The 144,179-nt window shown below is 39.0% G+C and overlaps 1 protein-coding gene across 1 annotated transcript; it reads left to right on the top strand.

The window, feature by feature from the left end:
- Positions 1-65,652: 65,652 nt before the first annotated feature.
- Positions 65,653-68,101, top strand: LOC145791722 (uncharacterized). The gene is made up of 6 exons (XM_082872144.1): positions 65,653-65,944; positions 66,665-66,769; positions 66,928-67,056; positions 67,171-67,324; positions 67,459-67,714; positions 67,775-68,101. Exons 1-6 carry the CDS (start codon positions 65,653-65,655, stop codon positions 68,099-68,101), a joined length of 1,263 nt encoding a protein of 420 aa, XP_082728270.1.
- The last annotated feature ends 76,078 nt before the right edge of the window (positions 68,102-144,179 follow it).

Here is a 144,179-nt window from a genome sequence, read left to right as displayed (position 1 = left end):
TGTCATAAACATAAACCTGAGGGGGTGTCAGTGTAATTTACCTAAATAAAAAAATTACATTTTAAGAATCAAAGTAAAAAAATAATCACTTTATATAGTTGATTATTATTTGCTATTATCAATTATTATATATATTTAATATTGGTCTGAATTTTACAAAATAAAATTTATATATATTACAAATTATATGTGTTTGATGTGAGTGTGAGTGTTGTGGATGTGTGTGTGTCAGAGAGAGAGATAGAGAGAGTGAGTATGAGTGCCTGTGAGAAACAAGAATGAGTGCTGGTTTGCAACCACGTTTTCTGAAGATAAAAAGAATTACTTAACAAAAGCATAGTTATGTATAAATCAAATTTCCTTAATCAGATTTACTTTTAAAAAATAATTACTTAAAAATTTATGTATAAATAAAATTTCTTTAAAAGCGTGATTTGTAACCACATTTTGTTAATTAAAAGCGTGGATTGTACCACGCTTTTAAGATTTTACAAATTGTCCGCGGGAGGGCCATGAGAACGGTGAAAGCGTGGTTGTATCCGCATTTTAGCTTAGTTTAGGAATTCTGTCCAAACTAAGCCTACTTTAGGAAATAAATTACTATTTTGCCTTAATTTGGGAAAAGCCCCTAATTTGGGTAATGATTTAATCGGACGCATGTAAATAGTAACAATTTAAAAAACACTTATTTTGAGGATATTTTGATAAATCTTGATCTATTTTTTTAGTATTTCGATAAACTAGATAGATATATCAATAAGTTTGAATGTAAAGACATTATGAAGATTCTTCTTTTATTTTTTTGTTCATATAATTTTATAGTATAATTTGTATCAAGTATTGTATTTATTCAGTGCGATTGGACAAAACTGGACAAGTCTTACAAAAATCTTAAATCATAGTGTAACTTTTTCTATGAAATTATTATTTTTTTCATTGAGTTGAAATAACTTGACTAATTTTGTATGACTTGTTCTTAATTTTTATTTCAAACATTGTTCACGTAATTTGTTAAAACTGGTGGTCCAATTAGTGAGATTTAAGGACAATTAAAGAGAAGTTACTTTTATTTGCTAAAGCTTCTGCCATTAGGGACCTTAATGACAAAGTTATTTGGTAGGTTATTTCCTATGAGATTTTTCCCTTAGGGAAATAACCTCATACGAAATAACGAAGGAAATAACTTAGGAAAATAATGTAAGAAATAACCTAAATAAAAAATTAATGAGCTCTCATAATTTTAAGCAATAAAAATAACATAACAAAAAAATTATCGACTTGAACCGAGTCAAACTTGAGTTTCATTAATATTAATGAGCTCTCATTATGTGTTAAAAATTAGGTATGCTCCTTTCAGGTCTCAAGTTGAACTCTCAGTATGTGTCATGTTTATAGGTATTAATTGAGATTTGTCGGATCTACGTGGAAGGGACGTTTGGTGTGGATTGTAAGATTAGTCCATAAATACGTAAACTGATTCAGACATCCGACTATCATAAAAAATTAAAACTTAATTGAATAAACATAATGCAGGTGCATAGAGAATAAGTCAATTGGATAATTCAAGTGGGTAAAAATTATCGAGAATGAGTCATTTTATAAATCAAATATTTTAATTTTTTCAAACATAATTTTTAAACAATTTTTTTTTATTTATATCAAATGTTTTGATAATAGCATTTTCCAAGACGCCTTCAAAGGCCTCTTTTGGCAAAGAGGTAAAAAGTCATTTTTTGACTTCTAATTTTTTGTGGATCACTTCTAATGTTTATATCAAATTTTTTGACCTCTAATGTTTATATCAATTTTTTTGTAAAAAGTCATTTATTTATATCAAATTTTTTGACTTCTAATGTTTTGGTAATTTTTTGGCGAGGTAAAAAGGCATTTTCAGTATTTTTTTTATACGTTTTTCCAAAAAAAAATTTTTAAAAAATACAAAAAATTAGCTTTTAACTTATTTCCTAAAACAACCCAAAAAATTGTTTGTACTAGTTATAGTGGCCTAATGATGAAGCTGAAGAGATAAGCGAAAGAATAACAAGATTTAACCATATCGACAGGACTAAGAAGCAATCAGAAATTAAATTTTCAATTCAAAAAATATAGACAGGATTCACAATTCAAAATTCAAAAACCTAATTTGTAAAATAATAGATAGGATTCCAAGTTCACAATGCAATAAATATATACAGGATTCACAATTCAAAACCCAAATTCCTGAAACCATAACCCTAATTTCTGATTTCACAATTGATAACCCTATAAAAAATATTTGTAATTCACAATCAGAAGAATGTCGTCGATGACTATCTTGGGTTTCACTTAGACTATTCGCGGCGAAGGACATGGCCACCCTCTCACAATTGAAAATTTTCTCTCCATTTCCCTTAAATTTTCTCCTCATTTTCTTTTGGCTGAACTTGCTTTTCTTTTATGCCAAACATCCCCTTATACTTTCCATAATAGAGAAAGAAAAAATGATATAATGATCAGTTGGATCTATGGACTCGGGATAATTAGTACTAGACTAACCATGACAACTTTAAACATAGTTCCTTGTAATTCAATTTTGTATGACACTGATATATATTATATGATTCTATTTTTATTTTTTTTTTAATATATCGTAAATTTTGTTGGGCTGTGCTTAATTTATTGGAATGAAAATAAAAGGGAATGGCATGGTTATTCCTTAAATATCTTTTGATTAAAAAGAAAAATTTGTGGAAAGTGAAAGTGAAAGAAAAAAATAATAATAATTTAGAAATTTTGAAAGAAAGGGATAGAAAATTTTGAAATTTTAATTATAGATAATTTTTATATAGACAAAAAATTTTCTTGTGTTTTGCCATGTTTTTTTCCAAGAAATTATAAAGTTAGTTACGATAATAATATACAAAAAAATTATTATTATTATAGATAATTATTTGTTCCTAAAAATTATTTGTTCCTAAAAAAAAGCATATAACATTATTAAAAAAATTTAACTTATCATAAATTTCTTAAACCCTAATTTCTGAAACCATAACCCTCATTTCTAATTTCACAATTTAAAACCCTAACCCTAATTGAAAAATGACTTCACATTCATCAATTCAAAATCCTAATTCAAAACCAAAACGCTCATTTCTGATTTTACATTCAGTAGAAAACCATAACCCTCATTTTCTCATTTCAAACATAATATTTAAATTTTTCTAAACAAATTCAACATTCAACAGATTTCACATTCAACAGATGTCACATTGAACAAAAATCTGATTTCACATTCAACAGATTTCACAATTATAAACAGATTTCACATTTCTAAATAGATTTCACAAATTTTTAAACAGATTTCACAATTCAAAACCCTAATTTCTCAAACCGTAATCGTAATTTCTGATTTCACAATTATAAACCCTAACCCTAATTTATTATTTCTGATTTCACAACATTTTCACATTCATGAACCCTATTCTACCAATATTATACCCACATTCACATTTTCACAAACACAAAAAACGCATTAAAGTAGATCAACAGAGAGAAACAGAAGCCATACCAATGAGAGAGAGCACAAAGAGCGACAATACTGAAGCAGAGGGAGCTCAAGCACAACGACAGAAAGAGAGCAGTAAGAGCGAGAGAGAGAGCAAGCAGCGAGAGTGAATGTAACAAGTGTGATTGCAAAACACGGGGCTGAGGAGATTTTATATAAGTTTTAAAAGCGTGGTTACAAATCACGCTTTCACTTAAAGAAAAAAATCCTATAAAAAAGCGTGGTTAACAAACACGCTTTCAGAAGAAATTTTTTTTTGCCAAAAAGCGTGGTTCATAACCACGTTTTCAGAAGAAAAAAAATTTAAGCTAAAAGCGTGGTTCGTAACCACGATTTCAGAAGAAATTTTTTTTGGTTAAAAGCGTGGTTCACAATCGCGCTTTTAGAACAAAAAAAATGTAAGTTAAAAGCGTGGTTCATAACAGCGATTTCAGAAGAAAAAAAAATTAATTAAAAGCGCCTTTTGTAACCGCGCTTTCTTAATTAAAAGCGCGTTTTGTAACCATACTTTTAAGACTTCCCAATTCTCACGTGGGACAGGCGCACAGACGTGAAAGCGTGGTTCTGAACCACGTTTCAGCCTATTTTGGGAAATATTTCAAAACTAGGCCTAGTTTGGGAATTGAATTGATAATTTGGCTTATTTAGGGAAATGGCCCGATGTTCTCAGCTTATCGTACACACACTCTGCTTTGGCTTCTCCATTCTGTAGCATCACGAGCCAAAGAAGATGAAGCTGAAGAAGATGCTTCACGGGTAGGAATAAATGCAAAGAAGACAAGGCCTCAATTTGGGAAGTGGATTGACTTTTTGATTTTTTGGTTTTTTTGATTATTTTAATCTGGGTTAAAAAGCTTGGTTTGGGAAGGGCTTTTGGCTTTTTTTTTTGTAAGAGAAAAATGTAATGATTATGGGTTGGATTTAATGTTTTGTTTGTTGCGACTAAAAAAGCCTATTTTGACTTTTGTAGCTAAAATATCCAAAAAACCTCTTGCCAAACGGAGCCCTTGTTTATAAATATGGAATTGACTTTTCCACGCAAGACAACCACTAATTTTTAGGACAAATATGTATATGTCTTTTGTTGTTTATGGACATAATGATAGTATTTTGGGAAGTTGGTAAAAAGTTATGTGACATAAGGATAGTATATGTTGTTTATGGACATAAGGATAGTATATGTTGGTAAAAAGTTGTTTATGGACATAAGGATAGTATATGTCTTTTGGTTTTTTTAACTTATTTTGTGGTAAGTTATGTGAGAAGTAATGTGACTCAAAATTGGTAAAAAATTGGAAGCTAAATTTTTACCAGCTTCCCAAAAGAACACATTGTGAATTTCTGTGGAGGCTTCTCTTGAGTTCTTTTATTAATCTAAATTGTTTATATTGTAGGTTTCGTACAACATAATATATTATTCATATAAAAAATTAAAATTATATTTGGTGTAGAGTTTTAATCATGATTTTACATTCATATTTAAGTGTTGTGTTTGGATATAATTCTCAAAAATTAATTTTACACCCACTTTTGAAAACTTTTTCCAATACTTGAATTTTGAATTTCGAAATTTGATCTACTTGATCGTCTGCCCAGATATCCTCCCGGGCAGTTTTTGAATATTTGGGTGTACCCAGTCATCCGGAGCAATTTTTGTGTGTGTGCGCGCGCGTGCATGCAGCTGTTATGTGAAAAAAAAAATTAACAATTTTTTTCAGAAGTTATTTTTTAGAATTGAATTTAGAAAGAATTTTGTTATGAGTTTTGAATAGAATTTGTAATCAAGTTTTAAATTGTGTATTTGGTTATGAGTTACAAGTTTTTGAATTAAGTTTTGAAAACTCTTAATAAAACTCATAATCAAACAACTTTTCTTATTTTAAAACTCATTTAAAAAATTCAACACTTAATTCAAAATTCAATTTAAAACTCTTTTCAAAACTGATAACCAAACCAATTTTCTCTTTTCAAATCATAATTTTAAAACTCACAAATTCAAAATACAACTCTATTTTCAAATTATAATTCTAAAACTCTGTCAAACACTATCTAAATCTATTAGCCATACGTAGGCTCATGATCAAATCTCAACTTTTAAAAAATTGTCAAAATTATGTTAAATGTTTATTACTTTTTATTTAAAAAAAAAAAAACCTTGTTATGGCTCTACTAATGTCCAATTAATTTAATTATTTACATTAATAATCTATCCAACAAACTTTATAATATAACCGTATAAGTTATCAAAATAGACTTTAAGTTCTGTTTGGCAAGGAGGTTTGGGGCTATTTTAGTCACAAAAGATAAAATAGGCTATTTTAGTTATAATAAACAAAATATCACATTCAACCCATAATCATTACACTCTTCTCTCACAAAAAAAAAATCAAAAAAGCTAAAAAATTCTTCTCAAACCAAACCTTTTAGCCCAAACTAAATAGTTAAAAAAATCAAAAAATTAAAAAATCAACCTACGTCACAAACGGAGACTAAATTTGAGTTATCAAAAAAGGCTACAGACGAGTCTCGACACAACAGAATCCTTTGTCCATTAATTTCTCATAATTCAACACAAGTAGTAGATTCTATCTTTTGTACGAATTAGAATCACTTTATTTAGTTTCATTTTTTTTTTAAATATTTTTTGGAAAATTATACTTTTTTTACTTTTCGTATTTTTTTATTTTTATTAAATTTTTTAAAAATATTTTAAGCAATTTTTTTTTTTACTTTTTTAAAAATTCACTAAATACCAAAAATATATATATAAAAAAAAAGAGAATTCAATACATTTTTTTTAATATTTTTATGTATTTATTAATTTTTTAAAATATTTTTTTACAAATTTTTTACTTTTTAGATATGTACGGGGAGCAAATATTCAGGCAAGCTCGTACTCCTTTCTTCCAAGCTCTTGTCTGCGAGCATAACAACGGTAAGCTACCCGGCGGTGTGTGGCCGGAAAACCCCTTCGATGATCAAGTTAGCACACACGCACAGGGATAGATAGAGAGGAGAGAGTTGAGTGCAAGTGTATATCTCACCAAATGTTCATCTGTCTAGGCATGGGGGGCGCAGACTCGCTTACATACCTTCTGCGCCCCAAATCTACTCCCATTAGTCTCTCGACACGTGGTGCTACTATCCCATCTGTCAGCACAAATCTAGCTGATCATCACTTAACCAAACTGCCAGCCCACACTACCGGGATCTCGGCAGCCGGGCTGCATCATCTCGGCTGCCAACGGCCGTGTTGCACAACAAGCTAAAGTGCTCCGCTCGCCAAGCTCAACGACGACTGAACTCGGTTGCATTCCGGCATAGCCGAGCTGAAACTGGTCGAGCTGATAAACCGAAGACCTTTCCAGCCGGGTTGGAAGCGCGAGCATAATACCCGGATCGACAGACAATCATCTCAGCCTCTTTCGACGGAGCTACTTATTGAGCTCAACAGTGCCACTCACCGAGCTCCATCACAACCGAGCTTAGCAACACTCCGTGTAACGCCCTCAAAATAATAACATTAAACCCAACAAATAAGACAAGCGTTGATAGATAAACTAACCACCTTCTATCATTCATTAGAATTCCATTACATAAGTATTACATGTTAATCTCATAACAAAATGCCCTACGGGCTTACAGCTTTCCAAGTTAACACTTGGTTACAACAAAGAGTTCTAACTCGTTTACACATTAAGCCCTTGGCTTGAAATTATATGTAATACATCAAAAGTAAAACGACAAAACTATGCCCGCCACTAGCCTCCCAGCTATGTCCTTGGAGGTGGCATGCTTCCTGCACCTGAAAATGATGTTCCCATATAGGGTGAGCCACAGCCCAGTAGAAATACACTAAACCAACCATGGACAATGACTAAAACATTAGCAATTGATAGTTGGTCAACACTGATACAATCACATAAATTACATATTTATGTCAACGACTTACAAGTCCCATTTACTTTTCATTTTCCCTTTTTCAACAGATAAGCATGCTAGCTCTATCATCATTTCCACAGATATGTATAAAAACTATATCTCACATTCAGATAAGCATAAAAGCTATATCCACAATCTCAACAGATATGTATATCAACAATATCCACAGATAAGCATACAAGCTGTATCCACATTCTACAACAGATATGTATATCAACAATATCCACAGATAAGCATACAAGCTGTATCCACACTTCACAACAGATATGTATATCAACAATATCCACAGATAAGCATACAAGCTGTATCCACACTTCACAAAGATAAGCATATGAGCTCTATCTTCACTTCTCTAGACAAGCATATGAGCTCTGTCTACGGAGTACATCCCCTATCTCCTCCAAATACCTATCCGGTTTAGAGGTACATCCCCTATCTTCCCCTAAACCGCGGAGTACATCCCCTATCTCCTCCTCTACACATAACGTATATAAACACACTGGTTCTATATACAATCACACAATACATACAATTAATGTATTCAATTAACCGTCAAGTTCCATGACACATTTCATTGATTAGTTTCAGTTTACCTAATCATCATGCATTGTCTACAACAATCACGACTATCCTCCACCGATAGCCCAAAGCAGTTATTTCTAAACAGAAAATAAATGCACAAATGGATATTCAATCAACATTTCATTTCCTCATTTCTCACCAATTAATTATCCCAATTAATTAAACAATGTAATTAGGCCATTTTCCATAATTACCATTTCAACCCTTAGGTCCCATTTTCTTCAATGATTCAGCAATCATTCCATTTTTTTCATGCTAAACATGCATCTAGGTTTATTATGAATAAAACCCCAACTTTTGTATAATTGCACAAAAGCCCCAAACTTTCACAAAATTACCAAACCAAGCCCAACATCTCAAAATACCAAAATTTAAAGACAAAACCCATAGAGAGGAGTAGGTTATCCCTACCTTGAAGTTTTAGCCCAAAAGGAGATGAAGACTCCAAGATCAACTTGCTCCAAATCCAAACTTTTTCAGATTAAATCGAAGCTCTCAACACCCTCTATCTTTTTAACAAAGGCCCTAGGCTAGATTCACACTCTAGGGAGATCAAATCTTAGAGAGAGTGTAAGTTTAGGAAGAGAGAGTGTCGGATTTAGGGTTTAATCAAAGAAAAGGACTGAAAAAGTGATGTTTTAGACGCTGCTGTCCGCTGATATAAAACATTCTCGCTCGAGCGAAGGATTGGTCGCTCGAGCGACCAGACACAGAAAACTCTCGCTCGAGCCAAGAAGTTCTCGATCGAGCGAAGAAAAACCCAGACCGCTCGAGCCACGAAAAGCTCGCTCGAGCCAGAAACTACAACTCTCAGGTCCAGAACCGGGGCAACACTACTCTCGCTCGAGCGACAAACTCCTCGCTCGAGCGAAGGACCAAAAATCTGGGCAGCAACACTAGGCTCCCAAGCACAACCAACCTGTAACAAACCTGCCCAACACATCCCATAACTCAAAATACAAAGTAAAGAGGATGCAAACTAGGAAATAAACAACTACCAACATTCACGGACACATGTCCGGATCACTGTACAACAAGGGTAAACCCGGGATCGCTATAACCTCCCCCCCTTAAAGAATTTCGCCCCCGAAATTAAGCACAAGTTTTCAAAAACAGGTTTTCCTCCATTTTAAACAATGTTACAATTTAACATTCAACAATTCGACCCATTACCGGTCATCCCATCCCTTTAACAAGAGACATATCACAATATGTAAACAACATATGTATTATTAACATGCATCAACATTATGCACTAACTTTCCAATGTCAACAATATACTTAACACCTATAATGTTACATTCAACTTCCATATGAGGCAAGTTCCAAACATACTTCCAATAACCAAAACATTTTCAATGTTTCACAACTTAAGACATATATAAAAGCTCTTAAGTTCAACAAAATGTAAAATTTAAATACAAAATTACATATCAATAAACAAGTCCGGATATTTCTCTCGGACTTCCAACTCACGTTCCCAAGTGGCTTCCTCCACTCCGTGATGTTTCCACAAGACTTTCACCAAAGGAATGGTCTTGCCACGCAGGACCTGATCCCGCCTATCCAAGACCCGAACCGGTCTCTCCTCATACGAGGCATCCTCATCTACCTCTAAATCGCTCCAATCCAGCACATGTGATGGATCTGGTTCATACTTCCGAAGCATACTCACATGAAACACGTCATGCACTCCGGACAACTGCGGCGGTAAGGCTAACCGATAAGCAACCTCGCCAATCCTCTCAAGGATCTCAAAAGGACCAATAAACCGAGGGGATAACTTCCCACTCTTTCCAAACCTCATCAAGCCTCGCCTAGGTGATATCTTCAGAAAGACATGATCACCTACCTCAAACGCCAAAGGCCTCCTCCTACGGTCGGCATAACTCTTTTGTCGACTCTGGGCTGTAACAAGCCTCCTACGGATAAGCTCAACTTTCTCCGTCGTCTCCCTAACCAACTCCGGACCCAACAAAGGTGCATCACCTACCTCGGCCCAACAAACTGGAGACCTACACGGTCGGCCATACAAGGCCTCAAACGGAGCCATACCGATGCTAGACTGAAAACTGTTGTTATAGGCAAACTCTACCAATGGCAAGTGCCTCTCCCACGTCCCACTGAAATCAAGGACACAACCCCGAAGCATATCCTCGAGGATCTGAATAGTACGCTCGGACTGCCCGTCAGTCTGAGGATGATAAGCCGTACTAAAGGTCAACTTAGTGCCCAAGGCACTCTGCAAACTCTGCCACAACCTAGCAGTAAAACGAGGATCTCTATTTGAGACGATCGTCACTGGGACCCCGTGCAATCTCACTACGTCCCGAATATACAAATCGGCAAGATGATCTACCGAATCTCTCACGCGCATAGGAATAAAGTGCGCCGACTTAGTCAACCGGTCTACAACCACCCAAATAGCATCACTACCCCGCTGAGTCCTCGGAAGACCCACAACGAAGTCCATAGTGACATGCTCCCACTTCCACTCGGCAATAGGCAAGGGTTGCAACAAACCCGCTGGCCTCTGATGCTCGGCCTTCACTTGCTGGCAAGTAAGGCACTTCGATACGAAAACAGCCACATCTCTTTTCATACCCCGCCACCAAAACTGGCGACCCAAATCCTGATACATCTTAGTACCTCCCGGATGCACCGCAAGGCGCGAATGGTGAAACTCTCGGAGTACTTCCTCACGGCAAGACTCCGGTACAAACAAACGGTCTCGGTATCTCACACTCAGGTCGGGATACACCGTCAAACCCTTCTCAACTTTCCCACTGGAGATCTTCTCTCGGAGGGATTCTACCTCAAGGTCACCTCTCTGTGCCTCTAACACTCTAATCACAAGTGTAGGCTGCGCAACAACAGAAAACAAGGCTGCAGCCTCAACAGATTCGCCCAGTAGCAAATCAAACTCGCCAAGTGCTTCCAACATCTCCCATTCCCGGATGGCTATACAAGCTACATCACTAATGGTCTTCCTACTAAGGGCATCGGCCACAACATTGGCCTTTCCCGGATGATAATGCAACTCAAAATCATAATCCTCGATGAACTCCATCCATCTCCTCTGCCTCAAATTCAAGTCTCTCTGTGTAAACAGATACTTCAAACTCTTATGATCCGAGAATACCTCGAACTTCTCACCATAAAGGTAGTGCCTCCAGATTTTCAAGGCAAAAATCACAGCTGCTAACTCTAGGTCATGTGTGGGGTAATTCTTCTCGTGTATTTTCAACTGACGTGAGCCATAAGCTACCACTTTCCCCTCTTGCATCAACACACAACCCAAACCCTCTCGTGAGGCATCACAATATACAGCATAACCCAACCCTCTCTCCGGAATAATCAACACCGGAGCGGTGGTCAATCTAACTTTCAACTCTTGGAATGACCTTTCACAAGTCTCACTCCACACAAACTTGACTCCCTTCCGAGTCAGTCTAGTCAACGGTGACGCTAACCTGGAGAAATCTTTCACAAACCGACGGTAATACCCAGCTAATCCCAGAAAACTGCGGATCTCAAACACACTCTTAGGCTGTGCCCAATCCTGCACTGCCTCAACCTTGGATGTATCAACAGACACCCCTTCCCCGGATACTACGTGGCCTAAGAATTTGACTTCCCCCAGCCAGAACTCACACTTCCCAAACTTGGCATACAGCCTATGGGCTCTAAGTAACTCAAGCACCACTCTCAAGTGTGCCTCATGCTCCTCCTCGGTAGGCGAATAGATAAGAATGTCGTCCACGAAGACAACCACAAATCGGTCTAAGAACTCCCGGAAAATCCGGTTCATCAAGTCCATAAAGACTGCCGGTGCATTGGTAAGCCCAAATGGCATCACCAGAAACTCATAATGGCCATACCGCGTACGGAATGCCGTTTTCGGAATATCTTCCTCCCTGACCCTCAACTGATGGTAACCCGATCTCAAGTCTATCTTAGAGAAACAACGGGAACCCTTCAACTGGTCAAACAAATCATCTATACGGGGCATAGGATACTTATTCTTAACCGTAGCCCGATTCAACTTCCGATAGTCAATACACAATCTCAAGGCACCATCTTTCTTTTTAACAAAGAGGGCCGGCGCTCCCCACGGTGAAACACTAGGGCGAACAAAGCCCTTATCGAGCAATTCCTGGAGCTGAACTTTCAACTCAACCAACTCTGCTGGAGCAAAACGGTAAGGTGCCATAGAAATCGGCGCCGTACCAGGCACTAAATCAATAGAGAACTCTATCTCTCGGTGAGGTGGCAAACTAACAAGATCTTCGGGAAAGACATCCGAATACTCACAAACCACCCTTGGCAACACACTCAGAGTCTCAACACACTCGCTACTCTCAAGGCTAGCAAGTAAACTACTAAGTTCACTTCGCCCTCGCGAATCATACCCCGGTGGCAAAACACTACCAACCCGGTCTCCCAAGAAATGGAACCACTCCCCGCTCAAGGTACACAATGTAACCCTCTGGCGGTAGCAATCAATAACAGCCCGGTATGACGATAACCAGTCCATACCCAAAATAACATCAAAACCCTTCATGGGCATGACAACAAACGGAAAAGGAAGCCTATAGTCGGCGACCTCAATATCACATCCTCTAACACCCTGTTTCAGGATCAACTCACCGCCCAAAGGCGATACCACACAAATAGGAGATGCTAACTGTGCTAACTCCAATTCCAAAACAGATGCAAATGCAGCAGATACAAAAGAATGAGATGCACCCGTGTCTATCAACACATTAGCAACCGAGTTGCAAAACAGAAAAGTACCTCTCACTACTGATGGAGTCGGTACTAAATCCTGCGCGGTAACAGCATACACGCGCCCCGTAGGCCCCTGGTCTACCTGCTCACCTCTCGGAGCAAAAGACTGCTGCACAGACTGGGATGACGAAACTCCCGGATTGGCCCTCGAGGCCTGCACAGACTGAGCTGGCTGAAAACCCTGCGTCTGCCTAGAGCCAGACGCTCCCGAAGTGGCACACAACTGTGGGCAAAACCTCTTCATGTGCCCAGGTTGTCCACACTGATAACAAGTCAAGAGCTGCACCCTGCCCAAACTCTGACTCTGCGGTCTAGCTGATGAAGAAGCAGCTTTCTGACCTCCACCCTTCTGCGGGCAAACAGAAACCTTGTGACCCAACTGGCCACACTTGTAACAAGTGAATTCCCCCTGACCACCTCTCCCAGAGCCTGCACTCGGGACTGGGAAGGTCGATCTAGCAACACCACCCTGCGACTGCTGAGGGTTAGAACCCCTCTGCCTCCTGCCATCACTCTGACTATCCTGGCTCCTCTTGGAGCCTCTCTGCCCCTCATCCTCCTCCTGCATCATAAGCTCCATATGAGCTGCAGCATCCACTAGGTGTCTATACTCCCGGATATAGGACCCACCAACTCTCAACTTGAGGCCCCGCCTTAACTTCCGCTCAAACTCATAGCAACGGCGTTCCTCAGACGCCACCAGTTCAGGTGCGAACCTGGACAGACTAGTAAAGGTAGCCTCAAACTCGGCCACTGACAAGCCCTGCTGATTAAGCCGGCTAAACTGATCCCTCAGCTTCTCCCTAGCTACTGCAGACAAAAACCTCTCCTGAAAAGCATTTATAAACGCCTCCCAAGTACCACCAACACGAGCTTTCTCGTACTTCCACCATTGACCCGCATCTCCCTTCAGCTGGAAGGATGCCAAGGTCACTTTCAGTGCTCCATCCTCGATGCCAAGCATCTCAAACGTCTTCGTTGTCTGTTCGAGCCATTCATCTGCCTTAAGCGGCTCTTTAGGATCCCCGATAAACTCGTCCGGATTACACCGAAAGAACTCCCTCTTCAAGAAGGAAGGCCCTGCCTCAACTGCCTGATTCTCAGCCCTAAGAATACCCAAAACTCCTGCTATCTCTCTGGCCAAGGCACCCATAGCCTGCTGACCCACTGGTTCGGCCACATTGGCCTGCCCCACTCCCTCCTGCACTGCCGGAATCTCACCCTGTAACGGTGCTTCCTGCCTCGCAGGTCTACCTCGCCTAGCACCTCTTCCTCGTCCTGACATCCTAATAAAGGTAACACAGAACGTTAGCACATTCATAAATGTGCCGAAACTAAACACTCACGTCCTAATGCATGGACAACTGTAATTCACTCCACATAAGCACATAAACACATAAGCATTTACGAATTTCATTTCCGGATAATGATAGTCCCGAGACGTTACTAGAGTTCCGGTTAGAAACAGCATTGATCAAGTGCCTTTCCAACAAGACTCCCAGAAACTCAAGGATCCAATCAGCATCCTAGAAATTAAATCCCATACCCACATAGTCACATAAGCATGTCAGCATTTAAGCACATAGCATATGATACTACATCTAAGTCTCTATCAAGCGAGACAAACCCATTGTGATACTAATCACTTCCCACGTACCCAAAGTATTCGAACCCGGTACGCTCTGATACCAAGTTGTAACGCCCTCAAAATAATAACATTAAACCCAACAAATAAGACAAGCGTTGATAGATAAACTAACCACCTTCTATCATTCATTAGAATTCCATTACATAAGTATTACATGTTAATCTCATAACAAAATGCCCTACGGGCTTACAGCTTTCCAAGTTAACACTTGGTTACAACAAAGAGTTCTAACTCGTTTACACATTAAGCCCTTGGCTTGAAATTATATGTAATACATCAAAAGTAAAACGACAAAACTATGCCCGCCACTAGCCTCCCAGCTATGTCCTTGGAGGTGGCATGCTTCCTGCACCTGAAAATGATGTTCCCATATAGGGTGAGCCACAGCCCAGTAGAAATACACTAAACCAACCATGGACAATGACTAAAACATTAGCAATTGATAGTTGGTCAACACTGATACAATCACATAAATTACATATTTATGTCAACGACTTACAAGTCCCATTTACTTTTCATTTTCCCTTTTTCAACAGATAAGCATGCTAGCTCTATCATCATTTCCACAGATATGTATAAAAACTATATCTCACATTCAGATAAGCATAAAAGCTATATCCACAATCTCAACAGATATGTATATCAACAATATCCACAGATAAGCATACAAGCTGTATCCACATTCTACAACAGATATGTATATCAACAATATCCACAGATAAGCATACAAGCTGTATCCACACTTCACAACAGATATGTATATCAACAATATCCATAGATAAGCATACAAGCTGTATCCACACTTCACAAAGATAAGCATATGAGCTCTATCTTCACTTCTCTAGACAAGCATATGAGCTCTGTCTACGGAGTACATCCCCTATCTCCTCCAAATACCTATCCGGTTTAGAGGTACATCCCCTATCTTCCCCTAAACCGCGGAGTACATCCCCTATCTCCTCCTCTACACATAACGTATATAAACACACTGGTTCTATATACAATCACACAATACATACAATTAATGTATTCAATTAACCGTCAAGTTCCATGACACATTTCATTGATTAGTTTCAGTTTACCTAATCATCATGCATTGTCTACAACAATCACGACTATCCTCCACCGATAGCCCAAAGCAGTTATTTCTAAACAGAAAATAAATGCACAAATGGATATTCAATCAACATTTCATTTCCTCATTTCTCACCAATTAATTATCCCAATTAATTAAACAATGTAATTAGGCCATTTTCCATAATTACCATTTCAACCCTTAGGTCCCATTTTCTTCAATGATTCAGCAATCATTCCATTTTTTTCATGCTAAACATGCATCTAGGTTTATTATGAATAAAACCCCAACTTTTGTATAATTGCACAAAAGCCCCAAACTTTCACAAAATTACCAAACCAAGCCCAACATCTCAAAATACCAAAATTTAAAGACAAAACCCATAGAGAGGAGTAGGTTATCCCTACCTTGAAGTTTTAGCCCAAAAGGAGATGAAGACTCCAAGATCAACTTGCTCCAAATCCAAACTTTTTCAGATTAAATCGAAGCTCTCAACGCCCTCTATCTTTTTAACAAAGGCCCTAGGCTAGATTCACACTCTAGGGAGATCAAATCTTAGAGAGAGTGTAAGTTTAGGAAGAGAGAGTGTCGGATTTAGGGTTTAATCAAAGAAAAGGACTGAAAAAGTGATGTTTTAGACGCTGCTGTCCGCTGATATAAAACATTCTCGCTCGAGCGAAGGATTGGTCGCTCGAGCGACCAGACACAGAAAACTCTCGCTCGAGCCAAGAAGTTCTCGATCGAGCGAAGAAAAACCCAGACCGCTCGAGCCACGAAAAGCTCGCTCGAGCCAGAAACTACAACTCTCAGGTCCAGAACCGGGGCAACACTACTCTCGCTCGAGCGACAAACTCCTCGCTCGAGCGAAGGACCAAAAATCTGGGCAGCAACACTAGGCTCCCAAGCACAACCAACCTGTAACAAACCTGCCCAACACATCCCATAACTCAAAATACAAAGTAAAGAGGATGCAAACTAGGAAATAAACAACTACCAACATTCACGGACACATGTCCGGATCACTGTACAACAAGGGTAAACCCGGGATCGCTATACTCCGGTGCGACTGTGCTCCAGACAAGTTAGGCCGGTCCACGGCAGATCACGATCATCGAGCTAAAAAGAGCGAACAAGAGAAGACAAGCTGGCAGAGGATCTTATTGGCCAACTCTGGTCTGGACTTCGGCCGAGCAAGCTTCACCTCGGCTCAACCTAACCCAGCTCGGCCCAAATACGCTTGGACCACATTCAACTCGGCCAGAATTGCGGCCCAAGCCGAGATTACGAAAATCCCCCTCTCAAGATACATCTAAGTAAGGTACATCTAAAAAAGTAAAAAAAATGTCTAAAAATTTAAAAATATTCACTAAAAACAAAAAAATATGAAAATCAAAAATCTTAATTTTCAAAAAAATTAATCTAAAAAACTCAAACCAAACATACTGAATATTTTTCAAATTTTTTTTGGCCATATACCCAAGAATCACCAAATGACTTCTGCAATGGGCAAGAAAAACACTAAACACCCATTGTGCTGGGTTATGATTTTCTGAGTTAATTTTTAGAATTTTGTTTTGAAAATATGACAATTGTTTGGTTTATTTTTTTAATTTTGTAAGTTAAATTTAAAACCTCTCCACATTAAATATTGAGTCAACTTAAAATTTAAAAATCCGTCACATTAGACTTTTGGTCAATTTATTGGAAAAAAAAAATCAACGAAATAAAAGAAAATAAGTCACATCAAGAAATAAAAAAAACAAAAGAGAACAAGTCACATGTCTTTTTCCAAGTGTGTATCCATTTTTGGATTTTGCAAACTTTTTTTGATTTTTAGACTTAACCAAACAAAAATTCTAAAATTTTTAAAAAAATGAGTTTTAAAAAATAGAAACCAAACATGTTTTGAAAAAATTATTAGTTAGTTTTGGGACATCAAGTGACCATGTTCTAAATCAATCACAAATTTTATGTCATTTTATATTTGTCAATCATTCAAAATAAAATTGTTAATCTCATCATCTTTATCAATCACAATACAAATACACCGCATGACCAACTAATAACTTCTCAAAACTTTGAATTGTTTTGGAAATATGTTAAAATCTAATTTTTTAATTTTTTTTCAAAACATATGTAAAAAAATAAAAAATAATATAATGAAAAAAATTAAAAATCAAAAAAAAAATTATTCTTGACCTCTTTAACAAAAAAAGGCCTCTGTTTTGAATCTCAATCCTATGTTTTAAAGCCTCTGTCATCCGAGTAGATGGATTGAGACGTTTAACAACTCCACAAAAGTACTTTGTAATGGATAAAAAAACAAAAAAAAACAAAAGTACTTTGTAAGTATACTAGCTACATTTCCAATCCTATGTTTTAAAGCTTCTGTCATCCGATGGATTGAGACGTTTAACCACTCAACAAAAGTATTTTGTAATGGTTAAAAAAAAAAAAAAAAGGCAAAAAAAAAAAGAAGTATTTTGTAAGTATACTAGCTACATTTCCATTCTTATGTTTTAAAGCCTCTGTCATCCGAATAGATGGATTGAGACGTTTAACAACTCAACAAAAGTACTTTGTAAGAGCAATCAATGTGCAACAGGTGGTTTTCGCCAATCAAAACCAAACATGTTTTCATTGCAATGCTTCTAAATAAAAGTCGATCCCTCTACTTATGCAGCCTAACATGTTGACAAGTTGATTTTGTCGCTAAAATAATCATAAAAGAGTAAATCGATTCAAATTTTGTGGTTAAAAGTAGTTCAAATAGTCAAAATGATGTCGTTTTGGCCATTTTTATGTTGTTCTGTACTCAAAACGACGTCGTTTTGACCATTTAAACCACTTTTGAGCCACAAAATTTGAGCTACGTAGTATTGTCGTTTTAATTATAACAAATAAAATATTATATTTAATTTATAATTATTATATTTTTTTTATAAAATAAATTAAAAAAAGTTAAAAAGTTCAAAAACTCTTTCTAAATTAAGTTTTTTAACCCATGTTAAAAAAGTCAAAAAATTAAAAAGTTAACCCACTTCCCAAACGGAGGCTTAGGAATTTATGACCTTATTTGATTTGATTTTGAGAGATAAATTTTTAAAAAATATTTTAAGAAGAGAGTTTAAAATTTTTTATAATTTATTTAGTTGTATATTTTAAAAATAGTTTTGGAGTTTGAGAGTTTGGCATGATTTGATATTTTATTGTAATTGAATAGATGTATGTGAGAGAAAAAATGATTGAAAATGAGAAATGAGAGAAAGAATGATTGATTGTTTTTGAAAAAAAAAATTGGGGAGAGAGTTTAGAAATTTTTTTGATTTGTTTGGTTGTATATTTTGAAAGTAGTTTTGGAGTTTGGGAGTTTGGGATGATTTGATATTTTGTTGTAATTGAGTAGATGTGTGTGAGAGAAAAAGTGATTGAGAAGAAGAGAGGAGTGAGAAAAAGTGATTGATTGATGTGTAAGGGAGAGAAATTGATTTTGAAATTTTTTTGAGAAAAATCTCAAACCAAACAATTTTTTGAAATTTTTTTTTAAAACTCATCTCTAAAACTCAAACCAAACATATCCTTTGATTTTAAAAAAATTTTAAGAAAAATTACAAACCAAACAAAATTTATAAAAATTTTCTCCATTTTTTTTTCCAAAGCCAAACCAAACAAGGCCTACTACGCGTCTTGTTTTGATTTTTAAAAATTGTTTTTTAAATGAATTTTATGTTTATGTTTAGTGAATTTTTTTAAAAATATTTTAGTTAATTTTTTATATATTTTTTAATTGTACTTAATCTAAATACATCTAAAAAATAAAATAAATTGATTAAAATATTTTTAAAAAGTAACTAACAACAAATGAAAATTTGAATAAATTTTTTTTTGTATACTTTTGTTCGAATTTTCTTTTGTTTTTAGTAATTTTTTTTTAAACTTTTTAGATGAATTTAATCTTGATGAATTTACAAACTAAAAAAATGTAACTAAAATATGAAAAAAAGTTCAATAAAAACAAACGAAAACCTGTTTAAAAATTCAAACTAAAGTAAAATTTATATTTTTAAGTGTTGTACAAATTGTGTAATTAAACAAAATAAAAAAAAAGATTCAAAATTTAATAAATTACAATACAGAACAAGAAAACAATGCAGAAAATTACAATTAGATTGAACAAAAATACATAACAAGATAAAACGAAGAAAAAATAGCAAACCTGTGTGGTATCACAGTCTTCTTAAAATAGATTTCTCGCCTCATCGTGGGTGGTGGAGGTATATCAGCGTTTGTCTCCCAAGATACGATGGTATAGACCTGTTAACGCAGAAGCACCTTCTGTTTAGCTCTGACAAATTGACATCGGTAGCATTCTTTTACACAAGAAGAATATATCATGGAGCAGCCTGACTATAATTTGAGAGCAAAAATTTATGTGTGTTGAAACCAAGGAAGATTACCTCCTTTTATACACAATGGAGGAGAGAAGAGAAGCCTCCAGCCATAAAGGCTGGCAACAAATGCAACCCATTACTCTTGCAAAACTGATGTAGTAATGCACAAAACTGATAGGGAATAAGTGTGTGAGTTACACACTCTATATACACATATGGAGTAATACACACTTTGTAGCCACCAAACAAATCTAACAAAAAAAGATTAGGTTGGTAAACTACCAATCCAGCCAAACCCATTCCAGCAACCCTCAAGCCTCAAGCCCAAGATCCACGATCCACGACCCACGAATCACGAACTTGGACCCGGTCAGGTCCGGTTCGGTTTGACAAGCGACACTTGCTCACATGTATGGCAATTTTTGCATAACCAACTTGGACCATAGTTTTGGCCCAAACTCATCCTTGAAACATCCATAACTCCCTTCTTTCGGAAAATTTGGATGGCCTAAAGGGCTTATGCCTGTCACGACCCGAACCCGCCCCTATGGGTTAAGGACGTAACCGGCCAGTAATCCTGAGATTACCTACGACCTCAAACCAAAAATAGACATAACTCGACAGAGTAAAAGGGGCCAAACAGAAGCAATAATCAAAAACTTTGTCCATAGAGCCGTGCTTATATGCACTACAAAACAAACCATACTCATATACGTTAATAACCCACAACAAGTACAGTATCACAAAATCCTTTACAGACAGGATCATCCAAACTGAGTCAACCCATATCAAAACTATATACAAATGTACACAAAGTCCTTGCCAACAAGACAAACTACAAATACATAACAAAATGGCAAGGATGGGTCTCGTACGTGAGACACAAGGCTGACTCTCCAAAACTCATGTTGTTCCTGGCAGACTTCATTGGGGCTGGGTTTGGACTTCCCTCGGCTCACCTACAAACACATGAATGAGCGTGAGCGATAGCCCAGTGAATAATATCGAATACATAAATTACATAAGCAATATGAAGAACAATATGCTCCGAACGGCCTCGGGCCCAATGCATATTTCTGCTTAACATATATACACTTATGCAAAATTCAGATCAAATGACTGTAGTTCCAAACATACTAGCCTTTGGCCCAATCAGATTTCCATTCATGTCAAAACGGCCTTCGGCCCATTCAGTTATGTCAAAACAGCCTTCGGCCCATTCATCTTTGTCAAAACAGCCTTCGGCCCATTCATTTACGTTGAAACGGCCTTCGGCCCATACATCTTTGTCAAAACAGCCTTCGGCCCATTCATTTACGTCGAAACGGCCTTCGGCCCATACATTCGTGTCCAAACGACCTTAGGTCCATTCGTTTATGTCAAAACGGCCTTTGGTCCACTCATTCATGTCAAAACGACCTTCGGTCCATTCAAGTCTATCAAAACGACCTTCGGTCCATTCATTTCTATAATGTCAAACTTTTGTCCACAAATCCCAATTAGCAACTCATAAAGCTTATAAGGGAAATAACAATTGGGCATTGACAACCTTTCAAATATCGATATTACTCACAGTGATCGGCTTGTGGATTCGCCCCGGAGCTTGACCCTACACATTCCATGAACACAAAAGGGTCATTATCAATTCAACCCGTTCTTTAATTTACATATTCCTCTTTAGGCTTTATTCTTATCTCATTAACTCATTTACAATGCTTAACACATGCCTAAGAGTGCTTACAAGTGAAAGAGAACGGAAAACAAAACACAGAACGAGCATATAAAATTTCAGAGAACAGGGTCCCCGCTCGAGCATGGACTCCCCCGCTCGAGCGAACCCAAGAGGCCTGCAAAAGTACTGGTTACTTCAAAATTAAGCTCGAGCGTGAGTTAGGGCGCTCGAGCAGAAGGCCTGTTTACAAAAACTCCCCGCTCGAGCGTGAGATATCCCGCTCGAGCGTACATCCATTTCTGCAAAAAGTGCTGGGAGCACGATTTATCCACTCGAGCAGCCCTTCCCCCCCGCTCGAGCGGAAGTCAAAATTCTGGAAAATCCAAGTTGTGTTTTTGAGCTTCAAATCGATTTTCCAGCTACATTACTTGCATGCAATGGCTCAAATCTCAAATATAATCATACTAACATGATGCAAACCCCAATTCACAACCCAATGAAGCTCAATTCACAATTAATTCACATGCATGCCCCAATCTCCCATGAAACTCATTATAACACAACAAATTCATACATTCAAGCCCATGTCTTCATAATTTGTACATGCATGTGACGAATTAGCCACGTTCTCAACTTAGATGCACAATTGGTGATCAAAACATGCGTTTCAACTACAATTTACATGGGTCATACCCTTTGAGCTCAAAACATGCAATATTCAAGACAATCACACATATGTATGCATATATGGGTCTCCATTATAACAAATTCAACTCAATTTCCTTGTGGTCAAACAATCCCATGCTCTAGACCCTCTCTCAACCTTGAATTCACAAAATGATAGTTAAAAATTTACATGAACTACTCACCAAGGAGTTTAATCTTCACAATCTCTGGCAATTCTGGTGTTATCTTCAAGGCATTCAAGGACCAAGAGCAAAACTTAGACTTTTCTCCCCCCCCTCTCTCTGATAGCCGACCCTTCTCTTTTCCTCTTAGAGTTGATTAGCCAAATCAATGTAAAGGGGAAGGAATTGGTTCTAATAAGGCCTATAATAGCCCCACTCACATTTTATTTCAACATGAAATAATTGGGTACTCAATTCATCAATTAAATCAATTTAACCTGACCTGGATCAATTTCCAATTAAATTTCACCGTAGGCTCTAAAAATTATGCCAATCACAATGGCGTAATCAATTTCGGGTTCCGTGGCCGATAAGGCCTTCAATTTAATTTCCAAAACAGACTATTCAGACAGATATTCCTACGGTAAATAGATAAAATTTCAAATCACATATATTCACATAATGGGACATAAAATCATGCTAAACACATAATCATACTCAAATTAAGGACCAGTTAGCATACTACGGAACAGGGGTATTACAGTCTTCCCCCCTTTAGGAAGTTTGGTCCTCCAAACTTAATTTACCTTCGTTGGGAAACAAATGTGAATAGCTCAGTCGCATTTCCTCCTCTTTTTCCCATGTAGCATCCGTTCCATAGTGCTCTTTCCATTCCACTTTCACCATTGGGATGGACTTGCTTTTCAACTATTTCACTTGCTTGTCGACAATCCGTTCCGGCCATTCAGCATATTCCATATTTTCATCAATAGCAACCCGGTGATAATCAATCACATGAAACGAGTCTCGGAGGTAACCCCTCAACATCGACACGTGAAACACATTATGGATTTGCTCGAATCCCGGTGGCAAGGCAACTCTATAAGCAACTGGACCAAGCCTTTCCAAAATCTGAAATGGCCCAATGTAGCGGGGCGACAACTTGTCATTTTTCCCAAATCTGACTTGGCCTTTCATCGGAGAAACACGGACGAACACATGGTCACCAACCTCATACTCAAGAGGTCTTCTCCGAACATCTGCATAATTCTTTTGCCGATCCTGTGCTGTTTTGAGCTTTTGATGAATAGTCTTGATTTTCTCAGATGTGTCTTGCACAATTTCTGGCCCAAGCAACGCTCTATCCCCGACCTCTGTCCAACAGATAGGTGATCTACACCTCCTACCATACAAAGCCTCGTATGGTGCCATACCGATGCTGGAGTGGAAGCTGTTATTATAAGCAAATTCTGCAAGTAGCAAATAATCTTCCCAACTCCCCTGAAAATCCAAAGAACACATGCGAAGCATATCTTCCAAAGTTTGAATCGTTCGTTTTGATTGCCCGTCCGTCTGTGGATGAAATGCAGTACTAAACCTTAGTTCTATTCCCATAGCTTCCTGCAAACTCTTCCACAATCTAGACACAAATTTCGGATCTCTATCCGATACAATAGATACTGGAACTTCGTGTAAACGGACAATCTCATCAACATAAATGGTAGCCAATCTATAAGCAGTAAATGTAGTTTTGATAGGCAGAAAATGTGCAGACGTAGTCAGTCTATCAACTACAACTCAAACAGAATCCATACCTCGAGAAGTCCGAGGTAGGCCAACAACGAAATCAATAGTCACATGTTCCCACTTCCATTCAGGAATAGGGAGAGGTTGAAGTAGGCCGCTTGGTTTCTGATGTTCAGCCTTAATTTGCTGACACTGTAGGCACTTGGATACATATTCTGCAATCTCTTTCTTTATTTTGGGCCACCAATAGGTTTGTTTCAAATCCCAATACATTTTATTGTTACCCGGATGCATAGCAAATATGGACCTGTGGGCCTCATCTAAAACCCTCTTCTTTAGTTCTGGGATATCTGGGACACATATCCGGTTTCGGAATTTCAACATTTCATTCTCAATACTGAATTCTGCTTTCGGGCTTGCCTCGAATTCGTCAATCACTTTCTTGAGGTACTCATCCTCTTTCTGTTTCCGTTTAATTTCATCAATGATCGCCAGCTCGGCTATAATAGCGGCTATCAATCTGCCTTGTTCACACATTACCACTTCAATTTCAGACTTCTCAAAATCTTGCAAGATCTCTCTCTATTCAGTAAGCAAATAGGCCATACTCCCCATTGATTTTCTGCTCATGGCATCAGTAACTGTATTAGCTTTCCCGGGGTGGTACTGAATTTCTAGGTCGTAATCTTTTAGTAGTTCCAGCCACCTTCTCTGACGCATATTCAACTCTTTCTGCGTGAAGAAGTATTTTAGGCTCCTATGATCCGTGTAGACTTCACACTTTGCCCCATACAAATAATGCCGCCAAATTTTCAAAGCAAAAACGACTGCGGCCAATTCAAGGTCATGTGTTGGGTAATTCTTCTCGTGTGGCCTCAACTGTCGGGAGGTGTAAGCAATAACCTTTCCGTTCTGCATTACCACACAACCCAAACCCTTATAAGATGCATCACTAAAGATTACGAAATTTTCCGTACCTGAAGGTAGTGTTAAAATTGGTGCAGTAGTCAATCTTGTCTTCAATTCATGAAAGGCTGATTCCCTTTCTTCGTTCCACTCGAAAGGTTGCCCCTTGCGTGTCAGTTGGGTAAGAGGCACTGCTAATTTCGAAAAGTCCTTCACAAACCTCCTGTAGTACCCCGCCAAGCCCATGAAGCTACGAACTTCTGTCACATTGGTCGGTGTAGGCCAATTCACAATTGCCTCTATCTTTTGCGGGTCCACTGAAATTCCTTCCTTGTTGATCACGTGCCCTAAGAAAACAACCTCATCCAACCAAAGCTCACATTTCTTTAATTTAGCAAATAGTTTCCTTTCCCGAAGTATTTGTAAAACAGTCCTCAAATGATGTTCATGTTCAAGTCTATCTTTAGAGTATATCAAAATATCATCGATGAAGACTACAACAAACTCATCAAGGTAGGTTTTAAAAATTCTATTCATTAAGTCCATAAATGCTGCCGGAGCATTAGTCACTCCAAACGGCATAACAAGAAACTCAAAATGACCATACCTCGTTTTGAATGCGGTTTTCTCAACATCCACTGCCTTAACTTTCAGCTGATGATACCCGGATCTCAAATCAATCTTAGAAAACACCTGTGATCCCTGTAGCTGGTCAAATAAGTCGTCAATACAGGGTAAGGGATATTTGTTCTTTATCGTTACCTTGTTCAATTCCCGGTAATCAATGCACAGGCGCAAAGTACCATCCTTCTTCTTTACAAATAACACTGGTGCACCCCAAGGTGAAGTGCTAGGCCGGATAAACCCTTTATCAAGAAGGTCTTGCAACTGTTCCTTTAATTCTTTCATTTCGGCAGTAGCCATTCTGTAGGGAGTTTTAGAAATAGGCTGGGTGCCTGGCACAATTTCAATGGTAAACTCGATCTCCCTGTCTACCAATCCCCCTGGTAATTCATTCGGAAACACATCTGAAAATTCTCTAACAATAGGAATATTATTCAATTTAACATTCTCAGATTGTTCAGACAACACGTAGCACAAATAACCCTGGCACCCTTTCCTAATCAGTTTACATGCTTTCATTGCGGATATCAAATAAGGTGGAGGCACTACCCCGTTACCCACAAACACAATCTCTTTCTGTTTTGGTAGGTTAAATACAACCCTTTTCGTCACACAGTCTATGGTGGCACAGTACTTGGTCAGCCAATCCATGCCCAAAATTACATCGAAGTGTCTAAAGTTCAAGGGCAACAAATCTACATATAGGGTAGCATCCTCGATATGCATGTCACAAAACCGATATATATAATCACATAACATAGATTCCCCCGATGGAGCAGACACACATAACAAATATGGCAATAACTCTAGGGGTCTATTCAGTCTGGATGCAAATGTATATGTTGCAAATGAGTGCATTGATCCAGAATCAATTAATACAAAGGCATCCTAATTACATATTGAAATAGTACTTGAGACAACGGCATTGGCATTCCGTGTATCACCCGGAACAAGTGCAAAGACTCTCCCCTGTCTCACTGTATTCCCAGCAGTAGCAGATTTCAAAGTGTTCCCCGGTTTCGGGATCGATGCAGTGGAACTAGCTGCTAGTTTCCCACTGTTCTGATTACATTCTCGGGCTATGTGCCCTTGCTTCCCACATTTGAAACAGGCTCCTGATGCATGGTAACAGACTCCACGGTGCCCAAAGGGCTCATGCCTGTCACGACCCGAACCCGCCCCTATGGGTTAAGGACGTAACCGGCCAGTAATCCTGAGATTACCTACGACCTCAAACCAAAAATAGACATAACTCGACAGAGTAAAGGGGGCCAAACAGAAGCAATAATCAAAAACTTTGTCCATAGAGCTGTGCTTATACGCACTACAAAACAAACCATACTCATATACGTTAATAACCCACAACAAGTACAGTATCATAAAATCCTTTACAGACAGGATCATCCAAACTGAGTCAACCCATATCAAAACTATATACAAATGTACACAAAGTCCTTGCCAACAAGACAAACTATAAATACATAACAAAATGGCAATGATGGGTATCATACGTGAGACACAAGGCTGACTCTCCAAAACTCATGTTGTTCCTGGCAGACTTCATTGGGGCTGGGTTTGGACTTCCCTCGGCTCACCTACAAACACATGAATGAGCGTGAGCGATAACCCAGTGAATAATATCGAATACATAAATTACATAAGCAATATGAAGAACAACATGCTCCGAACGGCCTCGGGCCCAATGCATATTTCTGCTTAACATATATACACTTATGCAAAATTCAGATCAAATGACTGTAGTTCCAAACATACTGGCCTTTGGCCCAATCAGATTTCCATTCATGTCAAAACGGCCTTCGGCCCATTCAGCTATGTCAAAACGGCCTTCGGCCCATACATCTTTGTCAAAACGGCCTTCGGCCCATTCATTTACGTCGAAACGGCCTTCGGCCCATACATCTTTGTCAAAACGGCCTTCGGCCCATACATTCGTGTCCAAACGACCTTAGGTCCATTCGTTTATGTCAAAATGACCTTCGGCCCACTCATTCATGTCAAAACGACCTTCGGTCCATTCATTTCTATAATGTCAAACTTTTGTCCACAAATCCCAATTAGCAACTCATAAAGCTTATAAGGGAAATAATAATTGGGCATTGACAACCTTTCAAATATCGATATTACTCACAGTGATCGGCTTGTGGATTCGCCCTGGAGCTTGATCCTATACATTCCATGAACACAAAAGGGTCATTATCAATTTAACCCGTTCTTTAATTTACATATTCCTCTTTAGGCTTTATTCTTATCTCATTAACTCATTTACAATGCTTAACGCATGTCTAAGAGTGCTTACAAGTGAAAGAGAACGGAAAACAAAACACAGAACGAGCATATAAAATTTTAGAGAACAGGGTCCCCGCTTGAGCGTAGACTCCCCCGCTCGAGCGAACCCAAGAGGCCTGCAAAAGTACTGGTTACTTCAAAATTAAGCTCGAGCGTGAATTAGGGCGCTCGAGCGGAAGGCCTATTTACAAAAACTCCCCGCTTGAGCGTGAGATATTCCGCTCGAGCGTACATTCATTTCTGCAAAAAGTGCTGGGAGCACGATTTATCCGCTCGAGCAGCCCTTCCCCCCCGCTCGAGCGGAAGTCAAAATTCTGGAAATTCCAGGTTGTGTTCTTAAGCTTCAAATCGATTTTCCAGCTACATTACTTGCATGCAATGGCTCAAATCTCAAATATAATCTTACTAACATGATGCAAACCCCAATTCACAACCCAATGAAGCTCAATTCACAATTAATTCACATGCATGCCCCAATCTCCCATCAAACTCATTCTAACACAACAAATTCATACATTCAAGCCCATGTCTTCATAATTTGTACATGCATGTGACGAATTAGCCACGTTCTCAACTTAGATGCACAATTGGTGATCAAAACATGCGTTTCAACTACAATTTACATGGGTTATACCCTTTGAGCTCAAAACATGCAATATTCAAGAAAATCACACATATGTATGCATATATGGGTCTCCATTATAACAAATTCAACTCAATTTCCTTGTGGTCAAATAATCCCATGCTCTAGACCCTCTCTCAACCTTGAATTCACAAAATGATAGTTAAAAATTTACATGAACTACTCACCAAGGAGTTTAATCTTCACAATCTCTGGCAATTCTGGTGTTATCTTCAAGGCATTCAAGGACCAAAAGCAAAACTTAGACTTTTCTCCCCTCCCTCTCTCTGATAGCCGACCCTTCTCTTTTCCTCTTAGAGTTGATCATCCAAATCAATGTAAAGGGGAAGGAATTGGTTCTAATAAGGCCTATAATAGCCCCACTCACATTTTATTTCAACATGAAATAATTGGGTACTCAATTCATCAATTAAATCAATTTAACCTGACCTGGATCAATTTCCAATTAAATTTCACCGTAGGCTCTAAAAATTATGCCAATCACAATGGCGTAATCAATTTCGGGTTCCGTGGCCGATAAGGCCTTCAATTTAATTTCCAAAACAGACTATTCAGACAGATATTCCTACGGTGAATAGATAAAATTTCAAAATCACATATATTCACATAATGGCACATAAAATCATGCTAAACACATAATCATACTCAAATTAAGGACCAGTTAGCATACTACGAAACAGGGGTATCACAATGCCCTTATCAAAATCTTGAGGTTTAAATACCAATAAATGCTTTCCTCTATAATCAATGTGGGATTGATAGTTATACACAATTCCCAATGCCTCATTCATAAGGTCAACTTTATTAGACGATTTCTCATTTAATTCTTAATGGTTTTTTGTCATTTTTTTTTTCTGGTGTAAAGATCTTGTTACAAAGAATCTAATAAACCCATTTGATTCCATCTCAACCAATGGTTGAGACTTACTTTAATTTCATATTAAAGTCACCATAAAGCTATTTTTTCTAACAATCCTCCACAGGAATAAAAATTGACTGAATAAAGAAAACGGACAACATTTACAACAAAGACTTGGAGAGAGCGCACACAGACTAACTATGTATCAGAAAAGGTAGCTGTTGGCCTTGAACCTTTCGTAGTGAAAGTGTATCGGATGTACTGGCTGACCAGTGAATGTGATGTCTTGAAATGTTTTGCCGTTTATGTAAATCGAGACAATAAACCTTACACAGGAGTTAGTTTAACTATTGTTCTTGCACTCACTGGCGTGTCCGGTATGGCCCTAGAACACTAACCTGGTTCAATGAGTATTTTTAAAGAATTTGGCATTACCAATTCTTAAAGAAATGGCCCCACCTCACACTCACATAGGTGACCTATATAAGGTATCTCATTATATCATGGTTGACTATTCATATCACTTAAGTCATTAAAAGTATTAGCTTAACCTTCCACTCTCACAGGGTGTTACTGTATAAAGGAATAGACAAGAGGATTTACGTCTTCTGTGATTTTTCCATTACACGTAGTTAGGTTATCCTTTTGAACCTAGATCTTGGGATCTCCTGTTAACTAGGTTGGGTTTTTTGTTCCGGTAACATTACTAAAGGCCTTAACCCCATTCCTCTTAACGACGTTTCTACTAACTCTCGAGTTAACCCTTTGGTTAGCAGATCCGCAATGTTGTCCTTAGACTTTACATAGTCTAAAGAGACAACTCTATTAGAAAGTAATTGTTGTATGGAATTATGTCTACAACAAATATATCTAGACTTTCCATTATACATATTATTTTGTGCCCGTCCAATCGTTGATTGGCTATCATAATGAATACAGATAGCTGGCATAGGTTTTGGCCAACGTGGAATATCTTCAACGAATTGATGAAACCATTCAGCTTCCTTAGTTGCTTTATCCAAAGTAATAAACTCAGATTCCATCGTTGATCTCGATACGGATATTTGTTTGAAAGATTTCTAAAACATGGCTGCCTCTATGAAGGTAAACACATAACCACTAGTGGATTTGGAGTCTTTTATATTAAATATCCAATTAGCGTCACTACGCCCTTCTAGTACCACTGGATATTTGGTATAATGCAGCCCATAATCCCAGGTGTAGTGTAGATAACCTAACATCCGCATAATGCCCCTCTAATGAGTAGTATTCTGATTACTCATGCATCTACTAAGCCTGCTAATAGAGTAGGCTATATCCAGCCTTGCACAACTCATCAGATACATCAAACTCCTAATGATCCGAGAATATTCTAGCTGAGAGACACGCTCACCATTATTCTTGGTCAAATGTAGACTCACGTCTACTGGTGTCCTAGATACACTCGTATCTGATTTAGCAAATTTCTCAAGTATTCTCTCAACATAATGAGATTGTGAAAGTATAATACCACTAGATATTCTAGTAATCTTGATACCCGGAATTACATCTACAATGCCCATATCTTTTATGCCAAACTTAGAATTTAACAATCGTTGGTAGTTCTAATCATTTCATCACTAATACTAACAATGAGTATGTCATCGACGTATAGACACAAAACAACATAACCTCTATCAAATGTTTTTGACATACACGCATTTATCACACTCATTGATTCTAAACCCATTTGACAACATTGCGTTGTCAAACTTCTCATACCATTGCTTAGGAACTTACTTCAAACCATATAATGACTTGACAAGCTTACAGACTTTCTTATTTTTCCCTGGAGATGAAAACTCCTCAGGTTGCTCCATGTAGATTTCTTCATCTAAATCTCCATTTAAGAAGCTGTCTTCACATCCATTTGATGTATCTTCGGACCACGTAAAGTGGCTATCGTAATCACCATGCGAATGGATGTAATCCTTGTTATAGGTAAATACGTATCAAAGTAATCCAAACCTTCTCACTGCTTGTATCCTTTGATAACTAGCCTAGCTTTTATACTTATCAATTAACTCATCCGCTTTCATCTTTTTTCTAAATATCCACTTACTCCCCAAGGCCTTACTCCCTGGAGGTAAATTAACCAAATCATAGGTATGGTTTTGTAAGATGAAGTCAATCTCACTCTTAATTGCTGCTTTCCATAAGGGACTTTTAGGTGAAATCACAGCTTTATGGAAAGTTCGAGGTTCTCCCTTTAACATATAAGTCAAGAAGTTCGGGCCAAAGGACTTGGAGGTCTTAGCTCTCTTACTCCTTCTTGGCTCATCTATTTCCTCATCTTGATCACTACCACTAGGATCATCTTCAAGTTCCTTTTCAGAACTTTGATCATCTCCTCGGGTTCGGCTAGGAAATACGTCCTCAAAAAAAGACACATTCCTTGACTCCATCATGGTATTCTTGCGTATATCTGAAATATTAGACTTGCGCACATGAAACCTATATGCACTATATAATCAAAGATTTTCGGACCTATCCTAACCCGTTTGAGTGTAGGCACCACCACTTTTGCAAGACACCCCCACATTCGTAGAAAATTATAAAAAGGCTTACGCCCTTTCCATAATTCATATGAAGTCTTGTCCACTTTCTTCAGAGGTATTCCATTTAGAATGTAATTCGTGGATAAAATTGCTTTCCCCTCTAAAAAAAAAAAAAAAACAAGTTCTATGGCAACCCAGAATTTATCAACATTGCATTCATTATTTCCTTCAATGTCCTATTTTTCCGCTCAGTAACACTATTTGACTGGGGGGAATAAGGCATTGTAATTTAGTGGATAATTTCAGATTGAGCACAAATCTCAATAAAAGGTGATTTATATTCTCCACCACAATCACTTCTTAAAGCCTTGATCTTTCGGCTTAGTTGATTCTTAACTTCATTCTTAAAAGAATAAACATATCAATCGCTTCATCTTTACTTTTAAGCAAATACACATAACAGTATTTAGTGGAATCATTAATAAAAGTGATGAAGTACTTGTTGCCACCATGTGATTGTACGACTTTCAAGTCACACACATCACTATGCACTAAATCTAAAGGCTCAATACTTCTTTCAACAAGATGAAATGAAGTCCTTGTCAATTTAGCTTCTATACAAGTTTCACACTTATGATTTCGATTAATCTTGAAAGATAGTATGTGATCTAACTTGATTAATCAATGCAAATAGTCAAAATTCACATGACCAAGTTTACTATAAGCAGAAGAAGAAACTTTCTCATTAACTTTAGGGATAATGGTCATTACATTGTGCTTAAACATATCACCCGATACATATCACTTCTCCACACAAACCCCTCTCTTGGTCAACACGACCTTATCAGACTCAAACACCATGTGGAAGCCATGCTTGCTTAGTAGAGACCCCGAGACAAGGTTCTTACGAATGTTCGGCACAAACATGACATCGTTCAGAGTTAGCTCTTTCCTTGAAGTCATCTTCAGGACCACCTTGCCTTTTCCCTCAACAGTTGAGATTGCAGAATTCCCTATGAATAACTTCTCACCGTTTTAAACCGGTTTGAAAGTTGTGAACATTTTCTTTTTAGCACAGATATGGCGAGTGGCCCCAATGTCCACCCACTATTCCTTCGGGTTGGACCCCACCATGTTCACCTCTAAGAGGACAACAGATAGATGCATGTCGTCTACATCTTAAGACAGATCCTCCATCTTAGCCATGTGAGCCCGATTTTTGTTCTGTGGAAGGTACTTTTTGTAAGGTTTCTTCTTCTTACGATAGTCAACCGCTCTATACCCATCGTTTCCACAATTAATGCACTTTTCATTGAACCTAAAAGTAGGTTTCTGCAGTTTGTAGACCGGCCTTTTGGAAACACCGCCTCTTGCCCCTGCTTTGAGATTTTTCCTGTCGATGGCTTCTTCTTCACCCCCAAGGATTGACCATGCTCAACCATGTTTTCTTTCACAGTGGTGGTATTCCCTCCATTTCCTCTTGTTATCTTCCTCAATTCGGAGCCTGACAACAAGCACTTCGACTGTTATCTCCTTTTGTTTGTGCTTCAAGTAGTTCTTGACGTCTTTCCAACCGTCAAGTAACTTCTTAATCAACGCAGCTACCTGGAATGATTCACTCAGAAACATTTCCTCTACATGAATCTCGTGCACAATTACTTGGAAATCTTAGACTTAACTAATGACATTTTTTGAGTCTACCATTTTGAAGTCCAGAAATCGGCCAACGAAAAATTTCTGTGCCCTAGCATTCTCGGTCTTGTACTTATTGTCCAAAGTATCCCACAGCTCATTTGCCGACTTCTTAGCATAAAACACATTGAACAGTGAATCTGCCAAGCCATTCAGAACATAGTTTCGGCAAAAGAAGTTTGATTGCTTCAAAGTATCTAGAGCTATGAGCTTCTGTTTGTCTTGCTCATTCTCTTCCATGGCTGGTGGATCCTCACTCAAAAACCTCGCAAAGCTAAGAGTACTCAAGTAGAACAGCATCTTCTAATGCCACCTTTTGAAATTCACTCCAGTGAACTTCTCTGGGTGCTCATGATGATTGAGCGGTCCTCCCGGAATAGCAAGAGTAACAACAGGGTTGACCACAGACACTACAACAAACTGCACATTTGGCGACTAAAATTGGCGACCAAAACAATTTAGTTGCCAAAAACAGCATATTGGGCGACTAAAAACATGATTTAGTCGGCATTCATTTAATATTTTTAGCTGCTAAATTATTTCAGTCGCCATATAATCTTATTGGCGACCAAACTTAGTTTTAGTCGCTGTTTGCAACCATTTTACGCTACTAAAATTTCATTTAGTCACCGTATAATAACATTTTGCGACAAAAAATTTTTGTTGCCAAAAAATGGGCGTATTTTGATGAATTTTGGCGACCAAAACTAAGTTAGTCGTTATATATTAAACATTGCCGACAAAAATTTGAAATTAGTAGCCAAATAGAATGCTTTTCGCGACCAATTTTTAGTCGCTGTTAAGTATATTTGGCGACAAATAATCATTTAGTCGCTAAAGCTTCAAAATTTTTTAGAGGGAAACTCATTAATATTGGCGCCCAGTATATATATTACATAGACACACATTTTTGTTCTGTTTTGTCTCACATACTAACATATAGAGCAATCGATACCAAACCTCACCGTCGCTCACCACCGCCGATTATCACCATAACTGGCCACCGGCGCTCGCTACCACGACCACTGCAAATAGACCCCACCACTGATTACAAGTATTTGTCTCTCGTTTCTGTCTCTCTCTGTCGATCTGGGTCTGTCTGTTTATATCTCTTTCTCGTTGTCTTTCCTATCCCCATGTCTCGCGATTTCTGTAGGGTTTTTATATGTTTTTTTCTTTCATTTTTTGTTGATTTCGTAAATAATTTTTTAGGGCTTTTTTTGATTTCGTGAATGGGTTTGGTTGAAATTTTGGATTGCGAATTTCTAATTCTCGATTTTGGATTGTTGAACTATATGACCAAATGTGCCTCTATTTCAGGAATATTCCAAACTAACCTTATATATATATATATGCATGCATAGGTGAGAAATCTCATTAATGTTTTAGCTTGTTTTGTGTGTTAGTGAGAGGAGAAAGCCTTCTACTGTGCTTAAAGTGACAATCTAAGTAAGCTAAGGAGCTTAAAGTGACAATCTAGTTCCCTTTTTGCTGTGCTTTTTGGAGATTTAAGGTACCTTTTCTTTGAAAAAAATTTCATTCTAATTTGCTTATATATATATATATATATATATTTTTTGCTTTGATGATTAAAATCCTATTTATGTTGTTCCCACTATTTAGAACAACATATGTTTTGAATGTAATCAAACACTCAAATTTAGAGTAATAGAAAAAATAATTTATTAGTTGGTTAAATTTGATGTCTTCGTTGAGAATGAAAATCAAACAAGGAAGTATAAGATCCATTACAGGTGTTTGTAAGGCACTTATTGGGGAAATTAAGTTCCTTAATTTGTTTGGTTTTATATATCTCTATAAATATATAAAAATGGTTACATCTTAAATTATCAAACAAGACACTTTATCATTAATCTTAAACTCTTGACAAATTTGAAAGAGGGCACACATGCTTTCAGTGGATACAAAAATAGTCATATCCTACACTACATCTCTTTACTTCTCTCAATCAAGACAAAAAAAAATGCCTTTTCATCATAATTATTTTGACTGTGAACGTTAGATATCTTAAAAATTTTAAATAAAAATTATATCATCAAAAAATTACAACTACATTATAAAAAATGTTTGAGAGCCCCAATCATTTTTAAACATCTGCAATTTTTACATACACCAGCAGCACTTGGACAAGGTAGTGGCGGCTATCCTACTATAACTTGCTGCTCATTCAATGCCCCATCTCATCCACTATGGATTTAGTAGTAGTATATGGAAAAATAAAAATAAAATAACAAAAAAACTAAACAGAGGATATAACTAAGGTTTACATTCAAAGTAGTGGCAACCATTAAAAAAACTAAAAGTCTAGTCGCTCAGATTTCACAGGTGCACCCGATGATGATAAATTCCATTTTGAAGGCAGAGGCTGTTGGCCACTAAAGAGTCACTAACCAACCTAACATCAACTTTATCAAAATTCAGATTAAGTGAATGGCCCAGATTAGGAGGGCATGGCCCCTGAATCTTCAAATATCGCTATGGGAGTGTGTCCATTTAATTAGCTTCAGTTGCATACTCTAATGCCTTTAATAATGTAGGCAGAAATAGTTTGAGAGAGAATCACAAACAATTTGCCTTAGGATCCTATGAACTACTACACATCCCAAACCACATCTTGTTGATTACCCAACAATGCCCTCGCATAAATGTATTCAAGATATACTTCCTGTGCCATGAATCATTTGCTTACGAGGGTCTTCTTAATGAAATTCAAAATACAAATTGTTGTTGTGTCGCCAAGATTATCAGTTAACAAAACATTTTCTTCTCCCCTCAGCATGGGTTAACAATATAATGTCATGAACTAAAATTATGGAAACACGTTGCTGATGACCCAACAATGAACACATACCCCATGACGGCGTGCTGATGACCAATCAAAAAACTTGAGGTTTACACTATGGTTGCTTTCTATAGTTGAAAATAATTTCTTTAAAAGTCAGCCTCAGTTGAGAAATCTGTGGCCAAAACATAAGAAATTAGGATTAGAAAGTGTGATTAATCAATAGCCTAAATACTCTGACATCTTTCTAGTACAAACCTTTGCAACTCCATAGAAACAACAGAGGATAATCTGGTGTAGCCAACAAATCATATTCTAACTAGATTTTTTTTGTCTAGGCCCTCAATAGGCTTGAGCCATCTCTGCTGTAGACCAAAATGCCCTTACTGCAAGAACACGAAAGCCATCAGAAAGTAGAGAACTCATAAAGGGGTGGTAATCTATGTAAATATATCACATTCGAACACTCTACACCAAATGTAGAATGTAATTAGTAGTAGTTGTTGGGTTTGAATTCTGGATTTTAGTAATTGATTATTAGATTTTGTTGACTTCTTAACTATTTTAAGTTAATAGTCTGTTTCATGCAATATTTTTTATGAATCTTAAAATTATTTTTCTATTGATTGGAACAAATATATAGAAATAGTATAATGTTTGTTAAATATAAATTAATCTTGCACCAAGACTAGCAAATGGCCCTATTAATTAATATAGACTTGAAGAATCATATTAAGGGTATATATTTGGAATACTACTTAGAAAGAACAATCAATCCATGTAATTAAATTAAATATTTTGTAATATGAAAATAAATTTGTTCACACACCTTTTTAGTATATAAACAATACAAAATATAATTATAGTTGAAATATAATTGTTGTCAACTTGATTAACACTATTCTCTAATGAAAAGAAGTAAAAATATCCCAAATCATAGTCTATTGACATATTATGCACAAAATTAGACCCTTTCAACAATCTAACATCTTCAAGCTACCTTCAAAACACATAAACGTGAACTAATTAAAAAATATTATATATTTTTCACTGCTTTAGACCCAAATATGCAAGCAGCAAATAGCCAATGGTCATCTACTACACTATACTCACATAAACTTGTACTTTGTCTAGTATTGAATACACTACAACTAGTGCATAATGCTTAAAAGAGTCTTGAATACACTCTTATTTGTGAATAATGCATAAAAATAGTATTGAATACACTAATATTTAGAGGTGTTAGTTTCACATATGGAAAAGAGCATCTGTTGGTTGCATCTTCAATGGAAGTCGCACCAACTGGACTTTTTTTGGGTCTTTGTTCTTTGTGATTTGTGCATAACAACCAAATTAATGTATAAAGAAATTACTTTATTTTTTTCAATGTTTCAAAACTTTAAAATTTCACTACTTTTGTTTTATCCATCTGATTTTCATAAAATTTATGTTTACAACATGTATTTGCTGAGATCTATTAAAGTCCAATCTATATTGAATATCAAATTTAATTTCTCTTTAAATTTGGTTACAATTATATGTCTCCCTCTAAGATGACTTCACATAGAATTGTTCATGTATATCACATTAGCGTATGAATACATGCCAAGTTACTAGTGAAATTAGCCAACTGTATGCAATTGACAAATAGACAAAACATCCCGATCTGTTTTTACTGTTTCGTTCACTTCAAAAAGCAATGCTAATCGAACCCTTAAACTTACTTAAGCTCTCTTCCATTATAGAGTATTTTTCCAAGTTGCCGTCCATTTCCAAGTTCATCTTTGCTTGATGTGTACTATTCCAATAATGGACAAGAGTTGGATGATGATAAAAGACAGGCTAAAAAGTAAAGAGTATCCAGAAGGTGTTCAGTCATTTATTGAGTTTGTTACGAAGAATTTAGGGCCGCAGGATGAAATCTGTTATCCTTGTGTTGATTGCTTGAGCGGCACAACATTTAGTCGACACGTTATACTGTTGCACTTGATTTGAAGAGGAATCACATGTTCTTATCGAACTTGGGTGCACCATGGGGAACATGTTCCCATGTTTCATAATCATTCTACTATGCGAAACAATGATACTGAAAGAAACGGATCTGGAATGACAGCTAATCATGAAAAAATTGGTGAACTTCTTACCATGTTAGAAGAGATTTACATGAGTGGTCTCATAGGATCATATCGACAAAGAATGTACTAGTTCGGAGAGGCACAATTTGTTGAAGTTCATAAAGTTATTCGATGATGCTCAATGCAAAGTATATCCAGAGTGTGAAAAGTTCTCCATCTTGTCCTTCGTAATTAAGATGCTTTATGTGAAGGTGTACAATAAATGGAGCAACAAATCTTTCGATATGGTCATGCAAGTTTTCAAAGACATTCTACCAAAGTGTGATGACATTGTTCCATGGACCCTTTATGAAGTGAAAAAGTTCTTACTTGAATTGGATTTGGGATATGAGGCCATTCATGCATGCAAGAATGATTGTACTCTATTTTGAAAGGACAACGCCACATTGGAGAATTGCCCTACATATACGGAGTCGAGATACAAGTTGAACGACAAGACGGGTAAAAAAGTTCCACACAAAATATTGAGGTACTTTCCTTTGACACCGAGGTTGAAGAGATTGTATATGTCGAAAAAAACAGCAGCATGTATGAGATGGCACAAAGATAAGCGTGTGGATGATGGAGTATTACGACATCTAGCTGATGGTGAAGTATGGAAGGATTTTGATAGGCTGCATCCTACGTTCTCTGCAGATCCTCGGAATGTAACGCTAGGGCTTGCCACAGATGGTTTCAATCCATTCGGAAATATGAGTACATCATACAGCATGTGGCCCGTAATCTTTGGAAAATATTTACCTTTAAACAGCCTTTTACTCGGCTTCCTCCAATTGAGTCAGTGAATCTTTCTCTCCTCCGATTTAGTCCTCACCAGAAACTTGGAATTGTAGCACTCAGCTTATTTGTTAATGTATTTTGGAGCTTGAAACAGGACACTGCGTAGTTTAGCAAAGCTAAAAGCATTGATTTTAGTAGGACTTCACAGTTGGCAAGACTCAATAAAGATTCCTTCCACTCCTGTATATGTTTCATCATTCTATCCTTGTTTTCAACTGCTTTTAATTTGAGATGGTAGCAACTACTTTTACATTTAATAGTGACATTAATGATAGAAGTCTACTATTCATTGCAAAACTAACATGGATAACAACAACAAAAAATGAGGGTAAAACATATTTGTGGTGTTGGAGCAGAAATACAACTGTGTTCGCATCTAAATACCAATATACCGTCGATTTTTTTGGCCGCTGAAACCAAGAAAGGAAAGAGAATCAAATTTTTATCTCAAGTTTAACAAAGGCAACACATGTAATCTTTGGTTGGCCTATAGTTGGTTGAGGTGATATTATGGCTTTATTGTGCTTGAAGTATTTAAAATTCAAATATGTAAATTATGTTGTGGATAAAGTTCATTGATTTAGTTGAGTTCTAAACTTAAAAGAAACCAAGGGCTGTACACTTATAATTAATAGTATTAGTTTGATAGTCACTTATTGTCTTTGCTGTTACAATGTTTTTTTGTTTACAAAGGCTTCAAAAAACAGGCTTCTATATGAAGTATACTGTTTGTTCATTGCTTCATTTCTATGGAGGGGAAATTCCAGAAAATTTTGGGTATTGGTTGTTTACTAATTTAATGGTTAGAGAACTGTGACTTGTTATTCTTCATTGGTAACACCTCTAATGTGATTTTTTTCTTTTTTCTTTTTTGAAAATTTGAAGCTTTTTAATGAATTTGACTTAAGTTTTTAATGTGTTTCTTTTATACTGTGCCGGGCCTACATAACAAGTTTATATGTGTTTCTTTTTCTTTTTTTTTAATGAAGCAGCAACCAATACTCTCACATGTTTCATTAAATTTGTTTGTAATTTGTGACTTGCTTCCCCTTTTGTACCAGGGCGAAAAAGGTTAACTCGTGTACGAGGACCTACACTAGGCAAAGGAGTGCAGAAAAAAATAGCTAGGAAAAAAGGAGAGAAATTACATGTGTATGTCAATCGGGTGTTGAACGCAATCACAGGAGGGAATGGCACCCCAGCGACAAATGAGTTGGGATTGCAAATTAGACGGTTGTGCCCTCTTCAGAGCGTGAAGTCATGGAGAAAAATCGATCAAAGTACCAAAGATGCGGTCATCCAAGCGGTGTTAGTATGAGATTCATCTTGCCATAATTTCTTTATTATGTTATTTGTAATTGCTCAAATTAATTGATGTACTAATTCTCTTATTATGTTTGTAGGACAAGTTTGTTATCGACGATGATTTTGATAATGATGAACAAGCTTAAGAAATCCTCGATAGAAAGGCATATTTGCTATACAAGGATTGGAGGTACAATCTAAAGCAAGAGTTCCTTGAACTTGAGGAAAAGGGTGTTGATGACCCCTATAGTCATCCGCCTAGTGGAGTGAGCTTGGAAGGCTGGAAATATCTGATTGATGTTGCTTGGAAAGACGAATCTCACTTGGTAACAAATTAATTAGAAACCCCATTCTTGAAATTAATTTATGTGTTGATATGTAAAAATTCTTTACTAATTCTTTTTTTTTTTTTTGTAATTTTGTTTTTTTTTTCTTGTTAGAAACGCTTTAAAGCTAGTAAAGCAAATAAGGATATGCTCCCCTATAATCATACAAGTGGATCGCGATCATTTCCTATAGCAATGTCGCTTATGGTGAGAAGTAGTTATTTATTTAGTAATGTAATGTATGATTGATTCTTCTTCATTTTGAATATTACGATGTACTACTTCATCAATGGAATTTTTTCAAACCTAATACGAAAATGAGGATGGAGATATAGATTTCCCTGAATTTTATAAGAAATCACACAAGTCCAAGAAGACGGGAGACTGGATTGACCCCAAATGCGGTGAGCTACATGTAAGTATTGAATGTTGAAACCAATTTTGTTGCATATCAATTAGTAAAGTTGTTTTCAATTCCTTCTGCCATCTTGACTTTATTATTTTTTTGCCATGACAGGATGATATGGTGAATCTATAAGTCGTAGCCACCGATACGGGGTTGCCATTGACCCACGAAGAACTATCAAGACAAGTGCTCGGGGTAAAAAAAAAATACTTGCGTGGATGTGGGATAGGCCCACAACCCTCTTCCACAGTTTCTAGTGCGGCACAAGCACGTGATAAACATATGGAGTCAATGAGAGCGGAACTAGAGGTTCTTCATGAAGAGCGTCAAAGAGATCACGAGGAGTTGCTGAAGGAGAAAGAGGAGCGCCAAAGAGATCACGAGGAGCTATTGAAGGAGAAAGAGGAGTGCCAAAGAGATCACGAGGAGTTGCTTAAGGAGAAAGAGGAGCGCCAAAGAAATCGGAAGGAAATTATGAGGGAAAGAGAGGAGCTGATGAAACAAGTCAAAGAAGAAAAAAAAGCACGGGAGACACAACAAGTACAACTCAATCATCTGAACGACGTGGTGTCACAACTCACAACCCTCTTGTAAGGTTTAGATGGTCATCCTACTATTCGGTAAACATAATTTTATTGATAAGCTAATGCAAGTTCTACAAAAATATGGATCATATTGGCATAAAATTGTTTTCTAAAGTTGCTATGCAAGTTTTTTTTTTGTTATGTGCTTCGAATAGGTTTTGAGGCATAATGTGAGTAGACTTTGTAGCAGACGGACCGTAATCTGATTTTCATAAGGTAACCACATGATTTCAATGAAATATTAAGTTTCCCAAAATTGGGTATGATGAGCCTATGAATATGAGGGCAGTTACTATATTAGGAGCCCCATCCAATTGAATGCCATTTTAGATTTAAGACTAATAGAATAAACCAAGTGAACTTGGAATGAATTTACAATTGCTACAATATACCTAGTACAACTGGACTAGTCTAATGTGCATGCAAGCCATTATTGGTTCATAGTGATGAGTTTGAGAGAGAGAAGAGCTGTGAAGATAGAATGCAAATTGAGAGCACTTAATGAAGAGAGAAATTAGTACTTGCATTATTTTGCTGACACCTTTAGAGTATTTTTTTACCCAAACAGGCTACTGCTTGGGTTGTCCTAGTTATGCATATTGAAGGGTATGTGGTGTAAATTGCAGTCATGCCCTTGGGCCATTTTGGCTTTCTGATTTCGAATACAAAAAGTTAAGGCAATCTGCCCAACACGTACTTCCTATTTACCTCTCTTATAGTGTGATGTGATATTCCTTTCCCCGCCAATACTTCTTAAAGGTACAAAAAGGAGTTGGTCAATTTTAGTGTTGACAATAAAACTGAACTGAAAATCGATTTTTTCGAAAACTAAAATGTAATCCAAATTTTTAAGTTAGAAAAATTCAGTAGGTTTTAGTCGAGTCAATCGGTATATATTTTTTTAACGCTTCTATCTACAAGGAACATAGTCATTATTTCTAGAGCTTTGGGGTCTGTTACTGGACAACAATTATAGTTGTTATATACCCAATTGTTTAACAATATTTACATTGCACAAGTATTTAGTTTGCCACGTCTAAATAATTCCACTATAAAATTGTAATTTTTGTTGCCTAAAAAGGATGCTAATACGTGAAATAAATTAATGAAAGCCTCATTGTGCATTAGGAGTTCTCAACATTGAATCATGATTTTATTTGGGTTGTAATCAACATAATTCCGGGTCTTTTTCTCCCTATCGACCATGTTGAATCCGTTGGACAATTATGAACTTCATTATTGTCATATTGGAAAAATATATTAGTTCAGTTAATATTAGATCTCCTAGGTTATTTGTTGTCTTACCAAAACACCGCAAACTTAGCCGAAAAAGGTCTTCGAGGGCCAAAAATTGAAAACAGCCCCCAAACCACTGTAAAGATGGCACGGGTAGTTTTCTTGACCTGCGGGGACATACGGGACGTAATTAGCACTTATACGTTGGGAGTTGACGTGAAAAATGCCATAAACTAAGCCGAAAAAGGCTTTCGAGGGCCGAAAATTGAAAGCAGTCCCCGAACCGCTATAGGGTGGCACAGGTAGCTTCCTTGTGTCAAATGGGACCTATGGGGACATACGGGACGTAATTAGCACGTGTACATTGGGAGTTGGCGTGAAAAACACCATAAACTTAGCCCAAAAAGGCCTTTGAGGGCCAAAAAATTCAAATCAGCCCCCAAAGCACTCTACGGATGGCATGGGTAGCTTCCTTGTGTCAAATATGACCTGTTGGGATAGACGGGACGTAAATAGCACGTGTACGTTGGGAGTTGGCATGAAAAACACCATAAATATAGCCAAAAAAGGCCTTTGAGAGCCAAAAATTCAAATCAGCCCCTGAAGCACTCTACGGATAGCACAGGTAGCTTCCTTGTGTCAAATACGACCTGTTAGGATAGACGGGAGGTAAAGAGCACGTGTACGTTGGGAGTTAGCGTGAAAAACACCATAAACTCAACCGAAAAAGGCCTTTCAGGGCCGAAAATTGAAAGCAGCCCCCGAACCACTATAGGGACGGCACGGGTAGCATCCTCATGTCAAATAGGACTTGTGGGGACATGCGGGACATAATTAGCACGCGTATGTTGGGAGTTGGCGTGAAAAATGCCATAAACTTAGCTGAAGAAGGCCTTCGAGGGCCGAAAATTGAAAGCAGCCCCCGAACCACTGTAGGGATGGCACGACTAGCTTCCTTGTGTCAAATAGGACCTGTGGGGATAGACGGGATGAAAGCAACACGCGTACGTTGGGAGTTGGCGTGAAAAAGGCCATAAACTTAGTCGAAAAAAGCCTTTTGGGGCCTGAAATTAAAATAAGCCCCTAAAGCACTCTATGGATGGCACGGGTAGCTTCCTCGTATCAAATAGGACCTGTGGGGACAGACGGGACGTAATTAGCACGCGTATGTTGGGAGTTGGCGTGATAAACGCCATAAACTTAGCCGAAAAATGCCTTTCGGGGTCGGAATTTCAAAGCAGCCCTCAAAGCATTCTATGGATGCCACGGGTATCTTTCTCATGTCAAATAGGACCTGTGGGGTCAGATGGGATGTAATTAGCATGCGTACGTTGGAGGTTGCCATGACAAACGCCAGAAAGCTTATAAATATATATTAAAGCTTATATATTACAGCTTATAAATATATATGTTATATAAGCATCTCTATATATTTCGTTTTATGAATAAAATATATATATGTTTACAATTTAGACTAAACTTGACTTGGGGCTCATGCTTGACTTGGGAAATTTCTTTACACTTTACACTGAACTTGAATAAACTTTCAACTCAACCGAACACATCTGAATTGTAACCTATTTGTGACTTTCGATCATGATTGCCAAGATTTTGACAATACCTACACATTTAAGTAGGCTTTGTTCTATAAGCCAACGTAAATGTTACACAGCACATACCTTTGCATTGAGTTTCCAAGTGCATTAAGTTTTATTCTAATACAATATTGTACACAGTACATACGTTTCCACATTTTCACATATTGTCATTGTGGAGATTTAGATCTTAGATTTTAAGTGTGAGATTTATATCTTGGTAATGTGAAATTTACAAGTTACTGGGCAATAAATACACTCTTCAAATTGTATGATGCTGCGAAACACATGGACTATATATCATCATCTGTTACAGCATCACTGTTGTGGCTGAACAACTTCTTGTTGAATTGGAATTTTAAGTGTTTTGCTCAACAAAAGAATGACTGTGAAGCTGATTAAAAAAAAGAAACTCTTGGAGCTAATAAATGAGACCAGTGTCATAATCTTTTCATGGCAACTGTGAATCTGTGGTGATCATTCAACTTTAACCTTCCTCTCAGTTTTGTGATGGAAACAAAATGATAGGTAATTATTCACTCTTCATGGATTTTAATTTTTTTTTATTTTTCTTGTTTATGCTTAGACCTTTGCCCTCCCTAGAATCTGTTTTAGTGAGAGCCTCATGTGCTGGTTCATCTTTTTTTTGTTTATGCTTAAATACATAATGCCAGGTGCGGAGAGAAGGGCGCATCAAATGGGGTCCTGCCCCATCAAACGTTTGTACATACTTTTTTGTTGAAAATGAAACTAATGGGTGTAATTTTTGTTGTGTAGATGGCTTTTGGCATTGACATGCGGATCTTCTATTTTTTTTGTCCAGAAGATAATTCACAGTTTTACAAATTTGGAAAGTTTTTTGTCGTCCTCTATAACGGTCCCGGATTTACCCTTGTTGTATAGTGATCCGGACATGTGTCCGTGGATGTTGGTAGTTGATCATTATCTTGTTTACATCCTTTCTTACTTTGTATTTGAGTTATAGGATGTGTTGGGCAGGTTTGTTACAGGTTGGTTGAGTTTAGAAACCAAAACTAGTTGCCCAGATTTTGGCCTGTCCGCTCGAGCGGGAGTTTTGACGCTCGAGCGGGGAATACACCCATCCAGTATTTCCTGTGCAGTGTTGGACGCTCGAGCGGGGGATTGGACGCTCGAGCGGGAGGTTGTGAGTGACGCTCGAGCGGGGCGACTGGGTTTAAGTTCCGAGTTTTGACTTTTCAAATCACTTTTTCACTTTCTCTTCTCTCTCATACTTTTCCAAAAACACCATTGTTGAGCCTCTCACTCTAGAACTCTACCTTCTCTCTAGGTTTTGATCTAGTATGAGTGATTTGCTCATCATTGGTCTTTACAAAATAGTTGTTGATCGTCGAGGGCTACATTTTAATCTAAAAATTTCGGGATTTGGAGCACGTTGGGTTTTGTCATCTTCTCCCTTGGGGCTCCAGGTTTGAGGTAAGAATATCCTACTCCTCTCTATGGATTTTGTCTTTAAATTTTAGTATTTTGAGATGTTGGGGTTGGTTTGGTAATTTGTGAAAGTTTGGGGCTTTTGTGCTATTTTACAAAGGTTGGGGTTTTATTTATAATAAACCTAGATGCATATTTGGCATAGAAAAATGGAATAAATGTTGAATCATTGATAAAAATGGGACCTAAGGGTTGTAATGTTAATTACGAAAAATGACCTAATTACATTGTTTGATTAATTGGGATAATTAATTGTGAGAAATGAGGAAATGAAATAGAATTGTTGAGATTGGGAATGCATGGGGTTAAAGGGTGTAGTTGAATTATTTATCACTCACTGAATTGAAATGTTGATTGAATATCCATTTGTGCATTTATTTTCTGTTTAGAAATAACTGCTTTGGGCTATTAGTGGAGGATAGTCGTGATTGTTGTAGACAATGCATGATGATTAGGCAAATGAAAACTAATCAATGGAATGTGTCATGGAATTTGACCGTTGGTAGAATACATTAACTGTATGTATTGAATGATTGTATATAGAACCAATGTGTTTGTATACGTTATGTGTAGAGGAGGAGATGTGGGATGTACTCCGCGGTTTAGGGGAAGATGGGGGATGTACCTCTAAACCGGATAGTATTGGGAGAAGATAGGGGATGAACTCCGTAGATACAGCTCATATGCTTGTCTAGAGAAGTGAAGATAGAGCTCATATGCTTATCTTTGTGAAGTGTAGATACAGCTTATATGCTTATCTGTGAACGTGGATATAGTTGTTATATATATCTGTTGAGAATGTGGATATAGCTTATATGCTTATCTGTGAATGTGGGATATAGTTTTATACATATCTGTTGAGATGATGATAGAGCTAATATGTCTATTTGTTGAAAAAGGGAAAATGAAAAGTAACTTTGACTCATAAGTCGTATGACATAAAGTGTGATTTATGTGGATGTATCAATGTTGGCCATCTATCAATTGCTAATCTTTTAGTCATTGTTCATGGTTGGTTTAGTGTATTTCTACTGGGCTGTGGCTCACCCTATATGGGAATATCATTTTCAGGTACAGGTAGCATGCCACCTCCAAGGTCATAGCTTGGGAGGCTAGAGGCGGGCAGATTTTTTGTTGTTTAAGTTCCTTTTTGATGTATTACATGTATATTCAAGCCGAGGGCTTAATGTGTAGATGAGTTAGCACTCTTTTGTTGTAACCAAGTGTTAACTTGGAAAGCTGTAAGCCCGTAGGGCATTTTGCCCTTGTTGTTAACATGTAATACTTTTGTAATGAAACTCTGATGAATAGAAGAATGTGGATATTTTGTATGTCAATGAATGTTTTATTTGATGGGTTTAATGTTGTTATTTTGAGGGCGTTACAACTTGGTATCAGAGCGTACCGGGTTCGAATACTTTGGGTACGTGGGAAGTGATTAGTATCACAATGGGTTTGTCTCGCTTGATAGAGGCTTAGATGTAGTATCATATGCTATGTGTTTAGTTGATAACATGCTTATATGTTTATTTGGGTATGGGATTTAATTTCTAGGATGTTGATTGGATCCTTGGGTTTCTGGGAGTCTTGTTGGAAAGGCACTTGATCAATGTCGTTTCTAACCGGAACTCTAGTAACGCCTCGGGACTATCATTATCTGGAAGCGAAATTCGTAAGTGCTTATGTGTTTATGTGCTTACGTGGAGTGAATTACAGTTGTCCATGCATTAGGACGTAAGTGTTTAGTTTCGGCACATTTATGAATGTGCTAACGTTCAGTGCTACCTTTATTAGGATGTCAGGACGAGGAAGAGGTGCTAGGCGTGGTAGACCTGCGAGGCAGGAAGTACCTTTACCGGATGAGATTCCGACAGTGCAGGAAGGAGTTGGCCAGGCCAATGTGGCCGTGCCAGCAGGTCAGCAGGCCATGGGTGCCTTGGCCAGAGAGATAGCAGGAGCTTTGGGTATTCTTAGAGCTGGGAATCAGGCAGCTGAGGCAGGGCCTTCTTTCTTGAAGAGGGAGTTTTTCCGATCTAATCCGGATGAGTTTATCGGGGATCCGAAGAAGCCACTGAAGGCTGATGAGTGGCTAGAGCAAATGAGTAAGACGTTCGAGATGCTTGGAATCGAGGACGGAGCACTGAAAGTGACCTTGGCATCCTTCTAGCTGAAGGGAGATGCGGGTCAATGGTGGAAGTACGAGAAGGCTCGTGTTGGTGGTACTTGGGAGGCGTTTGTGAATGCTTTTCAGGAGAGGTTTTTGTCTGCAGCAGCTAGGGAGAAGCTGAGGGATCAATTTAGCCGGCTTAAACAGCAGGGCTTTTCGGTGGCCAAGTTTGAGGCTACTTTTACCAGTCTGTCCAGGTTTGCACCTGAACTGGTGGCGTCTGAGGAACGCCGTTGCTATGAGTTTGAGCGGAAGTTGAGGCGGGGCCTCAAGTTGAGAGTTGGTGGGTCTTACATTCGAGAGTATAGGTACCTGGTAGATGCTGCTGCTCATATGGAAATTATGATGCAAGAAGAGGAGGACGAGCAGAGGGGCTCCAAGAGGAGCCAGGATGGTCAGGGTGATGGCAGGAGACAGAGGGGTTATAACCCTCAGCAGCCTCAGGGTGCAGTTTCTAGATCGACCTTTCCGGTGCCGAGTGCAGGCTTGGGGAGAGGCAATCAGGGGGAGTTTGCTTGTTACAAGTGTGGCCAGTTGGGTCACAAGGTTTCAGTTTGCCCTCAGAAGGGTGGGGGTCAGAGAGCTGCTTCTTCTTCAGCTAGACCACAGAGTCAGAGTTTGGGCAGGGAGCAGCCCTTGTCTTGTTTTCAGTGTGGACAGCCTGGGCACCTGAAGAGGTTTTGCCCGTAGTTGAGTGCCACTTCGGGAGCGTCTGGTTCCAGGCAGACACAGAGTTTTCAGCCAGCTCAGTCTGTGCAGGCCTCGAGCGCCAATCCGGGGGCTTCGTTGTCCCAGTCAGTGCAGCAGTCGTATGCTCCTAGAGGTGAGCAGGGGGATCAGGGGCCCACAGGGCGCGTGTATGCTATTACCGCGCAGGATTTAGTACCAGCTCCATCGGTAGTGAGAGGTACTTTTCTGTTTTGCAACTCAGTTGCTAGTGTGTTGATTGACACGAGTGCATCTCATTCTTTTGTATCTGCTGCATTTGCATCTGTTTTGGAATTGGAGTTAGCACAGTTAGCGTCTCCTATTTGTGTAGTGTCGCCTCTTAGGGGTGAACTGATCTTGAAACAAGGTGTTAGATGTTGTGATATAGAGGTCGCCGACCATAGGCTTCCTTTTCCGTTTGTTGTCATGCCCATGAAGGGCTTTGATGTTATTTTGGGTATGGACTGGCTATCGTCATACCGGGCTGTTATCGATTGCTACCGCCAGAGGGTCACGTTATATACCTTGAGCGGGGAGTGGTTCCATTTCTTGGGAGATCGGGTTGGTAGTGTTTTGCCACCGGGGTATGATTCGCGAGGGCGAAGTGAGCTTAGTGGTCTACTTGCTAGCTTTGAGAGTGGTGAGGGTGATGAAACCCAGGTTGTATTGCCGAGGGTGGTTTGTGAGTATTCGGATGTCTTTCCCGAAGACCTTGTTAGTTTGCCACCTCACCGAGAGATAGAGTTCTCTATTGATCTAGTGCCCGGCACGACGCCGATTTCTATGGCACCTTACCGTTTTGCTCCAGCAGAGTTGATTGAGTTGAAAGTTCAGCTCCAGGAATTGCTAGATAAGGGTTTTGTTCGCCCTAGTGTTTCACCGTGGGGAGCACCGGCCCTCTTTGCTAAAAAGAAAGATGGTGCCTTGAGATTGTGTATAGACTACCGGAAGTTGAATCGGGCTACGGTCAAGAATAAATACCCTATGCCCCGTATAGATGATTTGTTTGACCAGTTGAAGGGTTCCCGTTGTTTCTCTAAGATAGACTTGAGATCGGGTTACCACCAGTTGAGGGTTAGGGAGGAGGATATTCCTAAGACGGCATTCCGTACGCGATATGGCCATTATGAGTTTCTGGTGATGCCATTTGGGCTTACCAATGCACCGGCAGTCTTTATGGACTTGATGAACCGGATCTTCTGGGAATTCTTAGATCGATTTGTGGTCATTTTCGTGGACGACATTCTTATCTATTCGCCTTCAGAGGAGGAGCATGAGGAACACTTGAGAGTGGTGCTTGAGTTGCTTAGAGCCCATAGGCTGTATGCCAAGTTTGGGAAGTGTGAGTTCTGGCTAGGAGAGGTGAAATTCTTAGGCCACGTGGTATCCGGGGAAGGAGTGTCTGTTGATACATCCAAGGTAGAGGCAGTGCAAGATTGGGCACAGCCTAAGAGTGTGTTTGAGATCCGCAGTTTTCTGGGATTAGCTGGGTATTACCGTCGGTTTGTGAAAGATTTCTCCAGGTTAGCGTCACCATTGACTAGGCTGACTCGGAAGGGAGTCAAGTTTGTGTGGAGTGAGACTTGTGAAAAGTCGTTCCAAGAGCTGAAAGTTAGATTGACCACCGCTCCGGTGTTGATTATTCCGGAGAGAGGGTTGGGTTATGCGGTTTATTGTGATGCCTCACGAGAGGGTTTGGGTTGTGTGTTGATGCAAGAAGGGAAAGTGGTAGCTTATGGCTCACGTCAGTTAAAAATTCACGAGAAGAATTACCCCACACACGACCTAGAGTTAGCAGCAGTGATCTTTGCCTTGAAGATTTGGAGGCACTACCTTTATGGTGAGAAGTTCGAGGTGTTCTCGGACCACAAGAGTTTGAAGTATCTGTTTACACAGAGAGACTTGAATTTGAGGCAGAGGAGATGGATGGAGTTTATTGAGGACTACGACTTTGAGTTGCATTATCACCCGGGAAAGGCCAATGTTGTGGCTGATGCCCTTAGTAGGAAATTCATTAGTGATGTAGCTTGTATTGCCATCCGAGAATGGGAGATGTTGGGAGCTCTTGGCGAGTTTGATTTGCTACTGGGCGAATCTGTTGAGGCTGCGGCCTTGTTTTCCGTTGTCGCGCAGCCTACACTTGTGACTAGAGTGTTAGAGGCACAGAGAGGTGACCTTGAGGTAGAATCCCTCCGAGAGAAAATCTCAGGTGGGAAGGTTGAGAAGGGGTTGACGGTGTATCCCGACCAAAGTGTGAGATACCGAGACCGTTTGTTTGTGCCGGAGTCTTGCCGAGAGGAAGTACTCCGAGAGTTTCACCATTCACGTCTTGCAGTGCATCCGGGAGGCACCAAGATGTATCGGGATTTGGGTCACCAGTTTTGGTGGCGGGGTATGAAGAGGAATGTGGCCGTTTTCGTATCGAAGTGCCTTACTTGCCAGCAAGTGAAGGCCGAGCATCAGAGGCCAGCGGGTTTGTTGCAACCCTTGCCTATTGCCGAGTGGAAGTGGGAGCATGTTACTATGGACTTCGTTGTAGGTCTTCCGAGGACTCAGCGGGGTAGTGACGCCATTTGGGTGGTTGTAGACCGGTTGACTAAGTCGGCGCACTTCATTCCTATGCGCGTGAGAGATTCGGTAGACCATCTTGCCGACTTGTATATTCGGGACATAGTGAGATTACACGAGGTCCCAGTGACGATCGTCTTGGATAGAGATCCTCATTTTACTGCTAGGTTGTGGCAAAGTTTGCAGAGTGCCTTGGGCACTAGGTTGACCTTTAGTATGACTTATCATCCGCAAACTGACGGGCAGTCCGAGCGTACTATTCAGATCCTTGAGGATATGCTTCGGGGTTGTGTCCTGGACTTCAGTGGGACGTGGGAGAGGCACTTACCCTTGGTAGAGTTTGCCTACAACAACAGTTTTCAATCTAGTATCGGTATGGCACCGTTTGAGGCCTTGTATGGCCGACCGTGTAGGTCTCCAGTTTGTTGGGCCGAGGTGGGTGATGCACCTTTGTTGGGTCCGGAGTTGGTTAGGGAGACGACGGAGAAGGTTGAGCTTATCCGTAGGAGGCTTGTTACAGCCCAGAGTCGCCAAAAGAGTTATGCCGACCGTAGGAGGAGGCCTTTGGCGTTTGAGGTAGGTGATCATGTCTTTCTGAAGATATCACCTAGGCGAGGCTTGATGAGGTTTGGGAAGAGTGGGAAGTTATCCCCTCGGTTTATTGGTCCTTTTGAGATCCTTGAGAGGATTGGCGAGGTTGCTTATCGGTTAGCTTTACCGCCACAGTTGTCCGGAGTTCATGACGTGTTTTATGTGAATATGCTTTGGAAGTATGAGCCAGATCCATCACATGTATTGGATTGGACCGATTTGGAGGTAGATGAGGATGCCTCGTATGAGGAGAGACCGGTTTGGGTCTTGGATAGGCGGGACCAGGTCCTGCGTGGCAAGACCATTCCTTTGGTGAAAGTCTTGTGGATATATCACGAAGTGGAGGAAGCCACTTGGGAACGTGAGTTGGAAATCCGTAAGAAATATCCGGACTTGTTTGTTGATATGTAATCTTGTATTTAGATTTTGAACTATTGTTGAACTTAAGAGCTTTTATATGTCTTAAGTTGTGAAACATTGAAAATGTTTTGGTTTATTGGAAGTATGTTTTGGAACTTGCCTCATATGGAAGTTGAATGTAACATTATATATGTTGAATATATTGTTGAAATTGGAAAGGAAATGCGTAATGTTGATGCATGTTGAAAGTACATATGTTGTTTACATATTGTGAAATGCCTCTTGTTAAAGGGATAGGATGACCGGTAATGGGTCGAATTGTTGAATGTTAAAATGTAACATTGTTAAAAATGGAGAAAAACCTGTTTTTAAAAACTTGTGCTTAATTTCGGGGACGAAATTCTTTAAGGGGGAGAGGTTATAGTGGTCCCGGATTTACCCTTGTTGTATAGTGATCCGGACATGTGTCCGTGGATGTTGGTAGTTGATCATTATCTTGTTTACATCCTTTTTTACTTTGTACTTGAGTTATAGGATGTGTTGGGCAGGTTTGTTACAGGTTGGTTGAGTTTAGAAACCAAAACTAGTTGCCCAGATTTTGGCCTGTCCGCTCGAGCGGGAGTTTTGACGCTCGAGCGGGGAATACACCCATCCAGTATTTCCTGTGCAGTGTTGGACGCTCGAGCGGGGGATTGGACGCTCGAGCGGGAGGTTGTGAGTGACGCTCGAGCGGGGCGACTGGGTTTAAGTTCCGAGTTTTGACTTTTCAAATCACTTTTTCACTTTCTCTTCTCTCTCCTACTTTTCCAAAAACACCATTGTTGAGCCTCTCACTCTAGAACTCTACCTTCTCTCTAGGTTTTGATCTAGTAGGAGTGATTTGCTCATCTTTGGCCTTTACAAAATAGTTGTTGATCGTCGAGGACTACATTTTAATTTGAAAATTTCGGGATTTGGAGCACGTTGGGTTTTGTCATCTTCTCCCTTGGGGCTCCGGGTTTGAGGTAAGAATATCCTACTCCTCTCTATGGATTTTGTCTTTAAATTTTAGTATTTTGAGATGTTGGGGTTGGTTTGGTAATTTGTGAAAGTTTGGGGCTTTTGTGCTATTTTACAAAGGTTGGGGTTTTATTTATAATAAACCTAGATGCATGTTTGGCATAGAGAAATGGAATAAATGTTGAATCATTGATAAAAATGGGACCTAAGGGTTGTAATGTTAATTACGGAAAATGACCTAATTACATTGTTTGATTAATTGGGATAATTAATTGTGAGAAATGAGAAAATGAAATGGAATTGTTGAGATTGGGAATGCATGGGGTTAAAGGGTGTAGTTGAATTATTTATCACTCACTGAATTGAAATGTTGATTGAATATCCATTTGTGCATTTATTTTCTGTTTAGAAATAACTGCTTTGGGCTATCGGTGGAGGATAGTTGTGATTGTTGTAGACAATGCATGATGATTAGGCAAATGAAAACTAATCAATGGAATGTGTCATGGAATTTGACCGTTGGTAGAATACATTAACTGTATGTATTGAATGATTGTATATAGAACCAATGTGTTTGTATACGTTATGTGTAGAGGAGGAGATGGAGGATGTACTCCGCGGTTTAGGGGAAGATGGGGGATGTACCTCTAAACCGGATAGTATTGGGAGAAGATAGGGGATGAACTCCATAGATACAGCTCATATGCTTGTCTAGAGAAGTGAAGATAGAGCTCATATGCTTATCTTTGTGAAGTGTAGATACAGCTTATATGCTTATCTGTGAACGTGAGATATAGTTGTTATATATATCTGTTGAGAATGTGGATATAGCTTATATGCTTATCTGTGAATGTGGGATATAGTTTTATACATATCTGTTGAGATGATGATAGAGCTAATATGCTTATCTGTTGAAAAAGGAAAAATGAAAAGTAACTTTGACTCATAAGTCGTATGACATAAAGTGTGATTTATGTGGATGTATCAATGTTGGCCATCTATCAATTGCTAACCTTTTAGTCATTGTTCATGGTTGGTTTAGTGTATTTCTACTGGGCTGTGGCTCACCCTATATAGGAATATCATTTTCAGGTACAGGTAGCATGCCACCTCCAAGGTCATAGCTTGGGAGGCTAGAGGCGGGCAGATTTTTTGTTGTTTAAGTTTCTTTTTGATGTATTACATGTATATTCAAGCCGAGGGCTTAATGTGTAGATGAGTTAGCACTCTTTTGTTGTAACCAAGTGTTAACTTGGAAAGCTGTAAGCCCGTAGGGCATTTTGCCCTTGTTGTTAACATGTAATACTTTTGTAATGAAACTCTGATGAATAGAAGAATGTGGATATTTCGTATGTCAATGAATGTTTTATTTGATGGGTTTAATGTTGTTATTTCGAGGGCGTTACATCCTCTACTTTTTGTGTGGAATTTGGATGAACCATAAAGGCGGGGTACATAGTATTTTTGGAACTTGTATTAATTGCTCTGGTGGTATATATAGATTACCTTTTGTCGTGGTACATATTATCATGGTAATTTGTATCATGCCAAATGGTCATTACAATGCATAGTATAGTAAAAATGTTTTGTGTATAGAGGACATTGTTTTGGTAACATATTTGGAATGTATGACGTTATTCTTTGTAATTGGAATATATTAGTTAGTTTGTATATAAGTTTACATTGTAAGGTGTTCTTTTTTGTTTGATGGTTTTAAGTGAAACATGCATTACAGAATAGGTGATAATATATATATATATATATATTGATTTTTTTGTATACTTATTACAGGTTGCAGTGGATATATATAGGTTGTGAAAAAATTTATTGAAATGAAAAAAAAAATAAAACAAAAATAAAAAATGACGTTTTTGGTGACAAAACAATTGGTAGCCAAAAAAAGAAATAAATCTTTTGGCGACTAAATATTTAGTAGCCAAAATGAATTAAAAACAATTTTGGCGACTAATTGTTTAATAGCTAAAACTCAAAACACTTTTGGCGACTAAATATTTAGTGGCCAAAACGAATTGAAAATATTTTTGACGACTAATTGTTTAGTAGCTAAAACTGAAAACACTTTTGGCGACTGAATATTTAGTCGCCAAAACATAAATTATATCTCATAGGCGACTAAATTGTGTAGTAGCTAAACAAGAATCAACCTTTCCGCGACTAAACATTTAGTAGCTAAAATAACACTATGATCCTGTTTGGTGTAACTGTTAAAATGAATTATAGATTATAACTTAACAGATTATATATTATGACTTTAATCAGAAGTTGTTAATCTGTTTGGTATAACTGCTGGATTATAAATTTAAGTTGCTGAGTAGTGTTTGTTAAATAAGCTGTGCAGTAGCTTTTTTAATTAATTTTTATTTTTTATTATTCACTATTTGTCTACATTTCTCAAAAAAAAATAATAACAATATTTTATAGTCCATTTGTGTCTTTTTCTATTTTTTTTTAAAAAAAATCAAAGAGTATAACCGTGAATTAACATGTCCACAGCAGAAACTGATAATCAGAAGCAAGGGGTGAGCAGTTTCTCAGAATCAGCTTTTTTTTGACTTAAAATAAGCTGTTAGAATCAGAAACTGTTTGAAATAAATTTAACTAAACTGTAAAAAATAACTTTTTAAAAGCCAAAAGTCATAAGTTGGCTCAAAAAAGTCCCACCAAACACCCCCTATATAATTGAATTTTTTCGCGACAAAAGATTTAGTAGCTGAAGATGTGAGTTAAATGAATTGATGTACCATTTGGGCGACTAATATGTTAGTCGCCAATCTCACTCATCAGCGACTAAGCCACTTTTAGTCGCTAATACCTGCTACTTTTACCTACTAAAATATTAGTCGCCAAAATTTTAGACTTTTGGCGACTATATTTTTTTTAATTGCCAATACCTTCGTCGACAATGTACCCACGGCAAAGCCAGTGACCAACATTTTTGATTAAAAAAACATTTCGACGGTTAAAATTAATACTTTTGGCGACTAAAACATTAATCACCAAAAGTGTATTTTCTAACCAAAAGTGTATTTTCTAACCGTAAGTAACAAAAATTAAACAGGCAAAAAAAAGTGTATGTGCTTCATCAATGATCAATGAAGTTGCAGGGATAAAGCAATCATAGTTGAGGCATTAGTTGGTTAAGCTGGCTATTTAACATTTATTTTTGCTTTGTCATGGTGATGTGATGGAATGTTAATTTGGAGGCTTTTTCCTAAATAAGTTAAAATATCAAGTTATTTTTTAAATTAGATTTAGTTTGGACGAATTTTTTAAAATAAGTTAAAATGTAGTTGGAAATTACGCTTTCACTGTTTTTTGTAGTCCAATCACAAAAAATTTGTAGAATCGTAAAAGTGTGATTACAAACTACGTTTTTAAAGAAATTTGTTTTATACAGAAAGCGTGGTTAGGAATCACGCTTTTAAATAATTTTTTTTTTCTTCATAAAACGTGTTTCATAATCACGCTTTTACTGTTCACCAAGATAAGCGTGGTTAGCATCCACGCTTTGCTGCTGCTAGACATATTTTGTATGAGGTAACCACTCACTCTCTCTTATTTTGGGAAACTAATTTTTTTTTATTTTAAATATATAATTTTTTTATTTTAAATATTTTTTTTATTTTATAAATATTTTAATTTTTTAAATTTTAATATTTTAAACTCAAAACACATTTCCACACTCATATCATAACCAAACACATAACTCAAAACTCAATTAAAAAATTATTTTCAAACCTCATAACCAAACACATAACTCGAAATTCCACACTATTTTCAAAACTCTACACTCAAATCGTAACCAAACACATAACAAAAAAATTAAAATATTTAAAAATATATTTATAAAATAAAATAAAATATTTATAATAAAAATTATATATTTAAAATAAAAAATAATTTTTTTTAATATTTAAAAAATATATTTAGAATATTAAAAAAATACAACACATAAATATTTATTTATTTATTTATTTTAATGTGCATTATATTTCATACATTTATGTGTTATATTTTTTTAATATTTTAAATATTAAAAAAATTTTAAAAAAAATTATTTTTTATTTTAAATATAATTTTTATTGTAAATATTAGTTAACCAAACAAATGTTTTACTTTTTTTTTGATAAAAAAAATTACATAATAAATATATAAAGTATATAGTAAGTGGAAGGAAATTTTTTTTTTGAATTTTATGTATTGTAATGTAATGCACATAAAATAAATAAATAAATATTTATGTGTTGTATTTTTTTAATATTTTAAATATATTTTTTAAATATTAAAAATTTTATTTTTTTATTTTAAATATATAATTTTTATTATAAATATTTTATTTTATTTTATAAATATATTTTTAAATGTTTTAATTTTTTTGTTATGTATTTGGTTACGATTTGAGTATAGAGTTTTGAAAGTAGTGTAGAATTTCGAGTTATGTGTTTGGTTATGAGGTTTGAAAATAATTTTTTAATTGAGTTTTGAATTATGTGTTTGGTTATGATATGAGTGTGGAAATGTGTTTTGAGTTTAAAATATTAAAATTAAAAAAATTAAAAATATTTACAAAATAAAATTATATATTTAAAATAAAAAAATTAGTTTCCCAAAATAAGAGAGAGTGAGTGGTTACCTTATACAAATTATGTCTAGCAGCAGCAAGGAGAATACAAAAGCGTGGATGCTAACCACGCTTATTTCGGTGAACAGTAAAAACGTGGTTATGAATCATGTTTTATGGGAAAAAAAAATTATTTAAAAACGTAATTCATAACCACGCTTTCTGTATAAAACAAATTTCCTTAAAAGCGTGGTTTGTAACTACGCTTTCTTAATTAAAAGCTTGTTTTGTAACCATGCTTTTACGATTTTACAAATTTTTCACGGTTGGGCTGCAAAAACGGTGAAAGCGTGATTTCTAACTACGTTTTAGCTTATTTTGAAAAATTCGTCCAAACTAAGCCTAATTTGAGAAATAACTTGGTATTTTTACTTATTTAGGGAAAAGTCCCTGTTAATTTGAACGCAGGGGATGATTACAAAGGAACGCAAAATGAGGCTAGTAGTAAGAGAGTTGCTATATATGATTGCAATATTTTACTCTAACTCTTCACCTCCCATGTGATTTTTTGTCATGGTGAGTCCTATAATTTTTTTTTTATAAATATGCTTTGTTTTACATGTCCATATGTAATTTGTTGCGTGGATATACATAGGAGGTGAAATAAAACAGTAAAATCTATTCAGTAACAAATATCATTTTCTAGTAGTAAACTTCATTAGAAGCTATATAGAAGGTGACAAGGTTTTTGAGTGCTTGTAAAGTATTTGTTTGGCTTGACTCATTTGGATCCCTAATATTGGATATCTGAAGCATTGCTCATAGTTTCCACTATTCAAATAGTCTTAACAATCCTACAATAATTTGTTCCATCTCCACCCTCAAATACATATTCTAAAATTTGAATATTTGCTAGATTCTAATCAATTTGTGCGAGCAAAAGAAATTGGTGTGGGGAAAAAGCACTAAATCCCTATGAGTCAGTCAAGCTCAACCCCCGAGGTCTAACTCCAAGATCTCCTTACCCTATCCCCCTCCTTCCTGACCAAAAAAACATAATAATAATGATAATTTGTTCATTCTATATTGAAGTAAATACATTAGAAAATATGGCAGTCGTAACTAAGATACAGTAGGTGTTTGGTGTAAATACTATAAAGTCAATTAAAGTATTATGATGGTGTGAAATTAACACAAAGGATGAAATTTTTACATGGGAACTCTAGCTTGCTTTTAAAGTTGCATGTTTAATTGCAAAATTCTTTGTTTTTAATTGCAATACATTATTTATCATCCTTAGAGGGAGGGAATAGAAGCAAGCATTTCCCATTCAGTTGGTAATGAATCAATACGAAGGGAAGGTGTCTTCCATGGGAATCACAAGTTTCGAACAGGCTCATATTAGTTGGGTATGCTCCTTCCATAGGTTACTTTCTTGTACTGTGGGTGTTAGCACACGTTTTCCAAAAATAGTTGTCTTACTTTAAAAATTACAAATTTGATTTTAGAATCATCCTCATACACTCTCAAGGCTGCTCCAATTTGAGAAATCTGCACATGAAACAAAATAATAAATAGATTTCATTTTCTAAAAGTATAAATTAAGATTAGTTAAATAGAATAGACATGCCAATAAATTGTATCCTTTCTAATTAGCATTTCGCATTGACATAGTCATGTAAACTGATCCACAAAAATGACATCTTTTAAACCAAAAGAGAGCCGCACACATGGATAATTACAAATTAACAAAATTATCAAACTTCATATATTAATTTAAATTATCGCTTTCGTAACAAAAAAATGTCTCTATTTTTTAGAAAGAAGGAGCTCGTTCTTGTCTTCTTCCTGAATATAATAAAAAGGAAGATATTCGTATAATGTCTTCAAAAATGACACAAAGTTCAAGCTATATATGTCTCCTTTAAAAATACGATACAAATTTTGATAATTTATACAGCTTTCTTTTTCTTTTTCTTTTTCTTTTTCTTTTTCTTTTTCTTTTGCCTTCGTCTACATTTTTTGTCAATTGATAAAAAATTCTCCATATACATTCAACCGTAAGGTGTACACACCTTCTAGTATATATATAGTGTTTAAATATTCAAGACAAGCAACAATGGTAACAACTAAACATTGTTTTCATGATTTTTACACAGGTTACAACTACTTAAGGTTATATTTGGTTCATGAATTTTGGAAGGAATTTGGAAAAAAAAGAAGAAAAATATAGGTGAAATGCGAATGAAATATAATTATATTTTACCTAAGTTTCACACACTTTTTTCTTTTCCCTTTCCAAATCCTTGAACCAATCAGACTTAGATGTCATGCCTCTCAGTTTGGATGGAGGAGTTTGGTGAGAAAATAAAAGAAATTGTAAGAATAGAAAACTCTTTCACTTGTTTGGATAGTTAAATAGATGAAAAATGGTGAGAAAAGGATTCCCACCAAACCCATGTTTTATTTCTTACCAAAAGTAGTGAGATTTGGTGAGATAGGAAATTGAGTTTAATGAAAATTTTCTAAAATATGAAAATTATCTTCATGAAAAAATTATTTTGATAAAATGAAATACAATTAGTGTGTTTGGTTTGAATTTTTTGGATTAAATTTTTTGAAAATTGAATTTTTTGATTTTCGTGTTTTTTTTTTTTCTTTTAGTGAATATTTTTAAAATTTTAAACATTTTTTTTTACTTTTTTAGATGCACCTTACTTAGAAATATCTAAAAAGTAAAATATTTGTGAAAAAATATTTTAAAAAATTAATAAATACATAAAAATACAAAAAATATACTGAATTCTCGATTTTTTTTTATATATTTTTGGTATTTAGTGAATTTTTAAAAGGTTTTTTTCACATTTTTTTTATTTTTTAGGTATATTTATATTAGGTATGTCTAAAAAATGAAAAAAAAAATTACTTAAAATATTTAAAAAATTCAGTAAAAACAAAAAAAAAAACGTAGAAAATAGGAAAGTAAAATTTTCTGAAAAATATTTTTAGAAAACTGTAACCAAGCAAAGTGAATACTTTTCTTTTCTTTTTTTTTTTATTTTCTCTATCCAAACAAGATAGGTGAATTTATCCAAACATAATGGTGAGAAAAAATAAATAATTTCCTTTTTTTCTCACCTAAGTAGAAACACAATCATTTTTTTCTCACCTCATCTCACCATCTCACGATCCATACGAGGTGTAAGAGAAAATTATTGAATGCTTGACAAAAAAACACTTTTTCAAACCAAATTATGATAAATAATACCACATGGATCGATTGATATATTAATTAATGTATTAATAGATGATGTAATATAATTTTAGAAGTTTTAAGTATTTATAATTTGTATAATGAGTGAGGTTAATGATAATGTCATAATATATGTTGGTATACTAATTAGTATATCAATTGACACATGTCGCACCACTGAATTGTGACGGTGACCTTAAATATTTCTATATATGTGGGTTAAATTCCAAACCATGAGAAAATTGAAAATAGTAATAGACGTAGGTTGAGGGATTTGGAGAGTGATTTGGAAAGGGAAAGGAAAAAGGTGTGAGTGTATGAAATTTGGTGAAATATAGGTATATTTTATTTACATTTTATCTTTTTTTTTTCTCTTTCCAAATTCCTTCCCAAATCTCTCACCCAAACATAACGGTAGTGTTTGGTTGACTGTAATGAAAGTGGATTGGAATGATGAATAATATTCTATTTGTAATAGATTTTACATAAATAAAATAAAGGATGAATTACACTAAAGGTCTTTATAGTTTGGGACTTGTATCACTTTAATCTATGACTTTTCAATTGTGACATATTTGATCATGAATTTTAAATCTTGTTCCAAATAAGGACAATTGAATATATCATTGCTCAATTTTAAGGGCAAAATCGTCAATTTGATAAAATATAAACTAGTTTGACAAAAATAAATGTCAAAAAATATTTTTAAATTTTTAAAAATTATTTTTACATACAAGATAAAATTATGTAAAGTTGATAAATCTTTTACACATTTATTTATTTTATCAAAATAATTTTTATTATGTGTTTGGATGATAATCATGTAATTGGTGGTTATTTTTATTTTCATTAAATTAGTTTTTATTTTTTCAAAAATCAAATATGGCGACAACTTTGATATCATTATTAAACCAATCAACTAAATTAAAAAAATCCAAAACTAAAAATATTTCATATATTAAATATATCGATTACACATTTAAATCCTAACAACCACTCATTGCATGATTATCATCCAAACACATAATAAAAATTAAGATAGTAACAAAAAAAAGTGTAAAAAATTAATATAATTTTATCTTTGGTAGGTGGAAATAATTTTTAAAAATTTAAAAATATTTTTTTTGATATTTATTTTTGTCAAATTAATCTATATTTTATTAAATTGACGACTATGCCCTTAAAATTGAGTAATAGTATATTCAATTGTCTTTATTTGGAACAAGATTCAAAATTCAGGATCAAATGTGTTATAATTAAAAAGTTAGTGATCAAAATGACACAAGTCCTAAACTATAGAGACCTTTAGTGTAATTTGCCCTAAAATAAAAAATTAAAAAATTAGTAAACATTGCATTCCTCCATTCCAGCTAATTCAAATGAACCAAACATAGAATTAATGAGAGAAAGAATGTGAAACCTTGGCTTCCAATTAAAGAATTCATATGTTTGCAAAATACAATCCCTAGTAGTAGCAGACCTGTGCAAGCTCACAGCCACAGCCACACTCAAAACTCCAAAGCCCACCACCGTCATGGTTGGAGGAGCTGTGTGTATGGTGGCATCTATGGACGTTTTAGCCACGGATGAGAGTGAGAGAGATTGAGAGAGAGAGAGAGAGAGAGAGGGGGAATGAAATCAATGGGTGCAACGGCAATTCGGCCCGATCCGATCCACATCTTGCCGCAGATTTTTTGTCAAATGGTAGAAAGTGAAAGAAATATAAATAAATAAATTAAATAAAATAAAAATTAAGTTTGTTGTTTGTAATGGGTTAAATTTTTTAATTTTTTACAAAAAAAAATATATATATAAAAGATGAGTTGAGTTTAAAATGATGTGGTAAAGAAGTGATATAATTGTAAGATAATATGTATTATTTTAACATATGCCAAACAATGCCTAACATGAAAGCTATGAAAATTATAAGAAAGTTAATCCTTTTAATTTTCATAAACTTATTTCATATATATATATTTTTTTAAAATAAAATTTAATTTGATGAAGTAAATAAATAAAAATCGAAAGAACTTATTATTTTTGTATAATTTTATTTTTGAAAAGTCATGAATAATTTTAAAAAATGTTAAAATATTTTTTGATATTATTTTTATCAAACATTTTGAGAAACAAACCAAATATGGCCTAATTTTCTTATACAACTCATAATAATAGGATTATTTATTTATTTTTAGATCGGAAATAAAATTTTCATTACAAAACCGATAAAAGATCAGATCAATTTAATACAACGGTATCATAAAATTTCAAAATGAAATTAAAACTTTCATAGAAGAAAGTTGCAAAAATAATAGGAAAATACAATAAAATTTAAATTTATTATAAAGGTAGTTAAAATTCTTATTTTCTTGTAAAATTTTCATCATAATTAAATTCATAAAAGAATATGTATTTTATTTTATTTTCCTTTTATTTTATTTTACTTCACTTTTTATCATTTATTTATTTTTAATTATGGAGCCTAGGTAACTACTTCAATAACAAAACTTTCTTGTATTTTCTTATTTTATTTTTTTATTTATTTATTTATTTGTTAGAAACTAGTATAAGCTTAATTACCATGTTATCATGAATTGAACAATAAAATTAATTTTTATTTTTATTTATTTTTTTTTTTTTGTAAATTTCACTACTTTATAATAAACAAAATTAGAAAAAAAATTATTATTATTGTTTTTATTTCCATTACTTTTCACCATTTTCATCCTAACTAAATTTTTTAGAAATACAAAATGGCAAACCAATCTGATCCAGTCGCATATTTTGTTCACTTCTTTACTTCTCATATTATATCATTTTATAATTTATCAATTATTATTCGTAATATATCATATTATTTCTTATTTTTTTAATATAATTGATTCTTAAAATTACAAATTAACTGCTGCCACCACCTCCCCATTTTGTTCCCCTGGATATTCGGGATAGGGACGAGCTTTTAGTTTTATAACTTATCGATTATTATTTACTTATAATATATCATATTTATTTTTATGTTTATTAATATAAAAAATTAAGAAAAATTTATCCATAAATCTTATTTTCTGAAAAGTTGAATCATTTAGTCTTAAATGTTTTCTTATGCACCATTTAGTCCCATTTTTTTTTTGTAATGTTATTTACTTAATTTTGATTATTTTGCAGGTTACAATTGCACCCTTTTTGTGGGATGTTTGTTGCCTAAATTGGTGGGGAGTCGGTTTTTTGATTTGGGGGATTGGTAATGTTAATGTATGCAAGGGTTTGGGAAAATCGGGGTTTGTGGAGTTGTTGATGTTCATTGTTTTGTCCCATTGGTTCAGAGTTTGGTGTATCAAACGGCTTTGTGACATAGGTTTGTCTCCCTGTTTTCTGCCTTTTTTTGCATTTTTCTTGTGGCTGTGTATGTCTTGCATGTTACGGTATTAACTACATCAACATCAACGTCGATTCCGGTAACATCACGTTCATTTTCTTGTGGCTGTTTCATATATATTTAGCACAATGTTTTGTTGATGTTATGTGGTTGTAAATATTTTTATATATGGTTGTGTTATCAACGTCGATTCTGGTAACATTACATTCGTTTTCTTGTGGCTTTTTGATATATCTTCAGCACAATGTTTTGTTGATGTTATGTGGTTGTAAAGATTTTTATATTGGTTGTGTTTTAATGTCAGTGGGTGTTGTTGTGTAGCTTAATGGGGTAAGGTATTTTTTGAAAGTGGGTACAGTGTGGGAGTGTTGTGTATGTCGTGCATGTTACAGCTGATTTTATTTCTCTGTTTTTGCCAAATAACCACCGAAAATAGGTGTGTTTCGGTATACGATTTCTGCGTTTTTCGGCTAACCTTACGGGTTGTTTGTTCTGGTAACATTCATGTATGCGCTGTTGTGTTGTTTTTTTGTTTCCCTTTAGTGTAATGTGTTGGTGATGGTATTTGGTTTTAATTTTTTTTGTTTGGGTGTTTTACTGCCAATGGGTGTTGTTTTTTTGTTTTTGGGATTGGTTCAATGTGTAAGGTAATTTTTAAGTGTGTCATGTATGGGTGTGTTGTGGTTTTTGCATGCTTCTTGCGTGTTGATTTTTAGTCCACTGTTTTTCAAAATCAGTAGTGAATCGCTGTTGTGTAATGCCTATTGTTATGTTATTATTCATTCATTGTCGTACGCGTTAGCCGTCTAATGGTTCGATAATGGGTTGCATGACAGGTATGGATGGTGTGTTGTTGTTGTGCACTTACGGGCAAACAAATGTTGTTGCTCGGTTGCATCGAGAGACGACATTCACGCAGCTGGTTGATGATATTTGTGGCAAGTTCGACGACTTGGTACAGGATGCAATGTATATGTTATGGGATGTCCCCGGGTATAAGAAGTTTAAGGTTGATAGCGATGACGTTATCCAAAACATGTTGTGCCTTGCGAAGTCATTTGGGCTGAAACATTTTGATGTTCTTATTCAAATCCGAGACGTTCCAGTAGACGGTAACTACGGGGGTGCGTATTGCCATGAAGGTTAGAAGTCGAATTTTAGTAATCAGACGTTCGGTATGGATGATCAGACGGATCTGTTACCAACATATTATCCTAACAAATTAAAGACGTTCTTGTCTGCTCAATGGGCATTCGGGATTACCCATGTTGGACAATGTTTCGCCGGTGGTGCTAGTGAATTTCGGGAAATATTATGAAAGTATGCCGTGGAACGCAGGTTTCAATTCAAGTATTTGAAGAATGATTCAGTTCGCATTACGGCAGTTTGTAAGTTTGCAGAGTCCACAAGATGCGCATGGTCACTGCATGCGAGGGTGTTGTCATCGAATGGGATTTTATGCGTTAAGAAGTTGGATAGTGTGCACAATTGTGGAGCTGCTGTTTGAACACATACAAACCCACGTACGGGGTCCGATTTGGTTTCAAGCGTTGTCGCAGATCAGGTGCGTGCTCAGCCACTAACGCGTCCTACAGACATTGTTGTCGATATGAAAAATGACTACGGTTTGGAAACTAGTTACCGGGTTGCGTGGTTAGGGGTTGAGAAAGCGAGAGGTGAAGTCTATGGAGATCACGCTATGTCATTCGACCAACTTAGGTGGTATAGTGATTCCGTTATGGAAAAGAACCTAAACAGTTACATTAACCTTAAATTTCACCAACAAACTGGGAAGTTCGTTCGGTATTTTATATCCTTTCGTGCATGTATAGATGGGTTCAACCATTGTCGGCCGTTACTTTTTGTGGATGGCACGTTTCTGAAAGGCAGATTCAAGGGGAATTTGTTAGCTGCTACCGCGAAAGATGGCGATAAAGGTGATATATCAAATTTTTTCCTTTATTTTTTGCTAAGAAAAACAATTGTCACATTTCAATTCCGATTATTTTTTATGAATCTTTTACATATATATGTACTGTACGCAAAATTTCAGATGTGTACTCCAATTATGCCTTTGTCTACTATTTTTTTGCAGGCTTGTTTTCGGTGGCCTTCGCAATTGTTGATTCCAAAAATCAACAAAATTGGGAGTGGTTTTTATGGAATCTTAAAGAAGTCATGGGTGACGGGCGTAAGTTGACGTTCGTATCAGATCGTCACGCGGGTCTCTTACAATCTATGCCAATTATTTTTCCTTCAGCACACCACGTATTTTGTTTGCTACATCTTCAAATGAATTTGAGAGATTGAATGAAATACGTTAATGCATCTCGTAAAGTTGGGTTGATGTGGAAGCTCCGAGAATGTGCTTATGCCCCTACTATACCATCTTATAATCAGAAAATAGAGGTGTTGAAAGAGTGTAGCCCGGCTGTGATTGAAAACTTCTTGAAAGACTTGCATCCATCCCACTGGGCTAATGCGTATTTCATGTAAGTTTGATTGTACCCGTTCTGCGTAGTACTTTAATGGCTTCAATTTTTTTCAATTTCTTACACACTCTAACATGCTTAGCAGTTTGTTTTTTTAAAATAAATTTGTGTTCAATGTTATTATCCTTTTTCAGGGGGCAACGTTACGGTGAGATGTGGTCGAGCGCAGCTGAAACTTTTAACAACTGGATACGAGAGGCGTGTTATCTTCCAATTACTAGGTTGGTCGACATGGTTAGGGGTCAAATAATGGAACAAATGGTGGAGTGTAGAGTCAAGGCAAGGGAGTGGACCGGCATATTATGCCCGAAAATGGAGAAGAAATTGGTCACGGCGTATAATGACAGTAGGGGCTGCAGTGTTAGTCAGGCTGATGACAATGTTTACGAGGTGCATAGTCAACCCTCTGTTTTGGTTGATGTGGCAAGGCGATCATGTTCATGTTTCTAGTGGCAGCTGAATGGGTTTCCGTGTTCTCATGCTGTTGTCGCTTTCCGTAATAGTGGACGGAATATATACGATTCTATTGAAACGTACTATCATATTGACGAATTTCAAGCTTCGTATAGCGGAACAATTTTTCCGATTCCAACTGTTGAGAAGCAAGCATTTACGCCCAACGATTTTATGATAGCGCCCCCAAAGGTGAAGCGTCCGCCTGGCAGGCCGAAACGTATACGAATTCCATCAAAGGGCGAGGTTGTGCAACGGATCCGTTGTGGTCGGTGTGGAAAAATTGGCAACCACAATAGGAAGACCTGCAAGGAGCCAATTTAGTCATGTTACAGTAAGTTTATTTCCTGTGTCTGTTTTGCGGGTGTTTTCCCAATTCATTGAACTTTGTACATTTTCTCTTTTTTTACAACCTTTTTTCCCACTGATTTAAATTCCGACTTCACAACGTTTTCATGACATTATAACTGCATATGGATCGTACATGTGGGTTTGCTTTCACATTTCACCCCATTTTCACAAACGCATTCTGCCCTACCACCCGCCACTACATTTAACATTTTGATTAAATTTTCCAAAACCACATTAGCCAAAAACATTTTCTTTCCTCACCACTAGTTACGATGTGTGATGTGCATTTACTATTACACCCAATTCTAATACATTAACATGTTATAAACATTTTTTTGCTTGTTTGTGGTGCTGGACGAATCACTTGAAAGTTACATGTATTATGCATTAAGTTAACAATTAACATGTTTTCCAAGTAAATTTTGACAGCAAAAAATTTCACACATTTTCAAACACAAAGGTTTCAATTTCAATGTAGCATCCTGTAGTTCAATTTTTGGGTTTAACACCATCCCCTACCTAAACACAATAACTACGCTGCAAACCGAACGAACGATGAACGACGATACTTCCAACTTGCGCATGTCACCTAATTGAAACACTTACATACATTCAAGTACACAATCAACCCTAACCATAGTACGACTGTATTAACTACTACACATTAAAATACACCGCCTCTACAACATCCTACGTACAACTTTTCCTCCAGAACACCTACACACATTAACCCAAAGCGAACCACACTACTCATTTTTCAGCATATCCAACACATACACATTACAATATGTCAAACCCATAACTAACATCATTCACAAACACAATGTAACGAAACACGCGCAAAATTCATTAACATTTAGTAACCCTGCCAAAAAAAGCCATCCTGATTTTGCCCATGTTTCCCAATGTTGCTGTAAAATATTTTGTGTTTCTCCAGTAATAGACACGCAACTAGTGGACCATCAAAAAATCACTACCACATAAACAAAACATTTCCATGTTCAGCAAAAAAAAAAACAAAAACAAAAATTTAAGCTAATTTATGCATTCCACCAAATCAGTCAGGGCAGAGACCGATTTCGTAGCCCTCTATGTGGATCATTGATGAATGCCTTAACCATTTCTGCTCTGAACGCACTGGCTGTCATCCCATCCATTGAACCTTCAACCTCCACGTTATTTGCGTACTGCCGCATGATGAAGTATACCATAACAGCACAATCCGGACTGCCAATTGCCAACACATGAACACGTAATCAACATTATCAAACCAAATACATAACTTAACAGACAATAGAACAAATTTAAGCTGGAGTTCAAATTTGAACATACGATTTCGGGTGTTGTTAGGGACAATCACCCAAAGCCTCTAATGGCCCGTCGATATTCTCTGATGTGACACCCACAATGGATTCTACTTTTCCTAATACCCGTTTTGTGTAATCGACGACCCACTGTTTCTGTGTTAGGTAACACGACCCAATCAGTCACACTAAACACACCCTATCACCTTATATACAACGCACGCACACCCGACAAATACATGTAATTACCATTCACTTGTACTTACCACTTTCACCGCCTCAGCAAAATGATCATCTTGGCTGCCTCTACGCGTTTTGATTGAATTGTAGTGTGTCCATGTCCCCGAGTCTGAATCGTACACCATGGTCGTCCAATGATTCTCATGGTATATAGGGTAATGGACATATTTGCACCCAGATGCAGCAGTAACGTGCACGTTCAGGTAACGGTCCTTCGACATTACACTTGTGTTCCTCATCATATCCTACAAAATATTGCAAACCAATAAAAAAAAACCCACAACTCCACTGCGCATCTGTCGGGAAAAAATACACAACACTATCCGACAATGTAACTACTCATAATACCATATACATACCGAACACACACTGCTATGGAAGTAAGATTTGCTGAAATTAGCACAATTAACAGCCGTTACGTTCTGTGAACTTTTTAAAATTTCAGCATATGCGTCAATAACCTAGCAACACAAATTATTCACATGTTCCAAATACATTAGCCGTACAAAACGATGCTCCTAACCCTTTTTAAAAAAACCTTAACCCAAGTCAATGGTGTAAGCGCTGACGTTCTCATATCGACAATATCACATCATACTTACATTCCCCGCAGTCGCCCCCTTGCATAAGCGACTGGATGTCTTTGAAATTAACATGCACACCATAATCTGTTGCACTCCATATCAAAACCCTACACAAAATCACAATCACATAAGTACAATTCAAATGTAATAACCAATGCCACAGAAAAACACAACAACTAAAATACGAAACGAGTACATTACCCGTCCCCTTCAAATGTGTACACCACCTGCAACAGTTTCTGTTCATCTTCAGCCAACAATTTCCAAACCGGATACCGATTTTTCATTCCAAATCCAGCCCATGTTTTACGCCCTCCCTCGTCGTCTTCAATGTTAACTATATCCTCATTTGTGATTTTGGCTATATTGCCCTCATCTTTTGACTGTTTGCAACGCTTCACCAACCCAGGATACTCGTAATCCTGTAACCTCCACTCCCGCCTAGCTTTGCTCTTCACACGCCGCACCAACGATGTGATGTTCAGTTCCTCAATATTCACAAAGTCTATTACCCTGTCCACCACATCACTGCCTGGCCGATCAAGAACATGTTTAATGTTCGAATTGTTCGCTGTTGCTGCTGCGTTACCTGTGCCAGCAGAATTGCATTTACTTTTTTCTTCCACTGGAGCCCATACCCTGGCACATAACGTTGACCCCTGATTTACAACTTTATCCTTGCTCCCCACCATTACGTTGTGTCCACCACCTACGATATTACCTACATCAACATCAACGATGCGTGCTTCGTTCAATTCAGAACTATTACCTACGACATTGGTCGTGTTATTCACCGAACCAACTCACACTCACCCCGTTGGTCTGATGACGTTCCATGACTTTTAGTTGTGTTCCTAGCCAGCTGCGTTACCTAGTGCGCCTCGTACTCGTCAACCTGGTCGTCCAACCGTGCTACTGTTGTTTTCATCTCCGACAGTAGGGCATTCAAACGTGCAATTTCAGCATCTTTCAAACTGATGACAGTTTCGAACCCCATACACAAATTTGTAGCTTGTGAACCAAGTGCGCGTTCCATGCTCGTAACCTTACATTCAAGTTCACGCACACATTTCGATTTCTGCCTCAATTCTTCCTCCAACTCCGCTACTCTGTCACGCGCTTCACTCATTTTATTGCTACCATTGCCTGCTTCTATATCTGCATCCTTAGTTGGTTGCGTGCTTGACAAATCCAGCAGATCTGGGAACAATACTGGCCACCCTTCACCTCCTATAACCGCGCCCAATCCACGCTTCGTAACACACTTGCTGCCTCCATTGTCTGTGTCTGCCTCATCCGTCATTTCGCCTTTCTTAACATGGACCCCTACAGATGAGTCCATTTGCCAACAGTTCAAACTTGCCTCTACAACATCAGCACCAACATCTTTACATGGCACACCGACATGCACCGACACTGGCTGTACGTCGAGCACTTTGCCTTCTGTCCTCATACATTCACCACTAACCAATGTCGTACCTATTTTGTACCGTTCAAGAATTGCCCCCTCTAGTTTATCACACCTTACCTGCCAAACACGTTACAAAATTGTTAACAACTCCAACACGTACCATCCACTAAAACCATACAACTCATCCTCCCATGTCATACCTCAAATTGTCTTCCGCTACTCAAGTCGACCCCTTTCATTTTGGTCGTCAAATTTGCATTGTTCCATCTACAGAACCTTGGCAGCACATTGTGTCGTTCCGGCTCGATAAGGTTGGTGTGTTCACAAATAAAAAACTGCAGTACATTTGCAAAAACATTCATTAACATGACATGCTAACAAACTAATACAAAGATGCCAGTCGCTAAAAAAGTAGTACATTACAAAAATAACACATTAACTTACAAGTAAAATGACAACACATCCGGTTACCTTTCCGGCCGATCATGAAACTCATTCAGTGATGCAATTAACGCAGCACATATTGCAGTAGCCCAATCATACAACTGTATCGTACTTAGTTTGTCAATAACTCGGACGAACGCCCACCCGATAGACTCTCCGGTCGTTGTAAAAAACAATTTTGCACATATATATAACGACAGCAGCTTCGCGACATCTTCCTCGTCATTAAGGCTATTTCCCTGTACTGCATCATCCAATAGTTCTTTAATTTTTTTTGCACGATATCCTCCCCACAATATCGCAGCGACGTTGAATAAATCAGACGGTGGCCTCAACCCATGAGCTAAATCAAGCTGGTCCACGCCGCACTAAATGCCAAAAACGAGTCGGATATCGCTTCGACGCAATGGAACGCCTTTCCCCCCGATGTAGAATTTTTCATCCTTAGGATTGTATGTCTGCAGTATTCGGAACACTGTCTCATCGCATTTTTTATATGCATTCGACGACAAGCTGTGTTTGCAGATGGAATTAATCATTGCCCAAAATGGTGTTCTTCGCAGTTGTCGTTCATGGGCTACTGTCAAATTTATTTCTAGCACGGTTTTGATAACCCCATTTATGTTAGAACGATACGCCAGGCGCGTAGTGTCAACTACCATTTTCTTCATTACATGGACATTCTATTTTTTGCCCTTGAATGGTATCTTCCCCTGTCTTTTCACAACAATCGGTTCTGACGTGAAATCAGAATCGCCCACAGCACGTGCCACACCACCACATTTTTTCCATGGTGACTGCCTCAAAATCACCCATGCACAAATAACAAACAGCACTCAGAATGTAAACACCCCAGAGTTGCAGAACATAACACGTACATTCCACACTATTAAATTCACATAATCAACAACAACATGAACACATACACATTAACATTGTCCACCGAACATAACATCATACCCAACACCGTACCCAATAGCCCAAAGTAACAAAACACGTCGACACTACAATGTGACACTGCCATAATTAACAACATCATGAAAACAGAGACATTAACATTGTCTACCCAATGTAACCAACAACATCATCAAAACATAATTAAAACATTAACATTATACAACGTCACATCGCTACGATAAAGAACATCACAAAACCAGAGACATTAAACATCGTGCCCAACAACCCATAATTGCACAAAAAAACACGTACATACTACAATATGACATTGCCTTAATCAACAACATCATGAAAACAGAGACATTAACATTGTCCACCCAACATAATCAACAACATCATGAAAACATCATTAAAACATTAACATTCTACAATGTGACATTACAATAACCAACGACATCATGGAAACATAATTAAAACATTAACATTACTAACATTGTCTCCCTGTAGACGCGCCCGTGGGCCTCGCTACAGTTCGGACTCAATTTGTGTTATGATTCTTAATCTGAACCAAAGAGTCCAAATCCGGCAAATCGTTTTGAGAAAACTTATTTTTTGAAAAAAGTGCCAAACATGGACTGCTTTGCCAGATACAAAGTCGCCACCTAAATATTTTTTATGGGGGAATCTAGGAAACCCTGACTTGGTGCCAAAGGCCACGTATCCGTCATCACCAAAGTTGCCTCGGCTCGAGAACTTGGGTACGATTGGGGAAGGTCAGCTATGAGCACCCCCTCTCTACTACCCGTGATATCCAGTTTTGAAAACGTTATGTGTTCTTATTCCATTTATTAGCCTAGAATTACTATGTTATGCGCGCAGCAAACAAGTATAGACCAAATCGCCTAAATTGGAACGAAACATTGCATGTTCGTTTTGAAGATGGTTTGCTACTCGCAAGTAGGCTAAAATGCAGGTTTTGCCACCCTCGAGTGGGCTTTTAGAAAAGATGGTTTTGCCACTATCTAGTGGGCTTAAAACTCACAGTTTTAATGCATTATTCCAATTTAGGTAATTCAACCTCCATCCACAGGCATTCAAGCAGTTATATCACATAAGTAGCTAGCCTCATGGTAATCATGCTGTTATGGCAACACTCACACGCATGCGGTATGCTAAAGCATAAATGCTTACCGAGTACTTCAAGCCAAAACAGAAACTAGTTAGTAATCATATGCATGATCCTAGTTTAAGATGGCTAATGCAACACATGCGAAATGCAACTAGAAATGGGCTCGACTATTCTAAACATGGCATGTGAAATGCTACAACTAACACGTATTCAATTTGGAATTGAAACACAATGCAGTTAGCATGATGTGCCGAACCTGGTGCATGCAAAACAAATGTATGAATGCACGCATGCATAGCATAAGGTATGCTAATTTAAATATGCCCTAGTCTACCATCATAAGCGGGTAAATAAAAGGGAAGAAAGACGTGGGGTTGGAAAACATACACACACTCACGCACACTTATTACACAATTGCCCTCGCTCGGAGGGTCCAAAAGAATAATACAGTCCGAATAATGAATCAACTATCCTAGCTAATTAATTATTACAGACCCTCTAATTAATTAACAAATTAATAACAAAAGAGGGTGGCCACAGCCCTGCCTCGGGATACGTGAATGATGCATTCTTGACTCGTCTCACCTGGAAACTCGCTGCCATAGCACTGTTGCCTCTGTTAACACTGCCCTGCTCCTCTGGGGACTGCCAAAGTTAAAGAGTATGCTCTCTGGATGTTAGGGAATACCACCGGCTAGGACAAAATTCCACCGGCTGAAGGGGATGATCACCGGCTGCCTTTTGATCTATCGGCCATAGATTATTGGCCGGTCGGCACTGTCTTTAGCCGACCGGCCAAAGCTTCCTGCAGAACCTACAATTGACAGCAGCAGAGGGCAAGCAGTGTATGGCATGGAATTTTCAGGCAAATGTATGCATGGCCACACCCCCTATCATGCAATGGACTCAAGGGAGCATGGCCCTCGGCCCTCGAGCCACCAATTGCGTATTTCGATGCATGATGGCCGAAGAGTCAAGTATGCATTTCAATGTCAAATGCAATACACACAAAACATATAAGGGGCCCAACCTCAATCATGGTTGATCAAGAGGCGAGGCAATGCGCAACGATGCACATGCGACCTAAGCATGCAAGCAAACATACAAACATGCAATGCAACTACATGGCACACACAATGCTAACAACATAACATGCACAACGCATTGAAACATGGCATACACAATGCAGGATGGACTTATGCCAATGTGAGTGGACCTCAGCCACACTCACATCAGTGGCCAATAAGATGGAAATGAGGCAACCGAAATGCACACAAACATGTCCAATGCATGGACCGATCCTAAGATACAACACACAACTCTAACTAAGCATGGAAAATGATGAAACATGGAATATGAACACGCAAATTCCAGCACTGAAGTATGATGCTAAACAGCCCCAAAACATGGAAATATGGCACCCGATGCACGAGATGAACCCCGAAACTCAAAACTAGGCATACGCAATGACCTATAGCTATACAAAACATGCATTATTTGATCATGAAGCATGAAGACAGATGCAAGACAGTCCCAAAACATGAATATTTTCATTTTATAACAAGTCTTAAAAATGAACACAAATACGGCTAATCTATCATGCAAAAAGGGCCCTAAAAGAGAGATTAAACATAAAGGGACAGCAGCTGGCCCTAAATGGAAAAGAGCCCTTCAACAAAGTTGAAGAGGGGATCAAAAAAAGGCACTTTACAGTTTACATCAAGCCACGAAAATAATCACAAATAAGGCCATACTATCATGCAAGAAGATGGCCTAAAAGAGGGGTAAAGTGACAAGTGGTAGCTGCTGGCCTCAAACAGAGGAGAGCCCTTCAACAATGTTGAAGAGGGGCTCAAAACAAGATATTTCATAGTTTATGGAAAAGTCCAAAACAGCTCACAAATAAGCCTAAAATACTATGCAAAAATAGGCCTAAAAGAGAGTTTAAACACAAAGGGTGAGGAGGGGACCTCAAACAGAGAAAGACCCCTAATCAAACATGGAGATGAGCACAAAATATGACTATTTCCAGTTTGGGTCGGAGCCCAAAAATGCAAGCAACAAAGTCTAAGAAAGCATGCAAAATAGAGCTAAAAGAGAGGGAAAAGAGACTTACCCTTGTAGCCTAAGTCTTCAACAACTTTTGATCCAAGAAATGGTGCTCCTAGCCTCTGGAAATCAGCTTCAAAGGGCTGGAATGGATGGTGGAGGTGTGGTGCTATGAGTGGTAGTGTAAAGGGGGCAAGAGCCTTAGGGTTTGAAGGGTTTGGAAGAGAGATATATGGAGGGGTGCATATATGAATCCCAGCTGGTTTTTCTAACCCTTGAAAATGGAGGTGAAGGGCTTCCTTTATAGAGCCAAGAGACTAAAGCTTCTCTTAGAAGCTTCAAACCAAGAGCATAGATCCTTTATGGAGGATCCAGTCTGTGCCCTCCAGCTGGCACAGCTGGCATCCACTCAATCCGTAGAATACTCCGGAAGGTCGTCGGCCAGAAAAATTGGTCGGTCGGCTATTTTAAATGGTCGGTCAGCCATCTATTTGGCCGGTCGGATAAATTGATGGCCGGTGGTGGCTGCCAAGGCCAAAAAGTGGCCGATGGGCGTCCAGATTGAAGCCCCGGAAGTTAGCTTTCCAATGGCACAAACCTTGCATTAAAATTCCTCCTGTGAAAAAAGTATGCCCATTTTGGTGAAGCCGCGCAGATTCGATCCAACTGAGATGATACCCAACTTCAACCAATCATATCTCCCCCACCCGGACTTGGCTCTAGGTCTTGAGTGCAAAATGAAGCCCCGGAAGTAAGCTTTCCAACGGTGGTGGCCTCATAGCTAAAATCCAAGTATGAAAATGAATAAGCCCGATTCAGCGAGGGCTGCTCAACTTTCTCTTACCCGGATTCATGCCGAACTTCTCCCAAACTAGTTTTCTCCTCTCCTTTCCTCTTTTCTTCAACTCCAAACCCCTAAACAAAGTGTTTTAAAAGATTTTTCAAAGATTTCATCTCTCTTTCATTCATCTCCAACTTGTCCTTGCTCGGTTTACCGAAAAGCGCAACATTTACCGAAATGTGAGCGTCGGAACATCGTAGAAATTTTATTTTCAAAACATTTTGAAAGAGAGGATTTTAAAATCTAAAATCTTTTGATCAAGATTGTTTTGGTCCAAAAGGGGCATGAAGTTGGGATTTGACTCTTTCATTGCTGACGAATTTGAACCTTTGCCCTGCACACCTTTTACCACCAAGTAAACTATCAGTAACGCCCAAGTCTTAAGGGCGGTCAAAAATGGGGTGTCTACAGTTGCCCCTCTTTGACAGAACTCGGAAGTCAAGAAGTAACGTGAGTGAATGTCAAAGCCTAGAGACGACCCATTTTTGACAAGGCTGAAGACTTGGACAAACAAACAAAATACCGATAAATAAATGGTTGTGCCCGCAGGCTGCCTACGTATCCCTTTGCAAGGAATCAAACCAGCGTAGTTCAAGGGCAGGATGCAAATGATATGCAGGAAGACTTTGATAATTGGACTTATACGCTACGTGAAGCCGGTTTGAAAATTGTGAAATCTTCACGAACATGTGCGATAGATATACAAAGTGAGTAAGCATGTGCGATAGATACACTAAGTGAGCATAGTGTGATAGATACTCAAAGCGAGCGTGTGATAGATACACAAAGCAAGTAAAGTGTGATAGATACACAAAGCGAGCGTGTGATAGATACTCAAAGTAAGTATAGTGTGATAGATACACAAAGTGAACGTGTAATAGATGCATTAGGTAAGCGTGTGATAGATACACAAAGTGAAGCGAGTGTGATGGATACACTATATGAAGCAAAGTGTGATGGATACACTAGGTGAATGTGTGATAGATACACAAGGGTGAACGCAAAGTGTACTAGATGTACTAAGCGAACAAAGTGTGATGGATACACAAAAGGTGATGAAGTGTGATTGATACACTAAATATGGACACAAAGTGTGATAGATGCGCCAAGTGAACAAAGTATGATTGATATACTAAATGTGAACACGAAGTGTGATAGATGCACTTAGTGAATAAAGTATGATAGATATACTAAAGGTGAACATGAAGTGTGATAAATGCACTTAGTGAACAAGTATGATGGATATACTAAAGGTGAACACGAAGTGTGATAGATACACTTAGTGAACAAAGTATGATAGATATACTAAAGGTGAACACGAAGTGTGATAAATGCACTTAGTGAACAATTATGATGGATACACTAAAGGTGAACACGAAGTGTGATAGATGCACTTAGTGAACAGAGTATGATAGATATACTAAATGTGTGAAGTGTGATTGATATACTAAATGTGAACATGAAGTGTGATAGATGCACTTAGTGAACAGAGTAAGATAGATATACTGAAAATGAACACAAAGTGTGATAGATGCACTTAGTGAACAAATATGATGGATATACTAAATGAATGAAGTGTGATTGATACACTAAATGTGAACACGAAGTGTGATAGATGCACTTAGTGAACAGAGTAAGATAGATATACTGAAAATGAACACAAAGTGTGATAGATGCACTTAGTGAACAAGTATTATGGATATACTAAATGAATGAAGTGTGATTGATACACTAAATGTGAACACGAAGTGTGATAAATGCACTTAGTGAACAGAGTATGATAGATATACTGAAAATGAACACAAAGTGTGATAGATGCACTTAGTGAATAAAGTATGATTGATATACTGAAAATGAACACAAAGTGTGATAGATGCACTATGTGAACTGAGTATGATTGATATACTAAATGTGAACAAAAAGTGTGATAGATGCACTATGTGAACAGAGTATGATTGATATACTAAATGTGAACACGAAGTGTGATAGATGCACTATGTGAATAGAGTATGATTGATATACTGAAAATGAACACAAAGTGTGATAGATGCACTATGTGAACAGAGTATGATTGATGTACTAAATGAATGAAGTGTGATTGGTACACTAAATGAATGAAGTGTGATTGATACACTAAACGAGAATGTATGTGATAGATACACTAAAGTGAATATGTGCATGGTAGATACACAAAATAAGAATGTGTGTGATAGATACACAAAAGTGAATGAAGTGTGATTGATACACTAACTGAATGAAGTGAAGTGTGATTGATACACAAAACGAGAATGTATGTGATAGATACACAAAATGAAAGAAGTGTGATTGATACACTAAATGCACGAGAATGTATGTGATAGATACGCTAAAGTGAATATGTGCATGGTAGATACACAAAATGAGAATGTGTGTGATAGATACACAAAAGTGAAAGTGAATGAAGTGTGATTGATACACTAAGTGAATAAAGTGAAGTGTGATTGATACACAAAACGAGAATGTATGTGATAGATACACAAAAGGAAAGAAGTGTGATTGATACACTAAGTGAAGAGAGTGTGATTGATACACTAAATAAATGAGGTGTGATTGATACACTAAGCGAACGAAGAAAGTGTGATAGATACACTAAGGGTGAATGAGGTGTGATTGATGCACTAAAGAAATGAAGTGTGATTGATATACTAACTGAATGAAATGTGATTGATACACTAAATAAAGGATCTCAAACGGAACTTCTTTGAATGTACCGTACATACAATATCGTGCATGAATGAGAAAGAAACTTGATAGGTACAATGCAATACAATGCATGATGTTTAAGGAACACAATAAACAAGCGTAGCGGCACTTTAGAAAGCACCTCATGGGGTGAGTGGCGATGAACCGCTCTACTCTGACAGGGATCTCCCCTCGTGCTCTTCGAACACTTACCTTCAACTCACAGCACAAAGGCTCTGAAATACTGACAAGGATTCTTCACGTAGAACACTTTGGATGTTGCCTTTCTTCCTGATCATATTCATAACTTTCCCTATTCTCCAACGGGGTGACAGACTAGGTTGGTTCAGTATCCAGAATTGAGGTGCATACATGCTATCTCAACCTATGGGGCTTCCATACAGATTTCAAGCCGAGGACATGCCTCTGGGTATTTAAACCAGACTTTAGTCCCGGAAATCCCGAACCTTTACGTTCTAGGCATCAGCCATTCGAACTCTAGTTTCCACCTTCGCAGTTGGTCTCCTAGGAACTCATTGCGAACACAGCCAAGATGCCTCTGGCAGGGAATGGTACTCAGGGAGAGCACTTTTGATCGTCATTCTGGCTTGAAGCAGACTTGATCTTGAGCTTGAGGTAGAGGCACACTCGTACTTCAGCGCAAAGGCAAAACCCGAAGAGGTACACACGGAATGTAGTCTCGGAACTTACTGAAGTTGAAACAAACTCAAATACCCGACATTTCCTCTTTTCTTTCGCTTTGTAGTTTGGAACGCATATAGCTTCAAATAGGTCCTTGTTTTACTGTTCTTGCATGACTTGGGTTGAACCCTGCGGTTTTAAGAAAGAACAAATTCTTGTTTTGCACAAATGTGGAGAATGGCACGGCACTCGGAGCGCAAAATGATTTTTTTGAAATTGAGAAATGAGTTCTCGACCAGGTATTGAGCCTACAACTGAATACAGTGAAAAAGACTCAATAACAGAAAACAAAAAGGTAAACAACCTAAACACATCGAGACACACTCGGAACGACTCAAAGCAAGAATCGAGACAATCAAAACAAAAGACACGATATATAGACGTGTTACAAATACGAGAGACCTCTCAGTGTATGAGGAGCCAGTTTCTCCGAGTATTATTTCCCACCCTTTCCTCATTTGTGATTCTCACATCACTCGGCCCTCAAGCTATTTTTTCTCTCAAAACCCTTTTCTTGCTTTTTCTTTCAGCGCACATCTCTCTATTCTTTAATCTCTCATTTTTCATCCCTCCCCAGGGTGGTTGATGGATAAATAGGAAGTTGCGGGCTCTTGCCCCTAGCATTCTGCTAGATTCTCTTCTTCTGCTCACAACAGTGAACTTTCTCCCACAGAGGGTTTGCAATGCGACCAGACGCACTTCAGATTTGCAATTGACATCGGTTGACGATGCTTCGCTGGGGAGTTTGGACGTGATTAGATCTGTCCGGATAAGGGAGTGGAATACCTTGCTCCATTCCAGTTCATGCTTCGCAGTTGGCTTGATACCTCACTGCTCGGAGGATATGAGAGCTTTCAGCCCTTTGTTGTTAACTTCAGTTGTGCCCTTTTCTGGCAGGTAGAGTGCCCTTCTTGGCAAGTATTGTGGCAATGGGGAAAAGACAGAACACCTGACTCAACTGTGCCCCTAGTCCATCATTTCGACCATTTTTTTGTTTTTGGCTTTCTACTAAAAAAATTTTGACCAAAATGAGAGTTCGATTAACATGCTTGTTCAATTTTCTGATTTAAAATCATGCAAGTCAGGTTATGAGCACTGAAAATTTTCCTTTTTTGGGTCCAAGAAATGGTCCAGTTTTGGAAAAAAAATGGAATGCTTTTTGAGAGAAAATTAGTCAACCTCAGTAAAAATTCTCAAAAACTATTTTTGCAAACGGCCACTGCTCAACGAGCACAGAACCCACTCTCGAGATGCACAACCTCAGATTCGAAGGAAAATTGCCCCTTACTTGAAGAGAGCTGCATGGCAACGGAAAGTTGCCCCTTGTTTGAACGGCGCCACGGCGCATTGAATGGCAATGGAAAGTTGCCCCTTGTTTGAATGGCCCCGCAGCGCATTGTAGTCAGTCCTCAGAGTGACGAACACAACCAAATTCTCGGATACAGAGAAAGCGAAGATGATCAAAACCAATACATGGGCACAATCAATTTGAAGTGTTTTACGGCTGGACTTCAGAATGAAGTTGCCTACGTATCCCAAAGATGGGAATCAAGCCTAACGTAGTTCGGGGTTAAGGTACACTCGGGTATTAACCTCTCCTTTTACGCTCTAACTTTTGCCAAGGCCGCCCTTCTGGGTTTTCAACCTTGCGAGCTCTATTCTTCTTTTCTTTTCAATTCTTTTCATTTATTTTCTTTTTTTTCTCTTTTTTTTTTTTTTGTTCTTTTCTTTGCTCTGACTTTTGCTTGGGTCGCCCTTCCGGGTTTTCGACCCAGCGAGCCTCTCAAGGGTAAAAGTGTAGCTTTGTCCATGTCAAATGGTTTTGAGATCCTGAAGTCATCTGAGTCTAGGAAAATGGCTGTTGTTCGCTAACAATGCAGGAGTCCATCTAATAGGGGGTTGAATTTACCCTTAGTGTTGTGGATAGGAACTTAGTTGTTCTTCAGCAGAAACTGTCTTCTTTGCTCCCTTCTGGGATTTGGCATTCTTGCCGACCTTTGTTAGCTTGAGAAACATCCCAATTTTTTGACTCTTCGAGCACATCTGACAGTTTTGCCCCTTGTTCGAAGGGTGCTTCTGATCTAGCTTTGCAAGCTTCCTTTGAAAACACTTGATCTTCTTGATCTGACTTTTCTTGCCCCTAGTTCGAGGGCTGCTTTGAATCTGGGCACACAGGCCTCCCTTGATGGTCGATCGTTGAACACTTTGAATTGTGGTTCAAGGTTTTAAAGCAAGGGCTTAAGTCTTGAGGTTGAGAGCGATCCTAAGTTGCACAATCTCAAGAGCGATTCCACACAGGTCTTCGCAAGATTGCGCAAAACATTTTGTTTTTGAAAGTTTTTAAAGAAGTGACAAATCACTCGCACTGAAGATAGTGTGGAACCAGTCTGGATCAAGCCAGGGTCCTTCTCAGTACTCACGCCGACAAGCATGATTTCAATCATTAAGGGCTTAGCACGTCTCTCTTTCTCTCAATTTGATCAAAGTTTTGCAAATCCTGAGGAATTCCTTCCTCTTTGTTTTCACCGCAGTGTTCAAAAGGTTTTAAAAAACTTAGGTCAATGCAATGAGTTCAAGGCACAAAAGAGCAGGTGAAAGGCACTGCCGTTTCATTCAAAATTTCTGGCACAACTGGCGCAAGGCAGAAGCAAATAGAAGAGTGTGAAAATCACTGCTGTTTCATTCAGATCTGTTGGTGTAACTGGCTCCATGGCAGAAACAAACTCAAAAGAAAGCCAAAAGATAGACACAAAACAAAATAGTGATGCCCGAGGTAACACCCCCGGAATCACCTAACTCTAACAAAACAGGACTGACTCGATACGACAAGACAGACCTCAACTGACTCAGTATGAAAAGACTAACTCAAAACAAAAGGACAGACTCAAAACAAAACAACAAGACTGACTCAATACCCAAGTCAGAATGTAACATTCGCCAAATGCTCAAAACGGTGCGTGCCATACGCCATATCTGGAGTAAATCGAGTGCTATCTGCAGGTGGTTCATCCCTCGATCACATAGTCACCTTATCCTCCACAAGTTCACTGATCAAGTGCCGATAGACTTTGCAAGACCTGGTGCAGCAATGACGCTGTTGTCAATCAGATCTTGTACATCATGGCGCAGACGAAAGCAACTGTCAGTGTCATGACCGGTTTGTTGATGGTAGGCACAGTATTTAGTCTGGTCATGCTTTGCAGGGATAGGATCGGGTATGGGCCGTTGTTCCAACGGTTTCAGATGTCCTTTCCGGAGTAAGACCTCTAGAGCCTTTGACAAAGGCATATGAAGTGGAGTAAAAACCCTCTTGACTCGAGGTGGGTATTTGGTTTTTTGTGAGCTAGTTCCGGACGCACCGGTGAATGGGGTAGCTGTTTTTGATGTGGTGGTGGTGACCATGCCCACTTCAGAAGATCATGCGACTGCATCACCACTGGTGGTCGCATTCGAATTGCGGGAAAATGCCCGCCTAGGCTGCTTCTTCTCCTGGTTAATAAGGCCCTGCTTCATGGCATCCTCGATCTGTACTCCCATCTTATGCAAATCTGAAAAGGTAGGGAAATGGAGCATGATCATTTTCTGCATTATTTTGGGTTGGAGGTTACGTACAACCATCTGTATTTGATCCTTGTCCGTTGGCCTAATGGTCATCATCGAAGCCTTGGCCCTCCATCTGGTCATGAATTCTGAGAAACTCTCTTTAGGCTCTTGCCTTGTTGTCTCGAGATCACGGGTTGTAATTTCGATTTGTGTATTGTATGAGTATTGTGTAATGAAGGCCTCGGCCATCTCGTCCCAGTTTCTCTTGACATCATCTTCTAATTTGGCATACTATATGGCCGCCACAGCCGACAGGGTTCGGCCGAACAGAGACAGCTTCTGAAGTCTACTGAGGCCCATTGGCCTTAAGATGTCTGAAAACAGTCTCAGGTGCACCATGGGGTCCTCGGACCCATCAAATCGATCAATGTGCGGCATTTTGAATCTGTCAGGCAGCGTCACAGCTGCGTCGGTATATCCATCTTCGATGTCAGGGATGGTCTTGACTCCTTGGGATCTCTTGAACAGCTTTTCGAGCTTGCTCAACTTCAATGCTGTGGGGTCTGTCTCGAACTCAAAGGGAGAGTCCGGTAGGTTGATCGGTGCTTTAGATAGCTGGGGTAGGATCGGGGGCGGAGCCGGCCCCATCGGAATGTTCGTACCTTCCTGGACATTTGGTGTCTCCCCAGGTGCTGGAGCTCCTGGTGGGGGAGGCGCCTGATGCGAAGCAGATGCTCCGTTTTGCTGTTGCAGCCTGGTGATTAGCTCAGCCTGCTGGGCCATGATTGCAGCCTGTTGTTTGGAAAATTTCGTCTGGCGGGCAGTATCTTGCTGCATGAGTTTCATACTTTCTTAGAGTTGACGCATCATTTCCTCCATCCCTGCCATGTTCTGCTATTCCGGCTGACTGACTGGTGGGGTGACTAAAAACTAATAAAAACTGAGGCCTCAGCCTGACTATTGACTGGTGGGGTGGATAAGGGCCACTGATCTGGTAACTGCTGAACCGGTGATCTGTGCCTAACTGGCCCTTTTTACCCTGCCTCTGGCGGAGGAACACTGATTTGCCCTTGAACTGAATCTCTGACCTGACAAAGTCTATCAGCACAAGTCCGATGAACCTCGGGGGATATCGGAGCCTTCTGAAGCTATGGTTCCAAGACTACCCTCCTAGCAAAAGAGAAAACATTCAGCATCTCATCCTGATTTCACCAAAATAGATATGAGCAGCCGAATAACTGTGCTCTCTACTGAATTCTGTCCAAAATTCTGCTAGTGAACTAATACCCTCAGGTAAAACTGATTCCCAGATACTGATGCCTGCAGGCCTGATACCCAGACTTGCAAACTCTTACATGCATTCCTGTAGAGACACACTCTAACAGCACATAACAAATAAGTGAGAGCCAAAACACCCCTATGTTGGGGGAGGATTTCTCTGTCCTATTTTGTCAGGAGCTAGGGTTTCACTACGCACGCAGCAGTTTCAAACAACCTATAATCGGGTAAGCAACCTGTCCTAGTTTGGAATAGTCACTATGGATTTCGATATGCACTAGGCCGAATGGTCAAAAAGGGTGCCCCGGTAAAACCGGGGTTTGTGTTCCCACACTGTCAGAGCCCACAACCGGTCAGCCTTATGGCATGCTTTGACAAAGTCAAGCCTCCGGCAAACCGTTTAGGAATGGCAGATGGCAAACACGGTGTCCTAGGCACACCAATGCACATGCAATGAAAAGAGACACATAAATGAAATCAAAACAAGATATCACGAGTTCGAGTCAAGCTCTCTAAGTCCCCAGCAGAGTCGCCAGAAACAGTAGACGCGCCCATGGGCCTCGCTACAGTTCGGACTCAATTTGTGTTACGGTTCTTAATCTGAACCAAAGAGTCCAAATCCGGAAAATCGTTTTGAGAAAACAGATTTTTTTAAAGAAGTGCCAAACATAGACTGCTTTACCAGATACAGAGTCGCCACCTAAATATTTTTTATGGGGGAATCTAGGAAACCCTGACTTGGTGCCAAAGGCCACGTATCCGTCATCACCAAAGTTGCCTCGACTCGGGAACTTGGGTACGATTGGGGAAGGTCAGCTATGAGCACCCCTTTTCTACTACCCGTGATATCCAGTTTTGAAAACGTTATGTGTTCTTATTCCATTTATTAGCCTAGAATTACTATGTTATGCGCGCAGCAAACAAGTATAGACCAAATCGCCTAAATTGGAACGAAACATTGCATGTTCGTTTTGAAGATGGTTTGCTACTCGCAAGTAGGCTAAAATGCAGGTTTTGCCACCCTCGAGTGGGCTTTTAGAAAAGATAGTCTTGCCACTATCTAGTGGGCTTAAAACTCACAGTTTTAATGCATTATTCCAATTTAGGTAATTCAACCTCCATCCACAGGCATTCAAGCAGTTATATCACATAAGCAGCTAGCCTCATGGTAATCATGCTGTTATGGCAACACTCACACGCATGCGGTATGCTAAAGCATAAATGCTTACCGAGTACTCCAAGCCAAAACAGAAACTAGTTAGTAATCATATGCATGATCCTAGTTTAAGATGACTAATGCAACACATGCGAAATGCAACTAGAAATGGGCTCGGCTATTCTAAACATGGCATGTGAAATGCTACAACTAACACGTATTCAATTTGGAATTAAAACACAATGCAGTTAGCATGATGTGCCGAGCCTGGTGCATGCAAGACAAATGTATGAATGCACGCATGCATAGCATAAGGTATGCTAATTTAAATATGCCCTAGTCTACCATCATAAGCGGGTAAATAAAAGGGAAGAAAGACGTAGAGTTAGAAAACATACACACACTCACGCACACTTATTACACAATTGCCCTCGCTCGGAGGGTCCAAAAGAATAATACAGTCCGAATAACGAATCAACTATCCTAGCTGATTAATTATTACAGACCCTCTAATTAATTAACAAATTAATAACAAAAGAGGGTGGCCACAGCCCCGCCTCGAGATGCGTGAATGATGCATTCTTGACTCGTCTCGCCTGGAAACTCGCTGCCATAGCACTGTTGCCTCTGTTAACAATGCCCTGCTCCTCTGGGGACTGCCAAAGTTCAAGAGTATGCTCTCTGGATATTAGGGAATACCACCGGCTAGGACAAAATTCCACCGGCTGAAGGAGATGATCACCGGCTGCCTTTTGATCTATCAGCCACAGATTACTGGCCAATCGGCACTGTATTTAGCCGACTGGCCAAAGCTTCCTGCAGAACCTACAATTGACAGCAGCAGAGAGCAAGCAGTGTATGGCATGGAATTTTTAGGCAAATGTATGCATGGCCACACCCCCTATCATGCAATGGACTCAAGGGAGCATGGCCCTCGACCCTCGGGCCACCAATTGCGTATTTCGATGCATGATGGCCGAAGAGTCAAGTATGCATTTCAATGTCAAATGCAATACACACAAAACATATAAGGGGCCCAACCTCAATCATGGTTGATCAAGAGGCGAGGCAATGCGCAACGATGCACATACGACCTAAGCATGCAAGCAAACATACAAACATGCAATGCAACTACATGGCACACACAATGCTAACAACATAACATGCACAACGCATTGAAACATGGCATACACAATGCAGGATGGACTTATACCAATGTGAGTGGACCTCAGCCACACTCACATCAGTGGCCAATAAGATGGAAATGAGGCAACCGAAATGCACACAAACATGTCCAATGCATGGACCGATCCTAAGATACAACACGCAACTCTAACTAAGCATGGAAAATGATGAAACATGGCATATGAACATGCAAATTCCAGCACTGAAGTATGATGCTAAACAGCCCCAAAACATGGAAATATGGCACCCGATGCACGAGATGAACCCCGAAACTCAAAACTAGGCATACGCAATGACCTATAGCTATACAAAACATGCATTATTTGATCATGAAGCATGAAGACAGATGCAAGACAGTCCCAAAACATGCATATTTCCAGTTTATAACAAGTCTCAAAAATGAACACAAATAGGGCTAATCTATCATGCAAAAATGGCCCTAAAAGAGAGATTAAACATAAAGGGACAGCAGCTGGCCCCAAATGGAAAAGAGCCCTGCAACAAAGTTGAAGAGGGGCTCAAAAAAAGGCACTTTACAGTTTACATCAAGCCACGAAAATAATTACAAATAAGGCCAAACTATCATGCAAGAAAAGGGCCTAAAAGAGGGGTAAAGGGACAAGTGGTAGCTGCTGGCCTCAAACAGAGGAGAGCCCTTCAACAATATTGAAGAGGGGCTCAAAACAAGATATTTCACAGTTTATGGCAAAGTCCAAAACAGCTCACAAATAAGCCTAAAATACTATGCAAAAATAGGCCTAAAAGAGAGTTTAAACACAAAGGGTGAGGAGGGGACCTCAAATAGAGAAAGACCCTTAATCAAACATGGAGATGAGCACAAAATATGACTATTTCCAGTTTGGGTCGGAGCCCAAAAATGCAAGCAACAAAGGCTAACAAAGCATGCAAAATAGAGCTAAAAGAGAGGGAAAAGAGACTTACCCTTGTAGCTTAAGTCTTCAACAACTTTTGATCCAAGAAATGGTGCTTCTAGCCTCTGGAAATCAGCTTCAAAGGGCTGGAATGGATGGTGGAGGTGTGGTGCTATGAGTGGTAGTGTAAAGGGGGCAAGAGCCTTAGGGTTTGAAGGGTTTGGAAGAGAGATATATGGAGGGGTGCATATATGAATTCCAGCTGGTTTTTCTAACCCTTGAAAATGGAGGTGAAGGGCTTCCTTTATAGAGCCAAGAGACTAAAACTTCTCTTAGAAGCTTCAAACCAAGAGCATAGATCCTCTATACACATGTATGGAGGATCCAGTCTGTGCCCTCCAGCTGGTACAGCTGGCATCCACTCAATCTGTAGAATACTCCGGAAGGTCGTCGGCCAGAAAAATTGGTCGGTCGGCTATTTTAAATGGTCGGTCGGCCATCTATTTGGCCGGTCAGATAAATTGATGGCCGGTGGTGGCTGCCAAGGCCAAAAAGTGGCGTGGGTGTCCAGATTGAAGCCCCGGAAGTTAGCTTTCCAATGGCGCAAACCTTGCTTTAAAATTCCTCCTGTGAAAAAAGTTATGCCCATTTTGGTGAAGCCGCGCAAATTCGATCCAACCGGGATGATACCCAACTTCAACCAATCATATCTCCCCCACCCGGACTTGGCTGTAGGAGATTATTGAGTGCAAAATGAAGCCCCAGAAGTAAGCTTTCCAAAGGTGGTGGCCTCATAGCTAAAATCCAAGTATGCAAATGAATAAACCCGATTCAGCGAAGGCTGCTCAACTCTCTCTTACCCGGATTCATGCCGAACTTCTCGCAAACTAGTTTTCTCCTCTCCTTTCCTCTTTTCTTCAACTCCAAACCCCTAAACAAAGTGTTTTGAAAGATTTTTCAAATATTTCATCTCTCTTTCATTCATCTTCAACTTCTCCTTGCTCGGTTTACCGAAAGCGCAACATTTACCGAAATGTGAGCGTCGGAACATCGTAGGAATTTTATTTTCAAAACATTTTGAAAGAGAGGATTTTAAAATCTAAAATCTTTTGATCAAGATTATTTTGGTCCAAAAGGGGTATGAAGTTGGGATTTGACTCTCTCATTGCTGATGAATTTGAACCTTTGCCCTGCACACCTTTTACCACCAAGTAAACCATCAGTAACACCCAAGTTTTAAGGGCGGTCAAAAATGGGGTGTCTACACTCCCCAATGTAACCAACAACGTCATCAAAACATAATTAAAACATTAACATTATACAACATCACATTGCTACGATAAAGAACATCACAAAACCAAAAACATTAAACATCGTGCCCAACAACCCAGAATTGCACAACAAAACACGTATATACTACAATCTGACATTGCCTTAATCAACAACATCATGAAAACAGAGACATTAACATTTTCCAACCAGTATAATCAACATCATGAAAACATCATTTTAACATTAACATTCTACAATGTGACATTGCAATAATCAACAACATAATGGAAACAGAGACATTGTCCACCCAATATAACATCATCCCCAACACCGTACCCAACACCGTCATCAAACCCAAAATAGCATCCCACAAACACACACCCACAACCAATTCCAAACATAAACATCGAACTTAAACACTAGCCACAACCACAACTCCTCTCAAAAAACAAAACAATAACAGCAACATTACAACCCCACAAGAATGTTCTCTGTATCAAAGAAAACAACTTCAAAAATCAAAAACAAAACGGTCAAAAATAACATACCTCCACTCCTTTTTGTCATTCTCAGACGTCCCCTCACGTAACACCGTCTTCCAATCCTTATCACAAACGCAGTCGGATATCGAAGTATACGAGGCTTAATGTCTTCCCACTGAACGTCACCACCACAACGTTGACAAATTAATTCAAATTAGGGTTTCCGTAATGTAGTGTTACCTTGCCCTAAACAGATTCACCTTCCGATTTCGGATGTAGATTTCCTTCTGAAAACCCCAAATCTTTCCTTCAAATCGAACCTTACCACCGCCGAATAAGGAACAACTAATGTAACAGCATACGAAACTACTGGCCTATTTCCGTATTTTCACATTATTAAATTACCAAGCTTGCCCATTAGTCTTACCACTGACGACCACAATGTCTATGCCCTCAATGGTCATTTCCCATAAAATGGGACTGTTTGGTTCATAAGAAAACATTTGTTGAAATTTGTAGCAATTTACAAGTTGAAGTTAAAACGAAGTAATGCTTAACGCTTGTTGAAATTTGTAGCAATTTACAAGTTGAAGTTAAGCCGAGATAATTGTTTAGCTTCACTTGTTAAAATTTGTAGCAATTTACAAGTTGAAGTTAAAATGAAGTAATGCTTAACGCTTGTTAAAATTTGTAGCAATTTACAAGTTGAAGCTAAGCCAATATATTGCTTAGCATTTGTTATAACTTGATAAAAATTTATAACCATTATATGTTTATCCTTGTTGAAACTTATAAGCAATTTACAGGATAGATACTTGCCGAGATAAATTATCGGGTGGCATAACCGAGGTATGTTATCCCGAAAAGATTGCACAAAGAAGAAAGAGTACATACGATATATGCAGAATATTCTAAGTATAGAATCATATGAAGACAAAGAAGAAAAGACAGGAGTACAAGCATTCAATAAAAGAGAAAAGTTGTATTAACATTCCATGTAAAAAGGGGGGCACATCGGCTATACAAAGAACATACATCCTTCCCTAAAAGAAAAAAAAAAAAAAAAAGAAGCAAGAAGATACAAATAAAAAGAAGACTTAGAACTAAGGCTCCTCTCCGCCAGATTGTTGAAATTGAGGATCAGGTACCACCTCGGCCTCCTTCTCTGCCGCTATCTCGGCGTCAATTTCCTGAAGAGTTTCTTCAACCGTCTTGACCTCAGAAGGGATGTTGGCTGGTGCAATCTCAGGAACAGCTTCTTTGGGAACCAAATCACCTTCATCGTCTTGAGTCAAGTCTAGGACTTGCTCATTCTGAGGAGGGGACTTGGCCCCATCAGTGGCCTTGGATTTTCTGACCAGAGCCTCATCCTCTTCCCCATTGGCATCCTCAGACTCAGATTCGCTGATGTCTTGATTTGAGGGTTGGGCAGGAGGAAATGGAAGAGGAATATTGTCGGCATTTCTCAGAGGCGAATCATCAGGGACCTTTAGTTTTTTTAGAAGAGACATCCAACCAAGGGTGAAACCCTTATTGCATGCCTGCTTCACTTGAAGTTCATAGGCCTAAGTGACGTCGGCCATACCCTGCGAATATGCGAATATGCCTTTTCGTCGGCCTCTTTGATTTCAGCTTCTTTGGTGGCCAGGGCCTCCTGAAGCTCTTTCTCAGCTTGGGCCATCTTTTCCTCGGCCTCTCTCCTTTGAGATTTAGCCATTTTTCTGATAGCCTCAGTCGCCTCGGCCTTCTCTTCGGCATTATTCTGGGCTTTAATTGCAGCCTTAGCTTGATCCTCCAGCTTCTTCATTTTTGATTCAAGGCCTTTATTGATCTTTTGAATAGAAGAGAAACCCTTCTTCATGTCGGCCAGCTTTTGCCGATTCTCAAAAGACTGCATCGAGAAAGAATGGGCATGCTGGATGGCCTGAAAGAAAAACAAAGGTATTAAAGAATATTCAAAGTGTAAAATAAAGAGAAAGAAAAATTTATCAAAAAGAAGACGTATACCTGAACGGAGTGCTGTAACATTAAGGCATAATTTTCATACTCGCTGTACTTGGCGTTCCGTTCCAAATCGCCTGGGAGAAGTAAAGCGGTACTGAGTGCAACGCTGACATTAATATCGTCGGCGCTGTCATTTGCCATTACAGGCTTGTCCTTTAGGGTGATCTCGGGGGCCTAGAGGATAGCAGGTTTCTTTGATCTCGAAGTCGTTGCAGATGACCTCGGCCTTTTTGACTTAGAGGATTCAGAAGGAAGTACTTCAGCGGACCTCTTCGAAGGGACAGAGGCAGTTTTCTGAGTTGGAGCCAGTTGTGGGGCTAGCAAAGTGTCCTCAGTCTCAACCTGAGTCACTTTCGCCTTCGGTTGAGCTTTCTTAATTCTTTCTGGTTTTTTTGGAGGTTGGGTTTGTATTGGTTGTTCATCAATAGATGATGGAATGTCAGCTAAGAGGTTTTTAGCAACTAGTTTTGCATGACCCATCTCGGATGCAAGAACAAGACGTCGGCGACGCTTTCTTTGGGATGGTGGAATGAGGTATGGAGCCGAGGTCGACGGCTGTTCTACTGGGTCAGAGGTTGATCCTTGGTCTATTCGCAATGATGAAGCAACTGGAAGAGTTGTAGCAGAGGGAGGAGATAAGCTCTTCTTCTTCTTTTTCCTGGGAATATCGAGGAGAGCTGATCTGTATGTTGGGATGAAGTTGAGAAGCAGGGGTGCCTTTCGCTTCTCGATTAGCAAATCCAGAAGTCTCTTCAAGTCTTTGCTGGGGACAAAGGATTGGCAAAAATTTTTTGGTGGCTGACGAACAGCTGCAAAAAGAACAGACGTCAGAAACAAATAGAATATTTAAGACGTTGAAAGAAAACAGGCAAAGCCAAAATGCTGGGCTCTTACCCTTGCCCTCTAAAACGGATCGGAGAAGAGGGTAAAGATGGATGTCCTCGTCTGGAGCAAACTCCCAATTTCCCAAGGTAATAAGATAGTCATCTCCAGCCCCCTTGTTGGAGTTTGGGAGGTCGGCTACGATTTTGAATTTTGTAGACCTCGGCTTAAGATAATAAATGAAGCCTTTTTCTTTCAAGTTAAGAGCACACATGGTGTAACAATACTGTATATCGGCTAGGGTGGTTCTAACGTTTTCTTGTCTAGCTAAGGCAATAATACCAAAAATCACTCGATAAGAGTTGATTGCCAGTTGCATGGGGTTCAACTTATAATAATGAAGGATCTCGCGAAAAAGGATGTTGAGTGGGAGCCGGAGTCCACACTCAGTAAAAGCTACAATGGGAAGGGGCCTGGCGTTTTCTGTAGGCATGATGGAGTCATTATCCCCAGCCAGTCTCAGATGGACATTGGCAAGGATGGAGAACTCCTGCCTAAAGTACGTAAGTTTGGTCGGGGTATCTACCCTGTGTCTCCACATACCCATGATATCGGCCTGAATTAGAAGGGTTGAAATTCAGAAAAAAGATGTTTCTTATTAATGATACCTCGGCAAAACCTAGGTTTAGGCTGGTACAGAAATTTATAAGGAATGTTTTAGTTTTGCCCTAAATCATGGGTTCTATAAACAAATCCCAAACCTAAAGCTATGAAGATGAAGATCAAAGATACAGATCTGGAAAATATGCAAAAAATAGAAAACAAAAACAAAGTTTCAGAAACAAGAATTGGGATGGGCTATCAAGAACATGAAGAATACAAGAGTATATGTCCAAGAACAGTGGCAAAAGTGCAAAGAAGTAGTGAAACAGTGCGTGTATTCAAAATGTAGGCAAAGGCAAAATCATGGATGAATGCGTTCAGATGTACGATTTATGAATTAAAAAACTTAAAACAGTACAGTAATGGCGATAGTAAAAGAAGAAGAAACATCAGGGAACTGAAAGCGAAAGGAACAGAAGCTTACCAGAAAAAGGGAAGTCGGAAAGGGATTTGCCGATGTCCTACGACGATTTCAGGAGCAAAAGACTGGTGGAAATCTCGCCAGAAGCGTTGAACGGAGGAGGTTGCAGAGCTTTGGAGCTTAAGCAATGGGGGATTTCGAAGGCTAGAGAGAGATAGCAAGGAATTCGAAATGAAAAAGTGAAAAGACGGAAAAAAGAGATAAGGGTTTTTGATTAAACAGAAACGGCGGCAAAAGCAATCAATACGCCTAGAAGAACGAGGACGCCAGACGGCGCACGTGAGAAAAGAGATGGCTAACTGGCGCGTCACGTGTACGGACCAGTAAGAAGGAAACGTGTGGATGAAACGGTTGGGTTGAAGTGCATGACAGCTCATGCGCGTGAGAAGTTCCTTAAAAATCTTGATTTTTTAGGGAAAGCATGTCGGCCAGAAATAGATGATCTCGGCTATCAAACTTTAAGCCGATTTACTGGAAGAAAATACAGATATAGGTTCCATTACCTCAGAATGCCGAGGTAATAGAACCTAGGGGGCAGTTGTGGGGATGTATTTTCTGAATACCAACACGTGGCAAGGTGACGCCGACGTGTCAGTCGAGGTGCCACGTGTCCAGGTTGTGACGCCGAGGTTATCTCGGCAAGGTCGAGATTGTCTCCGATGATATCGGAGTCCGAGATAAATGGATAAAAGATAAGGGACAAGAGTCCTAGAGTAAAGAAGAGACTTAGCCAAGATAAGGATAAAACTCTTAGGGAGTTTATCTTTATCTCTTGAAGAGTCCAAAGTAAGTACTGAATGGGAGTCCATAGAAGTCAGGCTTCTAGTGGGATCAGGATTGAGTAGGCTATAAAAGAGAGGCACCCCCGTGGGTCTAAGGTACGCAGTTTTACGCTTTGAATAGTAAGTTTAGCACTTGATTATCTTTGAGAGATATACTGGCTTGATCGTCGGAGTACCCCCGGGTGGAAGAGCCACCGCCGGAGCCTTTTCTTTCTGTTACAGGTGAGTTGAAGCCATTTATTCTACCGGTACTCTACAGCTGATTACTAGATGGGCAGTGTGGTTAGAAAATCACCCACACAGCTGTTAAAACAGATTATAAATTATAACTTAACATATTATAGATTATGACTTTAATCAGAAGCTGTTAATCTGTTTGGTATAGCTGTTGGATTATAGATTTAAGTTGCTGAGTAGTGTTTGTTAAATAAATTGTGAAATAGTTTTTTCAATTAATTTTTATTTTTTATTATTCATTATTTGTCTACATTTTTCATAAAAAATAATAATAATATTTTATAGTCCATTTGGGCCTTTTTCTATTTTTAAAAAAATAAAAATTAAAAAAATCTAAGAGTATAACCGTGAATTAACATGTTCACAGCAGAAGCTGATAATCAGAAGTAAGGGGTGAGCAGCTTCTCAGAATCAGCTTTTTTGACTTAAAATAAGTTGTTAGAATCAGAAGCTGTTTGAAATAAGTTTAACCAAACAGTCCAAAATAACTTTTTAAAAACCAGAAACCATAAACTGGCTCAAAAAAGCCCTACCAAACACCCCCCTTATGCAGCCCAACATTTCTCGATTCTTTTAGCAATTTATAAGGTGTGTTTTTGGTTTACATCCTTGATTCTTTTAGAAATTTATAGGGTTGGTTTGGTTTGGTTTGGTTTGGTTTGGTTTGGTTTTGAAAGATAAATTTTTAGAATAAATTTTGAAGAAAGAATTTAAAATTTTTTTAGTTTGTTTGATTATATATTTTAAAAATAGTTTTAGAGTATAGGAGTTTGGGATGATTTGATATTTTATTGTAGTTAAGTAGATGTATGTGAGAGAAAAAGTGATTGAAAATGAGAGATGAGAGAGAAAAAATGATTGATAAGGAGAGAGGAAAGAGAAAGTGATTTTAATTTTTTTTTTTTTACTAAATCAATAAACCAAATAAAATTTTAGAAAATTTTTTCCAAAATTTATTTCTCAAAAACAAACCAAACAAGGCAAGTCTTGTTTGATTTTTAAAAATTGTTTTTAATGAATTTTCTTTTTTTATGTTTAGTGAATTTATTTAATATTTTCATTAATTTTTTTTTATATTTTTTTAATTGCACTTAATCTAAATACATCTAAAAAATAAAATAAATTGACTAAAATATTTTAAAAAGTAACTAAAAACAAATGAAAATTTGAATAAAATTTGTTGTACATTTTTATTCGGATTTTCCTTTTTTTTTTAAAAAAAATTTTAGATGAATTTAATCTTGATGTATTTACAAACTAAAAAAATGTAAGTAAAATATGAAAAAAGTTTAATAAAAACAAACGAAAACTTGTTTAAAAATTCAAACTATTTATATTTTCAACTGTTGTACAAATTATGTAATTAAATAAAATAAACAAACATATTCATATTTAATAAATTACAATCTAGAACGAGAAAACATATTGAAAATTATAACTAGATTGAATAGAAATACATAACAAGATAAAATGAAGAAAATATAGCAAACTGAAACCTATGTGGTACCACAGTCTCCTTAAAATAGATTTGTCGTCTCACCGTAGGTGCTAGAGGTATATCGACGTTTGTCTCTCAGCATACAACGGTATAAACCCATTAATGTAGAAGCACCTTCTGTTTAGCTTTGGCAAACTAATAACGGCATCACTCTCTCACAGAGAAAGAATAAATCATGGAGCAGACTGACTATAATTTGAGAGCAAAAATTTTTATGTGTTGAAACTACGGAAGGTGACCTCTTTTTATACACAATGGATGAGAAATGATGAGCCTCCAGCCATGAAGGCTAGCAACAAATGCAGCCCATTACTCCTGTAAAACTAATGGAGTAATGCACAAAATTGATGGAGAATAAGTGTGTGAGTTACACACTTTATATACACATGTGGAGTAATACGCACTCTGCAGCCACCACACAAACCTGACCTAAAAAGATTAAGTTGGTGGACTACCAATTCAACCCAGCCCAAACCTAACCTATTCCAGCAAATCTCAAGCCCAAGCCCTAAGCCCCAAGATCCAAGATCCACGACCCCCGGATCATGAACCCAGTCAAGTCCGGTTCGGACGGGTGAGCGGCGCGTGCGTGTGGCAATTTTTGCATAATTAACTTGGACCATAATTTTGGCCCAAGCCCATCTTTGAAGCATCCATAACTCCCTTCCTTCGGAAAATTTGGATGCCCCAAAAGGCTCATGTCCTTATCAAAATCTTGATGTTTAAATACACATCAATGCTTTCCTCTACAATCAATGTAGGATTAGTAATTATACACAATTCTCAATATCTCATTCATGAGGCCAATTTTATGAGACAATTTTTCATTCAATTCTTAATGTTTTTTTGTAATTCTTTTTATGGTGTAAAGATCTCATTACAAAAAATCTAAACCTGTTTGATCCCATCTCAACTAATGGTTGAAACCTACTTTAATTTCACATTAAAATCACCATAAAATAATTTTTTCCAACAATCCCCCACATGAATAAAAATTGACCTAATAAAGAAAACAAACAACGTTATGACAAAGACTCGAAGAAAGAGCACACAGACTAACCTTGCAGTAGAAAGGGTAGTTGTTGGCCTTGAACCTTTCGTAGTGAAAGTCTATTGGAGTTACTAGCTGACTAGTGAATGTGATATCTTGAATTGTTCTGTCGTTTGTGTAAACTGAGACAATAGACCTCACACAAGAGTCAGTTCAACTATTGTTCTTGTTCTCACTAGCTTGTCCGGTATGACTCTGGAACGCTAGCCTTGTTCAATGAATGTTTTTAAAGAATTCGGCCTTATAAATTCTTAAAGAATCAGCCTTACCTCGTACTCACATAAGTGACCTATATAATATATCGCATTATACCATGGTTGATTATTTATATCATTTAGGTCATTAAAAGCATTAGTGTAGACCGCCCGAACTCGCTCCGCGCGCCTCCCCTTTCGGAGAGGGCGCGAATTGTAGTTCAAAAATGGGGTGTCTACAATTAGCTTAACCTTTCACCCTCACAGGGTATCATTGTACAAAGGAATGAGCAAGAGGATTTACCTTTTCAGTGATTCTTCTGTTACAAACAGTTAGTGTCACGACCCAAACCCGCCCCTATGGATTTAGTACCGTAACCGGCTAGTAATCCGATATTACCGAAGGCCTGCTTAACAATAGAACAGTAATACAGAGTACAGGGGCTGGCGGAAGCCAATACAGTAAGTAAACAATGTCCAATGAGCTGTGAGTCTGTATGCAAAAAGATTTTTCATACACATATACATGAACAGTACAGAACAGTATGTACATATATACAATCATTCAGTTCAAGGACCTAATCCCTATTAAACAGTATAGTAACAGTCTATACAGTTATACAGTCTATACAGTTAACAAAACAGTTACAGAGACAGTCGGGGGGAATTAAAGCACCCCTAAGCCATAGCTTGACAGGCTCAGAACCTCGCAGTGAGGCACAGTGGTTGGCTTGACAAAACTGGAGCTTACCCCGACGCTTCTAACCACGGTCTGGTGCCTGTACACCTACATATATATATGAGCAGTGAGTTAAAGCCCAGTGAATAATGTAATTCATAAAGAGGTTAAGAATGAATGTCCTTACAGTAATGAAAACAGTTTGTTAATTCAATATATCAGTCATTCAGTCATATGTGGTACATCCATTAGCATAATAGTACAGTAAACAGTAGGTCTTAAAAGGCCGAACAGTAAATGATGACCATCAATCAGTAAGCAGTAGTGGTTCCAACAAGGGAACCGACAGAGATCTCTGTAACAGTAACAGTAAACAGTAGTTACTAAGGATGCCATAATACAGTTCAGAATATATGACATACATTCATTCAATTAACAGTATCAGTTCAGAGAGTAGTATAGTTCAATTGTTCAGAAGATAATCATTTTGAACATATCTTTACACAGTTGTTACTCACAGAGTTTTGGGCTACAGTAAAGCTAGAGCGCGTCCCCAGTCGCCAACCCTGCACAGTTACAGATTGAACACACACTACGCTACACAATCGGGAAAGATAATAACTTAATCCCAAATTTGCCTCGGTGTGTTCTACATCTATATCCTCATTAAGATGTCTTAAACTAGGCCTAAGAATGCCTAGGATGGGATGAGGATGCAAAGACACATTCAGAAAACATTTTTAGAATTTTCAGAAAACAGAGATCCTGCTCGAGCGAACATGCAGACAAAGGTATTCGCTCGAGCGTAGACTTTCACGCTCGAGCGTTCTGCAAAATAGGGCAAAAGTACTGGATGTGTGAAAATCACGCTCGATGGGCGCTCGATAGCCGCTCGAGCGTGAGACACAAGGTCTCGCTCGAGCGTCAATTATTCCGCTTGAGCGGACATCAAAACAGTGCAAAGTACTGGGAGCACAAATTTCCCACTCGAGCGCCACTTCCCCCCGCTCGAGCGGGAGTTCAAAATCTTGAATTTCCAAGCTCAAACCAAGTTCAAATGCATTAAAACCAATTCCTTTGGGCCCTTTTCCCGGATAGAATAACATGATTCAAAGCTCAATTTGTAAAATCAAGGCCCAAAAGGAAGATCAATTCAACTCAATTTGAAACTAATTTTCACGAACATAAATCAAACATAACATGCATGAATTTAAACCATTTCAAAGCTTCAATTTCATGCTCTAATGAGACAATTCTTCCAAGGACAAGATGAAATCATGGACTTAAACACAATATGAACATGCATGTAACATTTTACCATGAAATCAACTCACAACTCAACAATTCAAACATGCATGCATGAATTAAGCTATAATTCAACATGTTAGAACTAAATTATGACTTAGCTCCTCAATTAAACATGAACCATGTAAGGACTAGCTTGAATTCAACAATGAGAAGGTGAAATCCTTACCTAAGTCTTGAATTAGAGGTATGGTGGCTCAATGTTGCAAGTTTTCTACAATGTCCTCAAGATTCCAAGCAAATCCCTCAAGAACACATCAATTCTCTCACTCCCTCTCTCTAGATCGGTTTTGTGCTCAAATGAGGCTGAGGAAAAGTTTGTCTAATTGTGTACAAGGCTCAATATGTTGAGGTAGTGGGCCACTAAGGACGGCAATATTGCAATTAAGTCTAAGTTGTGCAATTTATCAATAATTAACCTAATTTAATCGTACCAAATCACATTTTAACTGAATATGCCATAAAATCACATTAATTCTAAGGATCATAGACCATCGATCAATTTCGGATTCAGCCGCCGATAAGGCCTTCAATTCGCAATTTAAACACAAAGGCATGAACAGATAATCAAACAGTCAACAGATAGACATACAATTAAACAGATATACTTAATCAATTCAGTTTCAGATTTCAGTCAGTCAGTTCAGTACTTCAATCAATTCAGTTATCAATCATAATCAGTCCCAGTTTAGCAGTAATCAGTGATTAATCGGTAAACAATGACGAGGGTTGTTACAGTCTCCCCTCCTTAAAAAGAGTTTAGTCCTCTAAACTCGAGTTACTTTCGTTTTGGAAGAAAGCAGGGTTCAGTGGAAACAGTTCAGGATATCTTTTAGCCATGTCATCTTCCCTCTCCCAAGTGGCATACACGCCACCATGGTTTTGCCAGTCAACTTTCACTAACGGGATCTCTTTGTTTCTCAACTTCTTGATCTGTCTGTTTACAATCTGAATAGGCCATTCCTCGTAAGTGTAGTTATCACTCAACACTACATGAGTAGGCTCTATCACGTGGAAAGGATCCCGGAGGTAGTCCCTCAATATAGAAATGTGCAAGACGTTGTGCATATGCTCCATTTCAGGAGGAAGCGCAACTTGATACGCCACCGGATTGATTTTCTCAATAATCTCATATGGTCCGACGTATATCTCGGCGCTAACTTGCCTTTGACTCCAAAACGAGTCTGGCCTTTCATCGGTGTCACTTTCACAAACACGTGATCACCCACTTCATATTCTCTATCTCGTCTTCTGGCATCAGCATAACTTTTTTGTCTGCTCTGTGCGGTTTTCAGTCTCTGTTTTATCAATTTCACTTTCCCAGTCGTTTCGTATACAATCTTGGGCCCAATCAAAGGCCCATCTCCAAATTCTGCCTAGCAAATCGAAGATCTACATTTTCTGCCATACAATGCCTCGAAAGGTGCTATACCAATACTTGAATGATAACTGTTGTTGTAAGCGAATTCAACCAATGGCAAATGGCTTTCCCAGTTTCCCTGAAAATCAAGGACATACATTCTCAGTAAATCCTCCAGAGTCTGGATGGTCCTTTCTGACTGGCCATCAGTCTGAGGATGATAAGCACTACTCAATCTCAATTCAGTACCCAATGCAGTCTGTAAGCTTTGTCAAAATCTCGATGTAAATTTCGAATCCCTATCAGAAACAATGGACACAGGCACTCCATGCAGTCTAACAATTTCATCAATATAGAGTATAGCCAATTTGTCCACATTATAAATTGTCTTAACAGGTAAGAAGTGAGCAGATTTAGTCAGTCTATCAACAATAACCCAAATTGAGTCCATACCTTTACTGGAGCGAGGCAATCCCACAATAAAATCCATGGTGATATGTTCCCATTTCCACTCCGGTATGGGTAAGGGCTGCAATAAGCCTGCGGGTCGTTGATGTTCGGCTTTAACTTGTTGGCAATGAAAACATTTCGATACAAAATCAGTAATTTCTTTCTTCATTCCCGGCCACCAGAAATTCAGTTTCAGGTCTTGGTACATTTTTGTATTCCCCGGATTGATGGAAAATTTTGAATTGTGGCCTTCTTGCAGAACTCTTTTTTTCAGTTCAGTATCATTTGGTACACACAGTCTTTCTTGAAATTTCAGTACATTACTTTCAAATTTGAAACCCGGTCTTGGTTTAGTTTCCCTTTCTTCGATGATCTTCTTCAAGAAGTTATCCAGTTGCTGTTTCTTTTTAATCTCTTCAATCAGTGCTGGTTGAGCAGAAATAGCAGCTAAGGTTCCACCTTGTTCTCGCAAAACGATTTCAATTTCAGATTTTTCAAGGTCACAAAGCAATTCCTTCTGCCCGGTAAGCAAACAGGCTAAATTTCCAATCGATTTCCGACTCAGTGCATCGGCAATGGTGTTGGCTTTTCCTGGATGGTACAAAATCTGTAGGTCATAGTCTTTAATCAGCTCTAGCCATCTCCGCTATCTCATGTTCAGTTATTTCTGTGTGAAGAAATATTTCAAACTCTTGTGGTCGGTATATACTTCACATGTCGCCCCATATAGATAGTGACGCCAGATTTTCAGTGCAAATACTACTGCAGCAAGTTCCAGATCATGGGTCGGGTAGTTCTTTTCGTGCGGGCTCAGTTGTCGGGAAGCATAAGCAATAACTCTCACATTCTGCATTAAAACACATCCCAAACCCTTATGAGAAGCATCACTAAATACAGTAAAACCATCCGTACCGGAAGGCAGGGTAAGAATCGGTGCAGTTACAAGTCGAGTTTTCAACTATTGGAATGCTGATTCCCTTTGGTCAGTCCAGTCAAACGATATCCCCTTCTGAGTTAACTGAGTCAATGATAAGGCAATTTTGGAGAAATCTTTGACAAATCTTCTGTAATACCTGGCTAGTGCCAAGAAGCTTCGGACTTCTGTCACATTTGTTGGTCTAGGCCAGTTTACTACAGCTTCAATTTTCTGCGGATCAACAGAAATTCCATCTTTGCTAACAACATGCCCCAAAAACATAACATGATCAAGCCAAAATTCGCATTTAGACAGTTTAGCATAAAGTTTCTGTTCTCTTAGGGTCTGTAGGGCAAGTCTCAGATGATGTTCATGTTCTTCTATACTTTTGGAGTAAATCAGTATGTCATCAATGAATACTACAATAAAGTCATCAAGGTATGGTTTAAAGATTCTGTTCATGACGTCCATAAATGCAGCAGGTGCATTGGTAACTCCGAAAGGCATAACTAAAAATTCGTAATGTCCATACCTCGTTCAAAAAACAGTTTTGTCAATGTCTTTTGGTTTAACTTTCAACTGATGGTATCCTGATCTAAGGTCGATCTTAGAGAACACTTGAGCACCCTGTAACTGATCAAATAAGTCATCAATACGTGGCAATGGGTATTTATTTTTCACAGTTACCTTGTTCAGTTCACGGTAGTCAATACACAGTCTCAGTGAGCCGTTTTTCTTCTTCACAAATAAAACAAGAGTGCCCCATGGCGAAGTGCTAGGCCTAATGAACTTCTTATCTAGCAGTTCTTGCAGTTGCACTTTTAATTTTTTCAGTTCAGTTGGAGCCATTCGGTAAGGAGCTTTAGATACTGGTTGCGTTCCCGGAATCACATCAACGGTAAATTCAATCTCCCTATCAATGAAATCCCCTGGCAGATTATCTGGAAAAACATCTGAGAATTCTCTGACTATAGGAATACTGTTCACATTAGCATTATCATCAGTAGATACAGTCAATACAGAACACAGATATCCCTTACACCCCTTTCTAATCAATTTAACAGCTTTCACAGATGAAATCAAATACGGAAGAGGTACTACTCCAACCCCATTAAACACAAATTCGGGTAAACCTGGTGGGCGAAAAACTACTTGTTTCGTTACACAGTCTATGGTAGCATGGTATTTCGTTAACCAGTCCATTCCCAATATTACATCAAAATGATCAATGTTCAGGGGCAGTAAGTCAATAAACAAATGTGCATCTCCAACAATAATTTCACAAGCAGGGTACATATATGCACAGGTCATAGATCCCCCAATGGGTGATGATACAGCTAACAGATAATTCATGGGTTCTAATGGTCTATTCAGTTTTCGCGAAAATGCATGCGACACATATGAATGCGTAGACCCCGAATCAATCAGTACATAAGCATTTTGAGTACAAATAGAGAGAATACCTGACACAACGATTTTGGTATTCTGCACGTCTCCCGGTACTAGGGCGAACACTCGGCCCTGCCTCATGGGCTATTTCCCAGTAGCTTTGGGGTTCGGTTTTGGTGCAACAGTTGATGCTGCCACGCTTGGTGCAGCTTTACTATTGGCTTGTGGAGCGGAGGGGCAGTCTTTAACCATGTGGCCCACCTTGCCACACCTGTAACAGGCTCTAGATATTTTGTAACAGACCTCTTTGTGCTTCTGGCCACACTCAGAACAAGGTGGTATGAAACCACTCCCTTGGCTGGGGCTAGTTGTTGACCCCGTATTCTGTCTCTTGTTCAATGGGTTATGCTTGCCTTTCTTGAATTTAAAACCCTGCCTTATACCACGTCATTCAGATGCTGGTGTTTCAGTTTTCAGTGCCTCGATGTTCGATTCAGCCATCAAGGCTCGGTCAAGAACATTTACATAATTCGGTAATTTCAGAACATTTATTCTGTCGAGTATTGCAACATTAAGGCCGCCTTAAAACTTTCTGGCCTTCTTGTAGTCAGTGTCAACCATATGTGGTGCATATCTAGCAAGCTCGGTGAACTTCGTTTCATATTCAGCAACGGACATTGTGCCCTGTCTCAGCTGTTCAAATTCAATTACTTTTCTGTCCCTAACACACTGAGGGAAGTACTTTTCAAAGAAGGCTCCTTTGAATTGAGCCCAAGTCATAACAGTATTGTCATCATGGATAAGCATCCACCACCTTCTAGCTTCTTCTTGCAGAGTAAAGGTGGCCAATAGCACTTTATGTGCTTCGGAGCACGAAAAAACCTCAAATAATTTTTCTGTCTCGAGAACCCATGCTCAAGCTTTTAACGGTTCAAGGCCTCCCTGGAAGAATGGCGGTTTCATTTTGCTAAACTTATGGGTGAGAGCAATTATGTCCCCATCATTAACATTCACATTCAGCTCCGACTGTACCGGAGGAGGATGTGGGGGCTGTTGATTCTGTTGTTGATCTAGTCTTTCAGTTATTAGTTCCATCATTCTTTCCAGCCTTGCCATTCTTGCCTCAGAGGATGAGGGTTCAGATTCATTTGCAGTTCTCGCATTATCCATTTCACTATAGGCAGTTATAACAGTTATCAACATAGGCAGTCATTTGTTTAAACAGATTAACACATTAGCATATATTCAGTCATGTCATAGCCACACACTTATCATGCTCATGTAATGCCCTAATCGCTTTTCTAGGACATCCTATAGCTCATTGGGACACGTGTGTGCGGTATAACTCGTGGTGAGTATCGCTCGGATACCACTCTGTCACGACCCAAACCTGCCCCTATGGGTTTAGTACCGTAACCGGCCAGTAATCTGAGATTACCGAAGGCCTACTTAACAGTAGAACAGTAATACAGAGTACATGGGCTGGCAGAAGCCAATACAGTAAGTAAACAATGTCCAATGAGCTGTGAGTCTGTATGCAAAAAGATTTTTCATACACATATACATGAACAGTACAGAACAGTATGCACATATATACAATCATTCAGTTCAGGGACCTAATCCTTATTAAATAGTACAGTAACAGTCTATACAATTATACAGTCTATACAGTTAACAAAACAGTTACAGAGACAGGCGGAGGGAATTAAAGCACCCCTAAGTCATAGCTTGACAGGCTCAGAACCTCGCAGTGAGGCACAGTGGTTGGCTTAACAAAACTGGAGCTTACCCCGATGCTTCCAACCACGGTCTGGTGCCTGTACACCTACATATATATATGAGCAGTGAGTTAAAGCCTAGTGAATAACGTAATGCGTAAAGAGGTTTAGAATGAATGTCCTTACAGTAATGAAAATAGTTCGTTAATTCAGTATATCAGTCATTCAGTCATATGTGGTACATCCATTAGCATAACAGTACAGTAAACAGTAGGTCTTAAAAGACCGAACAGTAAATGATGGCCATCAATCAGTAAGCAGTAGTGGTTCCAACAAGGGAACCGACAGAGATCTCTGTAACAGTAAACAGTAGTTGCTAAGGATGCCACAATACAGTTCAGAATATAGGACATACATTCATTCAATTAACAGTATCAGATCAGGAAGCAGTACAGTTCAATTGTTCAGAAGATAATCATTTTGAACATATCTTTACACAGTTGTTACTCACAGAGTTCTGGGCTACAGTAAAGCTAGAGCGCGTCCTCAGTCGCCAACCCTACACAGTTATAGATTGAACACACACTAAGCTACACAGTCGGGAAAGATAATAACTTAATCCCTAATTTGCCTCAGTGTGTTCTACATCTATATCCTCATTAAGATGTCTTAAACTAGGCCTAAGAATGCCTAGGATGGGATAAGGATGCAAAGACGCATTCAGAAAACATTTTCAGAATTTTCAGAAAACAGAGATCCCGCTCGAGCTTAGGTTTACCCGCTCGAGCGTAGACTTTCATGCTCGAGCGTTCTGCAAAGTAGGGCAAAAGTATTGGATATGTGAAAATCACGCTCGATGGGCGCTCGATAGCCGCTCAAGCGTGAGACACAAGGTCCCGCTCGAGCGTTAATTATTCCGTTCGAGCGGACATCAAAACAGTGCAAAGTACTGAGAGCACGAATTTCCCGCTCGAGCGGGAGTTCAAAATCTGGAATTTCCAGATTTGAACTTCCAAGCTGAAACCAAGTTCAAATGCATTAAAACCAATTCCTTTGGGCCCTTTTCCCAAAAAACATTTGTAAATACATAGAATAACATGATTCAAAGCTCAATTTGTAAAATCAAGGCCCAAAAGGAAGATCAATTCAACTCAATTTGAAACCAATTTTCACGAACATAAATCAAACATAACATGCATGAATTTAAACCATTTCAAAGCTTCAATTTCATGCTCTAATGAGCCAATTCTTCCAAGGGCAAGATGAAATCATGGACTTAAACACAATATGAACATGCAAGTAACATTTTACCGTGAAATCAACTCACAACTCAACAATCCAAACATGCATGCACGAATTAAGCTATAATTCAACATGTTAGAACTAAATTATGACTTAGCTCCTCAATTAGACATGAACCATGCAAGGACTAGCTCGAATTCAACAATGAGAAGGTGAAATCCTTACCTAAGTCTTGAATTAGAGGTATGGAGGCTCAATGTTGCAAGTTTTCTACAATGTCCTCAAGATTCTAAGCAAATCCCTCAAGAACACATCAATTCTCTCACTCCCTCTCTCTCTAGATCGGTTTGGTGCTCAAATGAGGCTGAGGAAAAGTTTGTCTAATTGTGTACAAGGCTCAATATGTTGAGGTAGTGGGCCACTAAGGATGCCAATATTGCAATTAAGTTTAAGTTGTGCAATTTATCAATAATTAACCTAATTTAATCATACCAAATCACATTTTAACTGAATATGCCATAAAATCACATTAATTCTAAGGATCATAGAACATCGATCAATTTCGGATTCAGCCGCCGATAAGGCCTTCAATTCGCAATTTAAACACAAAGGCATTAACAGATAATCAAACAGTCAACAGATGGACATACAATTAAACAGATATACTTAATCAATTCTATTCCAGATTTCAGTCAGTCAGTCAGTTTAGTACTTCAATCAATTCATTTACCAATCATAATCAGTCTCAGTTTAGCAGTAATTAGTGGTTAATCGGTAAACAGTGACGAGGGTTGTTACAGTTAGGTTGTCCTTTTGAACCCAGATCTTGGGATCTCCAATTAACTAAGTTGGGTTTTTCATTCCGGTAACATTACTAAAGGCCTTAACCCTATTCCTTTTGATGACGTTTCTATTAACTTTCAAGTTAACCTTTTAGTTAGCAGATCCGCAATGTTGTTTTTTGACTTTACATAGTCTAGAGAGACAACTCCATTAGAGAGTAGTTGTTGTATGAAATTATGTCTATGATGGATATGTCTAGACTTTTCATTATACATATTATTTTGTGCCCATTCAATCGTCAATTGGCTATCACAATGAATCCCGATAACTGACACAGGTTTCGACCAACGTGGAATATCTTCATCGGCGAAGCCATTCAACTTCCTCAATTGCTTTATCCAAAGCAATAAACTCAGATTCTATCGTTGATCTTGATATACACGTTTGCTTGGAAGGTTACCAAACACGACTGCCCTTCCGAGGGTAAACACATAACCACTAATGGATTTGGAGTATTTTATATCAAATATCCAATTCGCGTCACTACACCTTTCTAGTACTGCTAGGTATCTGGTATATAATACAGCTAGAGCTGGGCATTGGGTTATCCGATCTACACAACCCGTCGACCCAACCCTACCCACACACACATTAGCGGTTTCGTATATACAATAGAGTAGGGTGCGGTTTGAAATATTTCAATTTTTCGGGTTACAGGCGGGTTGCGAGTTTAACCCGCACTTGCAAGAACCAGCCGCACCTTTCATTTTTTTGGAAAAAACCTGGACCATTCATCTATTCCATCTATAGATGATATTTTTTGCCCCAACCCAAACAAAACCAACTGAGAACAAAACCCTAATCTCACTCTCTTATCTCATTGACTCACTGAGACTGAGAGAGAGCTCTCTTCATCTTCTCATCTCTCTCTTGTTTTTCATCTACGCAGCTCGCACGCGATGATCGACCTTCGCAATCGACTCTCTTTCTCCGGCAACTCTGAGGTAAGGCTCTCTCTGTCTCATTCTCTCTCCTCGATCTGTGATTTGTGTCTTTGTCTCTGTCACGCTCTCTCTCCCTGATCTGTGTTTTTTTTTAGGCAATCAGATTTGTCTCGCCCTTTCTCATTTTTCATTTGCACAGCTCGCATCAATCGACCTTCATCTTCTCATCTCTTTCTCGTTTTTCATCTGTGCAGCTCGCACGCGACGATTGACCTTTGCAATCGACTCTCTCTCTCTGTGGCAACTCTGAGGAGGCTCTCTATGTCTCGCTTTCTCTCCCCGATTTGTGATTTGTATCTCTGTCTCTGTCTCTGTCTCTTTCTCTCTTTGTGTCTCCTTCTCTGCCTATCTCTTTCCCTCCTAGATCTGTCTCACTCTCTTTTGTTTGAAATTGTTTGAATTTTTTGAAATTGAATCTGTTTAGATTTGTCTGTATTTTTATTTTTGTTTAATTTTTTGGGGGAGTTTGATCTTTGTAATCTGAATCTGGTAGATGGGTAAATTTGATCTGATCTTTGTAATTTGATCTTTGTAATTTGATCTTTGTAATCTGATTTTTTTTAGATTTGTCTCACTCTCTCGTTTTTGTTTAATTTACTTACTTTATTACTTACTCTGGGTAGGTGTTATTGAATCTGAATTGAAATTGAATCTGAATTTTTTTTTGAAATTGAATCTAAATTTTTTTTTAATCTAAATTGAATTTGAATGAAATTGAATCTGTGAATTTGAATTGAATTTGCTATTCTGCTATTATTCTGTTATTTTTTAAATTGAATTATGCTATTCTATTACTCTGTTAATTACTTACTCTGGGTGGGTGATATTGAATCTGATTTGAAATTGAATCTGATTTTTTTTTAATCTGAATTGAATCTAAATAAAATTGAATCTGAATTTTTTTTTTAATATGAATTGAATTTGTAGTATAGTTTGAATGTAGGATACTATTGAATCTCCCACAGTGAATTTTTTACCTCCGGAATCCTCTAATTCTCAAATGAATCCCCCCTTAGCCGAACTTGAACTCGAATATGAACCTATGCCTCCTAGACCCCCAAAGAAAAAGAGTGAGGGTGAAGGGGGGAGAGCACCATCCACAGTTTGGGATTATTTTGACAAGGTTTTTGGGACCTATGGGAAGCGTAGAGCCGTATGCAAATATTGCAAGAAAGTGTATTTGGTTGACTCTAAACTTCATGGGACTAGCAATTTGAGAAGTCATACACCCAATTGTAAAGAATATCCAAATAGGGATAAAGATGGTCAACAAACATTAAATCTTAAACCGAAACAAAATAAAGAGGGTGTTGAGGTTGTAGCAACAACGTTTAATTTTGATGCTTGTAGAAGGTCTCTTGGGGAGATAGTTGTCATTGATGAGTTGTCATTTAGATTTGTAGAGGGCGTTGGGTTTAGAAGATTTTGTAATGTCATGCAACCCAAATTCACACCAATCCCCTCTTGTCATACCATATCTAGAGAAGTGCTTAACATATTCAAGAATGAAAGAGATACGTTAAAGAATGCCATGAAGGATCGTAGAATTTGCTTTACTACGGACACTTGGACATTTATTCAGAATTTGTGTTACATGTGTTTGACTGTGCATATCATTAATGATGACTAGAAACTTCAAAAAGAATCATAAATTTTCAACAAGTTGAAGATCACAAAAGAGAAACATTGGGTAGAAAAATTGAGTCCTGTTTGATTGAGTGGAAAATTGATAGCATATTTACCTTAACAGTTGATAATACTAGTTCTAATAATCTTACCATTCAATATTTGAAAACAATAACCAAAGATTGGAATGGGATTATTTTGTAAAATGAGTTTATTCATATGCGTTGTTATGCACATATTCTTAATCTCGTTATGAGTGATGGGGTGAAAGAAATGGACGATTCTATTGACAACATTAGACTTACGGTGAGATATGTGAGGTCTTCTCCTCATAGGCATGATGCTTTTAAGAAGTGTACGGCTACACTCAAACTTGATTCAAAAGCTCTTGTATGCCTAGATGTACTAACTAGGTGGAACTCTACCTATTTGATGGAGACCGCCGAAAAGTATGAGAAGGCTTTTAACCTCTTGAAATTTGTGGATTCCAATTTTGAACCTTATTTCAAGGATGTTGATTGGTGGCATAAGGAGAAGTCCGAATGAGTTGGATTGGAAAAAAATGTAGATTATTTTTTAGGTTTCTAAAATTATTTTATCTTACAACTAAGAAGTTTTCGGGGTCTCTCTTTGTTACTTCCAATGCTTTTTACAAAGAAATGTTTGTTATTGAAAGCAAAATTAACCAATTAATTTTGAAAGAGGATGATACTTTGAGCACAATGGCAAAGACTATGAAACAAAAGTTTAGCTAGTATTGGAGGGATGGAAGTAAGATTAATTTGTTATTGTATGTTGCGGTTGTTTTTGATCTTACCAAAAAAATGGCATACTTGGAGTTTTTCTTTTCAAATTTGTTTCTTAGAGATAATAAGAAGGTGGAAGATATGGTAGACAAGGTTAAGAGTCGTTTGAGTCGTTTGTATAGCCATTATGTCACACTTTATCCTTCAAATGAAAAACTTCCAAGTGTGAGTGAAGTTGTGAATATGGTGGAAGATGATGATGATAATGATCCTTATTCTTAATTGGTTGACTCCTAATTTAATTCCTATTTGGAGGGGTGATACACTAGTGGATCTAAGTCGGAATTGGAACAATATTTGTCTGAGGTTGAACATTTTGCAAAGAATCAAACATTTAAGATTTTGGATTATTGGAAGGTGAATGCAACCAAATATAGAGTGCTATTGCAACTTGCAAGGGATGTGTTGGCCATGCCTATTTCTATCGTTGCATCGGAGTCGGCTTTTAGTACGGGGGCTGGGGGAGCGTATTCTTGATCCATTTCGTAGTTCACTCTCGCCTTCTATGGTTGAAGCTCTTGTATGTACTCAAAACTGGCTTCGAAGCAACCTTCCAACTTCTCTTCTAAAGGTGATGGATGATGTAGAGGAATTTGAGCAATATGACTTGGGTAATATGAGAATTTATTTATCTTCATTTTTTTTTTTTTTGTATTGTTCATTTTGTACTGTAAGTTTTATTGATCTTCTCTTGTTGACTCCTAATTAGGTACTTTGGAGTCAAGCGCATCTTCAAGTTTAACCTATAATGTTGATGCTAATACTATAATTGAACTCTAATCCATTTGGTCATTGGTAAATTTTTCATATACTCAACATATTTTCTTATTATATTGAGATGCAATATATAGGTATTTGTTTATCTTTTCATTACTTTATTCTTTTACACTTTTTTTTGTCAAAGGAATTATGAAGATTGAAGATTAAATTTTTTATTTTTCAGTTTGTTTTTGTGCAGGGTTCATCAACCAAATGCATGGAATTGAAATTTTTGGAACTTGGATGTGATTTATGATGATGGAGTTTGAGATATTGTGTTGCATATGTTTTTATTTTATTTGACAACAATTTTATTTTATTTTTTTCTTGCATTTTGGATGAATGTAATAGTTAATGAAGTTTGTTTGACAACAATTTTATTTATTTTTTCATTTCATTATTGCATTTTGGATGAATGTAATAGTTAATGAAGAATTACTTTTAGGTAAGCTTAAGATTTTGAATGATTTTACTATAATTTTGTATTATTGGGTAGTAGTAGATGGAGAATGTTGAGAAAGTAGTTGGAGAATGAGATTGATGATTTAGTTAGGATTTTGAATGATTTTATTTTAATTGTATTGTTGGGTAGCAGATTAATTTTGAATGATTTTAGGATTTTGAATGATTTTAGAATTTTGAATATTTTGAATGATTTGTTTGTGTTAGGAATTGATTTTGTTGTGTTTTTAATTTTATAAGTTTTAATTCATTAATTATTAATGTTGGAGGATTTTAGAAAATTGGAAGAAAATGACCCAAAATAAATATTTACAAAATGGGAAAAAAAAAAACTTAAAAATTAATTTTTAAAGGAAAAAATCCAAACTGCAAGTAACCACCCGCACATCTGCAAACCCTATCTGCACAAATTGCAAGCAGCACTGCGGGCGGTTGCGGTTTGACTTTTTCCCAAACCGCATACATACGGGCGGGTCAAAACCGAACCGTAAACCGCACAAAACCAATCTGCGAGCACCCCAAAATGCAGCTCATAATCCCCAGGTGTTGCGTAAATAATCTAACGCCCGCATAATGCCCCTCCAATGAGTAGCATTCGGGATTACTCGTGTATTTACTAAGTCTTCTAACAGAGTAGGTTATATCCGGCCTTGTACAACTCATCAGATATATCAAACTCCTAATGATCCGAGAATATTCTAGCTGAGAGACACTCTCACCATTATTCTTTGTCAAATATAGACTCATATCTACTGATGTCCTAAACACACTCATATCTGATTTACTAAATTTCTCAAGTATCTTCTCAACATAATGAGATTGAGAAAGTACAATACCACTAGATGTTCTGATAATCTTAATACCCAGAATTACATTTGCAAGGCCCATATTTTTTATGTCAAACTTAGAGTTTAGCAATCTTTTGGTAGTTCTAATCATTTCATCATTACTACCAATAATGAGTATGCCATCGACGTATAGACAGAAAATGACAAAACTTTTGTCAGTGCCTTTGACATACACGCATTTGTCACACTCATTGATTCTAAACCCATTTGACAACATAGCGTTATCAAACTTCTTACGCTATTACTTAGAAGCTTACTTCAAACCATATAATGACTTGACAAGCTTATAGACTTTCTTATTTTTCCCTGGAGATGAAAACCCCTTGAGGTTGCTCCATATAGATTTCTTCATCTAAATCTCTATTTAAGAAATTTGTCTTTACCTCCATTAGATGTATCTCCAGACCACATAAAGCGACTATTGCAATCACCACGCGAATGGATGTAATCCTTGTCATAGTTGAATATGTATCAAAGTAATCTAGGCCTTGTCACTGCATGTATCTTTTGATAACTAGCCTAGCTTTATACTTATCAATTGACCCATCCGCTTTCATCTTTCTTCTAACGATCCATTTACTCTCCAGGGCCTTACTGACTGGGGGTAGATCAACCAACTCCCAGGCATGGTTTGTAAGATAGAGTCAATCTCACTCTTAATTGCTTCTTTCCATAAGAGACTTTTAGATGAAGTCATAACTTCATGAAAAGTTTGAGGTTCTTCCTCTAACATATAAGTAAAGAAGTTCGGGCCAAAGGACTTGGAAGTCCTAGCCCATTTATTCCTTCTTAGCTCATCTATTTTCTCATCTTGATCACTACCACTAGGATCATCTTTAAGTTCCTTTTCAGAACTTTTATCCTCTCCTCGGGTTCGATAAGGAAATATGTCCTCAAAAAAAGATGCATTCCTTAACACCATCATGGTATTATTGTGTATATGTGAAATATCGGACTTGTGCATAACCAATGAATATACAATCCATGATTTTCGAACCTATCCTAACTTCCTTGGGTGTAAGTATCGCCACTTTTGCAAGACACCCCCACATTCGTAGGAAATTATAAAAAGGCTTGCGGCTTTTGCATAATTTATGTGGAGTCTTATCCACTTTCTTCTGAGGTATTCTATTTAGAATGTAATTCATGGAAAGAATTGTTTCCCCCTATAAGTTATGTGGCAACCCAGAACTTATCAACATTGCATTCATCATTTCTTTCAACATTTTATTTTTTGCTTAGCAACACTATTTGACTGAGGAGAATAAGGTGTTGTAGTTTTGTAGATAATTTTAGATTGAGCACAAATCTCAATAAAAGCCAATTCATATTCTTCACCACGATCACTTCTTAAAGCCTTGATCTTTCGGTTCAGTTAATTCTCAACTTCATTCTTAAAAAGAATAAACTTATCAATCACTTCATCTTTGCTTTTAAGCAAATACACATAACAGTATTTAGTGCAATTATCAACAAAAGTGATGAAATACTTGTTGCCACTATGTGATTGTATGACTTTCAAGTCACACACATCACTATGCACTAAATCTAAAGGTTTGATACTTCTTTCAACATGATGAAATGAAGTCCTTGTCAATTTAGCTTCCACACAAGTTTCACACTTATGATTTCAATTAATCTTGAAAGATGGTATGTGATCTAACTTAATTAATCTACGCAAAGAGTCAAAATTCACATGACCAAGTCTACCATGCCATAATTCAAGAACTCAAGCATATAAGTAATTGAAGAAGCTTTCTCATTAACTTTAGGGATAATGGTCACTACATTGAGCTTAAACATATCACCCAACATATATCCCTTCCCCACATAGACCCCACTCTTGGTCAACACGACCTTATCAGACTCAAACACCATGCGGAAGTTATGCTTACTTAGGGGAGACCCTGAGACAAGGTTCTTATAAATGTCCGGCCCAAATAGGATATCGTTCAGAGTCAACTATTTTCCTGAAGTCATCTTTAAGACCACCTTGCCTTTTCCCTCAGCAAAATTTCCTATGAACAACTTCTCACCGTTTGAAACTGGTTTAAAAGTTGTGAACATCTTCTTCTCAACACAAATGTGGCAAGTGGCCCCAATGTCCACCCACCATTCCTTCAGTTTGGACCCTACCATGTTCACCCTTGAGACGACAGTGGATAGATGCTTGAAGTTCACATCTGGAGACAGACTCTCTATCTCAACCATATGAGCCCGACTTTTGTTCTGTGAAGGGTACTTCTTGTAAGACTTATTCTTCTTGCGGTAGTTGTAGACCGGCTTTTAGGAGACACCGCCTCTTGCCCCCAGTTTTGAGCTTTTGCCTGTCGATGGCTTTTTTTTCATCCCCGAGGACTGACCATGCTCAACCATGTTCGCTTTCACAGTGGAGGTATTCCCCCATTTCCTCTTATTATCCTCTTCAATTCGGAGCCTGACAACGAGCTCTTCGACTATCATCTCTTTTCGTTTGTGCTTCAAGTAGTTCTTAAAGTCTTTTCAGCCGTTAGATAGCTTCTCAATCAACGCAGCTGCCTGGAATGATTCATTCAAGAACATTCCCTCTACATGAATCTCATGCAAAGTTATTTGGAAATCTGAGACTTGACTAATAACGGTTTTTGAGTCCACCATTTTGAAGTCTAAAAACTGATAAACGACAAATTTCTTCGCCCCAATATCTTTGGTCTTATACTCCTTGTCCAAAGCATCCCACAGCTCATTTGCCAACTTTTTAGCATAAAACACGTTGAACAGTGAATCTGCCAAGCCATTCAAAACATAGTTCCGGTAAAGAAAATCTAATTGCTTCCAAGCATGTAGAGCCATGAGTTTGTGCTTGTCTTGCTCATTCTCCTCCACGGCTGCTGGATCCTATAACAATCCCAACCTCTGATTAACGCTAATCCATGATTAATTATGCCTAATTAGAAATTTAGTTGAATCTTGAATTAAAATGCATGTGTGTGTGTTGCATTGTTGTGTTTATATCTATTAGGCATATAAAGATCTGTTCACGATTTAGTTTCGGTTTGCAAATTGAAAGCCTTATCGGCATTCGAATCAGAAATTAACTTGATTTATGTGCTAGTTAGAATTTATAGAATTTTATGGTAGGCTTAATTAAAATTTGGTTCAGAACGATTAAATTTGATTAAAATAATGACATTTGTTTATTTGTGAGCCATTACCACTTATTAGGCTAACTGAGCCCCACTTACCTCCTTTAGCCATTTTTAATCACACTTGAGCTTTGAGAGGAAGAAAACATGGGAGAGAGTGAGAGAGGGAAGGAATTGGGATCAAGCTTGAGGATTAGGAGAAATTGTTAGGAGACCTTGGTGGTTTGCTCAAGAACATCTCTACCCATAAGGAATTGAAAACTTTAGGTAAGAATGTTAGTCTCTAGCCTTGTAATTTAGTTGATTAATGCTTGAAATCAGTTATGTAGGTGAATTAACGTGTGAATTGAATTAAAGGTTGGGAATTAAGAATGAATTCATGCATGCATGCATGCATGTTTCATGGCATTTTAGAGATTTATTTCAAGAATTCGTTCATGCATGTGTTGAGTCTATTCTGATTTTGGAAACACAATTTGGTTGCATTTGATCATGTTTTGAAGAGCCTTAGCTCAAAAATGTACTTGCATGTGATGTTCATAAATTGATTTTGAATTTAAGTTGAGTTTGTGCGAAATTGATATCCTTTTGGGCCATGATTTCTTGAAATGATCTTTTAAACATGTTGTTCTATGAGTTATTAAGTGTTTTCCAAAGTTTTGGGCCCAGAAAATTAAGTTTGATGCTTCAAAGGTCGAATTTGAGCTTGGTGATCAAATTTGGAATTTCCAGAAATTTGATCCACGCTCGAGCGTGGAACTCTAGGCTCGAGCGTGCACTCTGAGTACGTGTACTCCGCTCGAGCGACGATGTTTACGCTCGAGCGTGAAATGCATATACTGAAAAGTTCTTGTGTTTCGCAGTCCGCTCAAGCGAGGGAATTCACGCTTGAGCGAGGGTCTGAGTCTCACGCTCGAGCGTTGGTCGAGTGCCCGTCGATCGTGAAAATCATGCATCCAGCACTTTTTCATGAGTTTATAGTATGCTCGAGCGAGGAAATTCACGCTCGAGCGAAGCTTCATCGTCTGCATGTCCGCTCGAGCGAGGAAAACCACGATCGGGCATGGACCTTATTTTCAGCAAATCTTGAGAAATGTTTTCCAATGCATTCTTGCATCCTCATTCCATCCTAGGCATTTCTAAGCCATGTTTAAGACTCCATAATGAGGATTAAGGGTTAGAAACACACTAAGAGCAAATGACATAAGTTATGTACAATTCGAACGTGTGTTTCAAGTGTGTGTTCGTATGTGTGTTCATGTAGGTCACACGTCTCAGAACAAGTGAAGGGCCGCCTTACCACCTAGTTAGGGCTACAAATCATCTGTGAGTAATAACTTTGTAAAGTTATGTTCAATGTTAAATATTTTCTGAACATTATGACATGAAATGATTAGTCTACTGAAATGCTATGCTATGTTTTGAATGAATGAATGATTGTCCAAGATTTTGAAAGTTATTCGTGGCATCCTTAGCATCATATATTATGCGTCCCTTTATGGGTCATCAGGTCCATTCATGGGTCATCAAGTCCCTTTATGGGTCATCGGAAACATCTCTGTGCACATGAGTCATCGGAATGCCTTCAAGGCCGTCTCTTTATGGGTCATCAGATTTGTTAACGCTAATGGATGTGCCACGTATGATTATATGCAAAATCTGAATATGGAAATGATTATGAATATGTATATGAATCTGTTTCTGATAAGAATTTGATTTCTAACTCTGTGATGGACATCATTCATTAAATTCTTTACCCTGTTATTATTCACTGGGTTTTAGCTCACAGTTAATATTATGTATGTAGGTGAGTCGGCGTGTGACCAGGGCCAGAGTTGACGGCCTTCATTTCTGTTTTTGTCAGCCAACCGTTGTGCTCTCGAGGAGGTTCCGATCGAAGTCTAGTTACATAGCTGTTTTTGTACTTATGCTAGTTTTTGAATGTTTGTAAAGTCAGGTCTTGAGAACTCCACTTATGTAAATGTTTTGTAAATATTGAGGTCCTCCGACCGACACGCTTGTGTATATATATAAGTTTTGAAATCTTCTGTCCCATGTATGTCATTACGGCTCATTGGACCCTGTATATTTTGTATAATTGCTTCCGCAGCCTCCTTATCATGTGCTTTTCTATTCAGAGGCCTTCGGTAATCTATGGATTACTGGCCGGTTACAATGCTAAACCTATAGGGGCAGGTTTAGGTCGTGACAGATCCTCACTCAAAAACCTCACAAGGCTAAGAGTAGTCAGGTAGAATAACATCTTCCGCTGACACCTCTTGAAATTCACTCCAGTGAACTTCTCTGCGCACTCATGATGATTGAGCGGTCCTCCCGAAACAACAGAAGCAACAACAAGGTTGACTATAGAGGTCATGGCAACATGGTTGACCACAGAAGTCACAACAGGGGTTGGCAAGCCAGTTGCCTCGGGTTCTGATCCCTAGTAACATTAGCAGCAGCAGTATCAACATCAGTGACAGTTGCCATTTCTGAAAAATACAATAGAATTTCACTATTCTATGTTTCTAGAAATTACACTTAACACTAGAAAATCCCAAAGTTGAAAATTTAATTCAAAACTAGTCTCACCACTTATCCTAGAATTGAACATGGTCAGGAAAATTTACAGGAAGAGCGGAGGGGTCACACCGGTCCCACTTAAGACCTAGTTAATCTTAGATAAAACTTTCAAGAGCATGTTAACTCTTAGGTCATGGGAAACAAATTTAGGATTAAGTTTTTTAAGGGATAAACTAGGTTAAAACAAACCAAGTTTCAAAACTTACAAGCAATAAAAAAAATTGCTAACCAAATTACAAGCAATTAAAAAATTACTACAACAATAACAAGCAAATAAAATGCTTCCAAGAAATTACAAGCAAACACGCTTAAAAAATATTGGTAATTAACCAATACTAAACACAAGCAAAAAATTGCTTCAAGTATAAAGAAATATAAACCAATCCAAATAGGATTCTTATTGGTCAAAAAATCCCTTTCCACCCTTAGGTATTTCTGTTTAACAAAAAGGTTAGTAGTCCAAAACTTTTTTTTTCAATCCAAAATTCTATTCATGTGAATTTGTATTTTTTTCTCTTCCCTTTTGTATAGGTATTCCTGTAACGAAAGTTAGTAGAAAACCACAACAAAATGCAAAGCAAATAATTGAAAGAAACTGTAAAAATAATAAATTAATTTAATAGCAAAATTAACTAATATATTAAAATACTACACAAGTTACAAAACCTTATAACTACAAAAAATTAAATTAAAAATTTAATAGGCATGAGTTATTATATGAAATTTCTACAAAGCAATAATTAGTAAACTTGTAAATAATTATAACAATTAACATGTAAATTATACCAAAAATTGGATATAACCTCATGCAAATAATTCCATAACTCAAGAAAATGACAAGCATGTAACTAAAATCTAGAAAATAATAAACATGTGAATTAAATTAGAATATAGAAAATAATGAATATTTATATTATAATAGAAAAGGAAAAAATTATTAGCATGTTAATCTTAACTAAAACTAAAGACTTATAAGCATGCAAATTATATTATAAAATTATAAAATATAAAGAAACATGCAAACCATGGTAAGTAACTAGAAATTGAACACAAAGTTATACTACTATATTCAAATTATACATCATAAAACTATATTCATTTAAATGAATTGGAAGTCTGGGTTTGGAATCTAATCATGGATTTAATATACATGAAACAATGTGTTTTACATATTCTAAAAAGATGCTATGTACAATTATTTAATTCCTTGAATTCCTAATTATGCATAGCAAGTCACTGGAGCCATTACTACTAGGGAATTGCACAAATATGCAAAACTATAAACAGTAGCATGCAAATGCATCTGCAGGTTAAACCGTGAGAACACTGTTTCGATTTTTTTTTTTTTTTTTTTTTTCAAATTGAGTACTAGCAGTAGCAAAGCTAATGTAAATTAATCTATTACAAAATGTAATGAATTTATTTGACCAATTTCATGGGAAATATATAGTCTGTTTTAATATTGTTGTACAAATTGTGCAATTAAATAAAATAAACAAACATATTCATATTTAATAAATTACAATACAAAACAAGAAAATATGTTGGAAATTACAATGAGATTGAACAAAAATATATAACAAGATAAAACGAAGAAAATATAGCAAACTGAAGTCTGTGTGGCACCATAGTTTTCTTAAAATAGATTCATTGCCTCACTATGGGTGATGGAGGCATATCGGCATCTATCTCTCAGGTTACGACGGTATAGACCCGCTAATGTAGAAATTCGCTAACGCAGAAACACCTGCACTCTCTCACACAGGAAGAATATATTATAGAGCAGACTAACTATAATTTGAGAGCAACAATGGGGAAGAGAGGTAGAGCCTCCAGCCATGAAGACTAGTAACAAATGCAGCCCATTACTCCAGCAAAACTAATGGGAAATAAGTGTGTGAGTTACACTCTATATACATGTGTCTATATTTGCAGTCACCAAAGAAACTTCGCCTAGCCCAAGCCTAACCCATTGCCTCAAGCCTCAAGCCTCAAGCCCCAAGTCCAAAGATCCAAGATCCACGGACACGACCTGGTCTGGGCGGGTGGGCGGGCAGCGTGCATGTGGCAATTTTTGCATAATCAACTTGGACCATAGTTTTGGCCTAAGCCTATCCTTAAAGCATTCATAACTCCCTTCCTTCGGAAAGTTTGGATGCTCTAAAGGGCTCATACCCTTATGAAAATCTGGAGGTTTAAATACCTAACAATGCTTTCCTCTACAATCAATGTGGGATTAGTAGTTATACATAATTCTCCAATACCTCATTCATGAGGCCAACTTTATGAGACAATTTCTCATTCAATTCTTAATAGTTTTTTGTCATTCTTTTTGTGGTATAAAGATCTTGTTAAAAAGAATTTAAACTCATTTGATCCCACCTCAACTAATGGTTAGGACCTATTTTATTTCACATTAAAGTCACCATAAAACCATTTTTTTCCAACGTCAAGAACTTAAGAAACGATAATAAATATTATTGAATGGTAATATCACGTCATTGATAACACAATTATATTGAATTTTTTTTTCCATAATCGTGATAGTCGAGTTGTCTTGTTTGTGTCGTTGCTATCTTTGGGATCCACCAAAAGAAGTGGTTTTAGTTTAAGGTCCTTGATATTGGAATTTTATAAGATAAATGACATGAAACATTTTTATAAAAGTTGGGGTCTATCAACATTTTCACAAAATAGAGAAATTTTCAACTTTTCACAGAGAAATTTCAGCAATTTACAAAAAAATTTCTCTATTACGAGATGAAATTTCTCTAATAATATTACTAAGTGACCTTACCTAATAAGAAAAAATGTTTTGGACGTCTCTTATTACCAAAAATTGGAAAGGGATATTTCACTAATTTTCCTTTAAAATAAAATTTAAATTTTCTCTTGAATTATTTTTAATCTTTAGTTAATTTTTTTTAAAAAGATTTATATTAAGTTTTCAAAAAAAATTTGTTCAAAAAAAAGGGTTAACTAAAAATTAAAATTTTTAAAAATCAAGTTAACCTGATGATTATAATTTATATAATTTATCTTATTTGTTACTAAAAAATGAATAGTCTATTTTAAAAATTAATTAATTATTATTTTTTTAGACAAATACAATAAAACGAATAAATTACAATTATCGAATCAACCTTATTTTTCTTTTTGTGAATATATATGTGAAGGATTATACAAAATAAATAATTCAGATCCTCAAATTTGAACTTATGATAAACTTTATAGACTCAAATAACACCCTCTAATAAAACATATTATACATATAGTCATGAGTAAAAGGAAGCAAAAACTCTGCCAAAAATCACGGTTTACTTAACGAATAATTCCATACAAACTAGTAATTTTATTAAAAATACAAGAGATAAAATGTGATTGGTTGTAAAAAAAAAAAAAAGTAATAATATTTAAATATCTAATAATGTTTAGACGTGTGTATTTTTGGTAAAATTATTAATAAGAGTTTTAAGTAGATGTAAAAGTGTTCAATGGTGTATGTGTTTGTTGTAAATCATTTTGTGTCCAATTTACACCAATATATATATATATATTTTATCTACAATATAATTATTTTAAAACTATCCTGCTTATTTCTAATTGTTGGTGAAAATATCAGAAAATTATATTTTATTGATAAATAATGCAAAAAAAATGAGATACAAATAGATCAGGCTAAGGCACAGATACCTCGTTTTCTTTAAGGAGATCAAGCCCACTGCGGTAGGAAGAACCCAAATACCGATGCAGTAGTCACAAAATTATGACTTGTCTCCTCCAGGATACAACAGCCCGACCACTTGTCGTATGGTTCAGGCCAACTCTGCACAAGATGGTGAACCCAAAGCTCCACCAAGAAAAACGCCATTCTTTGGCTAGTAATCTGTCGAGTATAAAAAATAGTTGGTGAAGAGAAGAGTAGATGCGAGGAACTATTTATAGGCCACTAAGACCTTACAAATTACACCAAAAAATAATGACCATTAAACTAGAAAAAATGGAGAGTCTTCAAATATTAACTCACCACAAAGTTCATGAACTCCAATTAATCTTCATTCATGAACAAGGCAAAAGGTCACCAAAATAATGAATCTCCATTCATGAACAAGATGAGATTCATAAACAAGACAAAAGAAGATTCATGAACAAAATATATAAATAAATAAATAAAAGATATTAAAATGAGCCAACAATCCCCCACTCATTTTAATATTAACAAAGACAAGAGAGATTACCAACCAAAGATAGACTATTGAACCTTTATTAGTGAAACAACAACCTCTATTCCAGAGTCAGTAGTGGTCTTAGATTTGAACTATGACTACTTAGGGGAAATAAAGTATTATTGCTCACACATAATAATCCAAGTGCTGACATGAGTTTTTAATAGTCAGCACATTACGGCCTTGTGCTTATCCCAGTTTTCATGAGTATATTTGAGAATAAGCCTTGTTCTCATAGAAAGCGGTCCTACTTTCATGCTAACAGAGGTGAAATCTGTCAAGGATGTTCCTGTAATTTATATACCCCACTCAACAAGAGCTACAGAATTTCATTAAGAGTATAAAAACTCAACCCTCCAATATTACAGGACAATTGCACTTACATCATAGGGATGGACAACAAAATATTGAGGAGTGCATTTTTTACAACCACCATATGATTCGTTCTTTCCATTGAACCTAGGTGCAAGATCTATGGTCTCCAAGTTGGGTATCCTTATACATGGTTTATGATTTTATAGGGTTCAAACCCATCCCCCTCGATGTATTCCAGACCCTATCTCTCGTCGAGGCCTTGGTCATCGGATCTGCAAGATTATCACAGGATTTTACAGAATTCACAGTTATGATGCCATTACTCAAATAGGATCTCACATTACTGTATTTCCTTTGAATATGTCTGGATTTACCATTATAAAAATGATTGTTCACTCTACCAATAGCAGTAGTGCTATCACAACGAATTAACACAAGAGGAATTGGTTTTTCCCAAAAGGGATTTCATGTAACAAATCTCTCAACCAATTCGCTTCCTCACATGCTGAAGCTAACACTATAAGCTCAGCTTCCATAGTAGAATTAGCAATTATAGTCTATTTTTTAGACTTCCAACATATAGCACCACTACTCAAGGTAAAAATAAAACTCGGGGTACAGAAAGAATCATCTGACAATGTAATGCCCTCAAAATAATAACATTAAACCCATCCATATAGGGACATGCATTGATACATAAAGGTCCACATTTATCTATTCATCAGGGTATTTCATTACAACAGTATTACATGTTTACAACACAAAAGCAAATGCCCTACGGGTTTACAGCTTTCCAAGTTAACACTTGGTTACATAAGAGAGTGCTAACTCAATTACACCTTAAGCCCTTGGCTTGAAACTATATGTAATACATTCAAGGAAAATAAGACAGCCAAAGTATGTCCGCCTCTAGCCTCCCAAGCTATGTCCTTAGAGGTGGCATGCTACCTGTACCTGAAAATGATGTCCCCATATAGGGTGAGCCACAGCCCAGTAGAAATATACTAAACCAACTATGAACAATGACTAAGAGATTAGCAACTGGTAGATGGTCAACACTTACACTTCCATTTACGCCTTATTACAATTCCATGACGGTCAAGTCTAGGTTACAATTCACCTTCCATTTCTTATTCAACTTTGAGTTTGAAAACAAGGTTCAGTACTCTGGCCAAAACATTTGATGAGATTATAGTTCATCACTAGAACATTTTCGAAATTCAAGGTGGATACATATTTTGGTGTTGTATCAATAACACATAAACTACTTTCATACTTCACAAACGATGATGATATACATTTTAGTGCTATATCAAATCAAACAAACTTTTCAATAGATAAGCATATGAGCTATATCAATACTTCAACAGATAAGCATATGAGTTATATCAATACTACAACAGAAAAGCATATGAGCTGTATCAACATTCCAATAGATAAGCATATTGTGGACGTCCCCGAACGCCCCGGGAGGAACGAGCTCCCGTTCTGTTCATTTGGGGTCACTACAGGTCAGGACTCTCAAATTGTCACGGTTCTAAGTCTGAACCAAAGAGTCCAAATCCGGCAAATCGTTTTTGAGAAAACAGATTTTGAAAGAAGTGCCAAACATGGACTGCTTTGCCAGATACAAAGTCGCCACCTAAATATTTTATTTTGGGAAATTTAGGAAACCCTGACTCGTTTGCCTAAGGCCACGTGTCCATCATCACCAAAGTTGCCTCGGCTCGGGAACTTGGGTACGATTGGGGAAGGTCACTTCGTGAGCACCCCCGCTCGCCCGATCAAAGATCGGCCTCTACTAACCATGATATCAAGTTTTGAAAACATTGTGTGTTCTTATTCCGGTTATTAGCCTAGATTTACTATGTGATGCGCACAGCATACAAGTATAGACTGGATCGCCTGAATTGGAACAAAACATTTCATGTTTGTTTTTGAAAGATGGTTTGCTACTCGCAAGTAGGCTTAAAGATGCAGATTTTGCCACCCTCAGTTGGGCTTAAGGAAAGATGGTTTTGCCACTATCTGGTGGGCTTAAAACAAACAGTTGATGATTTATTCCAATCTAAACAACCCAACCTTCACCCACAGGCATTCAAGGCAGTTATATCACATAAGCAAATAGCCTCATAGTAAGCATGCTATCATGGCAGTCACTCACACGCATGCAAGGATGCTAAAGCATAAAACTCACCGAGTACTCCAAGCCAAAACAGAAACTTATTAGAAATCCATGCATGATCCTAATTATACAGAAATGCCTAATGCAACACATGCAAAAATGCAACTATAGCAGGCTCGGCTATTCTAAACATGGCATATGAAATGCTACAGCTAACATGTATTCAATTTGGAATTGAAAATACAATGCAGTTAGTATGATGCGCCGAGCTCGGTGCATGCAATACAGATGAATGAAAGCAAACATGCTGTCATACTGTATACTAATTGAAACATGCCCTAATCTAACCATCATAAGCAGGTAAATAAAAGGGAAGAAAGACGTGGGGTTGGAAGACATACATCACACTCACCCACACTTATTACAACATTGCCCTCGCGCAGAGGGTCCGAATAAATATACAGTCCCAAATAATACAGTCCAAATAAATACAAAAATCCTAATTAATTCACAAATTAATCTAGGAAAGCTATAGACTGGCATGCAAGCCAGGGACTGCCTTGCGCGGAAATCCACTGGGATGCCCCAATTAGCCTCTGTTTTGCAATTAATCTTGGAAAGCGCGCCAAGCTCCGGAAGGTTGCTAATTCTTGATTTGCTGCAACAGAGAGCAGGAAAGGGGCATAGCAATGTATTTTCACAAATATATGCATGCCTCGATCCTCGTGCCACCAATCACGCATATCGATACATGATGGCCGAGGAGTCGAATTGCACAATTCAATATAGGATGAATGCACATGAAAACACAACTAAAACCTAACTCCATCATGGATAATCCGGAGTGTCGGTGACTGGGGAATTGAGACACGTTCCGTCACTCGGAGTACGAAATGCACCTCGTTTCCCGTGCCCGGGCTAACTCCTATCCCGAACACGATGCAATATGCATGACATGCATGAAATGCAACTAAGATACAATCCTAACATACACAATGTTATGGAATGGCCTACACGCTGCACGAGGTAATACACAACCGAGCATACACAATGCTATGGATGAAATGGCATACGCAATGCAATAATGGGCTTACACCAACATGAGAGAGCCTCAGCCACACTCACATAGGAGGCCATCAGATGAAAACAAGACAACTCGAAATGCGTGCACGCGTGCACGCAAACTGAGGACTGCCCCTCAGGCACCGAAATGCCACTCTAATGAGACATGGCAAAGACATGGAATATGATATGAAAACATGCAAAAATCAGTAGCAAAATGAGGGGCAAAAAAGCCCTGAAACAAGGCGAAATGACACCCGATGCATGAAATTTCTCCTGAAATGCAAAACTAGGTACATGAAATGGCTTATAGCTATACAAAGAATGCATAATTGGTACATGGAATGAAAATACAAAAGCAAGTAAGCCCCAAAATAAGCATTTTTACAGTTCAAAGCATGGCCAAACAGTAAGCACAAATGGGACTAAATTATCATACAAAAATGGCTCCGCAAGGGAGGCAATGAAGCAAGTGGTAGATGCAAAGCCCAAACAGAAAACGACTCTTCTACAACACTGAAGAGGGACCAAAAATATGACTACTTAAAGTTTATGGAAACCCCCAAAACAATATACAAGTATGCTCAAAATGCCATGCAAGGTAGGGCCCAAAAGAGGTCAAAACACAAAGTATACAAAAGATTGATCAAACAGCCAAAGACCCTTAATGAAACATGACAAGGGGGTCAAAATATGGCCACTTTCAGTTCGGACCAAGGTCCAAAAACAGAAGAAAAATAGGCTAAAAAAAACATGCAAAATGAGGCAAAAACATGGATTTCAAAGCAAGTAGAACATGGGGTATCTAAACGGTGATGAGCCCTTATTCAATGTTGAAGAAGGGCTCAAAACAAGCTCACTTACAGTTTATGACATTCCCCAAAACAGATTACACATAGGCCAAAAATAACATGCAAGATTAGGGCCTAAAGGAGAGATAAAGAAGGAAGTACAAGATGGGGACCTCAAATGACAAAATTCCCTTAATGAATCATGAAATAGAGCTCAAATAAATGGTACTTTCAGTTTTGGTTGGAGCTCAAAACAGCAAGCAAAATAGCTAAAAAAATGTTACAAAATTAAGCTCAAAAAGAGGGAATTGACATTTACCCTTGAAGACCAAACCTTGGTTGCTTCTTGGCTTGAGAAGTGATGCCTCCTAGCTGCTGGAAAGCTCCCCAAGCTGCTGGAAATGGAGTAGTGGTGGTGATGCTAGGTAGTGATGAAGGAATGGTGCAAGGAACTTGGATGCTTGAGCTTGAAAGAGAGAGATGGAGGGAGATGTGTATACAAGGCTTAAGGAAAATTTTTTCAACCCTTGGACCAATGCTGGAGACCAGTTATATAGACCAAAGAGGGGGAGAAAATGAGGGAAAAAGTGGGGGGAAAATGGATCAAGTTTCCCCCTAAAAGTTGTCCCCCGGATACAGGTTTTTTGGGGGGAAAACAGATATACAGCTAGAATATACACATTGCAAGGATCATGGCCGGCCAACTTTCAGATTTGCAGGTGACCGGCTGGCCACCCCCCATGGCCGGCTGGCCAAGGGTCAAAATGGTCAAAAATATTTTCTGGCCGGCCGCCACAAATTGGTGTCCTCCCAGGTGCCCTCAACACAACCCTGTGGTTCAAAATTGTCAACTGTAAAACATGAGAGAGAATAGGCCATTTTTAGGAAGGGTTCAAAAGGGTCAGGTGGAATTACTGGCCGGCCACCAACTTTTGGTGTCCTCCCATGTGTGTACAACACAAATATGGGGGTTAGGATTGAAGAAAGTGACCCTAGGGTGGTCAACATTGGCTTGGAAGTGAGAAAAACGGGCGTCGGAGGGCGCCAGAGGAATATAACTGGTTGCTGAAACAATTGCTGGCCTCCCACCCTTCGACGGCCTTCCTGGTGATGAAACAGAGGTACCTGCCAAAAATGAACGAAAACCGATACAAAACGAATGTTCGGGGGCCAGAACGCGCAGTTCGGGGTCCCGAAAACTGCCTGTTAAGCACCGAAAGTGGCATTCAACCACGAAGTGGGTCTCTCAGACCTCAGTGTCCCTCAAAAGGGAGTAAATAAGATGCATGCCAAAAACCGAAGCAATCGGAGATAGTTAGGCAGTCCCGAACCGAGCCACACGGCCTGACGGCTCTGAAAAATCGGGAACCGGGCTCCGAAATGGGCAAAATGGCCTACAGCCACAAAATGTAGCCCACGACCACTGAGATGGTCTACGGGACCTCTCCCTCCCCTCAGGAAAAGAAACAAAGAAAACTGAGTCTGGTTCGCAAACCGAGGCAAGGCACAGAAGAGGGTTCGGAAATCCGGAGGCAGGGCTCACGGCCGCGACTCTGAGACTTCTGAACGAGCACAAAACGCAACATCACCGAGCACCTAATCGGTGACGTCTGAGTCTTAAGGTCGGTCAAAAATGGGGTGTCTACAGTTGCCCTCTTTGACAGAACTCGGAAGTCACAAGTGACGGGAGTGAATGTCAAAGCCCAAAGACGACCCATTTTTGACAAGGCCGAAGACTTAGACAAACGTACAAGATAAACAGAGGTGTGCCCGCAGGCATGCCCGCAGGCAAGGGGGCAAAATGCAAAGCGATATGCACAGAGCCGAAGGTAACTCAATGATCATGCAAATACAGCAAGCTGCAATGAAGCAAGTATTCGCAAATAGATGCAACAGTTTTAAGCAAGAATGCAAAGCAACAACTACATTTCATGCAGTTAAGAATGCGGAGAATTGTTCAATTCTCGTCGCGTCTCACATGGAGAAGATACGATACCTGCACGATTCGTCTGGTTGCACCAGTCTCAAATGAACCGTACATACAATATCGTGCCTGCAAAAGAGAGAAATTCAACAAGCACAATATGCTAACAACTCAATGTGATTCCGAAAGTTTGACACACGCAGTGCCGGCGAGTGAATGCATAGCGATGCAAGAAAGGAACGTGCGTGACAACGCATGCTCAAGCACAGAGTTATGGCAATATCAAGAAATGTGCATAATAATGCAAGTATGCTCATGAGAATGCAAGTTATGTGCATGATCGTGCAAAACGAGCATAAATCAAGGTGCCCGTTTGTTACGAAATAACGAGCAAGGAAACGCGTGTTTCGGCTAAGGCGACTCGATCACGGCCTCCGATTCACTTCCTGGAAAGGCTACAACACATTCAAAAAGGATACATTTTGATTTCGATGAATAATGATGAGACACATGTCAGAACTTGAAGCTGAAGTTCCGGCGGAGCAATTTCGCGACAGAAAGTGCACTTTTCTTGAACTTTTTCAGGTCCCGGAAACTCCAATCTTCCTCAAAATTTGCAGAGAGCTAGGTGAGCATGTGGGGGATACGACCGGCCAGTTATTTTCCCAAGGGGAGGCCACCGGCCACTTTTCAAAAAGAGAATGGCCGGCCAGCCAGAAAAGGTGGCCGGCCGGCCATCTGCCCAAATCCGCGGGCAAATTGGTCTTTTCACCTTCTTTTCTTTATATTCTCTCACCCAAACACTTTGAGCTCATAACCTCAGCCACAAAATCTTCTCCTCTTGCTTCCCAAACCATTTTCTCCCTCAGATCTGAGCTCTATACGCGTTTTCCAACGCCCCACGCAAGTTGTTTTCGCAAAAACATTCAGTTTCAAGCACTTTGAACTGATTAAATTTTGATTTCGGTGCTTTTTTTCTCATTTTCACCACTTGAGGTGAGTTTGTCTCAATATTTGGAAGATTTTCTCGGGAGTTGACTTTTGTTGACTTTTTCATTTCCCGAGAGTTGACTTTTGTTGACTTTTTCCAATTTTGGCTCATTTTTGCCCCTTTTGCAGATTTGTTGAAATGGCGGGTCAATTCCCCACGGTGGAGGTTCTCCGGGTGCCGAAGGCGAGCCTGACATCATGTCTCTGCCTCCGAGGGTCCGCCCCTTCATCCCCGAGAGGTATGATCCACCAATACATGTTCTCCCGCGAGCTGTTTTTTATCATTTCACCGAGTTCGACGGGCGAGCACCCGGGGATCTCCTCCTGCGGGAGCCTGAGTATCATCTCTCCCACGAGGCACGAGAGGTATTTACTTCATTCCTGCCTTTTCCGTAACGTATTACGAATTTTTCTTGCATCCTGCTTGCGTTTTGAATACATGGTCTTATCACTAGAATTCCTGAGCACTCAGCCCATAAATTGATTGTGATCACACGGCACACATCGGTTGAGGGTTGAACACGCAGCCCAATACACTGATTTTCTGAACACACAGCCCAAATTGACGGTGAACACGCAGCACACACTGATTGAGAGTTGAACACGCAACCCAATACACTGATTTCTTAGGACACACAGCCCAAATTGATTTTCTGAACACACAGCTCAAATTGATATTCTGAACACACAGCCCAGATTGAAGGTGAACACACAGCTCAAATTGATATTCTGAACACACAGCTCAAATTGATTTTCTGAACACACAGCCCAAACCGATTTTCTGAACACACAGCTCAAATTGATTTTCTGAACACACAGCCCAGACTGATTTTCTAAACACACAGCTCAAATTGATTTTCTGAACACACAGCCCAGACTGATTTTCTGAACACACAGCTCAAATTGATTTTCTGAACACACAGCCCAGTTGATTTTCTGAACACACAGCTCAAATTGATTTTCTGAACACACAGCTCAAATTGATTTTCTGAACACACAGCCCAGACCGATTTTCTGAACACACAGCTCAAATTGATTTTCTGAACACACAACCCAGACCGATTTTCTGAACACACAGCTCAAATTGATTTTCTGAACACACAGCCCAAACTGATTTTCTGAACACACAGCCCAAACTGATTTTCTGAACACATAGCTCAAATTGATATTCTGAACACACAGCCCAGATTGAAGGTGAACACACAGCCCAGTTAATTTTCTGAACACACAGCTCAAATTGATTTTCTAAACACACAGCCCAGACTGATTTTCTAAACACACAACCCAGACTGATTTTCTGAACACACAGCTCAAATTGATATTCTGAACACACAGCCCAGATTGAAGGTGAACACATAGCTCAAATTGATATTCTGAACACACAGCCCAGTTGATTTTCTGAACACACAGCTCAAATTGATTTTCTGAACACATAGCCCAAACCGATTTTCTGAACACACAGCTCAAATTGATTTTCTGAACACACAACCCAAACTGATTTTCTGAACACACAGCTCAAATTGATTTTCTGAACACACAGCCCAGATTGAAGGTGAACACACAGCCCACACTGATTTTTAAAGCACACAGCTCAAGTTGATGGTGAACACACAGCCCACTTACTTTACTTTGCACGCGGCCTATTCATTTTATTCGCGCGCAGCTTTATTCATTTCATGCTGAAACATGTGTTCATTCTGAATGCAGGTGACTTCTCGCAACGTGCGAGGGTATGGCTCCACCGCGGCTAGAGACTGGTATGCCGAGCTCCCGGAGGCCGTTCGGGATTTGGTCGACTTGACAGGGTTTGGGCCCTTCTGTGCTGGACTGTCCCGTTGTCCTGCCAGGAGGATGCTGATGGCCGCCCTGGTGGAGAGATGGTGGGACACCACCAACTCTTTCCATTTCTCTGCCACTAGAGATATGACTATGACCCCCTTTGACTTTGCTGTGTTGACCGGCCTTGATGTGGGAGGCTGGGCGATCCCATATGATGAGGACATGGGCGAGTGGGAGGCCACTTGGATATATCTGCTAGGGACTCGCCCGCCTGTTGACAGAGCTTCGGGGAGAGTCCGATATACCTGGTTCTCTTCCCATTTTCGGCGGGTGGAGATAGAGCCCGCGACTCCTGATGAGGCGGCGCAGTATGCTCGCGACTTTTTGATGTTCCTGTTTGGGACCACCTTGTTTGCTGATAGAGGGAACATCGTTGGGCTCTATCTGCTGAGTGCCTTGGTGGACCTATCACAGGTCAGGCGATACGACTGGGGTGGTGCCGGCTTGGCCACCCTTTACTGCTACATGAGCACGACTTCCCGTGGACGGGGGGACTTACTCGGCGGCTACTGGAGAGCCTGGGAGGTACTTTCTGCCCTCTTGTTTTACATTTCTGCTCCTCATTACTTGCACATTACACACACGGCGCACTTTATACTCTGTACTGTGCATTTTGCCCTCAGCATTTCACATTCTGCTTTGTTTTCTATAGTTATGGGTTTATGCATATTTCCCTACATTAGCCCCGGAGATGATGGTAGCGGGACCTCTCATGACCCCGTACTCGCTTATGTTTGAGGGCCGGCACCAACCAAGACCTCGGGAGTCTCTCCTTTACCTGCGACAGTATTTTGACACAGTGCGCCCATCGGAGGTACTTCAGAACTCTCAGTTCTTTCTGTTTTCATCTTTGATTTATCCTGTACATCTCCAATTTCTGCTTGGCTTATGCACCTGTTACCTGTAGATTACCTGGCAGCCTTGGGCGCCCTTAGGTGAGGGTCTCCGTTTCCAGTTTGCCGGAAGGTGAGGTGCCTCCCGGTACAGGCTCCTATTCGAAGGGCTGGTTGGTAGGGCCTTTTTTCTGGGGGAGCGGTTCTTGCGTCAGGTCTGGGGGTACACTTCTCAGGATCCTCCCTCAGCACCTCCAGCCGACATGCGAATTGCTGATATACTCATTTCCCGGGATGTCGTCAATGCTATATTGGGCACTGATGCTTTGCTATATATTGAGGAGGGGGACTACGCCACTTACCGTCATACATACCTGATGCCTCCATTGACGGGAGTTCGCACTCCGATGAGGAGGTCTACTGGTATGCCATCTTCGAGTCAGGCCCGGGCTCGGGCTGCAGACGCCCCTTCCACCAGCAGGGCTGGTACATCTAGAGGTGGGGGTAGATCAGTTCCCCCGATTCCTCCGACTCTTCCTCATCCTGGGTGGCCGGATATGCCGACTCAGCTGATGGGGTGGCAGTTTGGGACTACCTCTCCGATTCCGATCCCGATAGAGCCTCCGATGCCCGGTCATCGATATGTCATTGATCCTGACTCACCGCCGGTATGTTCTACTGCTTTTCATTTATCATTCAAATACTTAAACACTCCTTTATTCATTGATGATTTGAGCTTGCATCTGCAGCCACCCAGAGAGTACATGGAGGAGGTGATCGGATTGGTAGCCTCACTCGAGGGCATGGTCTTGCGGAGGGAGGCACAGTTGTCTATCATGGGCTTCCAGGTACCCTTCAGTTTTCTGGCATTTATCATACTTCTGATGACATGCTGACTCTTTTTGCATTGATATACTACTTGTGTAGAGCACATCTGACACACACCCCACTTGTACACTATATTTACATGTACCCACTTCATGCAGTTTTTGCTTGCATCTGAATCTGATGTACATGTTTGGACTGATGTATTTAATTTGAACTCTTTGTTCTCAAATGCCTCCGGTATATACTCAGCCGCAGGCCGGGCCACCTGGGCCTTCTCGGAGAGCTGGGCCATCTGGGCCTTTTCACGGAGCTGGGCCATCCAGGCCTTTTCACGGAGCTGGGCCATCCAGGCCTTCCCGAGGAGCTGGGCCATCTAGGCCTTCCCGAGGGGAGGGGTCGTCTCGCAGGCGTAGAGCACATGTCGTGGAGGAGGAGCCTGACGAGGATGAGAAGGAGGAGGAGGTTGCAGACCGTCAATCGGAGACATCTGCTGATGGAGATGACGGCTCCGGCCTTGCTTCCGGGAGTGGAGGCGAGGTCGAGGGGGATCCCGAGAATGACGGCTCCGATTTAGATGATGGCGATGGCGATGGCGATGGTGGCGGAGAGTCTATTCTGCAGAAGAGGATGAAGAGGGCCTCTTATCACTGCTCTTGAGAGCACAGATGCTGCTGTTTCCTGTTTTATTTATCTTTTTACTAGTAGTTGTACCACATTGTACATTATCGGGCAATTTTATTTTCTGTAAAACTTGTGCCTTAGTCTGTAAAATGTTGTAACAAGCGAGACATGATGGGATGAAACAGCTTTTGAAAAAGGTATTGTATTTAAAACACTTAGCATCATATCGCATCATTCTGCATGAGATTGAATGGAAATGTGTGTTGTGCATTTTGCCCAGTCAGGTAGTGAACCGACGCAACAACTTAACTTTCTAAGATATAACAAAACCTTAGCAAGTTTACAACTCGATAAACAAAATGCAATAATGTTGACAATTCGATAAACAAGACTTAAACAGAAAGCTTAAACAAAGAGTAACAACTCAAAAACACGAAACACGACAGCTCGACAAACAACTCGATAAGCAAAACGACAACTCGATAAACAAAACAACAACTCGATAAACAAGACTTAACAAAACGAAATGTACTTCGGACGATCTGGGCAACGGAACGCATCCAAAACAGAAGGAAATAGAGGCCTTCGGCACATCCATTGCATGGAAATGCTTGAAACTTTCCCTCGGAGGGTAAAACAGGGCCAAAGGCATACATTGGAGCATGGCCGGCCACTTTTGGGAGCCGGCCGGCAGATTTTTTTTGCAGAGAGGGGGCCACCGGCCATTTTTGTAACAAGAAGTGGGTAGCCTACCAGAAAAAGTGGCCGGCCGGCCACTTATTCCTGCAGCCGCCCAATTTTTGACACTTGTCCCCCTGAATAGTGTTTTTCCCTCTTTAAAAGCCTTAGCTCCGTGTTTTGATTCAATTCATCTTAGTTTTGCACAAAAATAGAGGCGTTTCTCGTTAAAAATCTCACAGCTTGGGTCGCTTCTCTAGATGGCTCAGAAAAGTTGAACTTCCGGGGTTTTGGCTTGAATGCACTATTCACGCTGAGTCGCACTCCGCTACATCTCCCTTTTCTCCATGCCGCGGTGAGGTTTTGGAACCCGGTGACGCACGTCTTTAGCTTCGGCGGTCAAGAGGTATGTCCAACTTTTGAAGATTTTCAGGTTTTGATGGAGTCTGAATGCCATGAAGAGATCTTGCCCCAGCTCCACTTTGGCCACGCCCAGGCTTTAGGGCGGATGTGTGGACTCACCGCGCATGATGCTCGGTCTCTGATCTGTAATGGGGAACTAGACATCCTTGGTTTGATTCATCGCTTTTCTGACGCCGGTGACCGCAGCAACCATTATTGGCAAGGTTTCCGGCAACACGCCATTTGCTTGTGCTTGCTGTCTCACTTCCTACTTTCCCCGGGCTTCGACGGAGCTAGCATTCGTCTAATTGAAGTTGCTCAAGGCTTGAGAGAAGGAAAGAGCTGCATCGCCATGACCTTGGTCGAGACGCTGATGGGCTTGGATTCTGTCTATCGCCGGGAGACGACTAGATTTGCTGGGAGTCCACTACTGCTGCAGGTAATGTTTCCCACCCAATCTTACACATGTATTTGCTCACATCACTCGGCCCTCAGGCTCGATTTTTCTCACAAAACCCTTTTCTCACTTTTCTCTCACCATACACCTCTCTATTCTTTATTCTCTCATTTTTCATCCCTCCCCAGGTATGGTTAATGGACAAATTGCAGGTTGTGGACTCTTGCCCGGCCTACTCAGCTCGAGGCTATTTCTTTCGACAACGTCTAGTCAATGCTCTCGATGAAAGATGGTGGTTTGACTGGATGTGCAATCTGTCCGCAGATCGCATTGTTTGGCGTTGTCCCTGGCTCAATATCCCGGCAATGAGCTATAGCATGTCCCGACTGATCGAGATCCAGTTGATTGGTCTGACCCACTGTGTGTTCTACTTTCCGTTCCGGTTCCTACGCCAGTTCGGTCATGATCAGATTTGCCCACCAGAAGGGATTGAGTATCCGGCTGCTTTCCCGATCCGAGGTGCACAGCTTGCCCGATATGCCACAGCATGGAGGACTAGAGAGCTCCTGGCTCCTGCTTCCACTTTCAATTGCACTTTGTCTGACGAGTGCTTGGACTGGCTCGATGAGGAAGCACAGGTTGGGCCTAGCTTGGCGTCAGAGGCTTCGACTAGCTCTGGAAGGGGGCGCAGGGATACTTGACTTGACCATGCCCCGAATTTATTGCTTTATTAGTACTTTCAAGTTTTCTTTATGAATGTAATAAAAAGCAACTTTGATTGTATGCAAGAGCAGGAGAACTCTATTTTGAAATCAATGAAATTGAAGGTTGTGGTACTGAAAATTTTCCGCTTTGGTCCAAAAATGGTCTTAGTTGTAAAAAGATTAATTTGAACAAAGTCAACTTTTATTAAAAATTTTCAAAACCATTTTCGATATGGATCAGAACTGGACACGCCTAAGATCTGTCACTGAGATGCACAACCCCAGATCCCTGCAACTGGAAAGTTGCCCCTAGTTTGGAGAGTACCGTGGCACTGCATGGCAACGGAAAGTTGCCCCTAGTCTGAATCGTGCTGCACCGTCGTGGCAACGGAAAATTGCCCCTAGTCTGAATAGCACTGCACCGGAGATCGCGATAAATGCTGATGGATAAAGATGACCGAGATGGTTAAAATGGACAAAGTTGATCGGGGAAAAGTTTATGGCTGAACTTCGGGGTGAAGTTGCCTACGTATCCCAAAGATGGGAATCAAGCCTTACGTAGTTCAGGCTTAGGTTCACTCGGGTATTTTCACTCTCATTTTACGCTCTAACTTTTGCCAAGGTCGCCCTTTGCGGGTTTTCAACCTTGCGAGCTCAGTTTTTATATTTTCTAATTTTTTGTGCTCTAACTTTTGCCCAGGCCGCCCTTTCGGGTTTTCGGCCTAGCGAGCCTCTCAGGGGTAATATTTCTTCAACTTGTCCATGTTGATCGGTTGAGAAAACTCTAGGCCATCTAGATCCATCAGAACCACAGCTCCACCTGACTAGACAGCTTTGATGATGTAGGGACCAGTCCAATTGGGTTTGAACTTGCCCCTTGGGTCGTGGATGGGAGCTCGGTTGTTCTTGAGCACCAAATCTCCTTCCTTTAGATTCCTGGACTTAACTTTCTTGTTGAAAGCCCGGGCAATTCTGCGCTGATAGCCTTGAATGTGGTACAGTGCTTTCAGTCTTCTCTCGTCAAAGAGCATGAGTTCCTCAAATCTGCTCTGCTGCCAATTTGCCTCGGCTATTTGACACTCGGCCAATACTCGTAATGACGGAACCTCAATCTCAATGGGTAGAACGGCCTCCATCCCATAAACCAATGAATACGGAGTCGCTCCGGTAGAAGTTCTGATTGAAGTCCTATAGCCCTACAGAGCAAATGGCAGCTTATCTGGCCAATCCGGTAGGTTTCCACCATCTTCTGCAATATGTGTTTGATATTCTTGTTGGCGGCCTCAACCGCTCCGTTGGTTTGCGGCCGGTATGTAGATGACTTATGAAAAGCCACGTTGTATTTCTCCAACAAGTCTATCACTTCCTTCTTGAAGTGGGAACCATTATCTGAAACGATTTCGTTCGGGACCCCATAGCGACAAATGATGTTGTTTCTGATAAACTTTGCAACGTGTGATGCCTTCAACACCGCATATGATTGGGCCTCGACCCACTTCGTGAAATAATCTATCGCAACCAGGATGAACTCATGCCCATTCGACCCCTTCGGAGTGACAGCCCCGATCACATCGATTCCCCAAACTAAAAATGGCCATGGCGACGTCATGTTGTACAGCTTCAACGGCGAGATGTTCATGCGATTTGCATGAATCTGACACTTGTGGCATCGCCGAACAAAACTAATACAATCCTCCTCCATGGTGGACCAGTAGTAACCCTATCTGAGGATCTTCCGTGCTAGCATTACTCCGTTCATATGCGCACTGCATTCTCCTCCATGGATGGCCTCCATCAGGCGCTTTGATTCCTCGGCTTCAACACACAGCTTGTGCATTCCCAAATGACCTCTCTTATACAGCTTACCCCCACAGATGATGAACTGGACGGCCATTCTTCTGATTGCCCTCTTATCCTTGGCATTTACCCCTGGCGGGTATGCTTCCTTTTCCAAGAAATTCCAAATGTCATAATACCAGGGGTTTTCGTCTTGAACCTCATCTATAGCAGCAATCGACTCGTAAGCTGGCACAAATTTCTGGTCAATGACGACTGGACGCATCCGGATTCCAAATAGGATGTCTATCATGGAAGATAGAGTTGCTAAAGAATCTGCGAACCTGTTGTTCTCTCTTGGAAGATGAGCAAAGTTTAGCTTTTCAAACCGAGGGATTAGCAAGTCCAAGGTCTGATGGTACATCGTCATCTTTTCTTCCTTGACTTTCCAGTCTCCGTTCGCCTGAGATACAACAAGGTTTGAATCCCCGATGACGTCCAAACATCTTGCCCCTAGTTCTAGGGCCGCTTCTAGGCCGGCGATGCACACCTCATATTCTGCTTCATTATTCGAGACTTTGAACCGGAGTTTGAAGGCTAAAGGGATACGGGAATTGTCGGGTGCTATCAGCAACACTCCTATCCCATACCCGTATTGATTTGATGCTCCGTCAAAGTACATCGTCCAATATTCGTCGTCGATGTAGAAAATGGCTTCATCTGGGAACAAGTACTCCACTGCTTCACCTTCTTCGACTGGATGATCGGCTAAGAACTCTGCCACTGCTCTTCCTTTGACTGACTTGCGTGTCACATATTTCAGATCGAATTCGGAGAGCAACAGCAGCCAACGAGCTAGCCTACCTGTAAGTGCCGGTTTCTCGAAAAGGTATTTGATGGGATCTAGTCGTGAAACCAACATTACAGAGTGAGCTAACAAGTAGTGCCGCAGCTTCCTGGTAGCCCATACCAAAGCTAAGCAAGCCTTCTCGAGTGGAGTGTAGCGGGTCTCGTAGTCCAACATCTTCTTGCTCAGATAGTAGATAGCCCTCTCCCCCTTATCCTATGATTCTTGTGCGAGCATGCAGCCCATTGTGGTCTCAGTCACTGAAAGGTACAGTATCAACGGTTTCCCCGGCTTTGGTGGCGACAACACGGGCGGGTTTTGTAAATATTTCTTGATCTGTTCAAAAGCAGCTTGGCATCGGCCGTCCCATTGGAACTTCTTGCCTTTCTTCAAGAGACCAAAAAGTGGTTCACAAGTCAAGATTAATTTTGAAATAAACTGTCTTATGAATTGCACCTTACCCAGAAAGCCTCGCACCTCCTTTTCAGTCCTTGGTGGTGGCATTTCTAAGATGGCCTTGATCTTTGAAAGGTCGACCTTGATGCCCCTTTGTGTAATCAGAAACCCCAACATTTTTCCCGCTGTAACACCAAACGTACACTTCTGAGGATTTAGCCGCAACCGGAATTCCCTGATCCTTTGAAAGAACTTTTGCAAGGCGGTGTAGTGGCCCTCTCTTTCTTTGGACTTGACAATCATGTCATCTACATACACCTCAACCTCCTTGTGGATCATGTCGTGCAATATTGTGGTCGCTGCCCGTTGATAAGTAGCTCCGGCATTCTTCAACCCAAACGGCATTACTCTGTAGCAGTATGTTCCCCACGGGGTGGTGAATGCAGTCTTTTCTCTGTCTTCTGGTGCCATTACTATCTGATTGTACCCTGAGAAGCCATCCATGAATGAGAGCAAAGCATGCCCTGCTGTGAAATCTACCAACTCATCAATATGCGGTAAGGAAAAGTCGTCCTTCGGACTAGCTCTGTTTAAATCCCTGAAATCCACGCATACCCGGATCCTGCCATCCTTCTTCGGCACTGGAACGATGTTGGCCAACCAAGTCGGGTATTCGGATACCAGCAGGAAGCCTGCGTCGATCTGCTTGGTGACCTCTTCCTTAATCTTGAGAGCCCAGTCGGGCAGATCCTTCGGAGTTTTTGCTTGACAGGTCGGGCTTCGGGGTCAAGGGGGATCCGGTGCTGTACAATCTCAGGATCGATCCCAGGTATGTCTTCGTAGGACCACGCGAAAACATCTTTGAAATCTTTTAGTAAAGCGACTAAGCGCTCGCGTTCCTCCGAAGACAGCGTAGACCCGATCTGGACCAGCCGCAGGTCCTCCTCAGTACCAATGTTCACGGTAATGATTTCATCCGTTAAGGGTTTGACAAATCTCTCCTACTGCTGCTCAATTAAACGTTGCAAAACCGGAGGAATTTCGTCCTCGTTGTTTTTATCAAAATTTTGAAAGTCTGAGTTTATGCAATAAATTAAGGGCACAGAAAAGTACTCAGAAACCACAGTTACTGGATTCTCATTAAGTTCATCCAAATCGTCCGAATTCTCGGTTACAACAGACTCAAATGAGAAAGAAAAAGACGACCTGGACACAACTGTGGCATCCGGGTTATCATCCCCAGGATTACCAGACTCAGACTCAGTCGAGCTGGAACCTGATTCCGACTCACAGGACTCGGTGGAATCAGATTCCGGCTCACTACCTGACCCGGTGTTGCTGGACAAAAATCCCTCCTCGTACTGCCAAGTGAGAGAGGGTGCGATAGATGCATCCAAGATAGTCGCTGGAAGGCCCGCAGCTGTTTCATCTCCAATCATGGAAACCGAGGAGTTATCCCCCAAGCACTTTTGGTCGATCGAAGGATCTGAAAGTAGACACGCCAGCGCTACCCCCATCTCAAGTTCGGTGCTCTCAGAATCCACTGTCTTACACTGCTCAATCTCAGCTAATGGGTCTGTCTGCTCTTCGGCAACGTCATCCCTGGGTAGTTGCAAATTGAAGAAGATCTCGAAACCAGGCACGCGCTTCCTCTCCGCGTTTAGCCATGGCTCTGGGAAGCCGCAAAATGGAAAATCTTCCCCCTCCCGGACGAAGCGTCCGTTTAGGGTACCCTGAATGGGCCGATGCATTAATTCGAAAGGCTTCCCAGCCTTCTTTGCTCTGGCTCTTCCAGCCATCTCTTTACCCTTCCTCACCCAGTCCTCTTTGGTGGACAGGTAACCCAATCCAAAGGTGTGAGGGTTGTGTGGCACTTCGGCCAATGCTGCGACGCCTTTCCGGCCGCTCCTTCCCAATCCCATTCCGGGGATGTATTGTAACTTGTTCATGAGGTAGACAGATTGAGCGCTGACGTACACCCCCTCATTCACAGCCATAACATTCTGTATCACTCAAGCCTCAGCCAAAGTGAACCCTGATAAGAACACATCCTCAGTGCCATGCTCGATTTCGAAGACGCCACACTTCCGGCGGCGGATGGATTGATGAATTCCCAAAAACAATCGCTACCCCCTTCCCGTTAGGGTACTTCAGCATCTGATGTAGAGTGGAAGAGACTGCCTTGACCTGGTGCAACCACGGTCGCCCCAAAAGTAGGTTAAAGGTTGCAGGAACGTCCAAGACATGGAATTCAATGTTGTGTTGTCCTGGACCAACCTTGGTTTGAATTTTGACAGTCCCCATTACTTCCCTGCTGGTGTTATCGTATGCTCTGATCATTTGAGTAGTCGGCACGAAGTCTGCGGGCTTCAACCCGATTGCATACGCCGTTCTGGTCGGGCAGACATTAATAGCAGACCCGGTATCAACAAGTACCACCGGTATCCACTTGTCTATACATTCCACGGAAATGTAGAGGGATTTGTTGTGATTTGTGCCCTCAGGCGGTAGTTCTTTGTCTGAAAAGGTTAATGCCGGGGAACCTCCTCCCAGAAAAACCAGCCCAACCAGCTGTTCTGGTGTAGTATCTATGGAGAGTTTGGACTTGTCCATAGCAGATAGGACAGCTTGTCTATGGACTCGTGATGCCATAAGCAGTCCCCAGATGGAGATGTCTGTTTGTATCTTCTTTAGCTGTTTCAGCACAGCTTCCTCTTCAATCTGCTTCTCCTTCTGTTTCTCAGCTTCTCTATCCTTCCCGGATGCCTCGGGTTGGTCTAGGTGTGGGGGCTTGAAGTACCGCCCACTTCTCGTCATGTGATCGACCTCATCGAGGTACCAAGTGTCATCCGGTTGATTGCTTCCCCAATCTTCATCCGTGTGGGCAAGACATAAGTCATCGTCTTCCCACCACATTCCGCTGGCATTCAAAAGGCACCCGTCTGGTTCGGACATGTTCGTGCTCACAGCACTTTCAGTCTGCATGCCCACAGCATCCTCCGTTCTTGTGCCCGTAGCACTTTCGATCCCTTCATGGATTTTGGCTTTCCCGGTTCTCTCAGAACCTTGTTGTTCCACCTGCATCAGTGCAGTTTGTTGTTCAACCTTCATAATGCTTCCGTCCTGAGCGAAATTCTTCGTACCGACGCTCTCCGGCAATATAACTTGACTTCCGGCCCTTCCGGCCACAGCTGATACTCTCGCCCTTGCCGGGCCCTGTTCTGGTTGGGATTCTCCTGCTACATCTGGTTGATCATCAAGCCATCTAGTGGCCTCTGCCGATTCCTCATAGTCAAACCAGTTGATTGCCGCGTCTCCTGATTCTTGGTCATCGAAAAATTGCAGGTTGGCAAAGTCCTCCTCTACAGCTGTCAGATCACCTCCCCCTTGCTCAAATCCATCCCCCTGGATCACACACAGCTCTCTTGTCTTTGGCAATTCTATACCCAGCCCAATCTGGCCTGTTGACAGGATGTACTCGCTCGGATCATAGGCTCCTCCAGCAAAACTCTGTTCAATCCCAGACTCAACAATCCCATCCTTTTCTGAAGCCTGCCCTTCCCCATCTTCGATGGTCACCACCATCGGCTCTGGTTGGATTGTGGAGGTGTCCAACATGCACAAGAAGTCAGTGCAGTTGGGGAGGAACACCTCCGGCTTGGGTAGATGGGTAGGAGTAATATAGATGCTAGGATCGTAAGACACGACCCCAGTCTGGATAAGGTTGACTCTTTTGGGAGGTGGGGTTTGGTTGTGTGTAGGGAGGGGGTTGGTTGTAACGTTGGGTTTTTCTAGTGGCAAAATCACATTTTTGTCGACGAGGTCTTGAATCTCGTGACGCAGCCTGAAACATTGGTCGGTATCATGGCCATGCTGCTAGTGATATGCACAGTACTTGGCTGGGTTGTGAGAGGGAGGGAGCGGATTCGGCAATGGCCTCGGCTCTAGGGGTTTTAGATGCCCCTTTCTGATCAAGACCCCCAGAGCTTTAGACAAAGGCATGTATAGTGGGGTGAAGGTTCTTTGGCCTCTGGGAGGGTACTTAGAGGTTTGAGTATTGCTTCCGGATGCACCGGAGAAGGGTGTGGCTGCCATGGGCCTTGGAAGGGGAGAGGGAATGGTGGCGACCATGCTGACCTCCGAAGCTCTGGCGTTTGCAGCGCCACTCGGGCCTGCATTGTTGTTACGGTTGAAAGTCCTCCTCGGTTGCTCCCTATCTTAGTCAATCAGACCTTGTTTCATCGCGTCTTCGATTTGTACCCCCATCTCGTGTAAATCTGAGAAGGTGGGAAAGGGGAGTACAATCATTCGCTGCATCAACTTTGGTTAGAGATTGCGCACAATCATCCGGATTTGGTCCTTATCAGTGGGCCTCAAAGTCATCATTGACGCCTTTGCCCTCCACCGGGTTACAAAGTCTGAGAAAGTTTCCTTGGGCTCTTGCCTCGTCGTTTCGAGAT

Source organism: Camellia sinensis, chromosome 5 (genome assembly GCF_055761805.1).
Source record: "Camellia sinensis isolate YWXY chromosome 5, ASM5576180v1, whole genome shotgun sequence".
In the NCBI taxonomy this organism is placed as follows: domain Eukaryota; kingdom Viridiplantae; phylum Streptophyta; class Magnoliopsida; order Ericales; family Theaceae; genus Camellia; species Camellia sinensis.
The sequence above is the reverse complement of the archived record's forward strand: the minus strand, read 5'-3'. Positions and strand labels throughout refer to the sequence as shown.

What these genes read in the sequence shown, in the direction of transcription:
- LOC145791722 (XM_082872144.1), top strand. Translation starts at nt 65,653, where the DNA reads ATGGGTTGCATGACAGGTATGGATGGTGTGTTGTTGTTGTGCACTTAC. An exon ending in CGCGAAAGATGGCGATAAAG is followed by an intron (nt 66,770 to 66,927) that starts GTGATATATCAA and finishes ATTTTTTTGCAG; the next exon opens with GCTTGTTTTCGGTGGCCTTC. An exon ending in TGGGCTAATGCGTATTTCAT is followed by an intron (nt 67,325 to 67,458) that starts GTAAGTTTGATT and finishes ATCCTTTTTCAG; the next exon opens with GGGGCAACGTTACGGTGAGA.